Source organism: Pristiophorus japonicus, chromosome 1, assembly GCF_044704955.1.
Source record: "Pristiophorus japonicus isolate sPriJap1 chromosome 1, sPriJap1.hap1, whole genome shotgun sequence".
In the NCBI taxonomy this organism is placed as follows: Eukaryota; Metazoa; Chordata; class Chondrichthyes; family Pristiophoridae; genus Pristiophorus; species Pristiophorus japonicus.
This window is the reverse complement of record NC_091977.1, coordinates 126,692,321-126,805,462: the sequence shown is the minus strand read 5'-3', so window position 1 is coordinate 126,805,462 and position 113,142 is coordinate 126,692,321. Positions and strand designations below refer to the sequence as shown.

Below are 113,142 nucleotides of genomic sequence, written 5' to 3'. Positions count from 1 at the left end.
GGCGCATGTTTGCTGTACGCTGGTTTGGCTGATACTTGTTTTCTGATGAGATGTAATGGACTTTTACAAAACAGCCTTGATGAAAGGGGCGCATGTTTGCTGTACGCAGTTGCCCAAACATTAAATGCAAATTAAAGTTCAGATTTTAGGGAGTGTAGATTCATGTATGGAAGCTGCCTGCTGGCATGAGAATAGGGAAAAAGTATTCAAGGCAAGCCCAAATTATAACAATCTAGTTGGTCCCAATTTTTTTTTTAAAAGCTTGTATTTATTATATTCCTCAATCACTTTTTTGTAAACCAAAATATTATCCAGTTGACACTGTTCACTTCCAATGATCCCCTGGGCAGTTCCACACATTCGATACACCGTGTGAATTAAATTGAGACTGTCTTTGCACCTTCTCTTAAACAAGCTTGAATTTATGCCCCTGCATAGAGTTTATTTTTGAAAATAAATTCTCTATGTGGGGGTCACTGACCAGGCCAACCATTTCTAGTTGTCCTTGAGAAGATTGTGGTGGGCATTCTTGAAATACGGTGAAGGTACTTACAATTCTGTCAAGTAGAAGTTCCAGGGCCAATGAAGGGATGGTGGTGCTATATATCCAATTCAGGATGGTGTCGCCATGCAGCTTTCTGCCCTTGTCCTTCAAAGTGGTGGAGGTCACGGGTTTTGGGGTGTGCTGAGGTGCATACTGTAGAAAGTACACACTGAAGCCACAGTACACTGGTGTTGGAGGGAGTGCATGTTTAAGCCCGGGGATGGGGTGTCAGTCAAGCTGACTGCTTTGTCCTGGATGGTGTTGAGCTTCTTGAGTGATGTTGCAGCTGCACTCATCCAGGCAAGTGGAAATTATTCCATCACACTGCTGACTTGTGCCTTGTTGATGGAGAGGTTTTGGGGAGTGAGGAGGTGAACCACTTGCTGCAGAATACCCAGCCTCTGATCTTTTGTAGCCACAGCATTTATGTGGCTTGTCCAGTTGAGTTTCTGGTCATTTGGTGACCCCCCCTGATGTGAAGGATTTGGTGATAGTAATGCCATTGAATGTCAAGGAGAAGTGATTAGGCTCACTCTTGTTGGAGATGGTCATTACTTGGCACATTTATGGCATGATATTATCTGGCACTTTTCAGCCCAAACTTGGATGTTCGCCAGGTCTTGCTACATATGGGCATAGGCTGATTAATTACCGAAGGAATTGCAAACGGAGCTGAGCACAGGGCAATCAGTGGCGAACCTCCCCATTTCTGACCTGATGGAGGACAGGTCACTGAAACAACTGAAGAAAGTTGGCCCTAGGACACTGCCCTGAGGAACTCATGCAACAATGGCCTGGTGGTGAGATGATTGGCCTCAACAACCACTCATCTTCCTTTGTGCCTATGACTTCAGCCACTGTCCAGTTTTTCCCCTGATCCCCGTTTACTTCAGTTTTACTAGAGCTCCTTGGTGCCTCACTCAGCCGATGCTGCCTTGTCATCAAGGCAGCAATCAGCTCATGTCAAAAAGTTTGTTAGGGTTGAAAAAGAAAAAAGACCGACTTACATTCACATAGTGCCTTTCACCACCTCAGATGTTCCAAAGTGCTTTACAGCCAGTTAAGTACTTTTGAAGTGTTGTCACTGTTGTAATGTAGGAAACACTGCAGCCAATTTGCGCACAGCAAGTTCCCATAAACAGCAAAATGATAATGACCAGATAATCTATTTTTGTTGTTGATTAAGGGATAAATATTGTCCAGGACAGCAGGGATAATTTTCTGCTCTTTGATATAGTGCAATGGGATCTTATACATCCATCTAAGAGAGCAGACGGGACCTCTAACGTCTCATCTGCAAATGGCAGACCTCCCTCAGTCAGAAACTTAGAAATTTCAATTTTAGGAGCATCAAATATGTTCATCCAAATTACAATTAATAAATAAACCTTTAAATTAAGTAGTTCAATATATTTAAGTATAATGAGGACTAATTTAAAATCCATAAGATGGCACTCTAAATTTGAATCAAAGAATATAAAACAGAAAATGTATTTTCTCAAGGACCAATTTTCATTAACTATTGTAATGTCATTAAGCTTCCTGAGCTCAAATGGCATGACCTTAAACTGACAGTTTATACCTTAACAATAATTTGCATTTATAAAGGCACTTTACAGAAGAGTTATCAATCAAAATTCAAGCCACATATTTGGACCAAAAGCTCGTTCAAAGGTTTTAAAAGAGAGAGGTGGAGAGGAATAGGGAGGGAATTCCAGATCTTAAGCCTAGGTAGCACTACCATTTGCATGCATGCCTTCAGCTAACAGTTGAGGATGTGCAAGAGGCCAGAATTGGTGGAACGTAGAGATCTCGGAGGGTTGTAGAGCTGGAGAAGGTTACAGAGATAGGGAGGGGTGAGGCCATGGAGCGATTTGAAAACAAGGATGAGAATTTTTAAATCAAGGCATTGCTGGACATGGAGCCGAAGTAGGTCAGCAAGCATGGGTGAAGGGTGAATGGGCCTTGGTGCGAGTTAGCATACAGGCAGCAGAGTTTTGGAAAAATAGCCTTTATCTTGCTTACCAGACCATTTCCACCTGCCAATAGCCATCAATATTTATGATTTTGCAAAGTGAAGGATTAAGTTCCATTATGAAAATCTAGAATTTCATGATCATCATCAACAGAGGCAGTCCCTCGAACGAGGATGACTTGCTTCCACACCAAAAGGGAGGAGTTCATAGATGTTTCAATGGAAGACCCAATATTCCAGTCCTGAACTCCAGGGGTGGAAGATGCCTGTGCATGGATTTTTTTAACAGGTGGTGACTGTTGTACATTAGCCACCATACGGGCTTGACAGAGCTAAGCCTTTATCTAGTGACAGGCTGGTGGAGGACCTTTTTCTTATGGATGTTAAACGTAAGGCCTCTGCTTTCATATGCCTCAGTGAATACATTGACTATATCCTGGAGTTCAGCCTCAGAATGTGCGCAGACGCAGGTGTCGTCCGCATACTGCAGCTCAATGACACAGGTTGGGGTGATCTTGGACCTGGCCTGGAGGCGGCGTAGGTTAAACAGCTTCCCACTGGTTCTGTAGTTTAGTTCCACTCCAGTGGGGAGCTTGTTGATTGTGAGGTGGAGCATGACGGCGAGGAAAATTGAGAAGAGGGTTGGAGCGATGACTCAGCCCTGTTTGACCCCGGTCCGGACGTGGACTGGGTCTGTAATGTCACCGCCGCACAGCAGTGCCCTCCAATCATTAAGATCCACGGAGCGCCCTGGACAACGTGGACCATGTCCCATATCTCAGGAGCCTCTTATCAACAAAGGCAGACATTGATGCGGAGATTCAGCATCGCCTCCAATGTGTCAGTGCAGCCTTCGGATGTCTGAGGAAAGGAGTGAAGACCAGGCCCTCAAATCTACCACCAAGCTCATGGTCTACAGGGCTGTAGTAATACCCGCCCTCATGTATGGATCTGAGGCATAGATGATGTATAGAAGGCACCTCAAGTCGCTGGAGATATATCACCAACGATGTCTCCACAAGATCCTGCAAATCCCCTGGGAGGGCAGGCACACCAACATCAGTGTCCTCGACCAGGCTAACATCCCCAGAATTGAAGCACTGACCACACTCTTATCAGCTTCGCTGGACAGGCCTCATAGTTCGCATGCCAGATATGAGACTTCCTAAGCAAATGCTTTATGCGGAGCTCCTTCATGGAAACGAGCCAAAGGAGGATAGCGGAAATGTTATAAGGACACCCTCAAAGCCTTCCTGGTAAAGTGTGACATCACCACTGACATCTGGGAGACCGCCCGAGGTGGAGAAAGTACATCCGGGAGAGCGTTGAGCTCTTCGAATCTCAATGTAAAGAGCATGAAGAGGCCAAGCACAGGCAGCGGAAGGACCTCGCGACAAACCAGCCCCACCGACCCCTTCCCTCGACGAATGTCTGTCCCACCTGTAACAGGGTCTGTGGCTCTCGTATCGGACTGTTCAGCCATCAAAGTACTCACTTTGGGAGTGGAAGCAAGTCCTCCTCAATTCCGAGGGACTGCCTATGATGATGAATGATTTATCCAGTGGCAAGGAAAAACCAGGATGACTGGAGACCTGCTCTGCTGCATGGACCTAGTGTGCACACATATCGCAGTGTGGGCTGGCCCGTGCTGCACTTGTGCCCTCGGCTCTTCTGAGCCTTGCACTCTCATTTACCGCACCTCAGCTACGATCACTCGCCGCACCTCCGCCACAATCTCTCACCATTCCTCCGCCATGATCTCTCGCCGCTGATCTCTCACTGCTCTTCCTCCACGATCTCTCGCCGCTCCTCCACCACAAAACATTTGCCACAATTCCGCCACGATCTCACCGCACCTCCACACCAAACATTTGCCGCACCTCCGCCACAATCTCTCACTGCTCATCTCTTGTTACATCTCAGCCACAATCTCTCACCGCTCCTCTGCATCAATCATTCGCCACACCTCCGCCACGATCACTTGCCGCTTATCTGCCCCGACATTCCCACTCTAACCTTCACTAACACACAGACAGCCTCGCAGGAGATTCACAGTAAATAATTCAGAATAAAATCTAAAATTACCTCATATTCGGTGTCAGATTGCACTGACCGACAATTTAAACAAAAACATTTGAACAGAATGGGACAGCAAGTGTAACGGTTCTTCGATTTTCTGAACCTTGGGCTTGGAAAAGGCATCCAAAGATTTTCTGAAAAATTTCATGTACAATAGATATAGAGCAAACATCTTAAACTGTCTATGATCAGCTTAAATCAAAGGTATCTGAAAGTATAATTGTTGAAACCCAAGGAGGCTTCCAATTTACCTTTTTGAAGCATAACAAGTGGGTAAATATTATTTCTTCCTTTATATAATAAGCATGCAAGAATGGTCAAGCGTAGGCTTTTTCCCCCCTAATGTTAAAACATATCTAATTAGAGAGGTCCTACTTGGCACAGAATAACCTCTCCAAGTTAGTCACACAAAATCAAGGTTAATGCATTGGGTTTAGAAGTTAAATTCAAGTCCTAAAATGAATGGTAGTCATCATCATCATAGGCAGTCCCTCGGAATCGAGGAAGACTTGCTTCCACTCTTAGCATGAGTTCTTAGGTGGCTGTACAGTTCAATACGAGAATCACAGCCTCGGTCACAGGTCGGACAGATAGTCGTTGAGGAAAAGGGTGGGCAGGGAGCCTGGTTTGCCGCACGCTCCTTCCAGTGCCTGCACTTGATTTCTGCATGCTCTTGGCGATGATACTCGAGGAGCTCAATGCCCTCCCGAATGTACTTCCTCCACTTAGGGCGGTCTATGGCCAAGGACTCCCAGGTGTCAGTGGGGATGTCGCACTTTATCAGGGAGGCTTTGTGGGTGTCCTTGTAACGTTTCCTCTGCCCACCTTTGGCCCGTTTGCCATGGACGAGTTCAGAGTAGAGCGCTTGCTTTGGAAGTCTCGTGTCTGGCATGCGGACTATGTGGCCTGCCCAGCGGAGCTGATCAAGTGTGGTCAGTGCTTCAATGCTGGGGATGTTGGCCTGGATGAGGACGCTAATGTTTGTGCTTCTGTCCTCCCAGGGGATTTGCAGGATCTTGCGGAGACATCGCTGGTGGTATTTCTCCAGCAACTTGAGGTGTCTACTGTACATAGTCGACATCTCTGAGCCATACAGGAGGGCAGGTATTACTACGGCCTTGTAGACCATGAGCTTGGTGACAGTTTTGAGGGACTGATCTTCAAACACTCTTTTCCTCAGGCGGCCGAAGGCTGCACTGGCACACTGGAGGGTGTTGGATCTCATCATCAATGCCTGCTCCTGTTGATAGGAGCTCCCGAGAGATAGGGAAAGTGGTCCATATTGTCCAGGGCCACGCCATGGTTCTTGATGTTTGGAGGGCAGTGCTGTGCGGCGAGGACAGGCTGGTGGAGGACCTTTGTCTTCCTAATGTTTAGCGTAAGGCCCATGCTTTCATATGCCTCAGTAAATCCATCGATTATGTCTTAGAGTTCAGCCTCTGTGTGTGCACAGACGCAGGCGTCGTCCGCGTATTGTAGTTCGACGACAGAGGTTGCAGTGGTCTTGGACCTGGCCTGTAGATGGCAAAGGTTGAACAGCTTCCCACTGGTTCTGTAGTTTAGCTCCACTCCAGCGGGGAGCTTATCAACTGTGAGGTGGAGCATGGCAGTGAGGAAGATTGAGAAGAGAGTTGGGACAATGACGCAGTCCTGCTTGACCCCGGTCCAGACGTGAATTGAGTCTGTGATGGATCCATTGGTAAGGATCGCGGCTTGCATGTCATCGTGGAGCAGGCAGAGGATGGTGACGTACTTTTGGGGGCATCTGAAACGGAGGAGGACGCTCCATAGACCCTCGCGGTTGACAGTGTCGAACGCCTTTGGAAGGTCGAAGAAGGTCATGTATAATGGCTGGCGCTGTTCCCTGCATTTTTCCTGCAGCTGTCGCGCTGCAAAGATCATGTCCGTTGTGCCCCGTAGGGGACGAAATCCACACTGCGACTCCAGGAGAAGCTCCTCGGCCACGGGGAACAGGTGGTGGATGGTGAAAGCAAAAGAGATACAGCAGCTGGCCGACAGCCATGATGTGCGAGGATTCTTCACCGCAGTCAAGGCCACATATGGACCAAACTCCCAAGGCCCCACCCCACTCCTGGCCAAGAACAGGGAAACACTCAAGGACACCGAGGCAGTCAGGGCCCCCTGGAAGGAACATTTTGAAGATCTCCTCAACCGAGACTGTGCCTTTGACTCGAGTGTTCTCGACACCATCCCGCAGCATGCCACCCGCCACTGCATGAGGTAGAAAAGGCCATAAGACAGCTAAAAAACAACAAGGCTACGGGAGCGGATGGAATCCCTGCTGAGGCACTGAAGTATGGCGGAGAGGCACTACTGGCGCGAATACATGACCTCATCTCTCTCATCTGGAGGGAGGAGAGCATGCCGGGAGGTCTCAGAGATGCAGTGATCATGACCATTTTTTAAAAAGGGGACAAGTCCGACTGCGGCAACTACAGAGGAATGGTAGTAGCCCATCAAAGACTAGCACCTAGTAACAGTAATTCTGAGATAAATTCTTCTGCATGGAATTTCTGAGTGGGATGATTAGAGAATGACTGGACATTTGCAACACTCTCTTGGATGTGTAATTTGATCCCACAGGGCTGCCTTTCAAGTTCTACTAGTCATACTATTAGGCTATTTACTTGTCTTGTATATCTGTGTCAGTATTTCCTCCAGTGTATCAGTCATTTTGTCATATTATCTTCTCACTAGCTTCTAACTCATTTGAATAGATTGGTCGGTTCACCAAATTATTTCCCTTTAGGTCCAGTTTCCAAAATGAGGATGAGCTCATCAAATTCCCATTTTTTCAGAAAGTGAATCCAATCAAAGGTACTTTAAAAAAAATCACCTTTCAATCATTGGTGCCGACAATACCTTTTCATACTCATCATGTAATTGAATCTTTCTTTTGGTTTATCCAATCTTGATGATTGATCCACATGTATCATTTATACAGACAATTTATAATTTGAAGATGGCATTCTCAAGAGTACACAATATGGACCATGCATTTAATGATAGCTGTGGAGCAGTTTTTTAAAAAAAAATCAAGAATTGAGGTCCATCCAGAGAAAAAAATATTCAACAGCAATCAATCACCATCAAAAGAAGCTGAAATCCTGGATCTGTCTCTCAAAGGGCCGCTAACAGATCACAGCATTTCTTTATCATTTACCTTTTTTAAAGTCATTTATGTAATCCTCAAATTTATCCCAAACTTTCTAATCGGTATTTCTGATTTTGATGATATTGAATTACAACCCTTCTTAAATTGTGTTAGTTCATCTATTGTTTTGTGCCATCAGCCTTTTTGTATATAATGAGATTTCAATTATTGCGCAGCCACCTGCCTCCCGTTTCAGATCATAATTAAATCCCTGCAGGCCCAGCTATTTCTTTTAGTAGGCCCAAACAACTATTTTAGTAGAAATGTAAATCAAATGCCCCCTTTTGGCAAGGGCACTAGAACCCACAAATTAACAATTTAAACTTTAACAAAACCTTAAATCAAATTAAAATGTGGTTGCCAGGGGTAGTAGGCCCAAACATTAGTATTCAAGTAATCACATCTGTAGCCTGTTAATATTCCAATAGAATCTGCAAGCATGAAATCAAGTTACACAAGAACAAAAGTTTAATCCTTTAGCCACAAATTTGTTGCAACCTGAATATAAGTGGGTAGATCACATTCAAGCATGCTTTATGGTAACTGCTTTTGTATTCTCATTGTTGAAAGTAACACACCATTTGCACAAGTCTGTCTAGATTGGTCTTGAATGGTTTAGTCATTGCTTAGAGAAGTCAAAGATTCTTTAGAAAGTGTTATAAGCAAAATAAACCTAATTTTCTTTTCTTTTTAGGCTGATTCTGTTTCTTCTCTTGGAGGCAGTGATTGCTGAGGATGTCGTGAATAGCATGTTTAGTGAGTTGGTCACACCGCAGATAAAGGTTACTCAGCCAGATAGGGAATGGGTGACCATCAGGCAGAGCAGTGGAAGGAAGGTAGTGCAGAGGTCCCCCGCAGCCAACCCCCTCTAAAACAGATACACCGCCTTGGGTGCTGTTGGGGGGGTTGACTCATCGGGGAGGGCATCATCAGCCAAGTTCATGGCATCATGGGTAGCTCTGCTGCACAGGGAAAATAGTGGGAGAGCTGTAGTGGTAGGGGATTCTATTGTAAGGGGAATAGATAGATGTTTCTGCGGTTGCAATCGAGACTCCAGGATAGTATGTTGCCTCCCTGGGTGCAAGGGTCAAGGATGTCTCTGAGCAGCTGCAGGACATTTTGGAGGGGGAGGGTGAACAGCCAGTTGTCATGGTGCGTATAGGTATACGTAAAAAACAGGATGAGGTCCTACAAGCTGAATTTAGAGAGCTAGGAGTTAAATTAAAAAGTAGGATCTCAAAAGGTAGTAATCTCAGGAGTGTTACCAGTGCCACGTGCTAGTCAGAGTAGGAATTGCAGGATAACTAAGATGAATATGTGGCTTGAAGAGTGGTGCAGGAGGGAGAGATTCAAATTCCTGGGACAGTGGAACCGGTTCTTGGGGAGGTGGGACCAGTACAAACCGGACGGTCTGCACCTGGGCAGGACCAGAACCAATGTTCTAGGGGGACTGTTTGCTAGTGCTGTTGGGGAGGAGTTAAACTAATATGGCAGGGGGATGGGAATCAATGCAGGGAGACAGAGGGAAGTAGAATAGGGGCAGAAGCAAAAGATAGAAAGAAGAAAAGTAAAAATGGTGCGCAGGGAAACCCAAGGCAAAAAACAAAAAGGGCCACATTACAGCAAAATTCTAAAGGGGCAAAGTGTGTTAAAAAGACAAGCCTGAAGGCTCTGTGCCTCAATGCGAGGAGTATTTGTAATAAGGTGGACGAATTAACTGCGCAGACAGCAATTAACGAATATGATATAATTGGCATTATATCATATGCCAGGGTGACCAAGGCTGGGAACTCAACATCCAGGGGTATTCAACATTCAGGAAGGATAGACAGAAAGGAAAACAAGGTGGGGTAGCGTTGCTGGTTAAAGAGGAAATTAACGCAATAGTAAGGCAGGACATTAGCTTGGATGACGTGGAATCTGTATGGATAGAGCTGCGGAATACCAAAGGGCAGAAAACGCTAGTGGGAGTTGTGTACAGACCACCAAACAATAGTAGTGAGGTTGGGGACAGCATCAAAAAAGAAATTAGGGATGCGTGCAATAAGGGTACAGCAGTTATCATGGGCGACTTTAATCGACATATAGATTGGTCTAACCAAACTCGTAGCAATACGGTGGAGAGGATTTTCTGGAGTGTATTAGGGATGATTTTCTAGACCAATATGTCGAGGAACCAACTAGAGGGCTGGCCATCCGAGACTGGGTGAGGTGTAATGAGAAGGTACTAATTAGCAATCTTGTTGTGCGAGGCCCCTTGGAGAAGAGTGACCATAATATGGTAGAATTCTTTATTAAGATGGAGAGTGACACAGTTAATTCAGAAACTAGGGTCTTGAACTTAAGGAAAGGTAACTTCGATTGTATGAGATGTGAATTGGCTAGAATAGATTGGCGAATGATACTTAAAGGGTAGACGGTGGATAGGCAATGGAAAACATTTAAAGATCACATGGATAAACTTCAACAATTGTATATCCCTGTCTGGAGTAAATATAAAACGGGGAAGGTGGCTCAACCGTGTCTAACAAGGGAAATTAAGGATAGTGTTAAACCCAAGGAAGAGGCATATAAATTGGCCAGAAAAAGCAGCAAACCTGAGGACTGGGAGAAATTTATAATTCAGCAGGGGAGGAGAAAGGGTTTAATTAGGAGGGACAAAATAGAGTATGAGAGGAAGCTGGCTGGGAACATAAAAACTGACTGCAAAAGCTTCTATAGATATGTGAAGAGAAAAAGATTAGTGAAGACAAACGTAGGTCCCTTGCAGTCAGAATCAGGTGAATTTATAATGGGGAACAAAGAAATGGCAGACCAGCTGAACAAATACTTTGGTTCTGTCTTCACGAAGGAAGACACAAATAACCTTCCGGTAATACTAGGGGACCGAGGGTCTAGTGAGAAGGAGGAACTGAAGGAAATCCTTATTAGTCAGGAAATAGTGTTAGAGAAATTGATGGGATTGAAGGCCGATAAATCCCCAGGGCCTGATATTCTGTATCACGGAGTACATAAGGAAGTGGCCCTAGAAATAGTGGATGCATTGGTGATCATTTTCCAACAGTCTATCGACTCTGGATCAGTTCCTATGGACTGGAGGGCAGCTAATATAACACCACTTTTTAAAAAAGGAGGGAGAGAGAAAACAGGTAATTATAGACCGGTTAGCCTGATATTAGTAGTGGGGAAAATGTTGGAATCAATTATTAAAGTTGAAATAACAGCGCATTTGGAAAGCAGTGACAGGATCGGTCCAAGTCAACATGGATTTATGAAAGGGAAATCATGCTTGACAAATCTTCTAGAATTTTTTGAGGCTGTAACTAGTAGAGTGGAAAAGGGAGAACCAGTGGATGTGGTGTATTTGGACTTTTGACAAGGTCCTACACAAGAGATTAGTGTGCAAAATTAAAGCACATGGTATTGGGGGTAATATATTGATGTGGATAGAGAACTGGTTGGCAGATAGGAAGCAGAGAGTCGGAATCAACGGGTCCTTTTCAGAATAGCAGGCAGTGACTAGTGGGGTGCCGCAGGGCTCAGTGCTGGGACCCCAGCTATTTACAATATACATCAATGATTTAGATGAAGGAATTGAGTGTAATATCTCCAAGTTTGCAGATGACTAAGCTGGGTGGTAGTGTGAGCTGTGAGGAGGATGCTAAGAGGTTGCAGGATGACTTGGACAGGTTAGGTGAGTGGGCAAATGCATGGCAGATGCAGTATAATGTGGATAAATGTGAGGTTATCCACTTTAGTGGCAAAAACTGGAAGGCAGATAATCTGAATGGTGACAGATTAGGAAAAGGGGAGGTGCAACGAGACCTAGGTGTCATGGTACATCAGTCATTGAAAATTGGCAAGCAGGTACAGCAGGCAGTGAAGAAGGCAAATGGAATGTTGGCCTTCATTGTTAGAGGATTTGAGTATAGGAGCAGGGAGGTCTTACTGCAGTTGTACAGGGCCTTGGTGAGGCCTCACCTGGAATATTGTGTTCAGTTTTGGTCTCCTAATCTGAGGAAGGACGTTCTTGCTATTGAGGAAGTGCAGCGAAGGTTCACCAGACTGATTCCCGGGATGGCAGGACTGACATATGAGGAGAGACTGGATGGACTGGGCCTGTAATCACTGGAGTTTAGAAGGATGAGAGGGGATCTCATAGAAACATATAAAATTCTGATGGGATTGGACAGGTTAGATGCAGGAAAAATGTTCCCGATGTTGGGAAAGTCTAGAACCAGGGGACAGAGTCTAAGGATAAGGGGTAAGCCATTCAGGACTGAGATGAGGAGAAACTTCTTCACTCAGAGAGTTGTTAACCTGTGGAATTCTTTACCGCAGAGTTGTTGATGCCAGTTCGTTGGATATATTCAAAGGGAGTTAGATATGGCCCTTATGGCTAAAGGGATTAGGGTGTATGGAGAGAAAGCAGGAAAGGGGTACTGAGGTGAATGATCAGCCATGATCTTATTGAATGGTGGTGCAGGCTCGAAGGGCCGAATGGCCTACTGCCGCACCTATTTTCTATGTTTCAATGTTTCTATGTTACTTGCAGGTGTAAAGTTCTGAGGATGTCCTCTGAAGTCTCATCCAAGGGGCCATTTTTCATGTGTGAACCTAGACAATAAGGTGGTAAATTTCTGTTAGGTTCTCGCATTTCTCTGCCGTAACTTTGGTGAAAGAGCTACAGAAACCCCGGGAAAACAACGTAAACGCGGTTTGTGCCATTTTTACAAGAATTCCATAGCTCTTCTGCCAAAATTATGCGGAAATTCACCACCTAAGTTCTAGCTGACGATTTGATTTTGGGGACGAGTCAAATCCTATCAACGCACACTCAAGTACACACACATATGTTTCAGCAAATATATGGCAATTAGGAGTGGACACCCTGCCTAATATTCTCCTCCCTAATCCATTGTAGCACCTCTACTGCCATCCTGTCTGAAATCATCTAACTCAATACAAATTGGGGCCTCCTTGGTCTATATAACTCGAAGACTCAAAGCCTGAACGAGCTCAACCATTAGGGAGGGCATAAACATCACTTTTGATGACATCCAACCACAATTTACATTTATGACAGCATTGGTAGGAGTTACCACCACATAGTCTTTGTGGTGACCAAGTCCTATCGACACACTGAAAGCACCCTCCATTGTGAAAGAAAGAAAAGAAAGACTTGCATTTATATAGCACTTTTCACGACCTCAGGATGTTGCAAAGCACTTTACAGCCAATGAAGTATTTTTAAAGCATAGTCACTGTTGTAATCCAGGAAACATGGCAGCCAATTTGCGCACAGCAAGCTCCCACAAATAACAATGTGATAATGACCAGACAATGTTTTAGTGATGTTGATTGAGGGATAAATATTGGCCAGGTCACTGATAACTTCTCTGCTCTTCTTCGAAATAGTGCCATACGTCCAGCTGAGAGAGCAGACAGGGCATCAGTTTAACATCTCATCCGAAAGCCGGCATCTCAGACAGTGCAGCACTGGAGTGCCAGCCTAGATTTTTGTGCTCAAGTTTCTGAAGTGGGACTTGAACCCACAGCCTTCTGACTTAGAGGCGAGTGCTACCAACTTAGCCATGGCTGACACGGTGTTATGTGGCATTACCACTGTGCTAAATTGGATAGATTAAGAACAGATCTAGCTGCTCAAAACTGGGCATCCATAAGAGCAGTGAGCTATTAACAGCAGATTGTGTACCACCACAATCTGAAACCTCATGTCCTAGTCTATCACTCACACCGCCCTCGCCATCAAGCCAGGTGAACAACCTTGGTTCAATAAGGAATGTAGAAGAGCATAGCAGGAGCGGCACCAGGTGTATCTAAAAATGAGGTACCAACCTGGTGAAGCTACAATGCAGGACTACAAGCATGCTAAACTACAAAAGCAGTGTGTTATAGCCAGAGCCAAGCAATCCCACAACCAACTGACCAGGTCAAAGCTCTGAAATCCAGTTGTGATTGGTCGTGGACAATTAAGTAACTAATAGGAGGAGGAGGCTCCATGAATATCCCCATCTTCAATGATGGCAGAACCCAGAATGTGAGTGCTAATGATAAGCCTGAAGCATTTCATAGAATCAAGGAAATTTACAGCACGGAAGGAGGCCATTTCAGTCCATCGTGTCCGTGCTGGCTGACCAAGAGCTATCCTGCCTAATCCCACTTTCCAGCTCTTGGTCCGTAGCCCTGTAGGTTACGGCACTTTAAGTGCACATCCATGTATTTTTTAAATGTGGTGAGGATTTCTGCCTCTATCACCCTTTCAGGCAGTGAGTTCTAGACTCCCACCACCCTCTGGGTAAAGAAATTTCCCCTCATATCTCCTCTATACCTTCCCCCAATTACGTTAAATCCATGTCCCCTGGTTGTTGACCCCTCTGCCAAGGGAAATGGGTCCTTCCTATTCACTCTATCCAGGACCCTCATAATTTTATATATCTCAATCAGGTTTCCCCTCAGCCTCCTCTGTTCCAAAGAAAACAGACCCAGCATCTCCAATCTTTCCTCATAGGCAAAATTCTCCAGTACAGGCAACATTCTTGTAAATCTCCTCTGCACCCTTTCCAGTGCAATCACATCTTTCCTGTCAGGTAGCATTTGTGGAGAGAAAGCAGAGTTAACGTTCCAGGTCAACAACCCTTCGTCAGAACTGGAGAGTGTTCAGAAAGAATACATTCTTAATGTAAGATTTCTGAATCTCTGGCATTAAATTGACAGCAAGATCGATTCTTTTAAAACAATTGGAATAGTTTATTAAACACACACACATGCACATCTATCAGAGAAACAGCAGCCCTCAGCTATCCTACAGATCGACTTAATTACAACAGATACAATGATGTTACAATAAAAAATGTATTAAAAAGATATACCTCACTTCCCTCTGGCAAAGCACACGGCCTGTTTCTTGATCTGTAGAGGAAGGTCCTGTTTTTGCCGTGTGCTTAAGAAAAGAGAGACCCAGTAATCTTTGGCTTGACTTTTTATATCCCTTAAGGCCATTGTTTCTCAGAAAGCCTCAGGATTGGGTATTGTTTCCAGGTCATTCCTGATTGGTTTCTCCTCATACATGTGTCTGTTTGGAGGCCCGGTGCCATTTCTTGATTAGGTTAACTGCTTTCCAATTAACACCTTTTTTTCTAATTTGGTGACTTTCAAAGCTATGCTTCCTTTGTTCCTTGAGCTCTGTCCAGCCAGACGAGAGATGAACTTGGGGAAGTTATCCATTTCATTTCTTTCAAAACTGCAACCTTTCCGTATAATCTACACTTTTAACATTTATATATATACAGAATCAATGTTATCATTACTAAACACTTCTATTCTTACATTAACAAGAACTGAAAGGGGAAGGGGAAGAACAAAAGGGAAGGTCTGTGATAGGGTGGAAGGCAGGAGAGATTAGAGAAACAAAAGGGATGATGGGCCGAATTGAAATGTTAATGCCAGGAGTTAGAAAAACATTAGTCAAGATAGGGTGTGAATGGCAGAATAATGACCAGCTGCCATTAGAGACAAGGAGAAAAAAAGAAACAGGCTGGGGGGGGAGAAACATAGAAATTTACAGCGCAGAAGGAGGCCATTTCGGCCCATCGTGTCTGTGCCGGCCGACAAAGAGCCACACGGCCCTTGGTCAGCAGCCCTGAAGGTTACATATAAACCTATATATAATGAACAATGGCGGACAGGTAAAGAGCATCCGGCCCAACCAGTCCGTCCCACACAACTGCGATACCCCATGTATCGCAACATTTTACACTCCATCCCACCTGGAGCCATGCAATCTCCTGGGAGAGGCAAAAAAACAGATAAAAACCCAGGCCAATTGAGGGAAAAAATCTGGGAAAATTCCTCTCCAACCCATCCAGGCAATCAAAACTAGTCCAAGAGACCACTCTGGCCATATTAGATTCCCTGAAGTACTTACCATTGTATCTGCACTAAGAGGTTATCCAGTCTAATCCCACTTAGCAGCTCTAGGTCCATAACCTTGCAGGTTACAGCACTTCAAGTGCCCATCCAAGCACCTTTTAAATGTGATGAGGGTTTCTGCCTCTACCACCTTTCCAGACCGTGAGTTCCAGACCCCCACAACCCTCTGCATGAAGAAGCTTCCCCTCAAATCCCCTCTAAACCTTCCACCAACCACCTTAAACCTATGCCCCCTCGTAATTGACCCTGCCACCAAAGGAAATAGGCCCTTGCTATCCACTATATCCCGGTCCCTCAAAATGTTATACAGCTCAATGAGGTCTCCCCTCAACCTCCTCTGTTCCAAGGAGACAAACCCAGCCTATCCAATCTGTCCTCATAGCTAAAATTCTGCATTCCAGGCAGCATCCTCGTAAATCTCCTCTGCACCCTTTCTAGTGCAATCAAGTCCTTCCTATAATACAGCGACCAGAACTGCACGCAGTATTCCAGCTGTGGCCCAACCAGTGTATTATACAATTTAAGCATAACCTCCCTGCTCTTGTATTCTATGCCTCGGCCAATAAAGGCAAGCATTCCATATGCCTTCTTAACCACCTTATCCATCTGGCCTGCTACTTTCAAGGATCTGCAGACAAGCACTCCAAGGTCCCTTTGTTCATTTACACCTCTAAGTGGCCTTCCATTTAATTCTTTATTAGCCCTCCCAAGCGCATTCCCTCACACTTCTCAGAATTAAATTCCATTTGCCACTCTTCTGCCCACCTGACCAGTGGATTGATATCCTCCTGCAGTCCATGACTTTCCTCTTCATTATCAGCCACACAGCCAATTTTGTGTCCTCTGTAAACTTTTTAATCATACCCCCTATATTTAAATCTAGATCATTGATGTATATAACCACAAAAAGCAAGGGACGCAGTACTGAGCCCTGCAGAACCCCACTGGATACAGCCTTCCAGTCACAAAAAAACCCATCAACCATTACCCTTTGCTTCCTGCCTCTGAGCCAATTTTGAATCCAACTTGCCACTTTGCCCTGGATCCCATGGGCTTTTACTTTCGTGACCAGTCTGCCATGTGGGACCTTATCAAAAGCTTTGCTAAAATCCATATACACTACATCATACACACTGCCCTCATCTATCCTCCTGGTTACCTCCTTGAAAAATTCAATCAAATTAGTCCGACATGACCTTCCTTTGACAAATCCATGCTGACTGTCCTGCTGTCCTGGATTAATCCCTGACTTTCCAAATGAAGATTTATCCGGTCGCTCAGGAATTTTTCCAATAATTTTCCCACCACTGAGGTTAGGCTGACTGGCCTGTAATTACTCGGTCTATCCCTTTCTCCCTTTTTAAGCAAAGGTACAACAGTCCTCCAATCCTCTGGCACCACACCTGTAGCCAGAGAGGACTGGAAAATGATGGTCAGAGCCTCTGCTATTTCCTCTTTTGCTTTTCTTAACAGCTTGCGATACGTTTAATCTGGAATTTCTCCACTTTCAAAGCTGCTAAGCCCCTTAATAATTCCTCTCTCATTATGTTTATCTCGTCTAATATTTCACACTCCCCCTCCCTTATTGCAAAGTCTGCATCGCCCTCCTCTTTTGTGAAAGCGGATGCAAAGTATTCATTAAGAATCATACCCACATCTTCTGCCTCCACACACAGATTTCCTTTATGGTCTCTAATAGGCCCCACTCTTTCTCTAGTTATCCTCTTGCTCTTAATGTATTTATAAAACATCTTTGGGTTTTCCCTGATTTAACGTGTCAACATTATTTCATGCTCTCTCTTTGCTTTCCTGATATATTTTTTAATTGCACCCCTACACTTCATATACTCCTCTAGAGTCTCTGCAGTATTGAGTTCTCGGAATCTGTCAAAAGCTTCCCTTTTTTTCTTTATCTTACCCTGTATGTCCCTTGACATCCAGGGAGCTCTAGATTTATTAGCCTCACCCGTTTTTTCAGGGAACATACTTGTTCTGTACCCTCAGGATCTCCTCCTTGAATGCTTCCCACTGCTCTGACACTGATTTACCATCAAGAAGCAACCATCTTCAGCCAAAAGTGTCGAGTGGATGATCCTTCTCGGCCTCCTTGAGGTGCCACCATAATAGATGCCAGTCTTGAGCCAATTCAATTCACTCCGCACGAGATCAAGAAACGGCTGACAATACTGAATATAGCAAAGGCTTCAGGCCCTAACAACATCCCAGCTGTAGTGCTGAAGGTCTGTGCTCCAAACTAACTGCACATATAGCCAAGCTGTTCTACTACAGTTACAACACTGGCATCTACCAGAGAGTGTGCAAAATTGGACAAATCCAACACAACCAATTACTGCTCCATCAGCCTCCTCCCAATCATCAGCAAAGTGATGGAAGGAGTCACCAATAGTTCCATCAAGCAGCACTTACTCATAACCTGCTCACCAATGCTCAATTTGGGTTCTACCAGGACCATTTGGCTCCAGACATCATTACAGCCTTTGTACAAACATGGACATAAGAGCTGGTTTCCAGTGATTAGGGAAGAGTACTTGATATCAAACCAGCCAGCAACTAGGTGTGGCATCAAAGAGTCCTAGTAAAACTGAAGTCAATAGGGATTAGCGATGGGAAACTCTCCAATGACTAGAGTTATATCTGGCACAAAGGAAGATGGTTGTGCTCGTTGTAGACTGTCTACTGAGTGCAGGATGTGCTGGAGCAGCTTGTCAAGGCTTCTTCGACTGCACATACCAAACCTGTGACCTCCATTGTTAGAAGGACAAGTGCAGCAAATGCACGGGAACACCATCACTTCCAGGTTCCCCTCCAAGTCACACATCATCCTGACTTGGACATATATTGCCATTCCTTGATTGTTGCTGGAATCCTGGAACACCCTACCCAACAGCATTTTGGGAGGACCTTTCCCACAGACTGCAGCAATTCAAAAAGAAGGCCTGCCACACCATCTCAAGGGCAATAAATGCCAGCCTTCTTGCCCACTTCCCAAAGAATTATAAAATAAATGGCTGGGGTGAGGCCACGGAGGGATTTTAAAGATATGGGATAAGAATTTTAAATGTGAGACACTGGGGAAAAGGAGGCAATGTAGGACGGAGTATGGGAATGATGGGCAAGCAGGATGTGCTGCAGGATAAGAAATGGGAAGAGATTTTGATGGAGGATGGCAGACCAGCCAGAAGAGCATTGGAATAATCAAGTCTGGAGGTGTCTTGAGGCATCGATGAGGGTTTCAGCAACAGGTGGATTCAGGTAGGGACAGCATTGTGTGATGTTTCGGAGGTGGAGGTAGGCAGTCTTTGTGATTGAGAGGATATGGGATCAATATCCCAGCACAGGGGTTGAATATGATGGAAATGTGAACATTCTGGTTCAGCCGGAGACAATTGCTAAGAAGGTCAGAATGTCATGGGTTCAAATCTTACTCCTGTGACTTCAGCATATAATCTAGACTGACACTTCACTGCCACACTGAGGGAGTGCTGCACTTTCAGGAATGTTTTCTTTTGTGTGTTAAACCAAGGCCCATCAGCCTCCTCAGGCGGACATAAAAGATCTCATGCACTATTTGAAGGAGAGAAGGGGAATTCCACCAGTGTCCTGGCCAACATTTATCTCTCAACCAACAGCATTAAAAAATATGATCTCATTGCTGATCGTGGGTGCATTTGGCTGCTGCCTTTCCTCACATTATAATAATGACCACACTTCAAAAGTACTTCAGCTGTGAAATGCTTTTGACTTCTTGAGGTCATGAAAGGTGCTAAATAAATGCAAGTTTTCTTTCTTTTCTGAATAAGGAAAATGGTTTGAGATGGCCTTGTCTGCAAAATAACTGATGAGCAGATTGGAGCCAAGGACATAACATTGACACTCACAAGGGCATAAAATATGATTATCTGAAAAGGATCAAATTAATATTAAATTTTAACTGCAGAAAGATAGAGGGAATCAACTGTGAAAATCTATCAAGGGAACTTATACAATTGTCAGATTAAAAACAACTTCAGCAAAATTAAAATCTTATTCTAAGATTAGGACTGAACATATGTGAATACTTAAATATAATCAACAAGAGGCAGAGGGAGACAGAACCTCCACCAGAGTATTGATGGACGGTGTGTATTAGTATATTGTGCAGAAAACCCAGCACAGTGGTTACATCCAGCTGAGACAGTTGGAGATGTACCATACTTATGAGTTGTCTCCCTTTCAAATAAAAAAAGGTATTTCTATTGAAAGAATGGAATAATGATCTTTAGATTATTTTGGTAGGATGTTGGTATATATTTCTGAGGCCAGAACTTTAAACCGAGAGAGGAAGGAGACAAAAAGACACATGATGAAAATCCCTCCTACTACAGCCTTGCCAAGCAGAAAATCAGCAGAAAGAACCCACTACACATCCAACTATTGTATCTGACCATCAGTGCCAGCAGGACTAACAAACTGCAAAAAATGGGGACTAGACAATAACATTGTTCATCCTCTCAGGAATCCAAAAATCACACTCATTCTCAAATGTTCAATCATACATGCAGAGCTGGCAGGTTTCCAGTCCTGCCTCTCATGCCATTGGTCAAAGGTCAAATCTTAGGAATATTTGGAAGAGAGCTTCTCAAACATGGAGGCAGTTGTGTGGCATCTTTTTTAAATTAGTTTTTCAAACTCCCACACAATCTTTACATAATTAACTTACTGAATACAACAATAGGTTTATTTTCAAATCATTTTAAAATGTATATATGCTATCAAATAGTCAATGCATGACACAATTAATAAAAAACAGAATGTTCCAAGCTGTGAGACCCAACAATAATGGAATTGAGTTCATATTAGTTTAGGGATTATATTCATCCAAATTGTAACTTTAGTCCCCATTTAAAGGATTTCCAAAATGGTAATTAGGTAGCTCTAGAAAAAAACAAAACCTGTCTGGCATAAAGACCTGCAGAGTACTAAAACACCTTTATCCCTATGATAATAGTCTTTAAAATTAAGTCATCATAATAAAAGCAGAATGATAAATAATCTAAAATTGAATATATAATTTGTCTCATGTGAGGGGAATCACTAGTGGCTTTATTACATATATATATATATAATACATTTCCTCCAGTTAAATATTGGGAAGACTGAAGCCATCATCTTTGGCCCCTGCCACAAACTCCACTGACTCCATTTCCCACCCTGTCAGAATGAACCAGACTGTTCGTAATCTTGCCGTCCAGTTTGAATCTAAGTTGAGTTTCTGACTCCATAGCCACTCCATCACGGCCACCTCTGTAACATTGCCCACCTCCGCCACTACCTCAACCAATCTGCCGCTGAGATCCTGATACGCATCTTTGTCACCTCTAGACTTAATTACTCCAATGCTCTTCTCGCTGGCCTTCCATCCTACACTCTATATAAATACCAGCTCATCCAAAAACTCTCCTGCTTATACCTATTCTGCACTGAGTCCTGCTTGGCCATAACCCATCTCCTCTCTGTTCTACATTGGCTCCTGGTCCCTCAACACCTCAAATTTAAAATTCATGTCCTTGTCTTTAAGTCTTTACAATGCCTTGCCCCTTTGTCTCTGTGACCGCCTCCTGCCGTACAACTCCTCCCAAACTCTCTGTTCCTCTGATTCTAGCGTTTTGTGCAAATCCCTTCCTTCATCCCGCTATTGATGGCTACGCCTTCAGCTGTCTAGGTCCCACACTCTGTCATTTTCGCCCTCATCCACTCCACAACTCTTGCCTCCTTTGATCCCCTCTCCAAACGAAAGGGAAGGTCTGTGATGGGGTGGTAGGCAGGAGAGATTATATGACAAAAGGGATGATGGTGTAAGGTGAAATGAGATGATAATGGGGCAAGTAAAGAAACATAAGATGGGTCTAGAGGAGGTGTAAATTGGAATATCAGAATATCAGCAACAGCAAGCGTATGAAAAAATTGGCGCAGAGGTTAGGATCTGAAATTGTTGAACTCAGTGAACAGTCTGGAAGGCTGTAAAGTGCCTAATCGAAAGATGAGATGCTGTTCCTCAAGCTTCCATTAAACTTCGTTAGAACAGTGAAGGAGGCCGAGGATAGAGAGGTCAGAGTGGGAGTGGAGCAGAGAGTTAAAATGACAAGCGATCGGAAGCTCAGGGTCACACTTACGGACTGAACAAAAGTGTTCTACCAATCTATGTTTGGTCTCCCTGTTATGTATGTAACCCTAGGCAACCTGTATCATACCACCACCAGAGGGCCTATCTGTTGAAGTCGCAAGGGATCCCAGCATCCCTTGGGAGCACTATATATAAGCAGGCCTCCCATGCTGTACCAGCACTCTGGAGTTTAAATAAAGGAGCTAAGGTCACACTTACTCATTGTCTACAGTACTCAGTTGCATTACTTTACTATGAGCATAACAATTGGTGACGAGACAACGAACAACCTATGCGAAAATGCAAAGAACTGTTGGTATCCTGGAGAAATTCTCAGAAGGGGATGATTGGGAGGCTTTCGTGGAGCAACTCGACCAATACTTCGTGGCCAACGAGCTGGAAGGGGACGAGAACACTGCCAAACAAAGGGTGATCCTCCTTACCGTCTGTGGGGCAACAACCTATGGCCTCATGAAGAATCTTCGAGCTCTGGTGAAACCAATAATCAAATCCTATGAAGAATTGTGTACACTGTTCCGGGAGCATCTAAATCCGAAGGAAAGCGTTTTAATGGCAAGATATCGATTCTACACATGTCAACAGTCTGAAGGTCAGGAAGTGGCGAGCTACGTCGCTGAACTGAGGCACCTTGCAGGACATTGCGGATTCCTTGAGCAAATGCTAAGAGACTTTTTTGTGCTTGGCATTGGCCATGAGGTTATCCTTCGCAAACTATTGACTGTTGAAACACCGATCTGAACAAAGCCATAACGATAGCCCAGGCATTTATGTCCACCAGCGATAACACCAAACAAATTTCGCAGCATAAAGAGGTTTCAGCTAGTACTGTACACAAAGTAACGTTGTTTTCAGGCAGGAATGCATATGACAGAATGTACACGCCGGCAGCTGCATGACCCCAGATGACCCAGAGTCCGCCATCAATCGTTAATGCGAGGCAGTTAACACCTTGTTGGCGCTGCAGAGGTGATCATCGAGCCCATCAATGCCGCTTCAAACACTGCATGCAAAGGCTGTGAAACAATGGGACACCTCCAGTGAATGTGCAGACGAGCTGCAAACCCTGCAAACCACCACGTTGCAGAGGAAGATCGATCCATGGTAGATCAGGCTGAACTAGAAACTCAAACCAAGGAGGCAGAAGTGTATGGGGTACACACCTTCACCACGAAATGTCCACCAATCATGTTAAAATTTGAACTGAACGGAATTCCAGTATCCATGGAAATGGACACGGGTGCGAGTCAGTCGATCATGAGCAAAAAGGCCGAGAGAGGCTGTGGTGCCACAAGGCACACAAGCCCAAACTTAGCTCCATTCATACCAAGCTAAGAAATTACACCAAAGAACTGATCCCTGTTATTGGCAGCGCAGAAGTAAAAGTCTCCTATGATGGAGCAGTGCACGAACTCCCACTTTTGGATCATGCCAGGGGATGGCCCCACACTATTCGGCAGAAGCTGGCTGAGAAAAATCCGCTGGTACTGGGATGACATCCGAGCGCTCTCGTCCGTTGACGACGCCTCATGTGCCCAGGTTCTGAGCAAGTTCCCGTCGTTGTTTGAGCCAGGCATCGGAAGTTTCTCAGGGGCCAAGGTGCAGATCCACTTGGTTCCCGGCACAAGACCCATCCACCACAAGGCACGAGCGGTGCCATATATATGCAAGCCACCCCACCCACCTCCTGTTTCCAAAAAAGCAAGCATATACCTTCCTGATCCAGGGAGAACCACCCGGAGGTCATGGTGGCTACTCCCCTGTGAGGTCAGTTACGCATGATCTTAGCCAAAAGGCCGAGACCATATATGATGCAAGAGAAAGTGGAAATTAAGCTGGACAGGCTGCAGCGAGAAGGCATCATCGCGCCGGTGGAGTTCAATGAGTGGGCCAGTCCAGTTGTTCCGGTTCCCAAGGCAAAAATCAAAAAGGGCCACATAAAAGCAAAATTCTAAAGGGACAAAGTGTGTTAAAAAGACAAGCCTGAAGGCTCTGTGCCTCAATGCAAGGAGTATTCGTAATAAGGTGGAAGAATTAACTGCACAGGCAGCTATTAACGAATATGATATAATTGGGATTACAGAGACATGGCTCCATGGTGACCAAGGCTGGGAACTCAACATCCAGGAGTATTCAACATTCAGGAAGGATAGACAGAAAGGAAAAGGAGGTGGGGTAGCGTTGCTGGTTAAAGAGGAAATTAACGCAATAGTAAGGAAGGGCATTAGCTTGGATGATGTGGAATCTGTATGGATAGAGCTGCGGAATACCAAAGGGCAGAAAACGCGAGTGGGAGTTGTGTACAGACCACCAAACAGTAGTAGCGAGGTTGGGGACAGCATCAAACAAGAAATTAGGGATGCATGCAATAAGGGTACAGCAGTTATCATGGGCGACTTTAATCTACATATAGATTGGTCTAACCAAACTGGTAGCAATACGGTGGAGGAGAATTTCCTGGAGTGTATTAGGGATGGTTTTCTCGACCAATATGTCAAAGAACCAACTAGAGGGCTGGCCATCCTAGATTGGGTGATGTGTAATGAGAAAGGACTAATTAACAATCTTATTGTGCGGGGCCCCTTGGGGAAGAGTGACCATAATATGGTAGAATTCTTTATTAAGATGGAGAGTGACACAGTTAATTCAGAAACTAGGGTCTTGAACTTAAGGAAAGGTAACTTCGATTGTATGAGATGTGAATTGGCTAGAATAGATTGGCGAATGATACTTAAAGGGTAGACGGTGGATAGGCAATGGAAAACATTTAAAGATCACATGGATAAACTTCAACAATTGTATATCCCTGTCTGGAGTAAATATAAAACGGGGAAGGTGGCTCAACCGTGTCTAACAAGGGAAATTAAGGATAGTGTTAAACCCAAGGAAGAGGCATATAAATTGGCCAGAAAAAGCAGAAAACCTGAGGACTGGGTGAAATTCAAAATTCAGCAGAGGACAAAGGGTTTAATTAGGAGGGGCAAAATAGAGTATGAGAGGAAGCTTGCTGGGAACATAAAAACTGACTGCAAAAGCTTCTATAGATATGTGAAGAGAAAAAGATTAGTGAAGACAAACATAGGTCCTTTGCAATCAGAATCAGGTGAATTTATAATGAGGAACAAAGAAATGGCAGACCAATTGAACTTTGGTTCTGTCTTCACGAAGGAAGACACAAATAACCTTCCGGAAATACTAGGATCTAGCAAGATGGAGGAACTGAAGAAAATCCTTATTAGTCAGGAAATTGTATTAGGGAAATTGATGGGATTGAAGGCCGATAAATCCCCAGGGCCTGATAGTCTGCATCCCAGAGTACTTAAGGAAGTGGCCCTAGAAATAGTGGATGCATTGATGATCATTTTCCAACAGTCTATCGACTCTGGATCAGTTCCTATGGACTGGAGGGTAGCTAATGTAACACCACTTTTTAAAAAAGGAGGGAGGGAGAAAACTGGGAATTATAGACCGTTTAGCCTGACATCAGTAGTGGGGAAAATGTTGGAATCAATTATTAAAAATGAAATAGCAGCGCATTTGGAAAGCTGTGACAGGATTGGTCCAATTCAGCATGGATTTATGAAAGGGAAATCATGCTTGACAAATCTTCGAGAATTTTTTGAGGATGTAACTAATAAAGTGGACATGGGAGAACCAGTGGATGTGGTGTATTTGGACTTTCAAAAGGCTTTTGACAAGGTCCTACACAAGAGATTAGTGTGCAAAATTAAAGCGCATGGTATTGGGGGTAATGTATTGAGATAATAGATAGAGAACGGGTTGGCAGACAGGAAGCAGAGAGTCGCGATAAACGCGTCGTTTTCAGAATGGCAGGCACTGACTAGTGGGGTGCCGCGGGGTTCAGTGCTGGGACCCCAGCTATTTACAATATACATCAATGATTTACTTGAAGGAATTGAGTGTAATATCTCCAAGTTTGCAGATGACACTAAGCTGGGTGGCGGTATGAGCTGTGAGGAGGATGCTAAGAGGCTGCAGGGTGACTTGGACAGGTTAGGTGAGTGAGCAAATGCATGGCAGATGCAATATAATGTGCATAAATGTGAGGTTATCCACTTTGGTGGCAAAAACAGGAAGGCAGAATATTATCTGAATGGCGACAAATTAGGAAAAGGGGAGGTGCAACGGGACCTGGGTGTCATGGTACATCAGTCATTTAAAGTTGGCATGCAGGTACAGCAGGCAGTGAAGAAGGCAAATGGCATGTTGGCCTTCATAGCTAGGGGATTTGAGTATAGGAGCAGGGAGGTCTTACTGCAGTTGTACAGGGCCTTGGTGAGGCTTCACCTGGAATATTGTGTTCAGTTTTGGTCTCCTAATCTGAGGAAGGATGTTCTTGCTATTGAGCGAATGTGGCGAAGGTTCACCAGACTGATTCACTGGTTGGCAGGACCGACATATGAGGAGAGACTGGATCAACTGGGCCTGGATTCACTGGAGTTTAGAAGAATGAGAGGGGATCTCATAGAAACATATAAAATTCTGAAGGGATTGGACAGGTTAGAGGCAGGAAGAATGATCCCGATACTGGGGAAGTCCAGAACCAGGGGTCACAATCTAAGGATAAGGGGTAAGCCATTTAGGACCGAGATGAGGAGAAATTTCTCCACTCAGAGAGTTGTTAACCTGTGGAATTCTCTACCGCAGAAATTTGTTGAGGCCAGTTCGTTCGATATATTCAAGAGGGAGTTAGATATGGCCCTTATGGCTAAAGGGGTCAAGGGGTATGGAGAGAAAGCAGGAAAGCGGTACTGAGGTGAATGATCCGCCATGATCTTAATGAATGGTGGTGCAGGCTTGAAGGGCCGAATGTCCTACTCCTGGACCTATTTTCTATGTTTCTATGTTTCAAAGGCGATGGCACGATCAGAATTTGTGGGGACTATAAAGTAACAATTAACCGTTTTCGCTACAGGACCAGTATCCGCTACCCAAGGCAGACGACCTATTTACAACCCTGGCTGGAGGGAAGACGTTCACCAAGTTGGACCTGACCTCGGCCTACATGACGCAGGAGCTGGAGGAATCTTCAAAATGCCTCACCTGCATCAACACGCACAAAGGTCTGTTCATCTACAATAGATGCCCGTTTGGGAATCGATCAGCCGTGGCAATTTTCCAAATTTAAAAACCAACAAATAACGACTAAAAAAATGATAAAGAAAGGGAAGATAGATTATGAAAGTAAACTAGCATGAAATATAAAAACAGATAGTAAGAGTTTTTACAGGTACATAAAAAGGAAAAGGGTGGCTAAAGTAAATGTTGGTCCCCTAGAAGATGAGACTGGGCAATTATAATGGAGAACAGGGAAATGGCAGAGACATTGAACAAATATTTTGTATCAGTCTTCACAGTAGAAGAAACTAAAAAATCTCAAAAAGCGCGAGATCGGAGGGGAGATAAAGGAGTGAGTGCCGGGAGATTCAAATAGCGCGAGATCGGAGGGGAGATAAAGGAGCGAGAGCCGGGAGATTCAAACAGCGCGAGATCGGAGGAGAGATAAAGGAGCTCACTGGGAGCAGCGCAAACAGACCTGTGAAGAGGGGGAAGTAAAAAGAAATCAATGCGTGACAATGTTAATTCCTGGATTCTTTTACCTCGAGTGTTAGAAGTCCTTGTTTATCTTTTAAAGTTTTAAGTATCTTAACTCGCGCGGCGACGCAAGCCACGGGTCGACGCGGATTGCGTGGCGACGTGAACTGCGAGGCAACGCGGATTGCGCGGCGACGTGAACTGTGGGGCGACGTGGGAGTTTTAAGTATCGCGCGGCGATGCGAACCGCGTGGTGACGCGGGTAAATGTTAGCATTAGTAAAGTTTGTTTATTTGGAGTTAGTTAAAGTCAGTGTTAGTTTCTGTAAAGTCTGTGTCTATTTTTAAGTTTGTTTAAATTGCATGATGACACGAACACGTAACGACACGGTAATACGAGGGGCAGTGTGAAAATGGGTAATCAGTTGGATAAAACAACGGATGCGGATAGTCCGCTACAAAAGTTATGTGAGGAATTCCCTGAAAGAGCTGAAGACTTTAGAAAATTATCAGGAGCCCTGAACAAATTATTGGGAGATGATCAATGGCCTCTAGGTGGCACTAGAAGCGTAGAGGTAGTAAAAAAAAAGCACAGGGATTGTTAAAAAAAAAATTAATTAAAAGATGCATCACTTCTGTCAAGTTGGCAAACAAATGCTATTAAATTAGGACTTGTATTGACAGAGGGAACACATGTTAAAACTGTAGACGTCTTAAAGAAAGAATGTGCGCACGAGAAACTTGCTAAGAGATCCTCTGGGACCTCTGAGAAAGGTATTGATCAACTACGAGTTAAAATGGCTGGCATTGTGTTAACCGAGGCTGATGATGAAATTGATGAGTGGTCACTGACCTAGCGCCCAACGGTGCCCCTTGCTCCAGTCCTCTTCCCAACACCCTCCACCTAACACTCCGGTAAAAAGAGGAGTTAAAAATAACCCCATACCACCAAAGCAACAAACCCGAACTGACTCCTCATCCTCTGATAGCGATTCGGATCCCCAGTTTACAGCAATATAGCCGAAAGGACCAGATCTCACACTCGAAAGGGCAGAACTATATCTCGACATCACAAACAGTCCCGTAAATCTTCTAGTCAACCTACCAGTCCAAGTTGTGAAAGACATAGCAAACACCCCCGCCGATCGAGACACAGAACTGTCAAGCAGTCAGACAGCTCTGAAACATCCTCCGGCCTAGAAATGATTTCCAAGATCCCAAAGTCCCGACACCAATTCCCTGTCAGACCAATGCCAAACCCTGATGCACAACAAGCTGCAGACCACCTCTCTATAGATGTCTGTGATCTTCAAACAACTATTTGATTGCTCACGCTATCCGGACAGATGGAGAGGACAGTTAGATATTATTGGCAGGAAAAGAAAGGGGAGGGGGGAGGTGCGCCCCCAACCCGGGTCAAGACTGAATACGTGACTAGAAAGGAAGAGCCATCTCGGGAGGAAGGATCAATAGAACCGTAGTGTTGCATACAGGATTGGATGGATAAGCAAGGATACGGTTATACTAAACAACCAAATGGCCCGAGCCCTGCTAATAAACCTCCCTATTGTCCCCGGCATGGTATGGGAAGAGGCCGGGACTGGGTAAGAGGAATTGACTGTTTTAATTGTGGGCAGGAAGGACATTGGAATAAAAATTGCCCCTACCGTCAGCATGGAAAAGGAAGAGGAGGAAGAGGAGGGGGGGGCAAGAGGGGAGAGGAGGATTTTACACTAACTTCTCCCAGAACAACCCCTTTGGTCACTTGTCCCCCAATTGACTACACAGCTTGATTGTGCAGAGATCCTCCCCGGACGACGAACCCATTCTGAATGAGTGGCAACCCTTTTTGATAGATACGGGAGCCTTCATGTCTTCTGTACAATCAAAGCTTAAACTCCCTGCCTCTACTGAAACACAGGAACTTTCAGGATTCCTGGGACAAATCTCGACATTCCCAGTGTCAGAACGGTTAAAATGGGTTACCAGGAAGAATCGGTGGAACATCGAGTTGTTATCACAACCAATCTGGACTGTAACTTGATGGCTAGAGACCTCCTTTGCAAATTCCAGTTGCATTTGGAGTGTGGAGATGATGGGATTATTGTAAAACAGGAAACCCTTAAGCGGCAGTATTATACCACTAGAACCCCTCAGTGGTGGTCTCTGGACCTGCCGCAGGCACCCTATCCCGTGACCCTAGCATACGATCCCAGTGGAAAGAATCAGGACCTGCAGAACTTTTATCAGGATCACGAAGGGGAAGTGAAGGGAATTCTATTAAGGGCTAGAGTGACTGGACTGGAAAGAGAGGCAGATTTTGTGGAAGTGGATAAGAATCTGTGGAAACAGCCCCTAACAATGGCACCGCATATTGCTCGTGAAGTATTAGCCCCTCACCATGCTAAAGATTTGGGAGTTATGGTACGCAAGGCCATAGATGAGGCTGACCCTACCAGCCGGGATGTGCAAATCGTAAAACATGGCCGAACAGTCCAATTTCATGGGGACCCCGAGAAGGTCTTAAGGACTCTACAGCATCATACTGGCTCCGGCATACCTGACTATGTGGATCCTCATGTGTGGGCAGAGAACCCCTCCCAAGTGGGTTATACTCCCATTGATCCGATTGAGATCCCAGTGCAGGGAAATCACAGGCAATCCTAAACTGACCTTTCGGCACTGTACTGCAATTAATCCGGCCTGTTTCCTTACTGAGCCACCCCAAGATGAGGAAGAACCCAGTCATGATTGCTTATCTTTAATTTAAGAGGCCACATCAGTCAGGGAAGATTTAGTTGATGTACCAATGGAAGATCCAGACTGTATTCTTACTGAGCCAACCCAAGATGAGGAAGAACCCAGTCATGATTGTTTATGTATGTTGACGGAAGTACTTCTATTAATCCAGAAGATACACGAATCTCAGGATACGCCATAGTAAACCAGGAGAATCAGGTCTTGGAATCTGCCGCTTTTGAAACCGCCTATTCTGCTCAACAAGCTGAACTATTCGCCCTCACCCGAGCCTGTATCTTGGCCAAAGATCTCAAAGTCAATATCTATACCGACTCTAGGTATGCCTTTGGGGTGGCCCATGATTTCGGACAATTATGGAAAAATAGGGGATTCCTAACCTCACAGGGGAGTGGGATATCTCATAAACAGTTAGTATCTGATTTGTTGCAAGCCCTCATGTTCCCCAAACGCATTGCCATTGTCAAATGTACCGCCCATACTACCGGAAATTCTCTGGTTGATATAGGGAATCGTTGTCCTGACCAAGAGGCCAAACGGGCCTCTCGTGACCAACAGATGGTAGTGCCCAAAATTATGAGTCAGACTAAAAATCCTGCGAAGGATAAGTTAGCCTCGGAAAAACCAATGCCAACCATCCAAGATGTTATAAAAGCACAGGAGGACGCTCCTGAAAAAGATAAACTGTTGTGGAAATATTATGCATGTACTTATGACAATGTTTCTAAACTCTGGACCACTCCCCCGGAACAGACTTGCATGTCTGACAAGTTGGCTCTATGGGTTATTGAATGTATGCATTTTGTTACTCATTGTGGAGCAAGGACCACGAGTGACACACTTTTGGCTACTTGGTGGCACCCTAGACTCCAGGCGCTCACCCAGAACATCAGTAGTCGTTGCCTGGTTGGCCAACAACATAATCCAGGGAAGGGAGTCCCCTGTGATTGGGGTAAAACGCCCCTACCCGAAGGTCCCTTTGAAACATTTCAGTTGGACTACATTGAGTTGCAAAAAGTTAGTGTTACAAATATGTGTTAGTAATAGTAGATGTGTTTAGCAGATGGATTGAAGCCTACCCTAACCTGGACAATAAGACTCAAACTGTTGTTAAGGTGTTAATGAGGGAAATTGTTCCTAGATATGAGATCTCAGCTCGACTGATGACCACCTATGTTCTTTCTCTGACTCAGGCTCTGCGACTAGTTCACAACCAGGTTCAAGATGCTCACCTCGACCTCCCAGTTTTACCCGAATTGTCCCTCGTGGCACCAGGGAAGTATGGATTCGGAAGGGATTAGAGCCACAATGGGAGGGGCCTTTTTAGGTGTCACTCACTACCCCCACTGCAGCCAAGGTTGAGGGGAAAAGTGCCTGGGTTCACCTGCACCACTGCAAGCTCATCACCATTTAAACAAATTTTGCTGGTTAGTCTAATTCCTGTTTCTGTTCCAGATCTCCTCTTCCCCATAGCTGAACAAGGCAGTCGAAGGAGGATCAGTTTGAACTTTTACCCGTAAGACAGCCAAATACACTGACGGAGACCTGAAGAAGGGAAACGGGAAAACAGAATTCTTTTTATCAGCTAAATAATTGGACTATTTATAAGATGAGACTGTGTCTGTATGCCACTGTCTGCATAATAGTGTTGATATATGACAGTTTTGGCGCACGGGAAGGAAGACAAAGGCGAGAGCTCCATGTAAACACCTTTTTGTATATGTCTTACGTTTATGCGGAAAAAGGGCACTTCACTAGATGCTGGGTGTGTTCACATATCCCTATACATTCCAAAGGGGGAATTCCTTTGCGCACCGTTCTACCGACCCTAACTGAGACTGTTAGATGGATTCAAAGAAACGATATTGGAACAGGTAGCTAACCGCACTGTTGAGGCTCTGGAGGGCATCACAGCTGAAATGATAGCGATAAGGACTGTAGCATTGCAAAACCGAATGGCCCTCGATTACCTGTTAGCTGAGAAAGGGGGAACGTGTGCCCTGATAGGATCTGAATGTTGCACTTACATTCTTGATAGTTCAGAAAACATAACCCACCTTGCCGATCACATAAGGAGGGAGGTGAAGAAGTTATCCACACCAGCAAAAGAACTTAGCAGGTTTGATACTCCTAGAATGATCCTAAATGTTATCATAGAATGATAAAAGGAGGGATGTGGATATCTGAACGGAATATATGGAATTAAGGACAGTAAAGTAAACGGGATATATGAAAATGTATAAGCCATGGAAGAATAGCTGGGAGAATGTCAGATTGCAAATAATGCAACATCAGCATAGCTAACAGTCTTTCTCAAGGTTTCAAGTCACTAAATCCTGCCAATAACATCTAATTGTAACATGAAATAAATCTGCAGAATTGCAAGGTCTCAGCTAATAGTCACACCACTAGATTGAAACATTTAGAGGCAATGCTTGAGCTTTCAAGAAGAACATCTCATATAGATTGACTAATGAGTGGCTGAGTTAGAATGTCAATCTAATTGTATTTTGTTATCTGATTTCAAAACTGTATAACTGTTGACGCTTTACGATGTAACTTCACCTATCCGTAGGGAGTGTGTACGCTCTATCCAGAGAGTATATCTTCTGTCTGATAGGTCTTACTGGCCGGTAATAAAGATTGCTTTGTTCAAAGCACAAGAGGTATTCGACTCAGTAATTTTACTGAACCAGATTGAGGTAAAAGAATCCAGGAATTAACAACATCACAGGATAGCATCCATTACAGAGACGTGGTTTCAAGGTGACCAAGTCAGAGGAAGCCAGCTGGTGCAGGGGCAGAAGGTAAACAAAGAAGTAAAAATAAATCGAAGTGTGATGTCACAGCCAAGAGGGTAAGTGATTGGCTGGTGGATTGGTGAGTATTTAATCTTTTTCTTTTTCTTTTCTGATCAGTAAGAAACCTTTGGCGTTGCTTTAAATTAGGTTAATTTAAGGGTTAAGCCATGGCAGGAGAGCCCAGACCCATGTCATGCTCCCCATGTGCTATGTGGGAAGTCAGGGACGCTTCCAGTGTCCCTGATGACTACATGTGCAGGAAGTGTATCCAGCTGCAGCTCCTAACAGACCACATTGCAGCACTGGAACTGCGGGTGGATTCACTCTGGAGCATCCGCGATACTGAAGATGCCATGAATAGCATGTTTAGTGAATTGGTCACACCGCAGCTAAAGGTTACACAGGCAGATAGGGAATGGGTGACCATCAGGCAGAGCAGTGGAATGAAGGTAGTGCAGGGGTCCCCTGCGGTCATCTCCCTCCAAAACAAATACACCACCTTGGGTACTGTTGGGGGAGATGACTCATCAGGGAAGATAGCAGCAGCCGAATCCATGGCACCAGGGGTGGCTCTGCTGCACAGGAGGGCAGGAAAAAGAATGGGAGAGCTGTAGTGATAAGGGATTCTATTGTAAGGGGAATAGATAGGCATTTCTGCGGCCGTAAACGAGACTCCAGGATGGTATGTTGCCTCCCTGGTGCAAGGTCAAGGATGTCTTGGAGCGGCTGCAGGGCATTCTGGAGGGGGAGGGTGAACAGCCACTTGTCATGGTGCATATAGGTACCAACGATATAGGTAAAATATGGGATGAGGTCCTATAAGCTGAATTTAGGGAACTAGGAGTTAAATTAAAAAGTAGGACCTCGAAGGTAGTAACCTCAGGATTGCTACCAGTGCCACATGCTAGTCAGAGTAGGAATTGCAGGATAGCTCAGATGAATACGTGGCTTGAGGAATGGTGCAAGGGGGAGGGATTCAAACTTCTGGGATATTTGGAACTGGTTCTGGGGGAGATGGGACCAGTACAAACCAGACGGTCTGCACCTGGGCAGTACCAGAACCGATGTCTTAGGCAGAGTGTTTGCTAGTGTTGTCGGGGAAGGTTTAAACTAAAAAGGCAGGGGGATGGGAATCTATGCAGGGAGGCAGAGGGAAGTAAAAAGGGGGCAGAAGCAAAAGGTAAGGAGAAAAGCAAGAGTGGAGGGCAGAGAAATCAAGAGCAAAAATTAAAAAGGGCCACATTGCAACATCATTCTAAAAGGACAAAGAGTGTTAAAAAACACAAGCCTGAAGGCTCTGAGTCACAATGCGAGGAGCATTCGTAAAAAGGTGGATGAATTGACTGCACAGATAGCTGTTAATGGATATGATGTAATTGGGATTACAAAGACATGGCTCCAAGGTAACCAAGGCTGGAAACTCAACATCCAGGGGTATTCAATATTCAGGAAGGACAGACAGGAAGGAAAAGGAGGTGGGGTAGTATTACTGGTTAAAGAGGAGACTAACGCAATAGTAAGGAAGGACACTAGTGTGGATGATGTGGAATCTATATGGGTAGAGCTGCAAAACATCAAAGGGCAGAAAACATTAGTGGGAGTTGTGTACAGACCACCAAACAGCAGTAGGGAGGTTGGGGATGGCATCAAACAGGAAACTAGGGACGTGTGCAAAAAGGGTACAGCAGTTATCATGGGTGACTTTAATCTGCATATTGATTGGGCTAACCAAACTGGTAGCAATATTGTGAAGGAGGATTTCCTAGAGTGTATAAGGGATGGTTTTCTAGACCAATATGGCGAGGAACCAACGAGAGAGGAGGCCATCCTAGACTGGGTCTTGTGTAACGAGAGAGGATTAATTAGCAATCTGGTTGTGCGGGGCCCCTTGGGGTAGAGTGACCATAAGATGGTAGAATTCTTTATTAAGGTGGAGAGTGATACAGTTAATTCAGAGACTAGGGTCCTGAACTTAAAAAAAGGAAACTTCGACAGTATGAGACGTGAATTGGCTAGGATAGACTGGAGAATGATACTTAAAGGGTTGATGGTGAATAGGCAATGGCAGACATTTAAATATCACATGGATGAACTACAACAATTGTACATCCTTGTATGGAGTAAGAATAAAAAAGGGAAGGTGGTTCAACCGTGGCTAACAAGGGAAATTAGGGAAAGTGTTAAATCCAAGGAAGAGGCATATAAATTGGCCGGAAAAAGCAGCAAATCTGAGGACTGGGAGAAATTTAGAATTCACAGAGGAGGATTAAGGGTTTAATTAGGAGGGAGAAAATAGAGTATGAGAGTAAGCTTGCAGGGAACATAAAAACTGACTGTAAAAGCTTCTACAGATATGTGAAGAGAAAAAGATTAGTGAATACTAATGTAGATCCCTTGCAGTCAGAATCAGGGGAATTCATAATGGGGAGCAAGGAAATGGCAGACCAATTGAACAAGTACTTTGGTTCTGTCTTCACTAAGGAAGACACGAATAACCACCCAAAAATACTAGGGGACCGAGGGTCTAGCGAGAAGGGGGAACTGAGGGAAATCCTTATTAGTCAGAAAATGGTGTTAGGGAAATTGAAGGGACTGAAGGCCGATAAATCCCCAGGGCCTGATAGTCTGCATCCCAGAGTACTTAAGGAAGTGGCCCTAGAAATAGTAGATGCATTGGTGGTCATTTTCCAACATTCCATGGACTCTGGTTCAGTTCCTATGGATTGGAGGGTAACTAATGTAACCCCACTTTTTAAAAAGGAGGGAGAGAGAAAACAGGGAATTATAGACCGGTTAACCTGACATCGGTGGTGGGGAAAATGCTGGAATCAATTCTTAAAGATGTAATAGCAGCGCATTTGGAAAGCAGTGACATGATCGGTCCAAGTGGAGTTATGAAAGGGAAATCATGCTTGACAAATCTTCTAGAGTTTGTGAGGATGTAACTAGTAGAGTAGATAAGGGAGAACCAGTGGAAGTGGTGTATTTGGACTTTCAGAAGGCTTTTGACAAGGTCCCACACAAGAAATTAGTGTGCAATATTAAGGCATATAGTATTGGGGGTAATTTATTGATGTGAATAGAGACCTGGTTGGCAGACAGGAAGCAAAGAGTGGGAATAAACGGGTCCTTTTCAGAATAGCAGGCAGTGACTAGTGGGGTGCCGCAGGGTTCAGTGCTGGGACCTCAGCTATTTACAATATACATTAATGATTTAGACAAAGGAATTGAATGTAATATCTCCAAGTTTGCAGATGACACTAAGCAGGCTGGCAGTGCGAGCTGCGAGGAGGATGCTAGGAGGCTGCAGGGGGACATGAACAGGTTAGTTGAATGGGCAAATGCATGGCAGATGCAGTAAAATGTGGATAAGTGCGAGGTTATCCACTTTGGTGGCAACAACAGGAAGGCAGATTATTATCTGAATGGTGACAGATTATTAAAAGGGGAGCTGCAACGAGACCTGGGTGTCATGGTACATCAGTCATTGAAAGTAGGCATGCAGATACAGCAGGCAGTAAAGAAAGCAAATGGCATGTTGGCCTTCATAGCGAGGGGATTTGAGTATAGGAGCAGGGAGGTCTTACTGCAGTTGTACAAGACCTTGGTGAGACTACACCTTGAGTATTGTGTGCAGTTTTGTTCTCCTAATTTATGGAAGGACATTCTTGCTATTGAGGGAGTGCAGCGAAGGTTCAGCAGACTGATTCCCAGGATGGCAGGACTGACACATGAAGAAAGACTGGATCGACTAGGCTTATATTCACTGGAATGTAGAAAATGAGGGGATCTCATAGAAACATATAAAATTCTAATGGGATTGGACAGGTTAGATGCAGGAAAAATGTTGCCGATGTTGGTTAAGTCCAGAACCAGGGGTCACAGTCTAAGGAAATGGGGTAAGCCATTTAGGACCGAGATGAGGAGAAACTTCTTCACTCAGAGAATTGTGAACCTGTGGAATTCTCTACCACAGAAAGTTGTTGAGGCCAGTTCGTTAGATATATTCAAAAGGGAGTTAGATGTGGCCCTTACAGCTAAAGGGATTAAGGGATATGGAGAGAAAGCAGGAATGGGGTACTGAAGTTGCATGGTCAGCCATGATCTTATTGAATGTTGGTGCAGTATCGAAGGGCCGAATGGCCTACTCCTGCAGATACTTTCTATGTTTCTATGGATAATCAAGGGGCTATAGGGAAGGAGGAACTTAATACAATCACTATCACTAATGAAGTAGTACTCGGTAAAATAATGGGACTAAAGGCGGACAAGTCCCCTGGACCTGATGGCTTACATCTGGGGTCTTAAAAGAAGTGGCTGCAGATAGTGGATGCATTGGTTGTAATCTACCAAAATTCCCTGGATTCTGGGGCGGTCCCAGCAGATTGGAAAACCGCAAATGTAACGCCCTTATTTAAAAAAGGAGGCAGACAAAAAGCAGGAAACTATAGACCAGTTAGCCTACCATCTGTCATTGGGTAAATGCGGGAAACCATTATTAAGGAAGCAGTAATAGGACATTTGGAAAAGCATAATTCATTCAAGCAGAGTCAGCATGGTTTTATGAAAAGGAAATCATGTTTGACAAATTTGGTGGAGTTCTTTAAGAATGTAACAAGCAGGGTGGATAAAGGGGAACCAGTGGATGTGGTGTATTTGGATTTCCAGAAGGCATTCAATAAGGTGCCACATAAAAGGTTACTGCACAAGATAAAAGTTAACGGGGTTGGGGGTAATATATTAGAATGGATCGAGGATTGGTAACTAACAGAAAATAGAGAGTCGGGATAAACGGGTCATTTTCCGGTTGGCAAACAGAAACTAGTGGGGTGCCGCAGGGATCGGTGCTGGGGCCTCAACTATTTACAATCTATATTAATGATTTGGATGAAGGGACCGAGTGTAATGTAGCCAAGTTTGCTGATGATACAAAGATGGGTGGGAAAGCAAATTGTGAGGACACAAAAAATCTGCAAAGGGATAAAAAATCTGCAAACAGGCTAAGTGAGTGGGCAAATATTTGGCAGATGGCAGTATAATGTGGGAAAATGTGAGGTTATCCACTTTGGCAGAAAAAATAGAAAAGCAAATTATAATTTAAATGGAAAAAAATTGCAAAGTGCTGCAGTACAGAGGGACCTGAGGGTCCTGGTGCATGAAACACAAAAAGTTAGTATGCAGGTACAGCAACTAATCAGGAAGGCAAATGGATTGTTGGTCTTTATTGCAAGGGGGATAGAGTATAAAAGGAGAGAAGTCCTGCTACAACTGTACAGGGTATTGGTGAGGCCACACCTAGAGTACTGTGTACAGTTTTGGTCTCCATATTTAAGGAAGGATATACTTACATTGGAGGCTGTTCAGAGAAGGTTCACTAGGTTGATTCCAGCGATGAGGGGGTTGACTTATGAAGATAGAATGAGTAGGTTGGACCTATACTTATTCGAGTTCAGAAGAATGAGTTGGTCGGAGCATAAACCAGGAAATAGTGGGGGCTTGTAAAAAGGGAACAGCAATAGTCATGGGTGATTTTAACCTCCATATTGATTGGATAATTCAAATTGGTCAGGGTAGCCTTGAGGAGGAGTTCATAGAGTGCGTAAGGGGCGGGTTCTTTGAGCAGTATGTAACGGAACCAACCAGAGGGTAGGCTATCTTAGATCTAGTCCTATGCAATGAGACAGGATTAATAAACAATCTCCTAGTAAAGGATCCCCTCGGAATAAGTGATCATAGCATGATTGAATTTCAAATTCAGATGGAGGGTGAGAAAGTTGGATCTCTAACCAGCATACTAAGCTTAATAAAGGAGACTATGAAGGTATGAGGGCAGAGTTGGGTAAAGTGGACTGGGAAAATAGATTAAAGGGTAGGACGATTGATGAAAGTGGTGTACATTTAAGGAGATATTTCACAACTCTCAGGAAAAATATATTCCAGTGAGGAGGAAAGGGTGTAAGAGAAAAGATAGCCATCCGTGGCTAACTAAATAAATAAATGACGGTATCCAATTAAAAACAAGAACATACAAAGTGGCCAAAACTAGTGGGAGGATAGAAGACTGGGAAGCTTTTAAAAGCCAGCAATGAACGACTAAAAAAATGATTAAGAAAGGGAAGATAGACTATGAAAGTAAACTAGTGCAAAGTATATAAACAGATAGCAGGAGTTTCTATAGGTATATAAAAAGGAAAAGGTGGCTAAAGTAAATGTTGGTCCCTTAGAGGACGAGACTGGGGAATTAGTAATGGGGAATATGGAGATGGCAGAAACTCTGAACAAATATTTTGTATCAGTCTTTATGCTAGAGGACACTAACAATATTCCGATAGTGGATAGTCTAGGGGCTATAGCGGGGGAGGAATTTAACACAATCACAATCACAAAGGCGGTGGTACTCAGTAAGGTAATGGGACTAAAGGCAGATAAATCCCCTAATGGCTTGCATCCTAGGGTCTTAAGAGAAGTAGCGGCAGGGATTGTGGATGAATTGGTTGTAATTTACCAAAATTCCCTGGATTCTGGGAAGGTCCCAGTAGATTGGAAAACTGCAAACTAAAAAAGGAAGCAAAGAAAAAGTAGGAAACTATAGACCATTTAGCCTAACATCTGTGGTTGGGAAAATGTTGGAGTCCATTATTAAAGAAGCAGTAGCAGGACATTTGGAAAAGCAAAATTTGGTCAGGCAGAGTCAGGATTTATGAAGGGGAAGTCATGTTTGACAAATTTGCTGGAGTTTTTTGAGGCTGTAACGAACAAAGTGGATAAAGGGGAACCAGTGGATGTGGTGTATTTGGACTTCCAGAAGACATTTGACAAGGTGCCACATAAAAGGTTACTGCACAAGATAAATGGGGGTAATATATTAGCATGGATAGAGGATTGGCTAACTAACAGAGAACAGAGAGTTGGGATAAATGGTTCATTTTGTGGTTGGCAACCAGTAACAAGTGGGGTGCCGCAGGGATCAGTGCTGGGACCCCAACTATTTACAATCTATATTAACGACTTGGAAGAAGGGACTGAGTGTAACATAGCCAAGTTTGCTGATGATACAAAGATGGGAGGAAAAGGAATGAGTGAGGAGGACACAAAAAATCTGCAAAAGGACATAGACAGGCGAAGTGAGTGGGCAAAAATTTGGCAGATGGAGTATAATGTTGGAATGTGTGAGGTCATGCACTTTGGTAGAAAAAAATCAAAGAGCAAGTTATTATTTAAATGGACAAAGATTGCAAAGTGCCACAGTACAGCAGGACCTGGGGGTACTTGTGCATGAAACACAAAAGGATAGTATGCAGGTACAGTAAGTGATCAGGAAGGCCAATTGTATCTTTGCCTTTATTGCAAAAGGGATGGCGTATAAAAGCAGGGAAGTCTTACTACAGCTATATAAGGTATTGGTGAGACCACACCTGGAATACTGTGTGCAATTTTGGTTTCCATATTTACGAAAGGATATACTTTCTTTGGAGGCAGTTCAGAGAAGGTTCACTAGGTTGATTCCGGGGATGAGGGGGTTGACTTATGAGGAAAGGTTGAATAGTTTGAGCCTCTACTCATTGGAATTCAGAAGAATGAGAGGTGATCTTATCGAGACGTATAAGATTATGAGGGTGCTTAACAGGGTCGATGCAGAGAGGATGTTTCCACTGATGGGGGAGACTCGAACTAGAGAGCACAATCTTAGAATAAGGAGCCGCCCATTTAAAACAGAGATGAGGAGAAATTTCTTCTCTCAGAGGGTTGTAAATCTGTGGAATTCGCTGCCTCTGAGAGCTGTGGAAGCTGGGACATTGAATAAATTGAAGACAGAAATAGATGGTTTCTTAATCGATAAGGGATTAAGGGTTTTGGGGAGCGGGCAGGGAAGTGGAGCTGTCCATGATCAGATCAGCCATGATCTTCTTGAATGGCGGAGCGGGCTCCAGGGGCCATATGGCCTTCTCCTGTTCCTATTTCTTATGTTCGTAATGAGAGGTGATCTTATTGAAACATATAAGATAATGAGGGGGCTCGACAAGGTGGATGCAGAGAGGATATTTCCACTCATAGGAGAAACTAAAACTAGGGGACATAGTCTCAGAATAAGGAGCCGCCCATTTAAAACTGAGATGAGGAAGAATTTCTTCTCTCAGTGGGTTGTAAATCTATGGAATTATCTGCCCGAGAGAGCTGTGGAGGCTGGGTCATTGAATATATTTAAGGCGGAGATAGACAGATTTTTGAGCGATAAGGGAATAAAGGGTTATGGGGAGCAGACAGGAAAGTGGAGCTGAGTCCATGATCAGATCAGCCATGATCTTATTAAATGGTGGAGCAACCTCGAGGGGCCAGGTGTGGCCTTCCCCTGCTCCTATTTCTTATGTTTTTATATATGCTTATTAGTATCACAGAATGGTTACAGCACAGGTGGTCATTCAGCCAGCCCATCGAGCTTATGCCAACTCTCTGCAAGAGCACTTCAGTTAGTCCCAATCCACGGCCCTTTCCCCATAGCCCTGGAATTTTTTTTTCCTTCAGGCACTTATCCAATTTTCTTTGAAAGCCAAAATTGAGTCTGCCTCCACCATCCTTTCCGGCAGTGCATTCCAGATCCTAACTGCTGCGTGAAAAATGTTTCCCTCATGTCGCCTTTGGTTCTTTTGCCAATCACCTTAAACCTGTGTCTTCTGGTTCTTGACCCTTCTGCCAATGGGAACAATTTCTTTCTATCTACTGTCTAGACCCATCGTGATTATAAGATCATTCAAGAATAATTTATGCTTTGTTTAGGATTTTAGATTTCAATGGTATGCTGAGATTACTAGTTTTGCACAGTGTATAGTAAAATGGTTTGGTACATTGCACTTTGCACCATTTTGTGTGTGCCTGGGATGGGTGAAATTGTTTAACCCCTTGTATTTTGTTATGACATAAACTTGGGAGTTTCTCATCTCTTTTATCATTTATAGAAACAGCACTCAACATAAAGTGGGTAAACAATTGTTCCAAAAATATATATTTGGAGAAAAATCTTAAAACCAGAAATTGAAGATGTATGAGGATATTATGTCTTGTCGGCAAATGATCCTCTTCATTATTTCATAGCCACACTCTCAAATTTCACATATATTTGCACACGTTACATGAGTTGCATTTGGAACTGGAGTATTGTACTTACGTTCTCTTATAAACATCAAAATATAAAATTAGTAAAGGCAAGTTTATTGACTTGGTATTTAACCTTATGTGGTCCCAGTGGTATGCAAAACAAGTTCCCCTAATGAAAAATAATCTGACTCTGAGAAGCTCTTGCTGTTTCATATTGTACCTCCCAAAAGACTACTGCAGATTTACAGCATTACTCGCACAGATACGTTTGCTTAAAAACAGGAAAAAAGGTCTCGTGCACTAAACCAAAATTGAAAGACCATCGACACGTTTTATAGGCTGGATAATAACTAGCATATTATCTTGGGCAATGATTCGTTTGTCTCCCAAAACCAGAGCAGTGCAATGAACCACACCTGCAGTGAAGAGAAGGCTCCGAGACGTGAAAACGGCGACCGATTTGTTTTTCCACTGACCTCCTCACTATTTCCAGCCTTTTCTGTTTTTGTTATCAGATTTCCAGCATCCGCAGTATTTTGCTTCTTGTGAAAAGAAACACATATTTTCGATTTCCAGGTATTTCATTTATTTTGTTTATAATCGAAGGCGTAAGCCATCGTAACAAAAACAGGAAACGCTGGAAATACTCTGCAGGTCAGGCAGCATTTGTTCACTAATGTTTTGTGTGTACATATACCGGAACAATATTTGATCAATTTATTTCGTCAGCACGACAAATATAGATTTGAGAACCTGTTCGAATAACATTTTAAAAACGAAAAAAAATCTCCTAACCTTAAATCATGCACATTTTGTTTAAAAATAAGTAAGACTAATCTAGTCAACTTCTTTAGCCCTTCCAATCTCATTATCCTTATCTGGAGAGCAATACCTGATATTTGTTCAGTGGATATCGCTTCAATGTGAGCTGATAGTGGGACTATAATTGAATAAGCAGCTTCATATCGACAGCAATCACTGCACCGCAGAAGTATTTATTCAAAGAAAACAAAACCCTAAACGATCATACCGGATTTCGCAAGTAATAATTAGTTTATGAGATACACTCGATTATACCGTGATTTATAGAGTAAAACCGATGCTTTCAAACTTTGTAACTGCTGGTGGTGTTGAAAGGAGCGGTGTAGTCTCGCGGTATAATTGGCCCGCAGACGGTCACGTTGTGCAACACAAACTCTAAAGCGAGGAGCCATTTTAACAGTGGAGCCAGTGAATCAGGAAAGGAGCGCGGGCACAGACGAGGAGGAAGAAGAATCAGGTGCTCGCGCTTCGCATTGCTTTGATTTTTTAAAAAACTTTATTTTGCTAGCTCGCCTCATTGCATTTTTTTTGGGAAAATTGCCTTTATTTTACCCAGTCCCCCAAAAGAAAAGCAGTTCTGTGGAAATTATGGCGATGGCTACTCCAAAGAGTCAGCACCGGGCGAGCGGCCGGAGTGCAGCCAGCTCACCGCTCAGCCCGACCCGCATTTCCCGACTGCAGGAAAAAGAGGAGCTGAGGAACCTCAATGACAGGCTCGCCGTCTACATCGACAAGGTGCGCTCGCTGGAGTCCGAGAACAGTGTCTTGCAGCTGCAAATCTCCGAGAAGGAAGAAGTGAGTATCCGAGAACTGACCGGCATCAAGGAGCTTTACGAGAACGAACTGGCAGACGCTCGCAAATCCCTGGATGAGACCGCCAAAGAGAGAGCACGTTTGCAGATCGAGCTGGGGAAGGTCCGCGGGGACTATGACAACGTGCTGCAAAAGTAAGGGCGACAGAAATTCACGGTCCAGCGTGGTTTTACGGCAAACTGTATTTTAGGTGGATACATCTGTACTTTAGGACTTTATCTATATTCGTAATAAGCTACCTGACGTGCCCCCCCCCCCCCCATTTGCGTGCATTCGGTGGGTTAAAGGCTAAAATGCGCATGTATATTTGCACTTTTTAAATTATACAGTATTGATGTAAACTCAAGGGAAAATCTTTGACGAAATTGTATTTTGGAAAATCCACAAATTGTGGATTGTTTATATCTCCAATATATTTGTTATAGATGGATCTCCTTGTGTGACTTTTTATTTACAGTAGTGATGTAGGGTTGATTCTTGTTTACGCAAACCGGGATTTCTTGGAAGGCAAATTGTTCTATCTATCTATCTATCTATCTATCTCTATCTGTGGAGGCGGTGGTTGGACTAATGCTTGCGGTAAACTATAAGTGACATTGAATTACATGATTTAAAGAGTTGGCCGATTTATACTGAACGGGTTTTACAGTTCACGAAATTCCCACGTTTTCCTATAAATCAGCGTGCGGGCACTACCCGAGCTCCATGTGTGTTGAAATGTATCCTGTAAGAACTTACGACTTGAATTAAGTGACACTTTCAAACTTCATATCACACTGTAGTCGTTAACTAAAGCTGACCTCGATCACGGATGGCACCCTCACTGTTGGAATCTACTTCATTCATTGTGTTTTAATATATTCGTGCGTCGGTTGTAACTGGCGCTGATGAATGAACCTGGGCCTGTTTGTCAGCAGAAGTTACTACACAGGTTGACCATGTATGGGATGAAGGCGGGGTTCTCTCTCTCTCTCTCTCTCTCTCTCCCCCGATGGGGATTTTTTTGGGGGGCTGGGGGCTCTTTCTCAAATGTCACACCCTGCAATGGTTATTTTCTTGCACCATTAAACCATGAAGGGGTGTGAGGTCTGCAAGTAACGTAGTTTTTGTGTGCCCGGGAATCTGGTTGAAGAAAATAGTGGATGTGAGCTGGACAATATCCATCTGCCCGCCCCGGATCTGTCGCGTGGTCGCGCCGCTGTGCAGACAAAGAGCATCCCGGATAGCCGGGGATGGGGTCCCTGCAAAACACCTAACCAGTATAGTTTATTCGATTCTAACGGTTACAATTAAAGCGAAATAAATGACAACGTTTCTGAAATATCTCGAATAAGAACAATGTTGCATGCACGGTTAGAATGTAATCTTTCCCGTTTGCTGTGCTGTGTAGGTCAGCAGAGCAGCGACAAAGGCCGGCTCACGTGCAATTGAACTGTTGACAAAGAAGCTTCTTCACTGCTTGGGGGGAGCGGGGGTGATCGCTGCCATTTTTTTTGTCTCGTCTTAACCGACGAGACCTTTTTCTTAGGACATCATGGCACACTATTTTACAATTTCTACCATAACATTTTTCTCATTCTTATAACAGCCACAAGAAATTGATTTCTGGAAAATCGCTAGAGCTCTGGTTTATTGTCTCATCTTCCCATCTATCTTTGATCAGCTGCTTTTCCATCTTCCCCACAGAAGTTTCTGTGCCAAGTTTAATTGCTTGCAAATAATTCCTGATCGGTAGATGCAGCTAAGAAAGGCTGTTGGGCACACACACACAGTAGCTTATCAGTCAAAGTTTATTCATCCATTCAGAAAGATTCCAGCCCGTGCACCCAATGTCACACCATCTCGTTGTGTCCTAAATGATTGAAATGTTTATGCTTCCACTAACCTACTGGAAAGTCTGTTCCAACTTGTGATCACTCTTTCTATGAAGACCACAATCATGGTTCAAAAAAAAGTGTTCTGGCATTACCGTTCCTGTACATAGACATCATGAGTGTCTAACATCATGTATACTTAAATTGTTTTCTTGCTTTCAAGATTTGGATTTATAGAACACCTTTTTTAATGTATGAATACATCCCAATGCAATTCAAAGTCGATTTAACATTTCTACATCCCTCGATTGCTTTCACTATACTTGGTTACTTCAGCATCAGTCATAGGTTATGCAAGTTCTCACATTTTACTTGCAATATCAAAAGTATCACACTTACCCACATTGAATTTCACTGGTCTGTGCACTTAATGTATTTTTTTACTTAACCCATCTTTTTTTGTAAATCCTGGCAATCTTCAGATTCAACTTTCTTTTTTCTACCCATCTCTTGATTTGCTGTCATCTGCAAATTTGACTAGTTTGCATGTAGTACATATAAAGTATGGCTTCAGTGATGTACAGCAAGGCAATGCTTGTATTCTGAGGATATTTTGAAGAATGCAAAATGCAGCTGCTACTTATATTTCACTCCTAACATGAGGGAGATTTTTGCATAGTTAACTTTCATATGGTGTTTCAAATTTGAGGCAAGGTAAGAAACCACAAGTAAGAAAGATTTTTAGGACAATGCATGGTATCTTGTATACTTGTATATAAAATTAGAAACTTTCGTCTACGTTTGGGACTAAAGGCCATCTTGTACAGCTCAGCTGTCTGATTTTTAAAAAAAATTGGTAGCTGGAGCCTGGATTGAAATCCCCACTGCTACCAATATCCTAATTGACATTTTTGATTCTTTGTGACTGAACTTCTCAACATTTTGCTTGCTGGTCTCTTCACTTCAACCATCCAAAAGTACAAGTTATCTAAAATACCATGGCTGTATCTTCAACTGCAGTAACCATTTATATTCACCACCTCCTTGTTTCCCACGTTCTGGACAATAGATGTTAAGATTATCTCCATTTTCGACTCTCCAGTCCAATGTCCCTTGAAGTGGTCTCCAGTCGTTCCACTCATTTCTCGTTCATCTCCATCAGTGGCCGTTCTTTCAGCTGCCTTGCCCCTGCCCTCTGGAATTTCCTTCCAAGCACCTGTGCATTACCACTTCTTCCTGCATTTTGAAATGTCTAAGATTCTTCTCTCAAACTGTACTTTTACCCCATCCTTGTATTCTTCTCTTTTCTCCTCCTTCTTTTCCCCCCCCCCCCTTCCCCTCTCCTACTTCTCCCCCCCCCCCCCCCCCCCCCAAAAAAAAAAAAGAGGCACTGAGATGTCCAATAGGTGCTATGTAAATTGTTGGGAGCAAAGAACCGATACTTTAATATCCAGTCTCCTGCAGCTGATTTTAAGTGTGGTTTACCACAACAGGATAGATTTTGAGAAAGCAGCTTTTAAATAAGCTGTATGAGCAAGTTACATAGAAAAATAGAAAATAGGTGCAGGAGTAGGCCATTTGGCCCTTCGAGCCTGCACCACCATTCAATGAGTTCATGGCTGAACATGCAACTTCAGTACCCCATTCCTGCTTTCTTGCCATACCCCTTGATCCCCCTAGTAGTAAGGACTACATCTAACTCCTTTTTGAATATATTTAGTGAATTGGCCTCAACAACTTTCTATGGTAGAGAATTCCACAGGTTCACCACTCTCTGGGTGAAGTAGTTTCTTCTCATCTCGGTCCTAAATGGCTTACCCCTTATCCTTAGACTGTGACCCCTGGTTCTAGACTTCCCCAACATTGTGAACATTCTTCCTGCATCTAACCTGTCTAAACCCGTCAGAATTTTAAATGTTTCTATGAGATCCCCTCTCATTCTTCTGAACTCCAGTGAATACAAGCCCAGTTGATCCAGTCTTTCTTGATAGGTCAGTCCCGCCATCCCGGGAATCAGTCTGGTGAACCTTCGCTGCACTCCCTCAATAGCAAGAATGTCCTTCCTCAAGTTAGCAGACCAAAACTTACACAATACTCCAGGTGTGGCCTCACCAAGGCCCTGTACAACTGTAGTAACACCATCCTGCCCCTGTACTCAAATCCCCTCGCTATGAAGGCCAACATGCCACTTGCTTTCTTAACCACCTGCTGTACCTGCATGCCAACCTTCAATGACTCGTGTACCATGACACCCGGGTCTCGTTGTGCCTCCCCTTTTTCTAATCCGTCACCATTCAGATAATAGTCTGTCTCTGTTTTTACCACAAGTGGATAACCTCACATTTATCCACATTATACTTTATCTGCCATGCATTTGCCCACTCACCTAACCTATCCAAGTCACACTGCAGCCTCATAGCATCCTCCTCGCAGCTCACACTGCCACCCAACTTAGTGTCATCTGCAAATTTGGAGATACTACATTTAATCCCCTCGTCTAAATCATTAATGTACAATGTAAACAGCTGGGGCCTCAGCACAGAACTTTGCGGTGCCCCACGAGTCACTACCTTCCATTCTGAAAAGTACCCACTTACTCCTACTCTTTGCTTTCTGTCTGCCAACCAGTTCTCAATCCACGTCAGCACACTACCCCCAATCCCATGTGCTTTAACTTTGCACGTTAATCTCTTGTGCGGGACCTTGTCGAAAGCCTTCTGAAAGTCCAAATACACCACATCAACTGGTTCTCCCTTGTCCACTCTACTGGAATTTTTTGAGGATGTTTCCAGAAGATTTGTCGAGCATGATTTCCCTTTCACAAATCCATGCTGACTTGGACCTATCGTGTCACCTCTTTCCAAGTGCGCTGCTATGGCATCCTTTAATAATTGATTCCATCATTTTACCCACTACCGATATCAGGCTGACCGGTCTATCATTCTGTTTTCTCTCCCTCCTTTTTTTAAAAGTGGGGTTACATTTGCTACCCTCCACTCCATAGGAACTGATCCAGAGTCTATGGAATGTTGGAAAATGACTGCCAATGCATCTGCTATTTCCAAGGCCACCTCCTTAAGTACTCTGGGATGCAGACCATCAGGAGGAGAATTGCCATTTCAATATCTCTTGTTTGAGGAATGAAAGAGAGTAGAGTAACAGACAGAAATTATGCTTTAGGGACTACAGGTCAAGGGAAAATTAAAAGATGTAAAGTGAGTGAGAAATAGGAAACATGTGAGTAAAACATTTAATAGTTGAAGGACAGGGTAGGGTGTGTGGCCCAAATAAGCATTCTTTATACAAACATGCAGAGTATAAGGAATAAATTGAATGCACTGCAGGCATAAATTCAAATTGAACATGGTAGCCATTACTGAGTCCTGGTGGCAAGATGGTTGGGACTGGGAACTAAATATACCAGGTTATAAGGTCTACAGGAAAGATAGGGAAAATGCTAGAGGGGAGGTGTAACCTTGATGATTCAATGAAGGTATACTGAGAGGTAAGCAGGCAGTGGAGACTTTATGGATAGAATTAAGAAATAGCAAAGGATTTAAGACTGTAGTGGGAGTTGTGCAGCTGCTACCAGGGGGCCTATGCAAAGTGCTGGGTTGTAGAAATGCAGAGATTAGACAAGCGGTAGCAAAAGCAGAGTGGTTTGAAAATGGATTTTAACTTTCATGTAGACTGGCACCTGTCAAAGGTAGTTTCTTGAGTGTGTCAGGGATAGTTTTCTGCACCAGTATGTCCTAGTACTAACAAAAGGAACCTGCCATATTAGATGTAGCAATGAGCCAGATTTAGTTAACAGTCTAACAACGGTGCGTGAGCATTTATCTAATAGCGAGTTCAACGTAGTGTTTGAAAGGGAGAAACGTGAAACAGCTACTAAGATTCTAGCTTTAGATGACATCGACTTCAAAGGGATGAGACCGAGACTGTCCACAGCAAACTATGGGAGATGTTTAGAAAATAATTTAATGTGATACGGAACCAGTTTATGCCCATGAGGAGCAACGGCTCTACTTACCAAAAAAGGACAGCCATGGACAACTAAAGAGATAAGAGACAACATAAAACTAAGAGAAAAAAGCATACCAAAAGGCAAAAAAAGTACAGATCCCGTTGAATGGAAAAGATACAAAGGGTGACAAAACAGATTGTAACAGTTACAAAAAGGAGTATGAAAGAAGCTTACAAGGGGTATCAAAATCACCACAAATTTTACAATTCTATTAGGAAAAGAGGGTAGTCAGGGGCAATGTTGGCCCCTTGAAAACTGATATCGGTGATATTGTCAAAGATGAGGAAATGGTGAACATGTTGAATAATTACTTTATCAATATTTACGTAGAGGAAGTGGATAGCATGTCAGAAATCCAAGGAAACTAGCATTGAATCAGGGACAGGGGCTCAGTAAAATTAACGTAAGTAAAATAACAGTAATGAAGAAAATAATGCCACTAAAGAGTAACAAATCCCTAGGAACAGATGTTTTCTATCCCAGAGTTTTAAAGGAAGTAGGTGAGCACATTGCAGATAATCTTCCAAAGTTCTCTCGCTTCAGGAACCGTTCCTTTTTAGATTGTATTGCACATGTCACTCTGCTATTTAAGAATGATGAGGGGGAACCAGGGAATTATAGACCAATTGGCCTAAGGATAGGGTGCCTGAACACCATGAAAATTTTCAGCTGATCAGAGTAAACACAGCCGATCTTTGTCTGGCTGACCTGCAGCCCACGGCGACACTTCACTGATGTTCCCCACAGGTACACATTGACCTGCTGCTCTGGGAGTTGGAGGGAAGTAATTAAATTCTACAATCATTCAACAGTCATACTTATACAGATAAAGATCCAACCTGAATAAAAATTTATAAAGAAAGCAAAGATTAAATATTCCATGGTCCTACCTGTGTGAAGCAGCAGCAGCTTTCGAGCTGCGGTGCTTCAGGCAGGCCTTCCTTCCATCAGTGGCTGGACGGCAGCCGAAGAAAGAGCAAGCAGCTTTCTAGCTGCGAAGGGGACTGAGGCCATTCGGCCAGGGATAGGGAGAGGCAGACAGATAGACATTTTAAACTTAAATTTGCAGAATGGGTGCTGTATTCTCAACACCACGTATTATGCAGTGGTTCGCCATCAATTCACTGCATAGGAGAGAATTGATTAGAGCTCACCGCATCTGGAACATCATAGCCCGCAGGTTGATGGGCAGGAGACCTTGCCCACGTCGACAATTTCGAGCCAGATGCTCGTACCTGGACATGAGCGAGGCTGATTGTGGAAATGCTGCCTTTTGACACACAAGTTCTCGCTGAGATCTGTGATATGCTGAGAACAGATTTGCAGCCCAGAAGCAGAACGCCAAGTGCCTTGTCTGTTGAAGTGAAGATAACAGCTGCACTTTCTTTCTATGCCTCGGGATCGTTTCAGGCTACAACTGGAGATGTGCGTGCCATCTCTCAACGTGCAATACATGCCTGCATTTACCAGGTCACAGCTGCACTGTATGCGCGAAGGAATGACTTCTTCAATTTCCCAGTGACGGCACAAGCGATCCATGAGAGGGCTGTGGGCTTCTTCAGGATTGCCGGCTTCCCAAAGGTACAGGGCTGCATTGATTATACTCGCATAGCCTTGCGAGCACCTGTGTAGGATTCTGAGCAGTACCGGAATAGGAAAGGTTTCCACTCCATCAATGTGCCGCTCGTATGTGACGACAAGCAGCGCATCATGTCAATCGATGTGAGATACCCTGGCAGCACCCATGATGCGTTCTTCCTACGCGACAGCGTTATATCTGACATGTTTGAGCAGCAGCTAGAAGGGCAGAGCTGGCTACTGGGAAACAAAGGGTACGGCCTGACCACCTGGCTCGTGATGCCCCTACGCGTGACACGGACAAAAGCTGACCGTCAATATAACATGGCGCACATTGCGACGCAGAGCATCATTGAGAGGACCATTGGCATATTGAAACAACTATTCCGATGCCTGGACCATTCCGGAGGACACTTGCTATACTCTCCTCAGATTGTCGGTCACTTCACTGTTGTGTGCTGCATGCTCCATAACTTAGCCATCATGAGGCAGCAGGAGCTGATAGTGGAACCCGAAGACCTACGTGAGGGTCCAGTGCATGATGATAGTATTACGGAACAGCAGGATGTGGATGATGACGATGATCAGGAAAGCATACAAGTGCCTGATGCTGGAGCACGAGGTCGGAGGAGGGCCTTGCATCGTGCTTTTTTAACGATTGCTCGAGCCTTGCGCCAGCAGCTCATCCGTGAACGCTTCAACTAATGCCTGAGGGCTCTGCGACCACTGTTGCGCATGGACATGTTTATTCTTTGCAGTTCCTACGTTGTGTTGTGTTAATGGAACATGAAAGTTTTAATGAGAAAATATTTTATGAAAAGTTAACGTCACTAATAAAATATTTGTATCAAACTTTACTTTTTAATATGACTTAAAGATCACGTAAAGACTTTAAGATCACTTATAAACTTGTAAAGTTACAAAGGTTACAAAACAATCTCAATGTGAAAAATCTTACACCCTGAAGATCACTTAAATTTCAAGATCACTTTTTAGATGCAAAATTAAATAAGTTACAGAATGTGAGAGCATTTACACTATAAGATCACTTAAAACCCCTGAGATCACTTAAGTTGTAAAGTTACAAAACTTAAACAGTTTCAATTTGAAAAACGCTACTACAGCTACATCAAGACCAAAATACAAAAGCAGCAAAGAAAGGCTGCAACCATGTCTCATCCATATCTCAGTGAATGTTCACTTCACTTCTTCATGGGGGTGTCATTTGATTCGTGGGGCTATGTGCCCTTATTGCAGCAGCTACCTCTATGACGGCCTGTGCCGCCATTTGCATGCCCTCCATGACGGCCTGTGCCGTCGATTGCACTCCCTCGGACATTCCCTCCCTAAGTTCCCGTGTCATTACTGCTATTTCTACCGTCAGGACCGTCACCTCTTCACCCACTGCAGTGACGCCACCGATGAGTGATCGGGTAAGCTCATTGGTCTCCACACCCAATGCCACAACCTGAGCCGCATCTGTTGCACACAGCATCTCGGGAGAGCGTGTCTCCAATCTCCTCGTCTGCCTCGTAGCACCACTACACTGGGAGGCACGGACGGTGGGACGTTCTGTGTTGCAAGCGGCACCACTACACCGGGAGGCGCGGGCTGGGATAGTGGGACGCTCTGTGTTCCAGATGGCAGTACCAGAGAGCAAGGCACGGGATGGGAAGGTGGGGCGCTCGGTGTTCCAGATGACACCACTCGAGTGCGAGCCATAGGCTGGGATGGTGGGTGAATGGGTGTAAACTGCTCCATGATATCACCAGCAGCACTGGGACCCGCAAAGTCGGAATCAAAACCGTGGAAGGTAGAACCAAAACTTATGCTAGGGGTTGAAACTCTGATGCCCCTTGATGGGGGCTTATAAACATTAATTTGGAAGCTCTCCCCTGCAGACATTTCAATCATCGCTGCCATCATCCAGTCTGGATCGTCCGCATCTGGTTGTACTGGTTCTTGTTCTGTATCTTCAGGATCCTCAGGGTTGGCAGCAGCAGCATCATCATCATGTTCTGCAAAATACATCAGAACAGTCAAATGTTTAACAGCAAGGGAGGGGGCAGGATGGGTGGCATGAGTACGCTCACACATAGCAGACTAGGCAGCAGGTTGATTTGAAGGCCCACGATGCATTTTCAGGACTTGCCCTCTTCCTCGCGTGCGGGCCCAGCTTGTGCTGTACCGATTGCTTTTCTCCATGTACGACTCATCAAAGCCGCTACCCTCTGTTCCAAGGGTGTCGGTGGATGCAGATTGGGCATGCCTCCTCCTGTCTGAGTTGCTTCCCTTTTGTTGTGGGCCAATTTCTTCTGCAAAGAGTAAAATATAACCTTTTACAGAGTGCGTCTTTCTGCAAGGTGGGACACACAGATAGTCACGTTACAATTACGATTACATTAAAAATGGAAAATATTACTTGCACTAACTACTTGACCAAGGTCGTGCTATTTCTTTTTACACTGGCTTCCAGATCTCATGGTATGCACCACTGCGCAGTAATCTTCTGCAACTTGATTCCAGCGTTTCTTCTTTTTTCTTTTGGTGGCACTTTTATGCGACCTGTTGCTGGTATCTAGCTCCTGCCATCTCTGCTCAATGACGTTGACTAAATTCTCCACTTCCTCATGCAAGAAATTCTTTGTTCTTGGTGGACGTTGTTCCATTGCAAAGTTGAATTGACACTCTTATTTTTCAAAACACACAGTCCTTAATTTGCATGCAGTACCTGTTCTGCAAGTTTAGCAGCGAAAAGCTGCATTCACTGATTTCAGCTGGTGATTTATTCAACAGTGCTACTAAAAGCACTCGTTCAGACACACAAAAATCACTAAAATTAAATCACGAGCCTTTCTAGGTGTCCACGAGACAAATCTTCACTTTTCCTCTAGTCCCTTTAAAAATGGCCGAGTGCCAATGTTTGTGCCACTGCACGCGTGCTCCAACGCGCACGCGCAGGGTTGTCGGCACGACGTTGCCTTATTTAAATTAGCCCCGCCCCCCATTACTTGTAGAATCGGCGCGAGCCTGTTGCTCCGCCCCCCGCTGTTCTGTGCGCGCCACGCCAAGCTGCTGAAGACCTCCAGGGAGCCGCAGAATATGCAAGTATTTTTTTCGGCGCACTTTCCAGTGTGAAAAATGGGCGTCCAGGTCGGAGCTGCGCCGTTCTAGGCGCGGCCCGAAACTTGGGCCCACAGGGCGGTAGAAGTTTGGAACTCTTCCACAAATGGCAAGTAATGCAAGATCAATTGTTAATTTTAAATCTGAGATTAATAGCTTTTTGTTAAGCAAAGGTATTAAGCAAAGGGATCTGAGCAAAGGTAGGTATATGGAGCTAGTTCGCAGATCCGTCATTGAATAGCGGAATAGGCTAGAGGAGCTAAATGGCCTACTCCTGTTCTGAAATTGCTATATATGAGTGAAACAAAACTAAATGTACTTTTGAAATGAGATGGTACAGAGAAAATATATTCATTGATGCCTGCTGACCTGAAGGTAAGAGTTTTGATGGATAGAAGCTTTTATTGTTCTCCCTCTTGGGAGACTCAAGAATCTCTTTGGTAGCAAAGATTATACTTAAGTTAATTGTCTAACTTCATCAGTATTGTTTTGAGGTGCCTCATAGGAACGGGAGTAGGCCATTCAGCACCTCCAGCTTGTTCTGCCATTCAGTTAGATCATGGCTGATCTGTATTGAAGCACTGACCACACTTGATCAGTTCCGTTGGGCAGGCCACATTGTTCGCATGCCAGACACGAGACTCTCAAAGCAAGTGCTCTACTCTGAATTCCTTCACGGCAAACGAGCCAAAGGTGGGCAGCGGAAACATTATAAGGACACCCTCAAAGCCTCCCTGATAAAGTGCAACATAGTCTCTGGCCAAAGACCGCCCAAGTGGAGGAAGTGCATCCGGGAGGTCGCTAAGCACCTCGTCTCAACGCCGCAAGCATGCAGAAATCAAGCGCAGGCAATGGAAAGAGCGTACGGCAAACCTGTCCATCAAAAACTATCTTTCCCACCTGTGACAGACTGTGGTTCTCGTATTGGACTGTTCAGCCAACTACAAACTCCTTTTTAGAATGGAAGCAAGTCTTCCTCGATTCCGAGGGATTGATTATGATGATGATGACCATGGCTCTGTAACTCTTCATACCTTTGCCTAACACACATCTATCCATTTTGAAATTTTCAATTGACGTAGCCACAACAGCTTTTTGGGAGAGAGTTCCAGATTTCCACTACCCTTTGTGTGAGTGCTTCCTGACATCACCCATAAATGGCCTGGCTATACCTCGAAGTGCAACCAGTCCTCACTAATTAACCCTTTTAGCCTTCGTATAACTTTGGTGAATCTACATTGCACGGCTGCCAAGGCCAAAATATCCTTCCTGAGGTGCAGTGCCCAGAATTGAACCAAGTACTCCAGTTGGGGTATAACCAGAGCTTTATGATGTAACATAATTTCCACCCCATTATATTCCAACCCCCTTGGCACCATGGCCATTTATTGTACTGATGGCAAAATACTAAATTGGCTGTCACGTAATAGATGGTGTCACTCAATGCATTCCAAGGATCATTTGCAACTTGTCTCTGCTTTACTAGTGGCTCTTAAACTTACTGCTTCATGTACCTCTAGGTCAGCTCCGTTGTGATATGTTGGATAATTTTCTCCTGTTTGTTTTTGCTCCCCAGCAAAAAAAGGTAAGAAATCTCTTTGGGAGTCTGGGGTTATTTCAGCTTCGAAAGAACAAGTCAAACTGCTCAATCGTAGTAGTGACCCTACAATTTTTTATCTTTTTATCACTTTGTGCGGGAAATTGTCTGGCTTCTGCTGGCAATTCATTAATGGCTCGTCACCTCCAAGTTTGAGTGTTCAAATGTTGTCCCGGCTGACCTCCCAACCTCCATAAATTCCAACTGCTCAGATTCTGCAGCCTGTATCCTATTTCATACCAAGTCCTACTCTCCCATTACCCCAGTCCTTGTTGACGTACATTAGTTCCCAGTTCCACAACGTCTCACATTTAATCTGGAATTAGCTGCAATGTGATGCACAACACAAGTTAGACTCCTGTGATACCCAATCCTCCTGTTTTGAATTTACGTCACAATTATTGGAAAAATAATTATAACATGCCTCGGCGAGCATAGTGGTAGTTTGGGTGTGGCATGGCCAATGTCTGATGCACACCCAGGTTAATGGGTCCTGATGCAGACTGGAACAACAGATTATTTAACAGGGATGCGTTTTAGGAGGAATGACTCCGATCTGATTGGTTGCAATATGTATGAATAGCATGTCCAGGTCATGTTTAATTTGGTTGAGTTTTTACTGAAACAGTATAAATCTGTGTTAAGAAGGGACTTGCATGCATAGGGTTTGTTCCGGAACACACTCTGCTTTGCTGGCCATATTTAATTACCCGGGTGCAATCCAGGCTTAGCACGAAAGTTCAATAAATACAAGTGGGGGGAGGGGCAGGGGGTGTAATCAGAACATGCCTGGCAGTCAAAACCAATTGCATAATTGAGGTTTACAATTTCAATAAAGTTCCTAGAACCAGTCAGTAAAAATATTAGTCCTGAGCAATATATTTTTCTGATTGATAGAGGCTGAACTCCAGGACGTCGTTGATGTATTTACTGAGGCGTACGAAAGCATGGGCTTTGCGCTAAACATCCGTAAGATAAAGGTCCTCCACCAGCCTGTTCTTGCTGTTCAGCACTGCCCCCCCCCCCCCCCCCCCCCCCCCAAAACCAATCATCAAGATCCACGGCATGGCCCTGGACAATGTGGATCATTTCCCATACCTCGGAAGCCTCTTGTCATCAATGTCTGCTTTTGTTTACAAGATTCAATGCAGCCTTCGGCCGCCTGAGGAAAAGTGTGTTCGAAGACCAGGCCCTCAAATCTGCCACCAAGCTCATGGTCTACAGGGCTGTAGTAATACCCGCCCTCCTGTATGGCTCCGAGACATGGACCATGTACAGTAGATACCAAGTCGCTGGAGAAATACCACCAACGATGTCTCCGCAAGATCCTACAAATCCCCTGGGAGGACAGACACACCAACATTAGCATCCCCGACTAGGCCAACGTCCCTAGCATTGGAGCACTGACCACACTTGATCAGCTCCGCTGGGCAGGCCACATTGTTCGCATGTCAGACATAAGACTCCCAAAGCAAGCGCTCTACTCTGACTACTTCACGGCAAACGAGCCAAAGGTGGCACAGGAAATGTTACAAGGACAACCTCAAGCCTCCCTGATAAAGTGCAACATCCTGGGAGTCCCTGGCCAAAGACCACCCTAAGTGGAGGAAATGCAGAACCTCAAGTCTCATCGCCGAGAGTATGCAGAAATCAAGTGCAGGCAGCGGAAAGAGCGTGCGGCAAACCTGTCCCACCCTCCCTTATCCTCAATGACTATCTGTCCCACCTGTGACAGAGTCTGTGGCTCTCGTATTGGACTGTTCAGCCACCTAAGGACTCGTGTTAAGAGTGGAAGCAAGTCTTCCTCAATTCCGAGGGACTGCCTATGATGGATTTTTATTTCCCGATTCTGTAATGGTACAAGTGGCTGTGGCGGTTACAAGTGGTGCCAATTCAGCAAACTTAATCACTTCATTGATATGGGGTGCAAAGTTATGATGATTAGCTGTTAAACTATTTCAACAAGTCTGTAGGGCAGCGCACAGTCTGAGCAAGTTATGGTATCATGTATGTAATGCCATTAGCTGCCCACACCATTTCCTGGCCTTTGTGCCCTACTGCCATATGCTGTAGATGTGCCATTACTATGGTACAATTTTCAAGTGCCACATCATCACTATATTAAGTTTGATGCAAAACAGTTGATTTCTAAAATGTAAAGTTGCAGTATGTGCTATAAACAGTATATTAAATTTGTTGTATGTAGTTTCATCATAGGTGGTCCCTCGAACGAGACTGACTTGCTTCCATACCAAAAGGGATGAGTTCACAGATGTTTCAATGAAGGACCCGATATTCCAGTCCTGAACTCCAGGGGTGGAAGATGCCTGTGCGTGGATTTTTTTTTTAAACGTGTGGTGACCATTGCACCACAGGCTTGACAGAGCTAGGCTATTATCCAGTGGCAGGGGTTTACTAGGATGACTGGAGACCTGTTCTGCTGCACGGACCTAGTGTGCGCACACATCGCAGTCTGGGCAGGCCCATGCTGCCCCTGAGCCCTTGGCTCTTCTGGGCCCCATACCCTCATTTGCCAAGCCTCCGTCAAGATCTCTCACCGCTCCTCCACCACAAAATACCCGCCGTACCTCTGCCACAATCTCCCGCCGAACCTCTGCCACAATCATTCACCGAATCTCAGCCACAATTCCTCATCGCTCCTCTGCCTCAATCACTCGATACACCTCCGCCACGATCTCTCGCTGCTCATCCGCCCCGACCGTCCCGCTCCTCTGCTGTACCTGGGCCCTGCTGATGTTCCTGCCCATGCTCCAAAAGGCAACCTGGGTTTTGATGTCATCCCGTTGTCCCCCTTAAAGCCGTCGCACATTTGTAGCAGGTCGCGGTGGAAGCTGCAGTGATATGCTCTTTTATCCTCCCGACCTGCGATGGTGTTCTCTCGCAGGTCGGGCTGGCCTGTATGTCATTTATCCGTTTGTTAATAACATACTTTAGTCATTATCAAGGTTCTTCAATGTACACCTGGATATTATGGATAACAGTGTGCACTCGTCTTTTGACCTGACTTATAATGGAATGGTGCCAATTTAAAAAAAAAATAGAATTTCTGGGAGGAAATTAATTACTACGCAATATGCAGCAATTTACTGGTGCACTGTGGTAAAAATTAATTTTGATGATCCCTAGATATTTTACATGAAAAAAAATGGTCTTGAAACAAAAGATAGAATCTTTATGTACAAGTTTACTAATGTAAAATCATGCAAGTTGAGGTGCATCTTGTATGTAAGGGCTTTGGTAGGGGAGTATGTATGTAATTTGAAGTTGCAGTTTGCTTTTGCTGTCCAGAATGGCAAAATAATGGGAATTGGGGGATGTTTAAAAACTTGCATGAGGGGGAAAAGAAACTTGAGATTGGTGAACAGGTGGACATGTCAAGCTGTCGACATAAGAGTCGAGCTGTAATCTCAGCTGCTGGCCTTGATGTTTGGGGGAGGGGATCTTTAGTTTAGCAATAATTTAGGCACTGTTGATTCAAACCTAGACTTGCCTAGTCTGACATCTGCAACATTAAACTAAGTTTTAAAATAATAGCGCTCCTTTGTCTTTACTTCATCAGATGTTGATGGACAAAGCAGCTGCAAAATCGAAGAACCAACTGACAGATGTTTGAATAATGGCTATTCTATCCAAAGAGGTGTACTGACTAAAGCAGTTGTGCTCAAAACTCTTGCTATCCACCTGTTGATGCCTAATATGTTCTCCATAACCACTTGTGGGATTAATTTATACTTAATTGAGTGCCTTTTGTAATATTTTTATCAAAAGAAAATTTGCTGATTAGAATATATGTAATTGAAAAGCTCTGGTAACTGGTTAGTAGACTATTGTCACATCTAAATTTGTGTCTTGATTAAGCACAAATTAAATATTGGTGGTCTGTCTTGCTTTTCCACTGGCCCAGCCAGGTAAGACACACAGGATTCTGGAGTGGTGCACCTATATCCTTCTCTTTATTTTGAACCAAGGGCCTGAATTTTTGTCTCTACAACAGTATGTGGGGGTGGGCATGAGGAGGAGAGGGATTAGGATGACATTTTGGACAAGTCAAAGTTTAATGTGTTTTACAATATCAAATTCTGAAAAAAACAGATTCTGGGACCTTCTGGTCTATCTGACTGTTGCATGTCACAATGAGCCAATAGGGGAGGCCTCTCTTTTGGCTCATGCACTTAATAGTTCACAGTAGTGACAAATCACACTAACATATTATTTTTGCCACCATTCTCTGTAATGGTTTTAAAGCACTTGGTCAAAAGAAACATGGTAGTTAATTGCCTCCTACCAGAGCTCTTGAAGCTGATTTTATTTGACACATTGTTAACTTTTTTTATTTGTTATGTGCAATTATAAACCATTTTGGTTGCTAGTGCAAGACCGTTTCAGGTAGCTACTGAACGGTCTGGCAGCCTATATGACTTGGATAACTTGGTATCGTTCTCCTGAGTCAAAAGGTTGTGGGTTCAGCTCCATTTTGAGGACTTGAGTACATAATCTAGGATGACACTCTAGTGCAGTACTAAGGGAGTTTTATACTATCAAGTACAGTTTTGTCCTTCTGGATGACCCATTAAAGTGAAGCTCCTTCTACCTGTTTCAGATGGATGTTGGAGCCACTGGTTTTTGAATAGCAGGGAGTTTTCCTGCTTCCCAGCCATCCTCCTTCAATCAACATTTACCAATAACCAGTTAACATCTTGTTGCTGTTTCAGTGATTTTGCTGTCTGCAAAATGGCTGCCATATTCACCTACATAAAAAATATAATTTTAAGTAAGCCATTTTAACTGCTTCTGAGGCACCAATTAAATTCAATGATTTTTTTTCCATTGTATTGTGAATGTTAGATGTGTGAGCAGCAGTGAGCATTGGAAAAGTATAGATGTCTTCTAAACTCAGCTCTATTGTATTGCCAACCTCACTGCCTCATAAATCAGGTGACAAATTCTTAAATCATGAATGATTTCTATACCAAATCTCATTTTCAAATGTCATTAATGACTTTATTCCTCTTTCCTTCAACCACCTATCCTTAAATGTTGCATTTCACAGCCTCAATCCTTTGTGTAAACCTTGTGGTCCCTTGCTTGAGATTGCTGCTACATCCATCCACTGGAAACCTGCCTCTTTCTACCTAGTCTGCCCCATCTCCATTATTTTAAAACATCTTTATCAAATCAAATTTAATCTTCTCTCTGTTCTAACAAAAATAGGCTTGGAAAAACGGACTTTCGTTATATTTAAGTGAAATTAAATTTCAGAGGTTCTGTTGGAACGTGAAATGCTTTGCCATGGAGTGGTTTGAGGCAAAGAACATTACATCTTTTAAAGAAAATCTGTATAAACATTGGAAGCAAATAGCACAGAGAGTGGAGCAGGGGGATTAGTTTTTGGATTGCTAAGGCAAGGAGCTGCCACATACATGATGGTCTGAATGGACTCCTTCTCTGTTGTCCGCTTCTATGGTGACAATGGCAGAAATGCTCATCTCTGCCAAAGATTAAAGCTAATGTATCTGAGGGCCTGTCAGCTACTGAACACTGACAGGAGTCAGAATAAGGGTTTCACTCTAAACTTTAGCTTGTCATTTTGAATCAACTGCTGACCAACAGCCTGTGTGTTTCCAGTTATTGAGCACTGTTGTCTAAGTTGTGCTAACCCAAGTGACGACTGTAGTGCCCAGCAATCGGGACATCGAGTAATATGGCAACAGCACTACTGTACATGCCCTGCCCCCCCCCCCCCCCCAGCACATGCAGCCCTGGGTGGTACTCGTAGGATGCCTGAGCACGATGTGCAGGCGAAGCTGCCAACTGTGGTGTGGATGTAGGTCGGGCCGCACTACTCGCACTCTTGAGCACTGCCAGTGCGGGGCCACGCACCTAGCTCCCGCACCAACTTCAGATGCTTCACCTGCTTGTGGTGGGCCATGGCTGACATGGTGGGGGTGGGAAAGCCAGAGACGGCGGCTTCAATAATATTTTTTCAAATGGGTGTATTCTTTTTCTTCTCTCCCTGCCCCACCCCCACAAAAAACACAGAAATTTAGGCACGCCATTGCGAGTGATGCTTTATTTCACTCCGAAATCGTGTGTGTCTTAATGGAATCATGAGCATTGGCAATACTGTGTATCTATTATGTTAGCTTTATTTTTTCCTCTGGAAATCTTTTCATTATGCAGCTACCACTAAAGGAATGCATGGGAACTTTACAAACACATTTTCTATATACACGAACATGGGTCATCATTCTGCAATTATTCAATATCCTGTTGATTTTGACTCAACGCTTGTACTTTACTATAAAATGCACATCTTCCTTTAAAAAGATTAATGAATGTGCAATGGTATGCAAGGAATGTGGTAGGTGGTGAAGCTTTCTTTTTGTAACCAGATACACAAAGGTTAGATAGAAATTGTTTTTCAGACCTCCAAGGGATCCTTATTTTGTATGTACTGAAATCTGAACGTATCGGGCGTGCTAAAGAATAGTCAGCTACTGCTTTCACTCCCCTATCCCATTATAGGTTTAGAAATCTGTTCAGGTTAAATATAAATGGGGTTAATAGCTAATGGTGGTTTTCAGGATGGGAACAAATTATTATACACTTGGTTAGTCCATCTTGTGTGAAAACCAAACATTTGAATATTATACCAATTTAGATGAAGCATTAATCCCTCCACCCCCCCAGAAGTAATTTTGCTTCACTCAATCCTGGCATAGAGCAAGTACAACATGGTAAATCTCGAGCCAGTCGTGATAATTCCCTTTTCAGTAATTTTAAGTGGATAGCAAATCGGGCATAAGGATCTTTACTTTACCAACCAGCACCCCCTGGTGTCTCTGAACCTATCCTTCATCCCCCTTTTGACTACAATTTAAATTCTAAAACCCTACTTCTAGTACCAGAATCCAAGGCCATCTGAATGCTGTTCCTAAATGGACAATGGCTATATTAGTAGATGCTGCCTGACCTGCCGAGTATATCCAGCAGTTTCTGTTTCTATTTTAGATTTCCAGCATATACAATATTTTTCCTTTTTTTGTGTTGGTGTTAATTCACTGCTGCTTCTTTTCCAAGAATGCCCACCTTGAAGTTCTGCTCTTTTCTCCAGTAGGATTTCTGTTTCTCTCATCTTCACCTTCATTGCTTTCTGTTTCCTTTCTCATGTTTGATCAGGTATTTACTAAAATTTGCTTTCACAACTACATCTTTCCTCAGCAACTGTCTCCGGCTCATTGCACGTGGATTTCAAAAATTCCACCCTTCATGTTTTGGATCCACCTATGATTCGTCCGGCACTTAAACAAAAACTCTCTCTCCTTCAGGTGTCGAGGACCGTGTGCTTCAACAACTATTGGATGCCGATGCCCTCTGGATACTTCTTTCCCTTCACCTTTCCTCTGATCTCATGCCCCCTTCCAATCTCTTTCTTTGTTTTCACTATCCCCTCTGCCCTTCCCCTCTCTCTGATGCCGAACGATCAGTCCTTAACAAAGGCCTCGGCTTCATCCCCTTACACCCTCGCCTCAATGGATGATGCTGAGCTACTATGAAGGGTCATCGACGCAAAACGTTAACTCTGTTTTCTCCACAGATGCTGCCTGACCCATTGAGATTTCCAGCATTCTCTGTTATTATTGAAATTCCAACAACCATTAAGTTTCCTTTCACTCAGTAATTCTTCCACTCGTGTTTCATTTTTCTTGACACAGAAGCTGGCAGCATATAACCATCCGCTTCAATGCCGGTTTTAACTATTTTTTTCTGTTACCTTTGTAACTGTCGTATAAGCAACTCGTTTTGGTTCTCTAACATCCTTTACTTTTCTTCTTAGAATCATAGAATGGTTACAACACGGAAGAAGGTCATTCAGCCCATTGAGCCTGTGCCAACTCTCGGCTAGTCCCACTCCCCTTTCCCTGTGGCCCTGCAAATATTTTACCTTCAGATACTTATCCAACTCTCTTTTGAAAGATAAAATGGAGTCTGCCTCCACCACCCTTTCAGATAGTGCATTCCAGATCTTAACTACTCGCTGCATTAAAAAGTTTTTTCTTACAATGCCTTTGGTTCTTTAGCCAATCACCTTAAATCTGAGTCCTCTGGTTATCGACCCTTCTGTCAGTGGGAACAGTTTCTCTCTCTCTCTCTCTCTCTCTCTCTCTCTCTCTCTCTCTCTCTCTCTCTCTCTCTCTCTCTCTCTCTCTCTCTCTCCCTCTATTCTATCCAGAACACACTCTCTCTTCCTCAGGTGGCCGAAGGCTGCACTGGAGGCGGTGTTGAATCTCCGCATTAATGTCTGCTTTTGTTGATGAGGCTCCCGAGGTATGGGAAATGGTCCACGTTGTCGAGGGCCGCGACGTGGATCTTGATGACTGGGGGCAGTGCTGTGTGGCGAGGACAGGCTCGTGGGGTACCTTTTTGTCTTAAGGATGTTTAGCGTAAGGCCCGTGCTTTCTTACGCCTCAGTAAAAACATCGACTATAGGAAGAGTGTTCGAAGACCAGGCCCTCAAACCTACCACCAAGCTCATGGTCTGCAGGGCTGTAGTAATACCTGCCCTCCTGTATGGCTGAGGCATGGACGATGTACAGAAGACACCAAGTCGCTGGAGATATATCACCAATCCTGCAAATCCCCTGGGAGGACTGGCGCACCAACATCAGTGTCCTCATCCAAGCTAACATCCCCAGCATTGAAGCCCTGACCACACTCTATCAGTTTCGCTGGGCAGGCCACATAGTTCGCATGCCAGACACGAGACTCCCAAAACAATGCTCTATGCAGAGCTCCATCACGGCAAACGAGCCAAAGGTGGGCAGCGGAAATGTTACAAGGACAACCTCAAAGCCTCCCTGATAAAGTGCGATATCACCACTGATACCTGGGAGTCCTTGGCCAAAGACCGCCCTAAGTGGAGAAAGTGCATCCGGGAAGGCGTTGTGCACTTTCGAGTGTCAACAGCGAGAGCATGAAGAGGTCAAGCGCAGGCACTGAAGGAGCATGTGGCAACCCAGTCCCATCCACCCCTTCCCTCAATGACTGTCTGTCCCACCTGTCACAGGAGTCTGTGGATCTCATATTGGACTGTTCAACCACCAAATAACTCACTTCAGAAGTGGAAGCAAGTCTTCCTCGATTCCGAGGAACTGCCGATGATGATGACTCTATGCAGAACCCTCATGATTTTGAACACCTCTATCAAATCTCTCAATCTTCTCAGACTGGAGTTCTCCTTAGAGCAATCAACTTAACTGAAATCCCTCATCCCTGGAATCATTCTCGTAAATCTTTTCTGCACCTTCTCAAAGGCCTTCACATCCTTCCTAAAAAGTATGGTGCCCAGAATTGGACACAATACTCCAGTTGGGGCCGAACCAGTGTTTTATACAGGTTCTTCATTTCCACACTTTTGTACTCAATACCTCTATTTATGAAGCCCAGGATCCCGTAAGCCTTTTTAACTGCATTCTCAACCTGCCCTGCCACCTTCAATGATTTATGCACACGTGCCCCCAGGTCTCTCTGTTCATGCATCCCCTTTAGGATTGTAACATTTAGTTTATATATCCTCTCCTCATTCTTTCTACCAAAATGCATCACTTCACATCTTTTCTGCATTACATTTCATCTGCCACCCATCTGCCCATTTCACCAGCCTGTCAATGTCTTCCTGAAGTCTATCACTCTTCTTCTCCTCACTGTTTACTACACTTCCAAGTTTTGACATCTGCAAATTTTGAAATTGTGCCCTGTACACCCACGACCAAGTCATTAATATATATCAAGAAATCAGTGGTCCTAGAGCCGACCCCTGGGAAACACCACTGTATCCCTACCTTCCAGTCTGAAAAACAACTGTTCACCACTACTCTGTTTCCTGTCACTTAGCCAATTGTGTATCCAGGCTGCCACGGTCGCTGCCACGGTCACTGCCACTGTTCCATGAATTTCATTTGCTGAGTTCCCAGAACTTGTGCCACTGCTACTGCAGTCCCCACCTGGAGTTGGGTTAGCTTACAGCTTATCGATCACCATTCCTGGTTCCTAGCTGCTGATATTTTTTCCCTCTCTGGTGGTAGTTATCCCTCATATCACTACATTGTGTACAAATGTGGGCTGCATGGTGTAACAATTGCTTGCCTTTATCTAATTTGATTTGGCTCTGGATACATTCTTTCACACATGACTGCTCAAGTGACAGCCAAGTCTATCACACACAACTTCTCAAATTTCTTATCTCCGACTCAAACAACATTGAGGGGGCCTATCATCCTTGCTGAGTTGCCACAATACTGCTGGTAGTTCACAATGTCCTACGCGTCTCAAAGGTTTTCTTTCCTGGCTAGGTGGTCAACCACACAATCATCCCTGTGCTCACTGACCTACATTTGGGTCTCGGTCTGGCAATGCTTCGATTTTAAAAATTCTCATCCTTGTTTTCAAATCCCTCCTTGGCCTCGTCCCTCCCTGTCTCTGTAACCACCTCCAGCCCTACAACCAATGTTCGCACAGCAGTTTGAAGGTCCCGCGCAGGCTGCTTGTCGACTTCTCAATGAAAAAACCACGCATACGCAGAAGTTTGAATGGGCTGCTCTTACACCCTCAAAGTTAGAGTATATTGCCTACAGCCTTCCAAGATCTCTGTGCTCCTCCAATTTTGGCCTCTTGCACTTCCCCTTCACTTCACCATTTGCAGCTGTGCTTTCAGCTGCCTTGGCCCTAAACTCTGGGATTCCCTCCTTTTAACCCTTTTCTCCTTTTAAGATGCTGCTTAAAACCTACTTCTGGCCCAGCTTTTGTAGTAATAACCCTTTGTGTGGCTTGGTGTCAAATTTCACCAGATTCAGACATGGCTTGTCAAATCACAAGATTGAAAATAAGCAAACCAAACCTAGCAACACCTCGATCTTAAGATTCTCATTCTTGTTTTCAAATTCTTCCATGGCCTTGCCTCTCTCTATCTATGTAACTGTCTCCAGCCCAACAACCCTCATCTCTGTGCTCCTCCTGCTCTGGCCTCTTGTGTATCCCCGATTTTAATCGCTCCACCATTGATGGCTGTGCCTTCAACTGCCTGGCCCCAATCTCTGGAATTTCCCCTCTAAGCCTTTCTGCCTCTCTCCTTCTCCCTATCTCTATGACCAAGTTTTTGGTCACCTGTCGCAATATCTCCTTGTGTTGCTTGGCATCAAATTTTGTTTGCTAATGCTCCTGTGAAGCACCGTGGGATGTTTTACTATGTTAAAGATGTATAAATGAAAGTTTAATTCATGCTGTCAGTTGAGTAAAAATATGCTTAAACTGTACAATGCTCTAGATATTCCTGAGTCACCAGGAAAATGTTTATGCCAGTGCAGTGGAGCCACCTGGCTGACTGGGAAAGCCTGAATAAACTGGGGTTCTCTACACTTGGGAGATGATTTTGTAGAGGACCTTCTACAGTATGCAGGATATTAATGGCATGGGCAAGGTCAATCCTGAGCACTGCTTCAAGATCTGCTAGGAAAATAGAACTAGGTTAAAACTGGGGCAAGGGGAATTTAAGGAAAGGTGTTGGGAAGCACATCACGCAGTGATCAACACTTAAAATGGTCTAAAGTAATGGAAGCAAAAATTTGCAGCTCATTTGAATTCTGGGTAATGAGTTGAGATGGACTGGATGGCCTCTTGGATTAATTTTTGGGTTGCCTATTTAGGTATATTCTGACAAAACATGTGGACACGCAGACTGCTGATCACAAATAGGAAGGAAGTGGGGTTTGTTTGGTTCATTCAGAAGTTGATTGGAGATCTTTGGGCTAATGGTTAATTTTCATTTTTGGAATAATGTTTCAAGAAGGATGGGAGCAAGTTGTACATGGGTGAGTGTCGTACGGAAAACCATTCGGGGGGAAAAAAATTGCATTGAATTATACAACACTTTGCACCATTCTTGCAGAACATGACACACAGGCTATTGGGCAATGTGCATTGCCTAGCCACAGTAATGCAGCTTGTTGAATGTTTTTTTTACAAGATGGTGCTTGCTAAAGATTTTAAGCCATCAAATAAGTCTTAATATAATGCTTTAACAGATACTTGTTTTTTGTGTATTTGTCACTTCTTATTGTGATTTCCATCTTGTAATCTGTCTCCCTATTGGAAACATAATATTTGAAAACTGACAATTAAATTTTTGATGCAGCTGAATTTTGTCATCTGTAGTGAAACATTGATTCTTTTCATACAAAGTTCTTGGATGTGGAAGTAGAGAAGGATTAGTCCTAATGCATTTAATTTTAATCCAGTAGATGAGTTTCAATTATGGGCATATTTATACGTGACTCTCTTTTCCTTTACAACTATCCTTTTTTAATAAGGCAACTGCCCAATTGCTGATTCCAGTTTCAGATCACGTGGCATACAAAATTCTAGTAATCTAAATTTAATATATATTTCAGTTCTGATAAAAGGTCATCAACCTGAAAGTTAACTCTGTTTCTCTCTCCACAGATGCTGCCTGACCTGCTAAGAATTTGCAGCATTTTCTGTTTTACTTCATTTTATATTATTCCTTTTCAAATACTTATGCAATTCAAATGTTAGTTCACATTTCCACAGTCATTCTTTTGGGCTCTGAGTATATAGAATCATGGGTTATATTGGCCCCAAGTTTCCACATGATTTGCTCCTGATTTTTAGGAGCAACTGGTGTAGAACGGAGTATTTTTGAAATCGGAATTCTCGTCATTTAGTTTGCTCCAGTTCTAGTCAGTTAGAACAGTTTCACTTTGGAACAGAATTTTTTTTTCAAAAGGTGGCGTGTCCGGCCACTTACGACTGTTTTTTCACTGACCACTTTGAACTTACTCCAAACTAACTTAGAATGGAATAAGTGAAGATTTTTGTACGCTCGAAAAACGTTGTCTACACTTTAGAAAATCAGGCGTAGGTTACAAATCAGGCGTAGGGAATGGGGGGTTTTAAAGGGAAGTTTACAAACATTAAACACTTCAGTTTTACAAATAAAGAGCCATCAAAAATAAATGATAAATACATCAATAAATCAACCAATAAATCAATCAAAAAAAATTAATAAATTAAAAAAGAATCAATAAATAAAACATTTTCTACTTACCGACTGCAGCACCGGGAGCCCTCCAACAGCGTGCTGGGATGCCCCCCCCCCCCCCCCCCCCCCCCCCCCAGTGTGTCTGTGTGTCTCTCATTCTCTGTCTGTCAGTGTCTGTTTCTGACAGTGAGGGGGGAGCAGAGGGAGAGAGAGAGGGAGGGGGGGGGAAGGAGATGATTGGGGGGTGGGGGAGAAAGGAGAGGGGGGGGAAGGAGATGATAGGGGGAGGGGGAGGGGGAGGGAGGCTGAACGGGCCGACCCGAGACTTCGGGCAGGGCCTTTACAGGTAGGTGGCGTCGGGTCGGGGTGAGGGAGGTCAGGTCGGATCCAGTCCGGGGAGGGGGGGGGTCGGGACCGGAGGCTGGGAGCGGGAGTCGGGTCAGGTCCGGAGGGGGGGGCGGGGGCGGGGGGGGGAGGGAGCGGGAGTCGGGTCGGTGTTGGGTCCGGTCTGGAAGCGGGAGTCGGGTCGGGAGGAAGCAGGAGCTGGGTGTGGGAGGAGCCTTATTCACGCAGCCCCAGTGAGGCCATTCAGCCAGGGCTAGGGGCTGCGTGCTTCGGGCCCCTCCCACACAGTTTCGGGCGCCTGGAGCTACTGCACTTGCGCGCCTACTGTAGCGCATGTGCAGAGGTCCCGGCACTGTGTTCAGCGGCAGGGACCTGGCTCCGCCCCCTACAGCTCGTGCTGCGCTGCGCCGAGGGCCAGAGGACCTGCAGGGAGGTGGAGAATCTGGAGGTTTTTTTTAGGCGCACTTTGTGGCACGAAAAATGGGCGTCCAGGTTGGGACTGTGCCGTTCTAGTCGCGGCTTGAAACTTGGGTCCATTGTGCTGTGATTCACCAATATGGATTGTGTTGCACATCCATAATGCCATTTGTTTCATGATTCTTTAGAGGTATTAGAGGTGACTTCATCCCACCAGTTTTTGGATTTGAATTTGGGTGTCTGATTATCAAAGGAGGGTGTGGTAATCCTCTACCACTCATTTTCTCCATTTTTATAACTTATTTCATTGTAGGAACAATGATGCTGAATTCTATAACTTTCTAAATTGAACCCTAATTTGAGAGTCAAATTTTTCTGATTTTGTTTGTTTACCTCTTCTTTTTTTTTATACAACTGTTGGCCACAGATCTAATGTGCACATAGCAATTTATCACTAAATATGCAGTTTCTTCAAATTAAAGATGGGAATGTTCATTCTGAAATCTGCTTTAGTGAGAAGGAGGAACTGAAGGATATTCTTAGGTGGGAAATTGATGGGATTGAAAGCCGATAAATCCCAAGGGCCTGATAGTCTACATCCCAGAGTATTTAAGGAAGTGGCCCTAGAAATAGTGGATGCATTGGTAATTTTCCAACAGTATCGACTCTGGATCAGTTCCTATGGACTGGAGGGTAGCTAATGTAACACCACTTTTTTAAAAAGGAGGGAGAGAGAAAACGGGTAATTATAGGTGGGGAAAATGTTGGAATCAATCATTAAGGATGAAATAGCAGCGCATTTGGAGACCAGTGATAGGATTGGTCCAAGTCAGCATGGATTTATGAAAGGGAAATCCTGCTTGACAAATCTTGTGGAATTTTTTGAGGATGTAATTAGTAGAGTGGACAAGGGAGAACCAGTGGATGTGGTGTATTTGGACTTTCAAAAGGCTTTTGACAAGGTCCTACACAGAGGATTGGTGTGCAAAATCAAAGCACATGTTATTGGGAGTAATGTACTGACGTGGAAAGAGAACTGGTTGGCAGACAGGAAGTAGAGAGTCGGGATTAACTGGTCCTTTACAGAATGGCATGCAGTGACAAGTGGAGTGCCGCAGGATTCAGTGCTGGAACCCCAGCTATTTACAATATAAATGATTTAGATGATGGAATTGAGTGTAATATCACCAAGTTTGCGGATGACACTAAACTTGGTGGCGGTGTGAGCTGTGAGGAAGACACTAAGAGGCTGCAGGATGACTTGGACAGGTTAGGCGAGTGGGCAAATACATGGCAGATGCAGTATAATGTGGATAAATGTGAGGTTATCCATTTTGGGGGCAAAAACACGAAGGCAGAATATTTTCTGAATGGTGGCAGATTAGGAAAAGGGGAGGTGCAGCGAGACCTGGGTGTCATGGTTCATCAGTCCTTGAAAGTTGGCATGCAGGTACAGCAGGCGGTGAAGAAGGCAAATGGTATGTTGGCCTTCATAGCAAGAGAATTTGAGTATAGGAGCAGGGAAGTCTTGCTGCAGTTGTACAGGGCCTTAGTTGAGGCCCCACCTGGAATATTGTGTTCAGTTTTGGTCTCCTAATCTGAGGAAGGACGTTCTTGCTATTGGGGGAGTGCAGCGGAGGTTCACCAGACTGATTCCAGGGATGGCTGGATTGACATATGAGGAGAGACTGGATCAACTGGGCCTTTATACACTGGAGCTTAGAAGGATGAGAGGGGATCTCATAGAAACATAGAAGATTCTGACGGGACTGGACAGGCTAGATGCGGGAAGAATGTTCCTGATGTTGGGGAAGTCCAGAACCAGGGGACACAGTCTTAGGATAAGGGGTAGGTTGTTTAGGACTGAGATGAGGAGAAACTTCTTCACGCAGAGAGTTGTTAACCTGTGGAATTCCCTGCCGCAGAGTTGTTGATGCCAGTTCATTGGATATATTCAAGAAGGAGTTAGATATGGCCCTTATGGCTAAAGGGATCAAGGGTATGGAGAGAAAGCAGGAAAGGGGTACTGAAGGAATGATCAGCCATGATCTTATTGAATGATGGTGCAGGCTCGAAGGGCCGAATGGCCAACTCCTGCACCTATTTTCTATGTTTACACTTGAGGCGACCAGTGTCGTACTTTTTTTTTATAGTTACTCCTGCTTACAGTTGAGGATTCCTTTCCAGTTACTCTGTTTTCAGTATGTTTAAAACAATGCCATATCTTGCAAGATCACATAGAAATGTGTCAATGTATATTTCCAAAAGAGCAGTACAAACTGACCCTGCAGGCAGATATCCAGCAGCAAGAGAACATCTTGCCATTAATTCATAACCTCCCTACAACTAGTGCAAAGTGTACTGCTTTTTAAAATCTTTCCTAGTGGAAAATAGTAGACCATCCCAATTCTTTTCCATTCAAACAAGCTGACTGGAATTGGGAAAGCATGCAAAATGGAATTTTAATGGCAGCTATTTGCTTGCACTTTTGCTAAAATGCTGTCCATACTGCAGTGGCAGGCTCAGTATAAACCCAACAATATTCTGATGTCTCTTCCTATGTGAAATTAACTTGCCTGTCTTTAATTGGTTAGTAAGAATAGAAAAGTCATGCTATAGAAATCCAAATTAATATACCAATATTGATGATTAAAGATGGACTTTGAGATCTTTAACCAAAATTCCCTGGATTATGGGAGGTCCCAGCAGATTGGAAAACTGCAAATGTAACGTCCCTATTTTAAAAAAGGAGGCAGACAAAAAGCAGGAAACTATAGACCAGTTAGCTGGACATCTGTGGTTGGGAAAATGTTGGAGTCCATTATCAAAGAATCAATAGCGGGACATTTGGAAAAGTAATATTCGGTCAGGCAGAGTCCGCATGGATTTATAAAGGGGAAGTCATGTTTGACACATTTGCTGGAGTTCTTTGAAGATGTAACGAACAGGATGGATAAAGGGGAACCTGTGGATGTGGTGTATTTGGACTCTAGAAGGCATTTGACAAGGTGCCACATAAAAGGTTACTGCACAAGATAAAAGTTCACTGTGTTGGGGGTAATATATTAGCACGGATAGAGGCTTGGCTAACTAACAGAAAACAGAGTGTCGGGATAAATGGTTAATTCTCTGGTTGGCAACCCGTAACTAGTGGGGTGCTGCAGGGATCAGTGCTGGGACCCCAACTATTTACAATCTATATTAACGACTTGGAAGAAGGGACTGAGTGTAATGTGGTCAAGTTTGCAGACGATACAAAGATGGGAGGAAAAGCAATGTGTGAGGAGGACACAGACAGGCTAAGTGAGTGGGTAAAAATTTGACACATGGAGTATAATGTTGGAAAGTGTGAGGTCATGCACTTTGGCAGAAAAAAAATCAAAGAGCAAGTTATTATTTAAATGGAGAAAGATTGCAAAGTGTCGCAGTGCAGCGGGACCTGGGGGTACTTGTGCATGAAACACAAGGTTAGTATGCAGGTACAGCAAATGATCAGTAAGGCCAATGGTACCTTGGCCTTTATTGCAAAGGAGATGGAGTATAAAAGCAGGGAAGTATTGCTACAGCTATATAAGATATTGGTGAGGCCACACCTGGAATAGTGCATGCAGTTTTGGTTTCCATATTTATGAAAGAATATACTTGCTTTGGAGGCATTTCAGAGAAGGTTCACTAAGTTGATTCTGGGAATGAGGAGGTTGACTTATGAGAAAAAGTTGAGTAGGTTGGTCCTCTACTCATTGGAATTCAGAAGAATGAGAGGTGATCGTATCGAAACGTAAAAGATGAGGGGGCTTGATCAGGTGGATGCAGAGAGGATGTTTCCACTGATCGGGGAGGCTTCCATCATGGATCTCTGGTGCCCCTTTAATTATCTGGTTAAATCCATGTACACAACCCCTAGATTAACAAAAATCTTCCATTTGCAGCTGTTGTATTAGATGAAATTGTACAGTTTAATTAAAAATTAATGTAGCATTTAAAATATAGCCATTTTGAACAATTGAATTCTTAGTTAAGACTTGCTTTCTCTGCTTCAGGATGTGTACGCTTCATGAGTTTGTGATTTGGCTTTAAGTCCAATTGAATTTATTCACTAAGTTGGCACTAAATGGTGAAGCAAGTACAAAAACGATGTGGTTTTCACATTCACATTACTTCAATTCTCTTTGCGTAAGAATGTACTTCCTGTGTGTGTGTGTGTGTTTTTCTCCATTCTCCTGTATTTGGAAATATACTATTTTATCGAAGAAGCATTTTGTTATCTATATAATTTTTGTTACTGAAACTTGAGCAAAATATCTCCCAACACATGCATTTTTAATACTTTGCATTACAAGTAAATTGTTGAATTAAAAATGTACAAGGTGAAATTGAAGCATGTGGCTTCAGATCAGCCATGATCTTCTTGAATGGTGGAGCAGGCTCAAGGGACCAAATGGCCTAATCCTGCTCTTATTTCTTATTTTGATGTTTTGGTTCTATCGGTGCCAGGAATAGAGTAAAGCTAGGCACAGTTTTTGAAAACTCTTATCTTGCCATTGATTAGTCCTCCCTTTTTTTTATATAAGATGTGACTTTATTCCACAACGTACATAAATGATTTAAGGCAACAGCATTGCAGCCAATGTCCAATTGCTGATTCACTTATTTCTAATATCTGTAACCAAGCACTAGTTCTAGCTTTTGGTTAACTAGGAGGAAGGAAATTGAAGTTTGAATCTTTCTCTCATCTTCCAACAGATTCACCAAGAAAGAATCTGATCTACATGGGGCCCAGCTTCATATTAAAGATCTTGAAACTGCACTTCATTCCAAGGAGGCTAGCCTTGCCACTGCACTGGGGGGAAAGGACACCCTTGAAGAAGAAGTTGAGGATTTGCAGTCTCTTCTTTCAAAGGTAGCATTGTGGTCTCCAAACAGTTGGACTGGAAAATCCTTGCATTCTACCAGGCTGAAATTTTACTTTGTCAAATCTTGTTTGGAAAAGTGCCATTGCTTCCTACTTTACTCTTGGAGATTTATTTTTCTGAAAGCTACAATGTCTCTTAATTTTTTTCCTCTTCATTTAGATATCAAGACCAGTGCTTTGCATTTGTTCATAAGATAATGTTCTGTAGTGCTCTCCTGCAGCACCTTTTTCCATCCAATTTCTTGTCTGTGGGTTGCATTGCAATGTAGCATGGAAGCCAGATATAATGTTTCAATGTAGGTTTCTATTAAGATGCATATATCACAAGTTAACATTGAATGTAATTGGACTGAGTTTTGAGGGTTGGATTGTCAAGACCTGGAGGCTACAGGTTGGAAACCTTTCTTGTGTTGAGTTTATTGCATCCAGTTTTATATGCAATCTATATACAGGTACAGGGTCGAGAATCAAGAAGCCTCGGGACTGAGGCCGCTCCAGATTCTGTCTATTTTTGGCCTTCGGATCATCATCATGTCCTGAATTGAGAAATGGAGGAAAGAAATGGGGACCAGGGAGGAGGTCAGGCCACCGAGACAGGGTGGTCCAGATTTTGGAACATTTGGGGTTTTATTCAACGTGCTCGATACCATCCCTTTGCTAAGTGTTTGTTTAATATATCTTCACAAACCAGTGTTTAACGTGCCCATCATCCCCTCAATATTATTTTGGTACTGGGATAGCTATGTAGAATATTAAGAAACAAACAATAGTCCTTAATTTTCAATATTTGGTCATTACTTCTTAATCATTGTTCTGGTGAGCTTAGTACATAGTCCTCCTGTATTAAAATATAATTGTTAAAGGAGAAGTAAGCATAAGGAGTCCCTCATCCTAGAAGTCCACTCTGCATTGAATAACCTCCTTCTGTGCTGTGTCTTCAGATTCTCTGTTAGAACAATCCAAAAGTAATCCAGCTCCTGTACTCTTCTCCGTAGCATTGTGTCATCCTTTATATTGTTCCTTAAAAGATGCAGTATCATCTGCATCCTGCAATCCCTGTAATACAATATTCCATGCCCCAATAAGTTTCTGCATAAAGAAGTTTGTGCTAACTTCTCTTGCCGTTCTCTTAAGACATTGGAAGTAATGACTGCTGCTTGCAAAAAAAACTTGTCATCAATAAACATGGATGCATACCTATCATCTGCAAATATATTGCAAAAATAAACTTGTAATTTTTTTTGAACAGACTAATTATGTACATGAGTAATGTATTTTTTAAATTTTAAGGTACGAATTGAAAACTTGAAAATTATAAAATTAAAATCTCTTTCATGCAGTTGGAAGTTTCCTTATCTGCTGTGAAGAAACAACTAGAAGAAGAGACCCTCTTGAGAGTCGACCTTGAGAATCGGTGTCAGAGCTTCACAGAGGAACTGGAGTTCAGAAAGAATGTATATGAAGAGGTAAGAATGTGCTCTTAAATGTAATGCCATGTTAATTGCAGCTCATAGTTTCTAATTACAGGAAAACAATTCAGTGAGAGATATAGGAGGAGAAATGGACACTCACACTTATTTTTGGGGGGTGAGAAAGTAAAAGATTTGGGAAACCAGTTTCGATCTCTCCCAATTTCCCCCAGAAGTGCACCAACTGATAAATTGGAAGCCAAGGACTTCCAAGTGTGCAGGGTGCCTGCCTGAAACAGGTGTTTGGTGCCATAAATATGCAAATCAAGATCCTAATGCTGTTGTTGGGATCCTGATGCGAAATTAGTCATACCAAGGTGTTGCCCAGTTGTTCTGAATCTTTAGCAGCCTAATGGGCAGTTTAAAGCAAGGCTGCCCACAGAAAGATGAAGAGGTAACTTTTTAAAATAGTTTCATTCCTATGGAACGAGTAGGAAATCACTATGGCTGTTGCCAGTCCAAGCTCACCCTTGTCTGCATTGCCTCCATAATGTAAATTTTTATAGAATAAATGTACCTAAAATATTGGATCCAAGTGTAGCACGGTTACCTTGGGGGGGGGGGGGGAAATCCTGTACTATAAAGTCAATCTATCACTTTTTGAATGAACTATGGTGGAGACCATTTTAGGAAATGGTTTTGGCCTCAGCATCAGCCACTTCTTAAAACTCAATCTGTATATAAAAATGTTTTGCATTTTTTTAAAAATTGCACATCAGAGGACTTACTCGCCTGATTTGGAGCATGTCAAGTTAATTTTGAACTTTACTTAGGCAGTAAATGCTAAATGCTGGTCCTTTTGAATATTACTGGGGTTTGGAATTTAAATGCAATTTGGTATTATGGCAGTCATCTTTCTAAAATGGTTGGTTGTAATTACCATATGATACTCCTAAAGCTACCCTCTACCATATGTCACGAGATCAGGGAAATGTTTAATTATTGTAGTCTGCTACAATAGCTTGCACATCTCACATGGAAGAATATCTGAGCATTTTACAGGGGGAAAGCGTGGGAAACCTAATGGGTTAGGGGAGTTTAAGGGGGTGAAAGGGAAAGAGGCAAAATAGTTTTGAAAGAGTAAATATGAGCTTAGTGGTTGAAATGTTGACATCAGCAGAAAGGGCAAAGAAGAGCAGGAATGGTGTCGGATGCATAACAGGTGTGGGCTTGGGACAATTGGAGAAGATTTACATGGCTAAGGCGGTGAGACTGAGAAGGGTGAGACCAAGGAGAGGGTTGAGGATGAGCAAACTTGAAGTTAATCTCTCAGGTGTTGAGTCAGTGGAGGTTGCAAAAAAATAATATGCAGGTACTAGGTCCCTTGTTTTTTGTGGTGTGTGTGTGCATATATTTTTCTATATATTTATCAATAATTTAGACTTGAATGTAGGGGGTATGATTAAGAACTTTGTAGATGATACTAAAATCGGCTGTGTGGCTGATAATGAAGGGGAAAGCTCTAAACTGCAGGAAGATATCCATGAACTGGTCAGGTGGGCAGAACAATAGCAAATGGAATTCAATCCGGAGATGTGTGTGGTAATGTATTTGGCGAGGGCTAACAAAGCAAGGGAATACACAGTAAATGTTCTTCAACATTGGCAGTCCCTCGAAATCGAGGAACATAAGAAAAATAGGAACAGGAGTAGGCCATACTGCCCCCCGAGCCGGCTCCGCCATTCAATAAGATCATAGCTGATCTGATCATGGAATCCGCTCCTCTTCCCCGCCTGCTCCCCATAAGCCCTTGTCGTTTAAGAAACACTCTATTTCTGTCTTAAATTTATTCAGTGTCCCAGCTTCCACAGCTGAGGCAGCAAATTCCACAGATTTACAACCCTCAGAAGGAATTTCTCCTCATTTCTGTTTTAAATGAGCGGACCCTTTATTCTAAGATCATGCCCTCTAGTTCTAGTTCTTTCCCCGCCCCCCCCCCTCCCCCTCATCAGTGGAAACATTCTCTCTGCATCCACCTTGTCAAGCCCCCTCGTAATCTTATACATTTCGATAAGATCACCTCTTATTCTTCTGAATTCCAATGAGTAGAGGCCTAACCTGCTCAACCTTTCCTCATAAGTCAACCCCCTCATCCCCAGAATCAACCTAGTGAACCTTCTCTGAACTGCCTCCAAAGCAAGTATATCCTTTCCTAAATATGGAAACCAAAACTGCACGCAGTATTCCAGGTGTGGTCTTACCAATACCTTATATAGCTGTAGCAAGACTTCCCTGCTTTTATACTCCATCCCCTTTACAATAAAGGCCAAGATACCATTGGCCTTCCTGATCACTTGCTGTACCTGCATACTATCCTTTGTGTTTCATGCACAAGTACCCCCAGGTCCCGCTGTACTGCAGCACTTTGCAATCTTTCTCCATTTAAATAATTGTGAAGACTTGCTTCCACTCTTTAAAAAAAAAAAATGAGTTCTTAGGTGACTGAACAGTCCAATACGGGAATTACAGTTTCTATCACAGGTGGGACGGACAGTTGTGGAAGGAAAGGGTGGGTGGGACTAGTTTGCCGCACGCTCCTTCCGCTGCCTGCGCCTGGTTTCTGCATGCTCTCGGCGATGAGTCCTCCCAGATGCACTTCCTCCACTTAGGGCGGTCTTTGGCCAGGGACTCCCAGGTGTCAGTAGGGATGTTGCACTTTATCAGGGAGGCTTTGAGATTGTCGAGGAATACGGGTACCTTGGAGTGCATGTCCACAGTACCCTGAAGGGTAGCAGGCCAGGTAGATAAGGTGGTTAAGAAGGCATATGGGATACTTGCCTTTATTAGCCAAGGCATAGAATACAAAAGCAGGGAGGTTATGCTTGAACTGTATAAAATACTAGTTAGGCCACAGCAAAAGTACTGTCTGCAGTTCTGGTCACCACATTATAGGAAAGATGCGATTGCACTAGAGGGTACAGATGAGATTTATGAAGATGTTGCCTGGACTGGAGAATTTTAGCTATGCAGAAAGGTTGGATAGGCTGGGGTGGTTTTCTTTGGAACAAAGGAGGCTGAGGGTAGACCTTACTCAGATGTATAAAATAATGAGGGGCCTAGATAGATTGCAGAGGGATAAACAATTAGGGGGCATCGATTTAAAGTAATTGGAGGTTTAGAAGGGATTTGAGGGGTAGTTTTTTCACCCAGAGGGTGGCGTGGGGTCTGGAATTGTCTGTCTTTGAAAGGATGGTAGAGGCAGAAATCCTCACCACATTTTAAAAAGTATTTGGATGTGCACTTGAAGTGCCATAACCAACAGGATTACGGACCAATAGATGGAAAGTGGGAATGAGATGGATAGCTTTGTCAGCTGGCGTGGACACGATGGGCTGAAATGGCCTTGTTCTGTGTTGTAACATTCTATGATTCTATGAACAGAGTTCTAGATTAATTGAAGTTTGTGGAGGAGGGAAAATCAAGGAATGCCTTTGAGGGTATGAGCAATCAATCCTTAAACCAGATCAGCTGCCAGTTTAGGGGAATAAATGCTCAAAGGTGCTTGAGAAAAGAGAGAAAACAAAGACTGTATGTCTTCGAGATATGGACGGAGAAGCTGGAGTCACGTGAGCCTGAACAATCAATCACTATACAATATTCTCATTGATAGTAATGGGAACTCCAATTTTAAGAGTTCCCATTGCTATCAATGAGAATAATCCCATAAACACCAGAGAATTAAAAAAAAACTAGCATATTTGAAATTAAAGTTCATTAAATATTTTAGAAGAAAAACATTTTTTTATTTTTATTTTTGCTTTTTAATAGGGTTTAAAATAAACTTGCCTTAATGGACAGGGTTTTTAACTATAAAAATGTGTATTTAGATTAAATTTTTATGTTTTAAAACTCTAACGCAAGTAAAAGTAGACTCTGCGCCTGCTTTTACCAGGCATAAAAGTTTCGCGAACATTTGCTGGGCAAATAGTTTAATCTCACCCGCACGAATGTCCTTGCTGCGGGGATGTGAAAGATCTGTCGAGATATCTTGACCGATTGGAAAAGCTGGTTTTCAGCGCATTTGCATTGCGTGCCGAAAACCGGCTTTTGTGAGGCCTCGCCGGGCCCATATGGACCCAGCGAGGCCAGGATTTCATGCCCATTAAGTTGGGAAAGTTCTGGTACATTTTGATTTGATACACTAATGAAACAGCACATTGCTGCTTGTAGAGTTGAGGTTGGTGCTGGAGATATAGAGCTGGATGTTGTCAGCATAGATCTAACTCATTCCTAAAGATAATGCTGCTTAGGGACAGCATATAGATGATAAGTTGGAGGCCAATAATAGCTCTCAAGCTAACCTTGTAAGGGGTGGGATGAGAAGTCATTGCAGGAGATGTGTTGCTTTTGATGAAATAGGTATAATTGGAGTGAGATTTCCAGAGGTGACCTGGAAGAGAGATTGGAGTAGGTTGTAGTTATCGACAATATTGAATACCAGAGAGGCGGAGGAAAACTGGGGGGTAAGGCAGCACAATCACAGTTGTAGAGGATGCCACTGGTGACATTGACTAGGGCAATCTTGCTGGTGTGGGCAGGGTGGAAACCAGATGAGAGATCAGAAAAAGGGAGAATTGTACAGCTGGGTGGCAGTGAAATGATTGAATGCCTTCAAGAGGAAGAATTTGAAATGGGGAGATTGAGGTGAGATTTTCAAGGAATGGGTGATGACCACAGTTTTAAGGATCACTTTTCCTGGCAATTCTGTTGGAGTTAGTGGGAATCTGGCAACCCTCAAGGAATTTCAGGGCCTATAATGTTTAGAAATTAATTGGAAAAATATTTGAAAATTAATAGGATACGAGACAAGAGATGTTAACAAATATGATGTGATTGGGATTATGGAGACGTGGCTTCAGGATGATCAGGGCTGGGAACTCAACATCCAGGGATATTCAACATTCAGGAAGGATAGAATAAAAGGAAAAGGAGGTGGGGTAGCATTGCTGGTTAAAGAGGAGATTAATGCAATAGTTAGGAAAGACATTAGCTTGGATGATGTGGAATCTATATGGGTAGAGCTGCAGAACACCAAAGGGCAAAAAACATTAGTGGGAGTTGTGTACAGACCTCCAAACAGTAGTAGTGATGTTGGGGAGGGCATCAAACAGGAAATTAGGGGTGCATGCAATAAAGGTGCAGCAGTTATAATGGGTGACTTTAATATGCACATAGATTGGGCTAGCCAAACTGGAAGCAATACGGTGGAGGAGGATTTCCTGGAGTGCATAAGGGATGGTTTTCTAGACCAATATGTCGAGGAACCAACTAGAGGGGAGGCCATCTTAGACTGGGTGTTGTGTAATGAGAGAGGATTAATTAGCAATCTCATTTTGTGAGGCCCCTTGGGGAAGAGTGACCATAATATGGTGGAATTCTGCATTAGGATGGAGAATGAAACAGTTAATTCAGAGACCATGGTCCAGAACTTAAAGAAGGGTAACTTTGAAGGTATGAGGCGTGAATTGGCTAGGATAGATTGGCGAATGATACTTAAGGGGTTGACTGTGGATGGGCAATGGCAGACATTTAGAGACCGCATGGATGAACTACAATTGTACATTCCTGTCTGGCGTAAAAATAAAAAAGGGAAGGTGGCTCAACCGTGGCTATCAAGGGAAATCAGGGATAGTATTAAAACCAAGGAAGTGGCATACAAATTGGCCAGAAATAGCAGCGAACCCAGGGACTGGGAGAAATTTAGAACTCAGCAGAGGAGGACAAAGGGTTTGATTAGGGCAGGGAAAATGGAGTACGAGAAGAAGCTTGCAGGGAACATTAAGGCGGATTGCAAAAGTTTCTATAGGTATGTAAAGAGAAAAAGGTTAGTGAAGACAAACGTAGGTCCCCTGCAGTTAGAATCAGGGGAAGTCATAACGGGGAACAAAGAAATGGCAGACCAATTGAACAAGTACTTTGGTTCGGTATTCACTAAGGAGGACATAAACAACCTTCCGGATATAAAAGGGGTCAGAGGGTCTAGTAAGGAGGAGGAACTGAGGGAGATCCTTATTAGTCGGGAAATTGTGTTGGGAAAATTGATGGGATTGAAGGCCGATAAATCCCCAGGGCCTGATGGACTGCATCCCAGAGTACTTAAGGAGGTGGCCTTGGAAATAGCAGATGCATTGACAGTCATTTTCCAACATTCCATTGACTCTGGATCAGTTCCTATCGAGTGGAGGGTAGCCAATGTAACCCCACTTTTTTTAAAAAAAGGAGGGAGAGAGAAAACGGAATTATAGACCGGTCAGCCTGACCTCAGTAGTGGGTAAAATGATGGAATCAATTATTAAGGATGTCATAGCAGTGCATTTGGAAAAAGGTGACATGATATGTCCAAGTCAGCATGGATTTGTGAAAGGGAAATCATGCTTGACAAATCTTCTGGAATTTTTTGAGGATGTTTCCAGTAAAGTGGACAAGGGAGAACCAGTTGATGTGGTATATTTGGACTTTCAGAAGGCTTTCGACAAGGTCCCACACAAGAGATTAATGTGCAATGTGGGTAGTGTGCTGACGTGGATTGAGAACTGGTTGTCAGACAGGAAGCAAAGAGTAGGAGTAAATGGGTACTTTTCAGAATGGCAGGCAGTGACTAGTGGGGTACCGCAAGGTTCTGTGCTGGGGCCCCAGCTGTTTACATTGTACATTAATGATTTAGACGAGGGGATTAAATGTAGTATCTCCAAATTTGCGGATGACACTAAGTTGGGTGGCAGTGTGAGCTGCGAGGAGGATGCTATGAGGCTGCAGAGTGACTTGGATAGGTTAGGTGAGTGGGCAAATGCATGGCAGATGAAGTATAATGTGGATAAATGTGAGGTTATCCACTTTGGTGGTAAAAACAGAGAGACAGACTATTATCTGAAAGGTGACAGATTAGGAAAAGGGGAGGTGCAACGAGACCTGGGTGTCATGGTACATCAGTCATTGAAGGTTGGCATGCAGGTACAGCAGGCGGTTAAGAAAGCAAATGGCATGTTGGCCTTCATAGCGAGGGGATTTGAGTACAGGGGCAGGGAGGTGTTGCTACAGTTGTACAGGGCCTTGGTGAGGCCACACCTGGAGTATTGTGTACAGTTTTGGTCTCCTAACTTGAGGAAGGACATTTTTGCTATTGAGGGAGTGCAGCGAAGATTCACCAGACTGATTCCCGGGATGGTGGGACTGACCTATCAAGAAAGACTGGATCAACTGGGCTTGTATTCACTGGAGTTCAGAAGAATGAGAGGGGACCTCATAGAAACGTTTAAAATTCTGACGGGTTTAGACAGGTTAGATGCAGGAAGAATGTTCCCAATGTTGGGGAAGTTCAGAACCAGAAGTCACAGTCTAAGGATAAGGGGTAAGCCATTTAGGACCGAGATGAGGAGAAACTTCTTCACCCAGAGTGGTGAACCTGTGGAATTCTCTACCACAGAAAGTAGTTGAGGCCAATTCACTTAATGTATTCAAAAGGGAGTTCGATGAAGTCCTTACTACTAGGGGGATCAAGGGGTATGGCGAGAAAGCAGGAAGGGGGTACTGAAGTTGCATGTTCAGCCATGAACTCATTGAATGGTGGTGCAGGCTAGAAGGGCTGAATGGTCTACTCCTGCACCTATTTTCTATGTTTCTATGTTTATGTTTAAGAGAGGTGAAATGGAATTAGTGTAGATAGCTCCATTTGAAGAGCTAGCATTGGCACAGGTCAATGGGCCAAATGACCCATGTGTTGTAATTTTCTGATTCTGTGTATGCTAGGGTGGATGATCAGAATTAGTGACTCAAACCTTGGAGATAGTGAAGCTGTGCATGATAGTGAGATTGACTGGGTGGCTGTGGAAGTTAATGTGTTGGGTGAAGTGAGTAAGCACAGAATTTGGGGCAAGGGGAGTTTAGGTAAAGTTTTTAAGGAATGGATTAGAGTTCTGGCAGAAGAGGGAGAAAAGTGTGGACTTAGTGACTGAAGTAGGAATGTCAACTCGATGAAGCAGAATGTGGTGGTTGTTGAGATTGAATTCAAGTGAACAGTTAATTGGGCAGGTGGCTGGAGCTGCAGGCACATTGGTGGGGGCTAGAATCAAGAATGGAAAGCTTATGAAACTATTGAAGGGATCTCAACATATACTTTTTTTGTAGTTTTTTAAAATTTCCTAATATTACAATGTATATCCAGCTTTCATAGGCAATCTCAATACTGTAATTTCCCATGCAACTAAGTTTCCCAAAGCAAACCCATTTGTAATGTATTACTACATTGATGTTCTGAACTACTGGACCACGTCATTTCAGATTTCATCTATGTCTCTTCTAAATCCTGTAAGTAAAGTTTTTTTTTAAAACCCTCCCAGGATAGCTGTGATGTAAACTTGAGCATTTGTTTGATCTTGCTACTCCACATACTTGTGGCTCTTTTCTATGACTCCAGGAAATCAAAGAAACCAGAAAGAGACACGAGACTCGTCTGGTTGAGGTGGATACCGGTCGGTTGGTTGAATATGAGCACAAGCTGGCCCAAGCTCTACAGGAATTGAGAGAACAACATGATCATCAAGTGAAAATCTATAAAGAAGAACTAGAGAAAAACTTCCACAATAAGGTAATAGAAACATTCCCCTTACATGGGAGAGCAATCCAGTGCACCCCCCCCCTCCCCCCCCAAAAAAAAAATCAGGTGGTTCAGGAAAATCACTACCAAGGTTTAACTAACTTTTTTCCTTTTTACACTCAAAACTATCTGCAGCTTTAAAAACCTTTTTTGATCTTTTCATTTCGCCATTTTAGTGAAAGATGCTTCACTTTTCTGAGTAGTCATGAGTATCACCTCTTAACCCTGGAATCCTTCTCATCAATCTTCACTGTGCCCTTTCCATGGCTTTAATAGCCTTCCTATGATATGTCCAGAGCTGTTTGGAAGACTCATAATGTGTCTTCTGCAAATTCATTGTACACAGGTATGAAACACCAAAACAATTTTCCTTTTTGCAGGCTTTTTAACCTGTGCTCTCAACCTTTAATGATCTATGTACCCATATCCATAAATCTCTGTTCCTCTAAAATCTTAATCACCTGCGATTATACTTCCTTTCATTTTTTTTTCAACATCATGCACACAATGCTAACTTTTTTTTTAGATTCTGTCATGCTTCTAAAATTGCATTAATGGGAAATAACTCTTGATTGCTCAGAAATGTGAACATCTGAGCACACGAACTGTCATGTTGAGATTCCACTTCAAAGTATCCAATAACCCTGGCAAGAAGTGTTCGTGGAGACAATCATTTTTCAAGTGTCCCTATTGCAAGTGATAACTGACTTGGAGATGGTGTTGATTCCAGAGAGTTACACTAATCACATCATTGCAATAAATGGCCACGCTTGCAACATCAAATGACTGGAAAAGCTGTAAGCAAAGTCATAAGTGACTTCTCTTTTTATGTCTGTGGAAATATTTTATTGTCTCAATTCTTTCTCTCTAGTTACTTTTGCTTTAACATTTTTTAATGCTTATTTGCATTGGCTAGTTTAATAGCTAAGAGTTGCATGGATTCAATTGTATGTTTTGCTTGTTTATTTACAACTGTTTTACATTCATTACAGCAGCTGGTACCCCATATCTGCTCCATCACCAAGACTGCCTACTTCCACCTCCGTAATGTCGTCTAACTGCCTCGCCTTCGCTCATCTGCTGCTGTAACCCTCATCCATCATGCCTTTGTTACCTCCTAGACTCAATTATTGCAATGTTCTCCTGGCTGGCTTCCCATGTTCCACCCTCTAAACTTAAGCTCATCCAAAACTCTGCTGCCCATATCCTAGTTCACATCTAGTTACGTTCACCCATTGTCCCTATGCTCATTAATCTACATTGGCTTCCAGTCCAGTAACGTCTCGATCTTAAAATTTTCATCCTTGTTTTTAAATTCCTCCATAGCTTCGCCCCTCCCAATCTCTCTAAACCTCCTCCAGCCCTACAACCCTCTGAGATCTCTGCACTCCTCCAATTCTGACCTCTTGCACATCCCTAATTTTAATTGGTGGCTATGCCTTCAGCTGTCTAAGGCCTAACCTCTGGATTTCCCTCCCTAAATCTTTCTGCCCCCCTCTCCTTTTTTAAGATGCCTTTTAAAACCTACCTCTTTGACCTAGTTGGCCTAATATCTCCTTGTGTGGCTCATTGTCAAATTTTGATAAAGCTCCTGTGAAGTGCTTTGGGACATTATAGCATGTTAAAGGTGCTATACAAATCCAGTTTGTTTACTGCTTCGATCCTGGCACCAAACTGCATATGTACCACGGAAAGGGAAGCAATGATGGGTGTGACTGGGCAATTCAGAATTTTCTTTTGTATATCATTTAGTTTAAAAAAAAGACTTGATCTGGTAGGGACAGTACTTGTATTACTGTAATGAGAAATAGATCAACTTAGAAAATTGGCTTGCCAGGATAATGCTTTATACTGAAGGAATTCTGAAGAGCTGAAAATACTAGTCACAGCAAATGCACCTGTTTTTTTTAAAGAAATAATAGAAATAAGTGAAAGTCTAATGCTGCTAAATGTCTACTTTTTTAAAATGTCAAATTAGTGTTCTTTAGCTAAATCTCATCCGTATTTAATATCCTCATTGCCCTGCAGATTATTAGTGATTCTTTTTAAAACACTTCAGCCTCAAAATTGTATATTGGACTCTTGTCTATCTAATCAAACTTGGAGTAATTTGACAACATAGCTGAATAAGTGACTCAGTTGTGAACCATTTTGAGGAACTGCAGATTTTGAAATTTCCTGAGTAATGATGTGTGTTTTTCAGCTTGAAAATGCAAGGCTTGCCTCAGAGATGAACACCAGGTCAGCCAAGGCAGCTGAAGAAGAGCTAAAGGAAAATGCCATGAGAATAGGGAGCCTCAGCATGCAGTTGTTAAACATGCAAAAAGATGTAAGTACATTTATTAATTTAATTTGAAATATAATCATTAAATTTAAATGCTTTTAACCCTCAATCTCATTCTGCCTCCTTGCCGTAGGCTAGAGTCTGGCAAGACAGGGCTCAGGAATTGGAAGAAGCTCTGGAAAAAGAGAGGGATGGAAATCGCAGGCTGCTGACAGAAAAGGACAAAGAAATGGCGGAGATCAGAGCACAGATGCAGCAGCAGCTAAATGAATATGAAGATCTTTTGGATGTTAAGTTAGCATTGGATATGGAAATTAGTGCATACAGGAAACTGCTGGAGAGTGAAGAGGAGAGGTAATCTTGGATCTGACAAATTAAATTTTTAACATCATACACTTTAACTTTTTTTAAGGGGGCTATGCTAGAGAAGATCATATTTTGATAGTTTTTATCCACACTTTTTATTCTCTCCAGACCAGTCTTCTCCATTGCCCATCTTACTTAACACATGATGACCTGAAGTTTGCGGTCAGTCTGGTGCCGTACGCTGAGAACACTGCCATTTCTCCTTTGAAATCCACTGTAAGTTCGGGATTTGCACATGCGCGAAATCCAGAACTTGCAATCTGTCAACGTACGCAAGCCAAGAAAAAGCAATTGCTGGTGCAGAGTTTGGCTATTTGCCCACCGACTGGCCAGCAATTGCGCACGGAAATGTTATGGTTGATGCAAACAGGCGTTTTTCAAACATATAAATACATACACTGTATCAAATGAGTTTCTACAAATATTGGCCTGGATTAGTTTTATTGAAAAATTATCAATAGAGTCAATTTTTTTGTAAGGTTGGTGGAATGAGGCTAGTTACGAATTAAATTCCAATCCTGTAAATTGTAATTAAATCAGATTTCGTGGTTCCATTACATCTCATCACAGAATTTCCTTTGGAAATGATTTAAAATCAATTTCTGCTCTGTGATTGTAGGACCGGGCCCATATGATCCCAAGAATGCTTCCGCATGGCCTGGGTCCCTGAGATCGATGGGCCATTATGCTGCCCTCCGTCTCGCATCCTCAGACTGCAAGTTTTCGCAGCCTTGCCGCCATCAGGTAGATGCGTAATTATTTTGTGGGTTGGAGGCATACTCCCATTTAACTGCCTGACTTCAATGCATTAAATTCATAATCCTCACCCTTGTTTACAAATATTTCACAGCATCATTCCACCCTGCTGTTACAACTTCCTTCAACCCCAGAACCTATCAATTTGTGGTTATTGAGAGTAATCCGTGTAGTGTTGAGCCAAATGGTAAAGATACAGTTCAGTACTCTGCAACTTAAATGATTCTATATATATATATTTATTTATTTATTTTAGAGTAGCCAGATTGAGTTTTTAAAAAAATATACATAGTTGATTTTAAGATGGACACATAGTACTCTGCCTCAATTAAGGTTATATATGGCCCCTAATTCCGCTATCATTGGGTGATTTTATTTTGGTGTAATGGGTCAGTTTAAATTTTTCCCCAAAGAGTTGACACCAGCGCCAAAAATCGGCACCAGATATTTTGGCACTGGTCTACGTTGTAAAGTGATTCTGTGCTGTTTCTGACCATTTAGACCATTTTCCCCAGCACTGATTTTTTTTTTTAATCTCAAAATGGCGCAGAGACTTTCAACCCAGTTTTTTTTAAAAGCCTACCTTAAGTTAATGAAATCGGTGCTGGACCACTGCAATCCCTGGCCAAAAGTCCTCCATGCCAGACTGAACAACAAACTCCAGGCACATTGAAAAATAAACTTGCAGAAGGCCTTGATTTTACGAACAAGACTGATGGGGGCAATTTTCAACTTTGCTCCAAAGGGATCATCTGGCAGAGCAGATAACCACCTAGAGCCTGCCCCTGTTTCATTTAAACTTAACTTTATTATAAAATATGTAGTTTTTAAAAAAAACAGCATTCACTAGATTAACTTTTATATATGTTAATGCCTTTATTAAAATTTTTACATGAAGGCGTAACATTAGTGCTTGTAGTTTCAAGTTAATGAAATAGTTTTCTGAACTTTACCCAGTTTGGTTACAACACAGAAGGAGGCCATTTGGCCCATTGAATCCGTGATATAATCTAAAAAGATTTTCTAGTGCTGGATTCAAAAAATAATGTTCGGGATTCTGGTTAAATGTAAAAAATAAATAGGTTTATTAAACATTTGTACAGTACAGTTGTACTTAACGAATAACTTTAATACTTTAATAACTTTGAAAAGTTTCATACAAAATTTATTAATGAAGAAATAAACCAACAAACAAGCCATCTCTCCTCCCCCTTAGCGCTGTGCGCCACTACTGCCTCTGTTGCTGCCTCTACTCCTACCTGTGCCCATTGTTGTAGACATCTTTTCCCCCCCCCCCCTGACCCTGACCCCAAGGTTTTTTCTATTTTCTTTCCGACGGCACGTTTGTTGTTGGTGGGTTCCGGGTTCTGACAGGAATAGACCAAGCAGACATCATTGTGGAAGGCTTGAGTTCCTCTTCGGACTCTTCAGCCTGTGGATCAACTGCTGATATTGGTCTGGGAGTTAGAATGTTAGTGGCAGCAATGACAGCCTGGGTGTGCCCTCTTATTGCTGCTACTACCTCTGACATCCCCTCTCTCATCTGTCCTGACAGTGTTGCTACCTCTAAATGACAGTCCCACAAATTTTCCCTTCACCTCACCCATTCCTCTAGCCAGTGGTGCTACTTCAAGTGTCAGTCCAGCTAATTCTACCCTCACCCCACCCAAGATTTCCAGGAGCTGGATGCTCTCCCCACTCATCCCCACGAGCTGTCCTATGTTCCTTGCATTCTGAATCCCAGGGTCAGCTCTCCCTCTCACCCTCCTGCCGTCTCCCAGATGTAGCTTGCTGCGGCATACGAGGACCCGCAGCCTCAAACGGTACACCTTGAAATGTCGTGTCGGTTGAATCACTCAGGAAAGGGCTTGGAATCCTCGAGCGGTTCACCATCTCCAATTCCAGTGTAACCATCTCTATCGGGGTCTTCCTGCTGCCCTTCATTCTCCTGATGTAGATGAACAATATCTGGACTGACAGCTTCCTGACCATGCTCCTCTTCTACTTCAGGTGCATCTTCTGTCTCTTCCTGATGCGCAACATCTGTAAAACATAACCGAGATGCTTGGTTACCAGCAGGGAGGAAGTGGAAGCATAGCCAGCACACGCAGTGCTTAATAAATATTTAGCCAACCCAGACTCTGCAATTTGCCGGGCTTACCCTCTCTTGGTAAACTGGGCCCAGCTTCCATGTTGGTGGTTGATCTTCTCCTGAGAGATTTAATCACATCAGATATCCTCTATTCCACGGCTGTTAGTTACAGCCTAATTCTGGACCTCCTCCAGTTTTTGACCTTTCTCTGATGCCATCTTCTGCAAAGGTGAAAATAGAACTTTTTAAAGAGAGAGTCCTTCTGCACATATGTGCGCACACACATTAGCCACATTTACAAATGTTATTGCAGTGCATAAATATAAATTTAGCTAAAAATATTTCTTAGTCACTGCTTGTCTGAGGTCCTGCCACTTTTTGGGCTGTGCGTCGCTTCTCTGGGTAATGGACAATGCATTAAACTTTACTGCAACTTGGTCCCAAACTTTTGTGAGTACAGAGGGTTTAAATTTCTTTTGGCCCATTCTCCCTTCGGTTTCAAGCACATCCCATCTCCTCTCAATTACCAGGGGCTCAATTTCTTCTGCAAGAAATATCTTGGCCCTTACAGCTTCCCCTTCCCCATCTCTGTCTTTGCCCCTTTCACCTTCTCTGTCCCCTTCCCTTGCATCCATCTTTTATTTGAAGCTGTATTTTCAATCTGCAAATCCATCTCTGTTACCAATAGGTTCCCACTGGTGATCCAGACCAGGCAGACCCGTCATGTGCAGAAAATGATTTTTTGCCCCCAGCAGCCAGCGCGTGCGCAATGATTTTTCGCCGCACACTACAAGTTCCACCCCCATAATTGGCTTCTGGTAGTGTGGCACTAAAAATAACTTTTACTCTGTGGAAAATGCTGTTTTTTGGGGGGGGGGCTAACTGGGTGGGGGAGACGTACGTGGGTGCCAGAAATCTTGATTGTGGAAAATAGGGGCCATGGTATGCTTTTTGCAGCAGAACTGTGCCTGTGGCATCTCATATTTACTACTTTTTGGCTCTGAAATATTGTATCCAATTGGCTTTCCACAGTAAAATGGAGACAGTGATATTGAAAGATCATTGATCTTCTCCCCTCCCTCACTGAATGCTATCCTTCTGTTACTCTTGTGCTGGGGGGGTCACACTGGCAGAAAATTCTTAATATAAATGGGGTGCTAATGGATCAGAATTGGCTGAAAATTGCAGCAATCCAAATGTGTGTGCACTTTTTTCTTGGTTATCTGAGCAAGATGGACATTTAAAGTATACTTCCATAATTATGGTGGGGGTATTATCCAAGAACTTGTACAATTTTAATGTAGTGGAATATTTGCCATAGCCTCATTTTGCTATAAAATGCCAATTTTGGCCACTGTCTGTACTTTGCCCTTTCTCCATAGCCTTTATTTTTTTGCTTTTCAGATATTTAACCACTTTTTTTTTAAAAGCTATTACGGATTTTGCTTCTATTGTGTTTAATCAATCAGTGGAAATGTTTTTCTAATTCAGAACCTCAATTTCACGAATGCATATAAATGTGTATACACATACATATGCTCATACGCACTGACCCCAACCCCTGACCTTGGGCATGAACCAGACCATGCACAACCTTGGGTATCCCATGAGCTTTAATACCCCACATACTATGCATTACCACAAAATGTTGGAACACACTGCAGAAACATCAGCATCTCCATAAAATAGGTTAACATTTTGGGTGGCGATTGTTGTTTTGGATGCAGGATGACTTTTTATTCTATTTAAATCCCGACTTCATATAAGCTCTGGGATTTATATGACCATTTCACTTCTACGAAATCTGCATCATGTAAATTGTAGGAGCTTGCCTTTTTTATCGTAGTTTTTTTTTAACCTATTCGATTTCCTTAACTTTTCAGATTGAAGCTGTCACCAAGTCCTTCTTCCCGTGTGACTGTTTCTCGTGCCACATCTAGCCGCAGTGTCCGCACAACTCGTGGGAAGAGAAAGCGCATTGATGTCGAGGAATCTGAAGCCAGTAGTAGTGTCAGCATCTCCCATCATGCTTCGGCCATCGGGAATATTGTCATTGAGGAAGTGGATGTAGATGGCAAATTTATCCGTCTAAAGAACAATTCTGAACAGGTATGAGTGGGGAAGAAACTAAGTAGAGTGCATCAAATGATTCAAGTCTTGGATATGCTGATTTTTTTTTATTCAATATTTTTTTTTAAACAGGATCAACTTATGGGTGGCTGGGAGCTGACCAGAAAAATTGGTGATGAAACTGCTTCTTACAAGTTTACCACAAAGTATGTGTTGAAGGCCGGCCAGACCACTGCTGTAAGTTTAATAAAGAATTTTGTTTGAGATACAGCTCTAAACATCAGGAAGGTATTGAAGTTTCGCCTTGGGCCTGTGAGTTAGCTCCTCCTGGGGTGGGTGGGAAAGAGAGAGCTAGTTATCTTTAATGTACTTGAGCTAGAAAAAATAGCCAGGGTTCTTGATTCTGATCGGTATCCAGTGACTCCTGCTGAAATAGCTGGTCTGATTTTGGGATTGGGTGCTTATTTTCTGAGATAAAATCAGACTGTTTGCTTTTCAGTGTTGGTTTAGGAAAAAAGTGCTCTGCATGTTCCCTGTACACATACAGAATAATTTGTCATGAGAGAATCCACAGTTCTGTGGTGTTTCTGACAGCCCCCATAAATAGAAGGCTCCATGTTGACTAGTATTAATATTCCTAATGCAAGAATGCCTCCAGTGAACGATCCTTTTAAATTCACTTTTAGTTGACCAGGTGGCAGTTTCTTTTTGCCTGATGAGTGCTTGCCCGTTTTCCACAGGGACACACCCCACTTCAGTCCAATGAAGCTTTGCATGAGGCAAAGTGGGAAACCTGAGTGTTGTAGAAGTACTGCTGGAGTTTTAAAAAGCTAAAACTGCCATTTACCAGCACTGCACTGGTAAGCTTCCTGCTTCTTGTCCAGTATGATTGCCTATTATGGCATTAGCTTGCAGGGTTACTTGTAGCCAAGTGGGAAGAATCCTACGCCCCAGTCAGAGGTACGCATCTCCTGCAGTTTAGGAATTGGATTATTGAGCCTGCCACAGAAGAACTGCGTTCCACTCAACAATCAGCCGATTTTCGTGCAACCAATTTGACCCATTTGTTTTCCCTGCCCCCTCCTTTTCTCTCGCCCCCCCCCCCCCCCCCCAAAATGCGGGATAGTCGCTAGTAGGTAAACAACTGACAACCTTGCAATAGTTCAAATTCATGTTAAACGGGTATTAAAATTCTTTGAGTTGCATGGTGAAAAGCACAACTCGAGATTAAACTGTACCCAGTTATTCTATCAATATGTGGAACTTAAACGGCTTCATAACTCTCTGCACACCAACCAAATTAGGTGCCAAATCCTGAATGTGAAGGTTTGAGCACATGTTTGTTCTTCGCTTCCAAGTACTATCTTCCACAGGGTGTATTGAAGTCTCAAATTTCTTCTCCAGCTGTGTGACTGTCACTGTGATGGAAGAAGTTAAGTACAAGCTTGCAAAAACCAGTCACTTGCATAGAATTACATAGATTTTACATAGAATGTATAGTGGAAAAGAAACAGGCCATTCATAAGAGCATAATCATCAGGTCCAGAGGATTGTTGGCTTTTAAGTCCCATTTAGTTTCTCAAGTATGTTTTCTCTACTGATCTGAATTACTTTAAGGGCTTTAAGTTCCTTGATCTCGTTAACCCCTTGGTTCCCCAATATTTTTGGCATGCTTTTTGTGTCTTTTACTGTGGAGACAGATACAAAATATTTAAAATCTCAGCCGTTTCCTTATTCCCCATTATAATTTCTCCTCTCCCTGCCTCTAAGGGACCAGTGCTTATGTTTGCTACTCTTTTAATCTAATATTATTTTTAATTTTTTTAGTTAGTCAGCCCAACCAGTCCATGCTCCACTTGAGCCTCATTCCATCCTTCCTCATCTAATTCTCTTCCTCTTTCTCTCATGATTATTTAGCTTCCCCTTAAAAACATATATCCGATTCACCTCAACTCCCTGTGGTAGTGAGTTCTGCATTCTCCACTCTGGGTTTCTTTTGAATTCCCTATTTGCTTTCTTGGTGACTATCTTGTATTGATGGCCTCTAGTTTTGCTTTTCCCCACAAGTGGAAACATTCCCACTGTGTCTACTTTAGGAAAACCTTTCAGAATTTTAAAGACCTCTTGGTCATCCTTCAGCCTTTTCTTTTCAAGAGAAAAGAGACCCAGGCTGTTTGTTCTTTCCTGATGGGTATAACCTTTCAGTTCTGGTATCAACCTTGAAAATCTATTGCATCCTCTCCAGTACTTCTCTCCATTTTATAATATGGTGACCAGAACTGTACACAGTACTCTGTATTGTCTAACCAAGGTTGGACATAAGTCTAGCATAACCACTCTACTTATCAAATCTATTCCTCTTAAAAATAAACCCTAGTGTTTGGTTTGCTTTTGTTATGACCTGCGTCCCAACCAATTTTCCTCCTAAAGTGAATGGCCGCGCACCAATAGGGAGGTCCCATACAGGCCACTCACCAGCTGCTGCCGCTGGTAGGTGCGGCCCCATAGTAAAGATAAAGGGACCACCCACTTCGACTGCAAATTAGAGGGAACATTGTCACAACTTTGTGTGATGTGTGTATTTGTAATCCGAGATCCTTTTGCTCCTCCACTTTATTTAGATTCTTCTTTTCCTCGTAATATTTAATCTTATTTTTCTTAGCCAAGTGTGAGTTATTACATTTTGTATGTTGAAATTCATTTGCCAACTTTATGGCCATTTTGCAAGTTTATTAATGTCGTCTTTTAATTTGTTGCAGTTCTCCTTAGTGTTGACTATCCCTCCCAATTTGGTGTTGTCTGCAAATTTAGAAATTGTTTTTGATTCCAAAGTCTAAATTGTGAACAGAGGTATTCCCAGCGCTGATCCTTGTGGGACATCACTTCCCACCTTCTGCCATTGAATAGCTACGCTTTACCACGACACTCTGCTTTCTGTCTTCCAGCTAGTTATCCATTCTACTACATGCACCTGACTCTGCATGATCTGACCTTATTCATTAGTCTATTATGTGGTACCTTTATCAAAGGCCTTTTGGAAGACTAGATATGTTAAATATACTGCATTACCGTTGTCTACTCTGTTCCCTCTTCAAAAGAATTCAATGAGGTTGACCAAGTTAGAATTTCCCTATTGAAATCCATATTGACTCTTTATTACATTTTTGGTTTCTAAATGTTTTTCTATTCTCCTTTTAGTAGGGACTCCATTTATTTTTCCTGCTACCAATGTTCAGCTGACTGGTCTATAATTCCTGCGATGCACATCTCCCTTCTTTAAACATAGGTAAAACATTAGCTATGCGCAAGTCCTCTGGCACAACACCCTTTTCTAACATTATTAAATATATGTAATAATTCCTCTGCTGTCTCTACCCTAGATTCTTTTAAAATGCATGGATGGAATTCATCTGGACCAAGGATTTTTGAGTTTGATTAGTTTATTGCTCCTTTTTTAAAAAAAAAAATAATAATTTAATCTTCCAATGTCACGTCCACCTGAACTATCTCCCTGGTAAATACTGAAGCAAACTAATTATTTAATATTTCTGCCATTTCATTATCACTACCTGTGATTTTTATCCTGACTCTCCCTTTGTGGCCCTATTCCCATCCAGACTTTCCTTTTTTATTATTGTGCCTGTAGAATATTTTACTTTTTTTTTTAATTAATGTTCTTTGATAATTTAATTTCATAGATCCTCTTTGCCTTTTTTAATTGTTTTCTTGATTTCTCTTCTAATAGGAGTATTCTCCCTCGTCACGCTCTCCCCTGCTGTCCATGTATTTGGCGTATGTCTCTTTCCTTGCCCTCAATTTTCCCTTGTGGCTTCATTCATCCATGGTGTCTCATTAGTGTTTAGTGTATTCTTATTTATAGTGGAATAGCATTTTCCTGGGCTCCAATCTCAGTCCCTCAGAATCAGCTTTTCTCTAATCTTTTCCTGTGGTCTTGGTTATGCTCATGTCCTTTTCAATTATTATCCTAAACTGTATTATATTATGGTCACTATTGCCCAGATGTTCCTAGTTTTACACCTCCTGCTGTGGTTCATTCCCAATTACTAGCTCCAGTAGTGAATCTTTCCTTATTAGGCTTCTTGCATACTGTACACATTGTAAAGACTCCATTTCCTTATCCCCTTTACCTACCACGTCTGAGCAATTAATTTTGGGGTTGTTGAAATTCCCCATGATGATTATTCTATTTCTTCTCTTTTCCCTAATTAGTTTGCATTTTTCTTCCTCCACCTCCCTTTCACTATTAGCTGGTCTTCAGGCTACCCCTATTAGTGTGACTGACCCTTTATCTCAATCAATATGGAATCTATTCTGTCTTACTGATGGCTGCGTTACTTTTTTCTACTGCCATTATATTCTCTCTCTCCACCTCCTTTCCCCTCTTTTTCTAAATAGATTATATCCTGCAACATTTAATTCCCAGGCCTGATTTTACTGTAGCCATGTCTCCGTAATCCCTAATATAATCTGATTCCTCGGTGTATTATTGCCTCCAGTTCCTGTTTTATTATGGACCCTGTGTGCATTGTTGTACAGACAGTTCAACTCGATTTTTAATAGACGTTCTTTTCAATTTATTTTTAACCATCTTTTTACTCTCCTGTTCTATAACTATCTTCCCTGGCTATTTTTGTCCTCTCTTAGTTTAGTTTGTCCCATGCTTTCCTGTCCATTGATTGATTGATTAAAGTAGTCATCGAATTTTACTAAAGATGTGTGCCATGAGGCTGACTCTCTATTGAGGATTGTGTGACACTGTGGTGGTGCATTTATTAAAAACATTAAAAAATCAATAGCCATTATGTAATAAATAGCCTAGTGTATATGCTTATTTTTCAATTATCTTATCACTGCAGATCTGGGCCGCTGATGCTGGTGTAACTTCAACGCCTCCGACCAACCTCATCTGGAAGAACCAAAGTGCTTGGGGCACTGGGGCAGATGTGAAAGTAGTTCTCAAGAATTCTCAGGCAGAGGTAACACTTCTTTCAACTAATGGGAAAAATTTGACAATCATGTATACATCAAACCACTATTATTGTTTACCTTTTCCAAGATATTAAGATGGTACTTTAGCTGTGTTCACATGTATGTTTCATGGGTTTAAATGTATTGTTTCCAAACTTGTTAAAGGAAAAAGACATGAGGGGGCTGAGACATGTACTATTTATTATATAAGAATATAAGAAATAGGAACAGGAGTAGGCTGTTTGGCCCCTTGAGCCTGCTCTGCCATTCAATAAGATCATGTCTGATCTGATCATGGATTCTGCTCCACTTCCCCGCCTGCTCCCTATAACCCTTTATTCCCTTAACGTTCAACAATCTGTCTATCTCTGCCTTAAATATATTCAATGACCCAGCCTCCACAGCTCTCTGGGGCAGAGAATTCCATAGATTTACATCCCTCAGAGAAGAAATTCCTCCTCATCTCAGTTTTAAATGAGCGGCCTCTTATTCTGAGACTATGCCCCTCAGTTTTAGTTACCCCTATAAATAGAAATATCCTCTCTGCATCCACCTTGTCGAGCCCCCTCATTATCTTATGTTTCGATAAGATCCCCCCTCATTCTTCTGAAGCCCAATGAGTATAGGCTCAACCTGTCTTCATAAGTCAACCCCCTCATCTCCGGAATCAACCTAGTGAACCTTCTCTGAACAGCCTCCAATGTAAGTACGTCCTTCCTTTAAATACGGAGACCAAAACTGTACACAGTACTCCAGGTGTGTCCTCACCAAAACCCTGTGCAGTTGCAGCAGGACTCTGCTTTTATACTTCATCCCCCCCATGCAATAAAGCCAACATTCCATTTGCCTTCCTGATTAGATGCTGTATCTGCATACTAACATTTTGTGTTTTATGCACAAGGACCCCAGGTCCTTCTGTACTACAGCACTTTGTAATTTTTCTCCATTTAAATTATAATTTGCTTTTCTATTTTTTTCTGCCAAAGTGGATAACCTCACATTTTCCCACATTATACTCCATCTGCCAAATTTTAGCCCACTCACTTAGCCTGTCTATATCCCTTTGCAGATTTTTTGTGTCCTCCCAATTTGCTTTCCCACCCATTTTTGTGTTATCAGGAAACTTGGCTACATTACACTCCGTCCCTTCATCCAAGTCATTAATATAGATTGTAAATAGTTCAGGCCCCAGCACTGATCCCTTCGGCACCCCACTAGTTACTATTTGCCAACTGGAAAATGACCCATTTATCCCGACTCTCTGTTTTCTGTTGTTAGCCAATCCTCTCTCCATGCTAATATATCATCACCAAACTCGTGAACTTTTATCTTGTGGAGTAACCTTTTTATGTGGCACCTTATCGAATGCCTTCTGGAAATCCAAATACACCACTTCCACTGGTTTCCCCCTTATCCACCCTGCTCATTACATCCTCCAAGATCTCCAACAAATTTGTCGAACATGATTTCCCTTTCATAAAACCATGCTGACTCTGTCTGAATTATGCTTTTTCAAATGTCCTGCTACTGCTTCTTTAATAATGGTCTCCAGCATTTTCCCAATGACCGATGTAAGGTTTAACTGGTCTATAGTTTCCTGCTTTCTGTCTGCCTCCTTTTTTAAATAAGGGCATTACATTTGCGGTTTTCCAATCCACTGGGACCTCCCCAGAATCTAGGAGATTTTGATAGATTACAACCAATGCATCCACTATCTCTGCAGCCACTTCTTTTAAAACCCTAGGATGTAAGGCATCAGGTCCAGGGGACTTGTCCACCTTTAGTCCCATTATTTTACCGTGTACTACATCTTTAGTGATAGTGATTTGTATTAAGTTCCTCCCTCCCTATAGCCTCCTATTGGGATGTTTTTAGTGTCTTCTATCATGAAGACGGATACAAAATATTTGTTCAAAGTCTCTGCCATTTCCCTGTTCCCCATTATTAATTCCCCAGTCTCATCCTCTAAGGGACCAACATTTACTTCAGCCACTCTTCCTTTTTTATGTACCTGCAGAAACTCTTATTGTCTGTTTTTATATTTTGTGCTGGTTTACTTTCATCATCTATCTTTTATCACTTTTTTTAGTCGTGCTTTGCTGGCTTTTAAAAGTTTCCCAATTCTCTGGCCTCCCACTAGTCTTGGCTACTTTGTACAGCTTGTTTTCAATTTGATACCATCCATTATTTCCTTAGTTAGCCTCGGATGGTTATCCCTTCTCTTAGTTTTTCCTAATCATTGGAATATTTTTGTTGAGAGTTATGAAGTATCTCCTTAAATGTCTGCCACTGCTCATCAACCGTCCCATACTTCAATCTATTTTCCCAGTCCACTTTTCTCCAACTCTGCCTTCATACCTTTGTGTACTCCTTTATTTAAGCTTAGGACACTGGTTTGAGATCCAACTTTCTCACCCTCCAACTGAATTTGAAATTCAACCATGCTATTATATGGTCACTCATTCCTAGAGGATCCTTTACTAGGGGAAAAAAAGTTTATTAATCCTGTCGCATTACACAGTAGTAGATCTAAGATGGCCTGCTCCCTAATTGGTTCCGCAATGTACTGTTCAAAGAAACTATCCCGGATACTCTCTGAACTCTTCCTCCAGGCTACCCTGGCTACTTTGCTTTGTCCAATCAATTGAAGGTTTAAATGGCTCATGATTATTGCTGTTCCTTTTTTACAAGCCTCCATTATTAATTTATATTCCATGCAACAGTGTAGCTGCTGTTAGGGGGCCTATTGACTACGCCCACCAGCGACTTTTCCCCCTTATTATTCCTCATCACCACCCAAACTGATAGAACATCTTGATCTTCTGAGCCAATATTGTTTCTCACTGATGCACTGATCTCATTCTTTATTAAGAGCTACATCACCTCCCTTTCCTTCCTAATTGTCAAATACCCCATAATATTTAGTTCCCAACCTTGGTCACCTTGCAACCACGTCTCTGTAATGGCTATGGGATCATATCCTTTTGTAGTTATTTGTGCCATCAACTCATCTATTTTGTTATGAATGCTGCGTGCATTCAGAGAGCTTTTTAAATGTTTTTTTTATCATTTTTTTTTTTTTTCCTGCTTTGGCCCCACTTTCTGATACTTTTATGTTTATACATTCTGTCCCTTCCTGTCATGCTCTGGTTTTCATTTCCCCCAGTGCAACTCTGCTCTATTGCCTTCTCCTTATTCTTTGACTTTTAAAATTTCTGCTCACCTGAACCATCCCCGTTTCCCCCCACCCCCACTTATCAGTTTAAAGCCCTCTCTACAGCCCTAGTTATTCGATTTGCCAAGACCCTGGTCCCAGCACGGTCTGAGTGGAGCCCATCCGAATGGAACAGCTCCCTCTTACCCCAGTACTGGTGTCAGTGTCCCTCGAACCAAAACCCATTTCTCCCACACCAGTCTTTGAGCCATGTGTGTAACTCTGCTCTTATTTATCCTATGCGAATTTGCTCGTGGCTCGGGTAGCTGAATCTCGGCTCCAGAGATTCTTACCTTTAGGTTCTGCCTTTTAATTTTGCCCCTAGCTGCTCATAATCCCTCTGTTTGTCCGTTTGTCCTGCCTATGTCGTTGGTACCCACATGGACCACGACAACTGGATCCTGCCCCTCCCACTCCAAGTTCCTTTCCAGCCCAGAGGCGATGTCCTTAACCCTGGCACCAGGCAGGCAACACAGCCTTTGAGACTTATGCTCTCGGCTGCAGAGAACATTTAGATGAAGGAATTGAGTGTAATATCTCCAAGTTTGCAGATGACACCAAACTGGGTGGCGGTGTGAGCTGCGAGGAGGACGCTAAAAGGCTGCAGGGTGACTTGGACAGGTTAGGTGAGTGGGCAAATGCGTGGCAGATGCAGTATAATGTGGATAAATGTGAGGTTATCCACTTTGGGGGCAAAAACACGAAGACAGAATATTATCTGAATGGCGGCAGATTAGGAAAAGGGGAAGGTGCAACAAGACATGGGTGTCATGGTTCATCAGTCATTGAAAGTGGGCATGCAGGTGGTGAAGAAGGCAAATGGTATGTTGGCCTTCCTAGCTAGGGGATTTGAATACAGAAGCAGGGAGGTCTTTCTGCAGTTGTACAGGGCCTTGGTGAGGCCTCACCTGGAATATTGTATTCAGTTTTGGTCTCCTAATCTGAGGAAGGATGTTCTTGCTATTGAGGGAGTGCAGCGAAGGTTCACCAGACTGATTCCTGGGATGGAGAGACTGGATCAACTGGGCCTTTATACACTGGAGTTTAGAAGGATGAGAGGGGATCTCATAGAAACATGTAAGATTCTGGCGGGACTAGACAGGTTAGATGAGGGAAGAATGTTCCCGATGATTGGGAAGTCCAGAACCAGGGGACACAGTCTTAGGATAAGGGGTAGGCCATTTAGGACTGAGATGAGGAGTAACTTCTTCAGAGTTGTTACCTGTGGAATTCCCTACCGCAGAGAGTTGTTGATGCCAGTTCATTGGATATATTCAAGAGGGAGTTAGATATGGCCCTTACGGCTAAAGGGATCAAGGGGTATGGAGAGAAAGCATGAAAGGGGTACTGAGGCAATGATCAGCCATGATCTTATTGAACGGTGGTGCAAGCCCGAAGGGCCGAATGGCCTACTCCTGCACCTATTTTCTATGTTTCTATCCCCCTCATACTGTCCCATAACACTACAATGTTTCTTTTTACTCTTCGTATTTGAATAGCCCCCTGTACTACGGTGCTGTGGTCAGTTTGCTCATCCTCCCTGCAGTCCCTGCTCTCGTCCACACACTGAGTACGAGCCTCAAACCTGTTGTATAAGAGCAAGGGCTGAGTCTCCTCCATCTCTACATCCTGAGTTCCCCTGCCGCCTTCACTCGTAGTCACACCCTCCTGTCCCCGACCATCGATCGAATTTGAATTAATTAGTGAATGAAAGTGCTGTCCGATTATACTGAGACGATTACTAAGTGGTGCATATTTACTGCAGCTATGGAGGCTGAGAGCTCCATTTTTTTTCCCAAGTTCTCCTTATTTTCATTTGAGGAACAGTGACTGACTAAATCCCAGTAATTAACAGCCGGAAGCATTAAGCAATGGGAAATGGAAGTTTTAGAATATTTTATACAAGATCTACAAGTGGTAAAAAATTAAATTGTGCTTTTTATATTTAAAAAAAACACTCCATGTAGGACAATGGTTACAATGTAATTTACTGCGTTTTCTTTCAAGGAAATGGCTGAGAGAACCACGATCTTCACAACCATTCTATTGGAGGAGGAGGAGGAGGAAGTTGAGATTAAAGATGAAGACCTCTTTCATCAACAAGTATGTTTTCATCTAATAATTGAAGTTTGTATAGTACACAAACTTAATGAAATACACGGAGACTTTGTTGCAGGAATTGTTGATTTTATAAATTAGCTTTGGGAATATTCAGTTCACACTGGTGATGGATTGTCTGAAATGAAAACAATAACTTGCATTTAGATATGTTTTTTTTGAGGTGGGGGAGGAAGCGAACACCTAGATAATCCAGGCATTATCAAAATTGACTGAAATATCTTGAAGTTCATTTCCTTTTAACTTGCTCCACAGTTTTTTGATTTTGAGAATATTCTGTAACATTTGGTTTCTTTTTTGGTAAGTGGATATTTGCAAAAGGAAAATGGCTAACTAGCATGTTCCAGTTCTGATGCAGATCCTGGATATGATTTCAAATCAGATCCATGAATAAATCTGGAATATGTTCATTTGTGGCAAGATCGGGTTCATGATGGGGAAATCCCTTGCTCTGTACACCAGCTACTGGAGTGCATCACGTGATTTCCTTCCCTTCAAACATGGACTGAATATGCGCTTTTATCAGTCCGACACTGGCTCTAAACAAACAAGTGTTTTATTTACACAAGAATAAACAGTATCGGGGATGTGCTTTCTTTTTCTCTAAACATAGTTTTAAATATAAATTTACTTCAGCTATTCTATTGGCCGGCCCTAAACAAAGAGCCGAGCCCTCCGGCTACTGACTGCAGAACTGAAACTGTCTATAGATCGCCCCTTTAACCAAACATGAAGCCCAACCCGTGATTAAATACCTGCGACCACCAAGCTGTCGGAGGAATGTATCAGTAATTGACCTTTTTTGGAGGTCTCGTACAACTGTCAAATCAAACATATGACTTCAAGACAGGGGCATAATTCTTTGATCGGTGTTTGTGCCATGTGATCACCTGCACCTATACTAAAATGAAGGGCAGTATATGATTGAATCAAATGGCCTGTGTCTATATTGAATGAATAGCTGACAATGCAAAGATTCTTGTAATTTTGTAATGCCCTTGGTTGAATTAGTTAATTTCCAAGATTCTTGTGTTGGCCCTTATAACTTGCACCTTGTGGAGTTCTTGTACCTACGCTGTCTGGTCTGAGTTCACGTATTTTCTATTGGAAATACTTTGTGACCTTTAGTGTTAATCATGCGCATGCTGCTTCTAACAAAAAATAAAATTTTAAAAATTCAACATGTCTGTGTAGAATACAGACATGAAAAATTGTGATTGGGATTTTTTTTCTCCCCAACCTCTCCAGTTCTTCAGAAGTTGTACAAAGAAAAGAATGAAAGCACTTGCATTTATATAGCACCATTCGTATCCTCAGGCCTTTCCAAAGAGCTTCTCTGCCAATGAATTGCTTTTTGAAATGTACTCACTTGTGTAGATAAATGTGGCAGTCAGTTTGCACGCAGCAAAGTTCCATAAAGAGCAATTAGAACAATGTTGATTTAATCTGTTTTTGGTGATAGCTGAGGGATAAATGTTGGCCAGAACAACGCTGTCTGAGATCTTTTATGTCCATCTGAAAAGGCAAACAGCCTTAGCTTAGCATCTCCAAAAAAAATGGCACCTTCAGTGCAGTACTGGGGAAATGTGCATTGTTGGAGTATCAGCCTAGATTGTGCTGACATTCTGAAGTAGGTCTTGAACCCATGACCTTTTGACTCCGAGACGACCTACCACTGAGTCAAGCTGACATATAAAAATATCTGTATGCTTGGCTTTAGTGAAGGTTTGAACTCAGCACATAATCAATACCGCAGTTCTGGATGAGACAGGTGTTCAAATCTGTCTATGGCCTTGCCCGTTCCCTATCTCTCTAACCTTCTCTACCTTTACAACCATCCCAAAAACTGTATTCCTCCAACTCTTCCTTTTTATCCCAAAATTCATTTGCCACACTGTTGATGGGTGTGCCTTCAGCTATCTAGCTGCAAATCTCTGGAATGCCCTCTATCTCTCCACTTCCTTTAAGCCCCTCCTTAAAACCTACTTCTTTGATCAAGCTTTTAGTCACCCCCTCCTAATCTCTTTTGGCTCAGTTTAGATACTTATTTGATTATGCTCTTATATGAAGCACTTTTTTTATTAAATTTTTTTTTTAAAAAGGGACAAAATGCAAATTGTTGCCTCAGTGTCTGAACATCAAAATTACAATTTGGGAAGAATTAACTTGTTCTGAATTCTACCAGTCCAGCCAAACTGGTACTTTAAAACATTAAACTTGTATAATGGTATGTTTTTTTTTGTTTAGGGAGATCCAAGAGCAGCTGATCGGAGCTGTGCAATAATGTGATCGTCTTCCAAGACAACTTTTCTTCAAAAACTCATTACTGCCTACGTTAAACTTAATATCTAGAAATTCAAAATATTTTTGTATGTCATTTGTATTTTAGATATTTTGTTAATTTCTTTTTGTATACATGACATGGGTTCAGGGCTTTTTTTATAATATTACTGAGAATTTTTAGAACATTACAAGGACTAGAGTTTCAAAAAAAAAAACCTGTGTAATTCTGAAACAAAACTAATGTGAATAATGGGTTTTAAACTTGTGGAAGATGTTTATCTGAAGATTACAGATGAAACGAGTGAAAATTAATTTGTCATTGCAGAAACTACAGTTATTTTGGAGCAGCTTGCATTTGTGACTGGACCTCCTGAGTTAATATGTGCAGCAGGGAAAGGGGGAATTTTGGTAATAACTTTGTAAATTTATAAATAGAACAGCACTGAACATCTTTTTAAAAATGTTTTTTTAATTGTTTATACCAGGTTGGCAAAAATGTACTACAGAAATTGGGATGAAGAAATTCTTCTGTTTGTAGCTTGTCCCCCTTAGTTATAGTGGTTGGGAACATGGTATAATTGAATGCAGATGTTTTAATGTAGCAATGGCCAACTTGGGTTTTCTTGGCAAATATGAATAAAATAAACATTGTTTAGTAAAGCATCATTACATATCTATTTCTGAATTCAAACCTACATCTTCAAACTTAAAGTACCATGATTTGAGGCCTCGCAAAAAAAACTACTTTAACTAAAATATCAACTGCTTTGCCATTTGAAATACCTTCTAATATATGCAGTTCAACTAAACTTGAAGGTGGAGATGGGCCTTTTATTTGATGCCAGCTACAGCCTTGTTTTATGAATCCACTTTGTTCCTAATTTTTAAGATTGTGCTTATATAATGGTGGGCCTTGTATGTGAACTGCAGAGGTGGGATTAGGGCATTTTGCTTTATGCACTTTACAACATTAAAAAATCTAAATTTCAATGCCCAGGGCAAAAATTGTGCTGAGAAGCATTTACCACCAAGAACAGGAAGTTCCTTATTCAAGGAGTGTTCATCAGATTGACCAGTTTCATTGAACCACTTGCCAGAGATTAGCAACAGTTGTATCTGCTGCCTGAAGTACCCTTGGATATAAGGGGAAGCCACATGTGAGGAGAACTATATAGTTCACTAATTTAAGGTGAATTTTCTGAGTAAGATGAATAATGTTGGTGCTGAGGGATGGAAAACTTCTAAATCAGTTGTACAGCCAACTTTCTCCACCTTTTTATTATCTGTAATGTACCTCAACTCCAAAAGTATCTCTTACTGCTCTCTCGGAATATGATGATCAAGTGAGATTGCCCATTTGTACTGAATTAGAGGGGTGTTTTGAGTTGTGGGTGTCTTGAGGACTGGGTTGAGTGACCACTCTTGTTAATGCAGCATCATTACACCATTTATTTTGAACAAAGCTGTTGAACCGCCCCATTACACTTTAGCTGTGGCTATGTGGATGGTGGGGCTTGCTCTTCCTGTTCAGATGCTCTCAGCCAACTACAACTTGAGACAGTCTTGAGTATATTGCAGATCTCTAGAGAAGTCCAAGCAGAACTGTTGTCTGAGTATGCCAAAAGTTTGCTCTGATGTTTCTTGTGACAGCATAGCTCTCATTATAGGCCAGCTCTGTTCCTGGAGATTCTGCCAAAAAAAGGTTGATGAGAGGCCTGCTCCAGACCAAAGTGCAGTTTAGTGGGAACGTTGGTTTACACCCTTGGCAAGCCTGCAATCCACACAGCCTGTTGTTTCACCTGGTCCCTTGGGCAGGAGATGAGTTTGTTCATCCTGGAATAGAAAACATCTGTCACCTCCCCTTAACAGGAGTGGATACCAAACTGGGAGACATCACTGATATACCACAGGTTCCTTTCTGGCTGTAACATGTAATAAGTGTTTTACAGCTAGTAACCTTGGCAGGCACTGCTGTCCATGCCTTGGTTTGGGGCTCCAGTTGGGATTGCAACAGGTGACACAGCTCCCATCAGTTACCCCTGTAATGCTCAGGCACCTTGCACATTGCTTCTCCATCGTGTTGATGGGAGTAGTGCTCATTGAAGACTAGCACTGGGTTGGGCTATATATGTGACAGAAAATTTACAAGAAATTTGTTTATCAAACCTTATTCAACAGCCTGTGAACATTAAAATTAGTGCAAAGTAACACACGTTGCCCATTTCTGCCATTTAATTTCATTGTTTTCCTCATTAACAAAGCAGTTTATTCCATCTGCCATCAGATGGCACTGGAGCAGCTATTAGAAACCCAGCTCAGCTTTAACTCATTGAATGGCGGTGCAGGCTCGAAGGGCCGAATGGCCTACTCCTGCATCTATTTTCTATGTTTAACAGTTGCACATTTGTACCTTGAATTTAGGACTTTCCTCTCCCCAGTTTCTCTGGATTCCAGTATTCTACTTATCAACTTAAAAGCGTTGGGCGAACTCGTGAAAATTAAGTGTCCACTGTAACTTCGATCAGGCCTCAGAAAAGGTCTGAGCTTTATCTCCTTCAGTCACAATGAATTTCGAACTCGACACGATGCTGAGCACTTTTTCTGCTGCCTTCGCCTCCGTGCCCACTTCTTTGGCCAGGAGTCTTCTCCCTGCACAGCTGACCCCTTTGTCCCATTTTCAGAATTCTCGCTCTACCTGGACCCCTCCCTCTGGCCTCATACCATCTAGACCTCTTCATTGCAAACTGCTGCCAGGACATCAGCCATCTCAATTTCTTTACTCCCCCCACTCCAACCTACCTCCCTCTGAACTTGCAGCACGCTGCTCACTGAGAATCCTAGATGGAGGATTGGTTAATGGATAAAAAACAGAAGGGATAAACGGGTCATTGTCCAGTTGGCAGGCTGTAACTAGTAGGCCTCAGCAATTTACAATCTATATTAATGACTTCGATGAAGGAACCGAGTGATGTATATCCAAGTGTGTGGACGATACAAAGCCAAGTGGGAAAGTAAGCTGTGAGGAGGACACAAAGAGCCTGCAAATAAATATAGACAGGTTAAGTGAGCGGGCAATAAAGTAGCAGCTGGAGTAAAATGTAGTTATTCACCTTGGTAGGAAGAATAGAAAAACAATATTTTTTTAAATGGTAAACTATTAAATGTTAGTGTTCAGGGAGATTTTGGTGTCCTCGTACAAGCATGCAGGTATAGCAAGCAATTAGGAAGCCAAATGGCATGATGGCCTTTATTACAAGGGGGTTGGAGTACAGGAGTAAGGAAGACTTGCCATTGAACAGGACTTTGGTCTGTGTATTTAAAGGAGGATATATTTGCCTTAGAGGTGGTGCAACAAAGGGTCCACTAGATTGTACCCTGGATGAGAGGGTTGTCCTATGAGGAGATCTCGAGTAGATTGGACCTGTACTTTCGAAGATTGAGGTGATCTTATTGAAACATACAAGATTGCGAGGAAATGACAGGAGATGCTGAGAGATTATTGCTCCTGGCTGGAGTCTAGAATTAGCGGGCATAGTCTCAGGCATAAGGAATAAACCTTTTAAGACTGAGATGAAGAGGAATTTCTTCACCCGAGGAGCTGTGAATCTTTGGAATTCTTTACCCAAAAGGGCTGTGGATGCTCAATCGTTACATCTTTTCAAGGCCGAGATAGATTTTTAGACACTAGGGAAATTAAAGGATATGGGGAAGGAAAGTGCAAGGACAGCCCTGATCTTAATGAATGGCGGAGCAGGCCGGAGGAGCCATATGACCTACTCCAGCTTCTAATTCTTATGTCCCAACATGCGAGGAGCTCATGGACTTCTTTGTCACTAAGATTAAGACCATCCAATCAGTTACCTCTGCTGCTTTCCCCCTTTCGCCTAGCCCACCAAGCCAAACTTCCTCCAAGGTACCCCCAAGTCCTGAACTCTCACCTTTCCCTAATTTCTCACTCATCAACCCTCATGTCCTCTTTGAGCTCATCTTGTCCACGAGACCGACTGCCTGTCCCCTTGCCCCTATTCCCAATCAACTGCTGACTACCAAACTTCAACTCCTGGCTCTCAATCTACTGTCATCACCCTCTCCTTCAAATCTGCTGTTGTTACCCCGATCTTCAAAACACCAATCATTGACCCCCTTCATCCTTGCAAACTACCGCCCCATCTCCAACCTACCTTTCCTCTCAAATCCTTGAAAGTGTTGTCGCCTCCCAACTTCGTGCCCATCTTTCCTGCCTCTCCATGTTTGAATCCGTCCAATCTGGTTTCCACACCCATCACTCTACCAAAACAGCACTTATCAAAGACACCAATGACATCCCACATGACTGGCAAACCATCATCCTTCTCAACCTTTGATTTGGTTGATGACACCATCTTCCTCCGCTTCTCCACCGTCATTCAGCTGGAAGGGACTGCACTCGCATATCCAGGAGGGGGGCAGGGATAGAACATAAGAAATAGCAGTATAGGCCATATGGCCCCTCGAGCCTGCTCCGCCATTTAATACGATCATGGTTGATCCGATCATGGACTCGGGTCCACTTCCCTGCCCGCTCTCCATAACCCCTTATTGTTTAAGTAAATTTAAGACCGAAATAGACTTTCTTAATGTCCCAGCTTCCACAGATCCACAAACCTCAGAAGAAATTTCTCCTCATCTCAGTTTTAAATGGGTGGCCCCTTATTGTAAGATCATGCCCTCTAGTTCTAGACTCCCTCAAGTGGAAACATCCTCTCTGCATCCACCCCGTCAAGCCCCCTCATAATCTTACACGTTTTGATAAGATCACCTCTCATTCTTCTGAATTCCAATGAGTAGAGACCCAACCTACTCAACCTTTCCTCATAAGTCCACCCCTCATCTCTGGGATCAACCTAGTGAACCTTCTCTGAACTGCCTCCAAAGCAAGTATATCCTTTTGTAAATATGGAAACCAAAACTGCATGCAGTATTCCAGGTGTGGCCTCACCAATACCTTATATAGCTGTAGCAAGACTTCCATGTTTTTATACTCCACCCCCTTTGCAATAAAGGCCAAGATTCCATTGGCCTTCCTGATCACTTGCTGTACTTGCATACTAACCTTTTGTGTTTCATGCACAACTAGCCCCAGGTCCTGCTGTAATGCAGCACTTTACAATTTTTCTCCATTTAAATAATAACTTGCTCTTTGATTTTTTTCTGCTAAAGTGCATGATCTCACACTTTCCAACATTATACTCTATCTGCCAAATTTTTGCCCACTCACTTAGCCTGTCTATGTCCTTTTTGTGTCCTCACACTCGGTCCCTTCCTCCAAGTTGTTAATATAGATCCTTGGAGAACACCAGAGGTAATGGTGCCGGGGCAGGAAGAAAAGCCATTGCAGATAATTCCCTGGCTATGACTGAATAGATAAGAATGGAAGCAGGCAGTCCCAACCAGCTGGATGACAGAGGAGAGGCTTTGGAAGAGGAACAACATGCTAAGTTTTTGAAATATACTTACCTGTGAGGTTGTGGATTGCAAGAGCCTCGTTTGCATGACTGGGTATTCTGGAGGCAAATACTGAAAGGATCACTGAATATTGATCCACCGGCAGATTCCAAAGTGGGAGTGATGGGTATCTAGTGATAATCCATAGTTTATGCCCCTTGGTTACCAAATTACCAACACTCTATCCCTACTTACCCACTCATAATTTTGAAAACCTCCAAGATGCCCCCCCTTAACTTTTTCTCAATGGAAAAAGCCCTAATTTTTCAAAACTTGTTGCATAATTATAACTCTCATTCTTGATATTCTAGTGAATCTTCAGCATCCCTTTTCATAGTTCCAATCATCTTCCTTTACTGGAATGTTCAGAACTGCCCACTACTCCAACTGCAGCCATGTCTTGACAAGGGAATGTTCCTCACCATCATAACTCCGGTCCTTCTGAAGTAGCGTTCCCACATCTAGGAACAACTTCTACCTTCCCAGCTTGCTTCTTTTAACAATTTGTCCCAACTATTGATTCATATTGGTATCTGGTATCCTGATGTAGTTACAGTTAAAGTTACCATTCATGAAAAAAGGGTGTAGGGTGCTTTGGTCTTTATTCATTGATGACAAAGTCCCAATTTTAGTTAGTTTATAGGATAAGTTTAAACCAAACTTAATTCACTTATTTCTCCAAATCTTGTTTAGAATCTGAAAGAAAGAAACTGAATCATGTCTGGCAAGTGAGACTAAAATTCTTGACGTTGAAACCAAGACTATTATCCAATTCCAAGGCATCAACATTGCACAACCTCGACAGATATTGATCAGGAGGAAGATAGCAAAATTAACTAGTCAGACGCTAACATTCTGATTAATAGAAAGAGGTAAAAAAACAGTAATGCCATTTTAAATGCCCTTTGGGTTCTCCAGCTGAGCAGTTAGCTTTCTGCCTAGAGTTGAAAGACAAGGTGCTGGACCTCGAGTGGGAAAATTGGTGGTCTAAAGTAAACATGGATCTGCTGGGGGGGGGGGGGGGGGGTGGGTAGGGGGAGGAAAGAGATGGCAACATGAAAAATGTAACCTTTTGAATTGCATTTTGTGTTGATAAATAACTTGCTAAATATTTTAAGCTATCCAAAAAGAAAACATGGAGAAAGGAAAGGATATACTTTTCTGTTGCCTCATATACAATGAGGTACAGCAGCAGAAATAGCATTAAGGAAGGGGTTAGCTGTAGTGGGCTGTCCAAAATAGCCATTAACATTTATTTGCAAAATGCACAAAGCACACATGATCCTTCTACACTAGGTGAGTTGAAGAGGGATTAAGGAGAAAAATGTTCATTCTCTCTCTCTCTCTTCCTCCCTCCTTCCCCCCCCACCCAAAAAAAAACAGGTCAAAACCTAGGGACTCTATTTAAAACTCCAGAAATTAAAACCCATGGGATTAAAAGGAGTGGCAGTGTGGATATGAAATTAACGAAGTATATTACGACTATAAACTAATGGTACAATTTTAAAGACGCTGCAAGAACAAAGATCTGGGGGTTTATGTACACAAATCTTTGAAATTGGCAGGACAAGTTGCGAAAGCTGTTCAAAAAGTATAGGGGATCCTTGGCTTTATTAATAGAGGAAGAGAGTACAAAAGCAAGGAAGTTATGCTAAACCTTTGTAAAATGCTGGTTAGCCCCCAGCTGGACAATTGTGTTAAATTCTGGGCACCACACTTTAGGAAGATTGTCAAGCCCTTAGAGAGGATACAGAAGAGATGTACCATAGTAGAATGGTAAAGGATGAGGGAATTCAGTTATGTGGAGAAGCTGGGGTTGTTCTCCTCAAGGCAGAGAAGGTTAAGAGGAGATTTGATGTGTTCAAAATAATGAATGGATTTGATAGAGTAAACAAGGAGAAACGATTTCAGTGGCAAAAGGGCCGATAACCAGAGAACACAGATTGGCAAAAGAACCAGAGGTGACATGAAGGGAAAAAAATTCTGCAGCGAGTTGTTGCCATTTGGAAAGCACTGCCTGAAAGGGTGGTGGAAGCAGATTCAATAGTAACTTTCAAAAGAGGATTTAATAAATACTTGGAGCAGGGGAGTTTTTCTTTTATTCATTCATGGGAATTGAGCATCACTGGCAATTATTTCCCATACCTAATTGCTCCCGAGAAGGTGGTGGTGTCAGTCTGATGAAGGTACTTGCACAGTGCAGTTAGGGAGGGAGTTCCAGGATTTTGACCCAGCGACGATTGAAGGAATGGCGATATAATTCCAAGTCAGGATGGTGTGTGACTTGGAGGTAGTGGTGTTCCCATGTGACTGCCGCCCTTGTCCTTCTAAGTGATAGAGATCGCGGGTTCGGGAGGTGCTGTCGGAGAAGCCTTGGTGAGTTTCTGCGTTGCATCTTGTAGATGGTACACACTGCAGTGATGGTGGGTCGGTAGTGAATGTTGAAGGTGCTGGAAGCGGGCTGCTTTGTCCTGCATGGTGTCAAGCTTCTTGAGTGTTGCTTGGATGAGTGCAGCTCCAACAAGTGGAGAGTATTCCATCACACTCCTGACTTGTGCCTTGTAGATGGTGAACAGGCTTTGGGGTGTCAGGTGAGTCACTTGCCACAGAATACCCAGCCTCTGACCTGCTCTTGTAGCCACAGTATTTCTATGGCTGGTCCAATTAAGTTTGTGATCAATGGTGACCCCTCAAGATGTTGATGGTGGGGGATTCAGCAATGGTAATGCCGTTGAATGTCAAAGCTGGTGGTTAGACTCTCTCTTGTTGATGGTCATTGCCTGGC

The 113,142-nt window shown here is 43.0% G+C and overlaps 1 protein-coding gene across 1 annotated transcript; it reads left to right on the top strand.

Moving 5' to 3' along the window:
- The first annotated feature begins 43,328 nt into the window (after positions 1 to 43,328).
- Positions 43,329 to 105,536, top strand: lmnb1 (lamin B1). Its single transcript, XM_070882988.1, has 11 exons — positions 43,329 to 43,882; positions 74,471 to 74,627; positions 75,980 to 76,105; positions 84,522 to 84,692; positions 86,905 to 87,030; positions 87,119 to 87,339; positions 92,083 to 92,308; positions 92,402 to 92,506; positions 97,147 to 97,266; positions 102,480 to 102,575; positions 104,838 to 105,536. Exons 1-11 carry the CDS (start codon positions 43,524 to 43,526, stop codon positions 104,877 to 104,879), a joined length of 1,749 nt encoding a protein of 582 aa, XP_070739089.1. The 5' UTR covers positions 43,329 to 43,523; the 3' UTR covers positions 104,880 to 105,536.
- Positions 105,537 to 113,142: the final 7,606 nt, after the last annotated feature.

What these genes read in the sequence shown, in the direction of transcription:
- lmnb1 (XM_070882988.1), top strand. Translation starts at nt 43,524, where the DNA reads ATGGCGATGGCTACTCCAAAGAGTCAGCACCGGGCGAGCGGCCGGAGT. An exon ending in TGCAGTCTCTTCTTTCAAAG is followed by an intron (nt 74,628 to 75,979) that starts GTAGCATTGTGG and finishes TCTTTCATGCAG; the next exon opens with TTGGAAGTTTCCTTATCTGC. An exon ending in AAGACCTCTTTCATCAACAA is followed by an intron (nt 102,576 to 104,837) that starts GTATGTTTTCAT and finishes TTTTTTGTTTAG; the next exon opens with GGAGATCCAAGAGCAGCTGA.